At 40.3% G+C, this 121896-nt stretch overlaps 1 long non-coding RNA gene across 2 annotated transcripts; it reads right to left on the minus strand.

Annotated features, from left to right (window-relative positions):
* Positions 1-30658: 30658 nt before the first annotated feature.
* Positions 30659-121598, minus strand: LOC109195257 (uncharacterized). Of its 2 annotated transcripts, none has more exons than XR_003214619.1 (4): positions 121381-121598; positions 121222-121282; positions 115223-115407; positions 30659-35289 (listed from the first exon to the last, which is right to left on the minus strand). It is a non-coding gene; the product is annotated as an uncharacterized LOC109195257 (long non-coding RNA). The 2 variants fall into 2 exon arrangements; XR_003214618.1 differs by having other exon boundaries at positions 119891-121282.
* Between the last annotated feature and the right edge of the window lie 298 nt (positions 121599-121896).

Below are 121896 nucleotides of genomic sequence, written 5' to 3' on the forward strand. Positions count from 1 at the left end.
CCCCCTAAACACTAGCTTGTTTTTTGGGGGGGGGGGTTTGTTCCCTTTTTTTATATTGTGGGGAATGGTGAAAAGCATTTTGTGTCAGATTCAAACTGTATTTCCGAATAAACCCTGGAAACTGTGAAAAATATTGCACTTGGCTTCCCTGGGGACGGTATTAAATGAAAACACTGAGATCAAACATACGCTGCACTTTCAATTAGATGCCATTCCACTTGAGCCCACTTGATCTCTTATGTAAAAAGGCATGTGTTGCAATTAGTTCTGATTGAGTTTGTTTTATAAAAACGGCCTGGAGGTTGTGAAGAAAGTCGGCATATTGATGTTCATCCTGGCAATCTATCTGGAAGTCAAATGTTAAAATCATTACACTGAACTTCTGAGTTGCTATTTGACATGAAGTGCATACTCGGCGTAATACAGTATGAGGCTAATATTTGCAGACCTGATATTTGCAGAACTAAGCATCGATCCCAATGCTATTGGTATGTGAACGATCCTAGTGCGATATGATCGATACTACTATTGATACTGTTTCTGTCATCTAAGTTCAGTATGTTGCCCACTGAAGTAGAATGAATAAATATACCTCAAACATCCACTATCAAAAATTTCTTCATGATGACTGTCACGTCTATTTTATGACCCAAAGAGACATTTCTCTAAAAAACTTAAAATATAAATATTGAACGCAGAAAGGTGTGTTTTTGCTGTGCTTACGTTTTTTCTTTTTTTTCCTTTTTCTTTTTTTAAATCACTTTGATTCAGAATTTGCAAATTGATCCATCTCCTTACATGTGCTGCCTTTAGTTAAAAATATTGGTACCGGCAATACTGGCCATGTATTTATTCGGCATCTGATGGATACCAAAATTTGCGTATTGCCCAGCACTAGTGCAGTTTCTTTCTGGTAAATGGGGGAAAAGGAGATGATACTAGATATCTCACCATGAGAACAGGTGCTGTCTTCATCATCCCAGCTCAAACAGGAATTATCTCAATAATATAGAAACAGGAACAGAAGGGGTTTAATTTCCACAGTGCTTTCTGCATCATTAACAATGGCTTTGATTAATGGTTAACATCCCACCCAAAGCCCCACCTGTGAGAATCGCAATAAAGATGATCGTTTTGTCGGGCTGCGGCAGCTCTTCGATTCCCACATGTGGACCGAGAGATTAAATGGGAAAGCGAAGGCGCAGGGGGTAAATTTTTTTACTTGCACCTGTACTTAAGACACTGGCGGTGTAAATATTGTGACTTTCTAATCAGCAACTTTGGTGCCAGTGCAGAAGGGGCACACAGTAGGCGTGTTCGATGGGGGGAAAATAGCCTCGCATCAATTCCTCTATGTTTTCTGCCGACCTCTTTGCAGTTTTGCAACCCACCCATGTAATCCATCATGGAGACATTAATTATGTACTAAGCTCTTCCAGGACAAAGACTCTAATGAAGGGCCTGTCAACATAGACCTTTCCCTAAACCAGTGCAGTCACAGAGGTGGGAGGGATGCTTGTGCCAAGCAACCCCCCAGGTCTCTCGGTTGGATCTTATCTTGAGGAGGAAAGCAAAAGCCATTCAACGGCACTTTCAGCACCTGCATTGTTCTAATGCTTGCTCACTGCATACCTGGAAGTGCAAACTAATAGATGCACCAGTGCCTCTGGTGTAATGCTAATTTGGTAGCAATGCTGGTAGCCTTGATTCATGTTCATGAGCAAAGAGGGAGTATTTTTATTCTATTTTTTCCACTAGTTCTTCATAATTTGTCACAGCAGGGTTAAAAATGAATCTGTCTTCATTTTCAGTCAACACAGAAGCTATAATAGGAGCAGGTCACTGAAAAGAAATTGCTGATATATGATATTTCTATAGGATGATATTTCTATATTTCTATTTCTATAGGATATTGATGTTTGCATGTAAAAAGACGCAGCAAACTCATCTACATGCAATGTAATTTTTTTTCATGGAATCTGTGTAGGACGATGATATCCCCATTCTAGACCAAGAAGATATTTTCCATCCCGATTCTGACTCTAAATTAAGGAAATTACACACGCACGCCACTGTTTGTTCAAATGGTGCAATTACAATTTTTCAAAAGCTGCTGAAGAAGGGATAATTATCAGCTTTGTGCTTTAATAACATTTAAATGATGCTCTCAATCACAGAATCCACCTCAACACAGTTCTTGTTTACCTCTCTTTTGAACACTATTACTTCTCACTTCTTTTTTGTTTTTTTGCCTGTTGTCTGCTAATATTTTCACCTCGTTAAAGCTTCATATCCCAGCAAACAACTGTTACACCAATATTACAGTGTTTTGTAATATGCATTCAAACTTGCTAGGAGACAAAAAGCAGAAACAAAATAGAGTTAAATGAGAAGATTGATATGACTTCATGTCTGCAAGCAGTAGTACAGCTTTGTGGTTGTACGCCTCCACCAGATAATCCACTTGCAGTTTGCATCCATCTCTGTCCAAACTCACTCGATACAAGAGAGTAAAGACTTTGAAGGAATTTAAAGATTTGTGTCATCAATTCATATGTAGAATATGGTCATAACCTTCCCCTTTGCTCTAAAGACAGACAATCATTCATACTTACATTCAAACACGGCCAATTCGGAACCACCAGTTAACCTAACATGCATGTCTTTGGACTGCGGGAAGAAGTCGAAGTACCCATGCAGGCATGAGAGTTGTGAATCTCCACAGAGAAAGGCCCCAGGACCTAACCACCACATCACTATGCCACTCTATAATATTAGCACTTCATCGTTCCATCCTCTTAAATACTTCCTTTAAATGTTGCAGTAATTACTGTGTTTATTCTTCAGTTACAGCCAAAACAAGAGAAATGATGTGATCGCAGTCTTGACTTATGAACACCAAAATCTAATCAGCTCCTCCCTGAGCCAAAGAGAACGTTTATGCCAAGTTTATGTAATGAATTTCTCTCTCCTGGCTTCAGGGTATCACTTGCAGAAGAATGAAGCCCACATGATGTCGCAACGACCTTGACCAAAATCTAATCCATTTATCCTTTAGTCCAAGCGAATGTTTGCAGCCAAAATTTGGAGAAATTCTTTTGAAGACTTTAAGAGTTAGACTATTCATCCGCCAGCCGCAGAGGTATGAAAACTAAGCAAGACTCAGCAGATAATTAGCTTGTCTTTGCAGTAAGTATGTAAGCAGGAGCAAAGCAACATGATAAAACAACAGGGTACATGCTTCATGAAGAACTATTTCTTCAACACACAGTAAATGTTTGTGCATTAAATCATTTCTGATGTGAAGTTGCTTATCGTCTGGTGGGATCCCTAATCATGTGCCCCAGACAGAAATGACAAGCCAGCCAGACAAAGTATCCTGCCAATCGGCCAGACCGAGACTGAGGTATGTAGGCGGCATAATGGATTGAAGACAGAGCCAGGACAGGGCTGCTGCAGGTCTGCTCTCAGTTTCAGCCAGACACCTCGCAGCAGTCGTGGCCCCAGCTGAGCTCAGAGCCTCAGAGGCAGGGAGAGATGGCTCAAGGTGTGAAACTCAAGCCATAACTGAGCCGTGTGGGCTTTTGTTTCATGGCTAATTACCGCTGACTCCTGACTCTCATCCCTTCCCCCACACACCTCTTGCTTTCTCTTTCCTCCATCACCCCTGTGCTCTGCTCTGTCTTGCTGTTCACCAGTGGAAAAGGTATTACTAATGACAGAAGAAGGTTACCCAATTTATCTTCGGGCGAAACCTTTCAGAGTTAGCTCTACTTGTGTCCCTGCAGAGCTCAGATTGCCGAAGGGGGTGAAAAAAGCATGCACAGAGAAAAACAGTAACAAACAGGGACTTGGCTGATCCTGATTTTAATGTGCTTGAAACAGCCAACTATAATATTTCTGGTTTATTATTTATTTATTATGTATACAATAGCATTTTTAAGGTAAGGAATCTAAAACCTAAATGTATTTCTGAAGTGTGATGGGCAAAGCAATTACCAAACACCTAAAGGAATGTTCTGATACAGTTTTCTCAGAGAAACAGGTTGATGTACTTGTAGCTTTAGAGAACACCTGACTTATGAATTATTATTGCTGTTGATGAAGCCTTATCTATGTTGCTGAAATCCACCCAAAATATTGACCGTAAAGCCACTCAGGTGAACCAAGGAAAATGCTATTTCTCATTGATTTTTATCACCAAACAGTAACAGGTGCAAAAAACTAAACTTATCTAAAGTTATTTTGAATTTTTATTACAAAAAAGGATGAGAGTGCGATAGCAAAGTGGAAACTACAAGACAGAAATGTGCTGCTAACACAACATCAACTCTAACACTAAGCTAGCCAAGAACCCAGAGTGATGTTAAAGCTTTGACTGCTGACATCAGCTCAGCAGCCAGACCCTGAACTTCAACAGGTAACAAAAGCAGTGATGAGAAGTCAGGCTTGAAACCTCCGTTTCTACCCGTTTCTTTGAGCGGGTTTTTGATGTCTGGGACTGTAGTTTAAGGAATTCTATTTTACTGGTGATTATGACACAGTAACAAGAAAGTAATGTAATGAATGTAAAGTTGTACCCTAAAAAGTATTGAGTTTGATACCTAATTAAATGCTTTAACTATTTTAAATAAGTAAAAAAGTTGTTCTTTTAAACAAATTAAATTGCTTTAAGCATTTCTTAGCAAAATAGTGCTACACCAATACTTTCTTGTAGCATTTATTAATTAAATAGCCTAGCATGCACCTAAAAGGCATTGCTAATGGCATCTAATTGTTTTTAAAAACTCTGGAGAAAGCTAACAGCCTTTTCTTTACTTTAGTCAAGCTGGGCTAAGCTAATGTCGTAGCTCTAGTTGTACACTTAACACCCAGATTTCAAAGTGACATCAATATTCACAATGGACCTCATTTACTAACATTTTTTACCATATGTGATAAACAAATGCGTATGCAAAATTTAATTGAAACATGCGTGCTGCCATATTTTGCTCTTACCAGCATTCATATGTCAGATTTGTGCAGTCTGCATAACATATGCCCCCACTTGGCTGTAAAAGGCAAATACTGATGAATAAACATTTGTACGTACAATTTACACACAGATTTGAACAGACACACTGTTAATAAATAAGTGTAAATCATAAATGTAAAATAATGAGTGCTATTGTGTGGGGTGGGGAAAGCGAATATCAGTATTTCCCATAGTGTTGAACACTTTTCTAAACATTTTGGAAACAAACTGTACATTCAAAAGTGTTGCAAGAAGTTGCTGTTGTTGTTCAGAAAAGGAAAAAGAACATGAATGTTTTGGAAATAGATACGAAAAAAGAGAACAGCACCATAAAGATAAGGGTGAAAAGCGAGGGGGAAGTGACTGTCATGTCTATGTTGAAAAATGAGGAGCAGATGTCCACAGCTGTTAACGACTAAGCCCTGATTAAACAGTAATTAATCCGCAGAGGCCAAAAGAGTCACTACGACATTTATCAGGTTTTATCTGCTCTGGAAAAGCCAAAGATTAATGCAACCACTAATACACTTGGATTGGAAAAGGTGGACACAAACACTGATGTCAGAGATCTTGAAGGGGGAGAGGCAATGAACTCTCACCTGCTTATATCACTTAAAGCAACATTTTTCCTGGGTGGGAATGTTACACACAGGCAGCATATCAGATATGCCAGTTGAGTGCGATTTTCTGGGCCCACGTCCTCCTCGGATGCCTTCCAATCATCACCTACTCCATCATCCCTTAGCTGTCCTGCTTCATGTCTGCCACCTTAAAGTCCTGATTATAGAAATGCCAAACTATTCAGTAGCACAATTTATCATGACACTCGCCATGTTCTCTGTAGTGACTGATCATCTTCTGCCGCTGCACCAGGAAAAGCTGTCAGTTTGAAACCTACCTTGTGTCTTGACCTTTGTGATATTCCTCACATTTCTTTTCCTACCAATTCCTTTGTAAAAACCTGCCAAGTACCTCTCTGGTGCGTGCAAAGTTTAAACAAAAAAATCTCAAGAGATTTGTGGCAACAAGACAATTTTTACAGAGCTATTACCTGAAAGCAGTCAGAGGCAGTCTGCAGCATGCAAACTGTGGGGCTTTTAGTGATCTCACTAAACATGACATGACATACAGGAATAAAAAAAGAGTCTTGCGGCAGATCGTGAAACACACATAAAATGTAATCTATTCATTCGTGCTCCTGGATATAAATTCCCGCACATAGTTGCAAAATCTTATCTCTTGATTTCTGGCCATAAATGTGAAAGTGCAAGTCCACATTTGGCGGGCTGTGAGAGGCATCAGTCACTTTCCACTTGCCCGAAAAACTTCAGTTCAAACACATCATCGGTAATTTTAATGTTTTTATTTGGGTTAAATTTATGCGTAAGCACTTTTTTCATTCCCAGTTTATTTTAATTTTCACTTGCCATTTTGTGGTTAAGCTTGGGCAACAGAAATACTCAGTTATGCAGCACCATTACTTGGTTAGGACTCAAATCCAGGGGCATCCTCCTTAGACTTGTTGCTTGTTCAAGAAGGCGCTCAGCCAATATGGACTCCCATGTTAAAATGTCCAATTTAAGAGATGGAATTAATGTAATTGCAGCTTGGTGCAAAATTCTTTTTGATCTCCACAAATAATTTCTAGTTTAATAACAACTTTACCAGGTAAAAAAAATCACTTGTTTGGATTTAATGAAGGCATTTTCTGTAAAGCCTAAAAACCTCAACAGGCTTTCCCGCCTCAGCGAGGGCTTCTCTGCCATTACTAATTGGATGCATTCAAATTTCCTCCAGCTCATGTCCAGTAAAACAGGTTTTACATGTTTGGCCCTGAAAGTTTCTCTTAAGGAGATCAGTTAGTGCCTCAGCCCCCTCGCCAATAACACCAAATCATCTGCAAATAACCTTGGTATCATCTTTGACTAACATCTGAATTTTGAATAAGCTCATCCACTCTTGTTTCCTTCACTGCAGAAATATTGCAAAAGTCAAACCTTTGCTGTCATTCAGTTATTTGAGACATTTAGTACACATTTTAATCTTCCCCCACTTTGATTATTGTAATTCAGTTGTCATTTATATCTCTCAGTTCGTGATAGCCTGTCTCCAATTAGTGCAGAATGGAGCAGGAAGCCTGCTAACAAAAACTTGCCCTCACTCACATATCATATCATTCACTGGCTTTCAGTGACAATTCTCTACATGGACAGCCCCTTGCCAGAGTTTCTGAGACATTATCATCACACTCAACCTCTGCGATCTTCTAACCAGTGTCTCCTAACTTTGCTCCTTTATTTTTGGAGCACAGCTTGCAACTAATGTGAATGGAAATGTGCATGTTGGGATGAATCTCTGACTGTATGGTTGATTATGTGTCTGTTTATGTGTCTGTACTGACAAATATGGATACTTTCATGTGTGGCTTTTCAAACTGTGAAGAACTCTGTGTTTTGAAAAGTGTTATAAAATATTGATATCATTACTATTATTTTAGATTCTAAGTTTTAAAGACAGTTGTGGCTTTATCAAATGTCTGTATTCTTGGCTGTATGAACATATGTGGTCTGAGGATAAAGCATACTTCAAAATGAATACCATTTATTTTAGAGTTGTCTGAACAATGTTTTTCTGTGGCTGTTCCTATGTTAAGGTCCTCTTCTGCTTCTCGTGGCTCTGTTGTGCCAGAAGATTCCACTTGGGTGCCTCGATTGTTTCTGTTATATTCGTTCCCTCTTCAGAACATTTTGAACACTTTTAAGGACATCTCTTATCGCTGCTATCACTTAGACAACATTCAGGTATATATCTCTTTTAAGCCCAAAGATTTTTCTATCAATTTTCTTCCTGCTCCTTGTTTGTTCCCTTAATACATTTCTGCCTAGCGTAAAGGAAAATCATAGGTCAGAAACCATATTTACTAAATCTTTTATCAGGAATTGTGGGGTAGTTTTTTGACTTGGACTCGGGATGTTGATGGTAAATCTCTCGTTCCCCCATGTTTTTTTCACTTAAGAAACATTGCCAAGTTGAGATCTACTGTATCACGTCTGGATTGCTGTAATTCATTGTTCACTTGGCTCAACAAAACTGTCGTGGAACATCATATAATTGTTCGGAATGCCACCATATTCTCATGTCGCACTGTTGCTAATTTAGTTTAGTTTGTCTCCAGGCTGAAAACTAAAGGAGACAGAGCTTTTGCCACAGTGGCCCCCAGATTCTGGAACTTTCTCCCAATCGTCTTTTGTCCTTTCTCCATTCCCTTCACCCCCAACTGGTTATGGTAGATAGCTGCCCTGGTTTCTTCCTGTGAAAAGGGAGTTTTTCCTTCCTACTGTTGGCAAATGTTTGTTCATAGGGGGCCGTTGGGGTTTTCTCTGTATTATTATAGGGTCTTTACCTTAGAATAGAAAGCACTTTGACGTGACTGTTGTTGTGTTTTGGTGGCATATAAATAAAACTGAATTGAATTGAAATGAGTTCAATCGCCGGGCTCGGTGGCTTCTCTTAAAAGGAAGTCAGAATCTCCTGAACTTGCATTTGGCTAACTTTTTGTTTGTATGTTTTATTGTGTTTGTTGTTAAGCATTGGTAATATTTATCTTGAAAAGTAATATGATATATAAATAAAATTCTTCGTGTGAGTAATGTAAAAGAAGGATAAAACATCCATAAAAAAGGATCGCATTTTCATGACCATTTTACATTTTGCCACAAGCCCCAGAATAAACATCGTCAGCTCACTGCTTTGTTGTTTCACAAGAAAAAAGATTGATGAAATGTGACTAGGTCAATGTGGACAAGTCCATAAAAATATAGTGAATGAAATTAATAGTTATAAATGATGGGGAAAAAGTAATGCTTAGGGTCCCTCGTGACATGGCATTTGATTATATTTTTTCAGGCACTTTGACATAATTGGGAGCTCTAAATCTATGATTGACTCAAGCAAGCGCAAAACCCACAGTGCCTTTGACATTTGCGGAGGTTCACCTTCTGTGGTGTGGTGGAAAAGTGTGGACAAGTGGAGGGAAAAATGAAATCTAATTCTGACCTGCTGAGAAAAGCAGGCAAAGATTAGCCGAAGCGCATGGAATATACAGAAAATTACAGGTTGAAGTGTATGAGCATATGAAACTGAAGGAGCGTTTAATTAGAGTCTTTGCTATTGATTAAGCTGGGCAGAGGTGGGTTTTTCATGAGCTGCTTGGGCTTTTGTGGAGCAATTTATTTTCCACACAGCAGCAGGCAGAAAGGACCCATCCTGCAGAGAAATTAAGCTGCTGGATGAAGAAATTTAAGATAAGACAGGCAACCGAGGGGTAGGGGAGGAGAGAGATGGAACAGAAACAGTGTAGATAGATTTTGTTTTCCATTTAACGCAACTGGGGGAGTTAATTCTAATTTCAATTGATGAAGGGAGAAGGGTTAAAACTATGTAGTGGGAAGTAGGAGCATCAACTAGATAATGAGAACTCAAGACAGAATAAAACTGTGCGACGCTGAGGGGTAATAAAGAGTGGAATAACAAGCTGAGAAGAATGGATGGTGCAAGAGATCAGCATAGGCTACGTAAGACTGTGTGTGACTGTGTGTTTGTGATGAATGGAGGCGGTGGGCGGTGGGCGTGATCTTCTTGGCAGAGCAGTCTCGACAGCTGTAGCGTCTGTGAGCAGAAGCAGCGGCATCAGCAACGGTGGCCGCAACATCTGTCTCTGCTGCTGTGCCCTTTAGAGAGGGGAAGATGTGCAAACCCTACACCACAAGTGCCCCTCTGATAGGCTCAGACTTGAGCAATTTAAAAAAAGAGTGATGTGTTTTTCAGAAAACTCACCAGTGAGGGTTTAAAAAGGCTAAATGGAAATTAATCGAGAAGGCACAATATTATGTTTATTTTTGTGGAACCAAGCAAAGCATGTACAAGTACAGTGCTGAGAAAAATGTTTCTTCTTGTTAAGCCACTTAACACTGACCTATGACTCATTCAAACGTAAAAAAAAAGGGCACTTAACTCGAGTTGAACCAGTGTCTACACATAACAGACAACTTATCAAAGAACCAATTTTAAATTGTGGCTTTAGGCAGTTTGTTGCTACTGTAGCAGCCTGTTGCAAAAGCACACCATTTGGTTCCATTTATTTAGTTAAATCTACAAAAATACTGCAGGTAAAACAGTTTGACTGACAGAAGATTCCCAAAAAACTATTACCACAAACCTGTCAAACATGGTGAAATATGGTTTGGGGCTACATCCCAGCCAGTGGTGTTCAAGGTCTTGTTGAAAGTAATGGAATTATGAACACAGAAAAGTGCCACTGGACTTTGTCATGCAGAAAACTGAAGCTGTTGCCAATCAGCAGTGTTCCAGGTGGTATTGGGATCACTGATCCAGCATGCAAACACACTGCTAACTCAGGAAAAACATACCTGGATGGAACAAGCACACAAATGGAACACCATCAGTCATGGATTGGCCTCCCCTTCAACATTATCAAAGCAGTGTGGGATCATCTTCACAGAGAACGGGAAAAAGGGCAGCCAACGTCCAAAGAAGAGCTGTGTGTGTGTGTGTGTGTGTGTGTGTGTGTGTGTGTGTGTGTGTGTGCGTGCGCGTGTTTCCAAGTCTTACCATATCAGCAACTTAAAACTGTCTGTGCATGGCTTGTATATGTGGTTAAATAGTGTTTTGACTTGAATGTCCTTCAGGAAGCCTGGAGAAATTATAAGAATGCTGCCTAACAGAGGTCAGGTTGTGTTTAAGTATAAAGGTGATCATACTAAATACTGACTTTCAGGTTAGTTAGAATTCTACACAATTCTTATGTACTGTATTTTTCCATGTGATTGCATTTTTCAATAAATTGCTGCATTATGTAATATGCATTAAACAATATAAAGAAATGAGTGGTGGCTCAAGAATGGTGGCTAAATTAATTAGTTCAAAATAATCGAAATAAAAAAGGGGAAGTACAACCTTGAATATAAATGACTCGCTCATAAGTTTATAACCTGAAGAAGAGAAAAGCGTTTAGCACTGTCAGACTGCATATTGCTCTCTCGTTATTAAAATAGCTCTTGACAAGGTCACAAGAGCTTGTCAGGCCCCTACGCTATTAACTAACTTTCACATATTTCACTAAGAGTAAGAAGCTTATGTCTTCTAAAGTTGCAAGCGGCATTTCAGCAAAAATAATACATATAACAAACCGATGGCGCTGCTTCCCATTGGTACTACTTGGTCTTGGCCCTTGCCCGCTTTCTCAATTTGCATAAATATGAGGAGTTTAAAATGGCAGTGTGAAATGAAGCCACCTGATGAACTCATTCCAGGTTAGCTGAGAGTCCATTAAGTTTATTAGGCTGGCAGCAAGCGTAGGCCACCACCCGAGGTTAGGTATGTGAGGCAGGATGGCGTGCATCTGGCAGATGGCTGAATACATGCGATTCACTCAGATGTTTGGATATGTGTGCACACACAGACATCTGAAGAAAAAGTAATGCACAAGCTTTGTTACACAGACAGAGACATTTGCTCACACGCAAACATTAACACACAAATTGGTTTATGAGATTAGTTGATAGTAGTGATTTTTTTAAAGATACCCACAGCTAGCACATCTGTTTAGATGTTTATTTTTCCTGCGCAATCATGGACGCACATGGATCCACACACTTAACTAATTTTACTTAAGAGGACACTAATTACATTAAATTAAATATGTGAAGAGTGTAGAATGTGGAATATATAAACTGCTCCATTCCTTCCAGTCATATCATTCAAAGAGCCCCCTGTGCTAAAATTAACGGATGAAGAGAAAGCCAGCGAATAACATGAGAGAATAACATTTTTTGCTTCGTCCTGGTGTCCTTCCATTTTTTAAATCCCTTTCTCTATTGTCTCTTTGAGTAGGGGTGGAAACGGGTCGGGTCTCACACCAAAAGAGCGCTGGCAGTAAAATCCGAGCAGGAACGAAGCCCAGTTAAGGGACTTGCTCAGTAAAGGGATTTGAGTCTCTCAGGCAGTGCTTACTCACAGGTTAGGATTATGGCCATTGTTGGGGCTTTGGGGTCTGCCAGTCTTAGTGGGAGGCTAGCAGGAAGTGCTGCCTGGGAGGCTGATCTCATGTTAGCAAGTCTCGAATTTCACCTCCCTGTAACACTACTGGTAGCTAAGCTGTGTTAGCCTCCTTGGGAGTAATAGGAAAGGAACTATAAACAAGATAAATAAATAAATATATAAATGATAAATGGCGATAAATTGTTGCAGTGTAAAGTGTTGTTATCATTTGGGTAAAAATACACTTAAAAATACATTTTATTTTTTAAAAAGACCATTTTTCCCTCCAGCTGAACATTAGAAGGAATGATGATTTAAGGCTTCTGTATTGGTTTGACTTTTTGCATCCTGAAGTTTATGCTTTCTATTATGTGGAAGCTAGTTTTGCAAAAGATTGGTCAAAATTTTAAATTGTTCAATCACACTGCCCATTGCCTCTCTTAGATCCATGGCTGTAAACACTCCTCAGTGCTCCAATATCTGTGTATGATCTGGACGGTGACCAAAAACATACACCAGCAATCAAACTTACATATTTGAAAATTTTTAATAAGATGGCAGTGGCTCAGGAGGCAGAGCAGGTCAGCTACCAATCGGAAGGTCGGCAGATCGATCTCAGTCTCCTCAAGTGTGCATGTCGAAATATCCTTGGGCAAAATATTGAATGCTGAGCTGGCTCCAATGCATCCATCGGAGTATGGACGTGTATGTGAATATCAGAGATGCTTCCACTGAAATGTGGATGTGAATGTCAGACATTGTGCTCATCTATAGATAGAAGCACTGTACGAATGTGGCTGGCTGAATGACACTCGTAGTAGAAAGTGCTTTAAGTGCTCAACTTGACTAGAAAGGAGCTATATAAATACCACTCCAAGTCCATTTGCGTTTCTGTACCTCAAGCTGTAATTTTACCTGTTTAACTTGCTCTGTAGTTTGTCTCCCATATGCAAAAGACTAAAATGATGTGATCACATTATTGCGACATTATATAAACCAGTAAAATATCCTCCCCATGACAACGAGGCAGGCATTTCCGCCCCAGCCCTGATTATTCCAAATGGATTAAGAAATACATACAGTTATTATATAATGTGCATTTGAGATTTATGTAGCTGTAGCCAGCTCTCCCTCTGCGCTCTGCCAAAGCATCCCATTTTACGTCCAGTTATAAAACAACAACACCTTCGCATGGACGTTTATTTAAAACTTTGAACAAATGTGCCAAAAAACCAGAGAAAGAAAATTCCAGACACTACAAGACTAACTTCCACTCCAGGGTTTCAGTTTTTATCCTCGCCGCAATGATGGGAAGCTGTGATTCAGACAGAATCCAACAGAAAATGTTGACATGGACGAAGAGTAGTATTTTTTCAAAAGTGAGTGTAGCTGGGTGTTTTTTTTTCTTCAAAACTTGCACTGTGGTTTTTACACAAGAGACTTCCAACCATCCACAGGCACACACACACCATCAATGGTTTCATGTGTATGATGTAGTGCTAGAGGTGGTGTTGGTGGGAGTTAACATCACTGCTATGAAGCCTTAAAAAAAAAAAAAACTATCAAGAGTGAGAGTTTGATACAGTCTGGTCATGGAAGCCACAGCACTGGGGAGACAGTGAAAGCCTTTGTGACAAAGTGAGAGTACAGTACATGTTGGAGGGGAAGGGAAGGGGAGTGCTGTAGCATTCACGAGCTGTAGCAGGGAGAGAGGGAGAGAAAAAAAATGGCAAGGCATGCAGAAAGAAACAGCAGAAAAGGAGGCGTCGAAAGTAAGAAATGCTTGGCTGGTTTACCGTGACTGCTCCGAGGGACACCCGTTGTGTTTGATCTCACAGGGAACATCACATGGGAGAGATAACTCCACAACACCTCTCAGTGGGGCTCTCTGCTTCTCCACAACCTCCATGCATCCCCTCAGCTGAGAGCGAGAAACACCGATACAAACAAGGGAGAAGGGGGAGGCGAACAAACAATGAAGTATGATTTATGAACACTTCTCGGGCTCCCTTCCTGCATCCCTGTTGGTGATGGTTAGGAGGGGGCTGAACAATGCTGACTCCTCTGAGGGAGAGCATGTACAGTCCTTTCATTCTGCCTATAACTAATGCACAAAAACCCAGAGCCCTCCTCTGTCTACACCCAACCCCCTCCCTCCTCCACTTGTCTTTTAGCCCAGAGATCTATTTGTGCTGACTTCTTAAAAGCCATTCAGAGTGTCACTCGGACAAAGTGGAAGGGCCCTAATTGCATTTAACAAAGTGAAAGCAGATCTGCACAAGCGTAAATGGATTGGATTTCTCGCTTTATTCAATCGTTCCCATAATGCACCTCTGTCACTTTGTAAAACTCTGTCACTTTGTGTGCTTTCAACATTTCCTTCTATTTAGGCTAGTTAAACATGTGTCACATCAACTAGCTATTGCTAACACTGAAAAATCTAAATCTTTAGAGGCTGTTTAGGGAGCATTTTTACTCTCAGAAGCCGTTGATTCAGGTTAGCTAGAAACAACATTTTCTCATTTCCTATATAATGAGTTGGACCTTCGCTGATTTCACAACAAGAGGTAATTCGCCATACTCGCGTCTTTACTTTCACAGCTGCATACTGATTGTATGCAGAGCAGCAGTCACCCACTCATGAGAGTCTTGTTTAGTGCTTTTCATAATGGAAAACAATGCAGTGGATTGTTATTAACCGTATTCGATGAGCTCATAATTTCATCTCTATTGCTGCTGAAATCTAATCAAGCTCTTAGCTCAATATCAGATGTATGGCTTGTGGCAGTGGTCCCGGATAGCTCAGTTTATCTATCAATCACTTACAGTTTGTTAAAAGCGAGTATGGGTCCATGGTACTCTGTGTTTCCCTGCACCACTATCCCTGACATGGCAACACCTGTTCTGTCCTCCTCGCTTCTGTTTACTGCCTCCAGCTGGTGTCTGATTAATTTGTAGTGTACCTGAAGAGCACAAATGTGCAATCTGTATCGCTTATTTCTCCAAAAGAATTACATCTTTGTTCTTATACCCGATATATACATCAGTAGACACTTTGATACTGTTTGTAACTGTTGCAGTTCTCATTAATGCAAATATATCCAATCAGCCAATCATATATCAGAAACTCGATGCATTTAGGCACGTAGATATGTCCAAAATGACCTGTCCAAAAACTGAGCTTCAGAATGGGAAAGAAAGATGGTTTAACTGACTCTGAATGTGGCAGGTATAATGGTGGCAGGCATACTAATCTACTGAGATTTTCCCCACACAGCCATCTCTGGGGTTTACAGAAAATGCTCTGAAAACTATCCAGTGAGCGTGAGGTCTTTGGTGGTAAACTGCCTTGATATTGTCAAAGGTCAGAGGAGAATGGCCAGACTGTTTCAGGCTGATAGAAAGGCAGCAGGGACTCAATTAAGCACTTGTTGCTACCAAAGTATGCAAAAGAGCATCTCTGAACACAGAACATATTAAAGCTTGAAGCTCAGAACAGAAAATCGAGGTTACAGTTCACTCAAAAAAAGCAGACAATAAAGTGGACAAGACTGTAAAAAAACATTGTCTGGTCAGATGAGCCACAATTTTCCTTCTACAATCAGACGGTAGGGTTAAAATTTGACATAAACAACATGAAACCATGGATCCATCATCCCTTGTATCAGTGTTTGAGACTGGTGGTGGTGTAATTGTGTGGGGGACTAGTTTCTCGGCATGTTTGGGCCCCTTAGTACTAAGTGAGCAACGTTTAAATCCCAGAATTTACCTGAGTATTGTTGCTGACCATGTCCATCCCTTTATGATCACAGTGTCCCTATCTTCTGAAGGCTGCTTCCAGCAGGATAAAGTCCATGTTACCACATCACAAAGCTTGAACATGAGCTCAGGTTCACTGTATTCAAATGATCTCCACAGTCACCAGATCTCAATCCAATACAGCACCATTGGGATGTGGTGGAATGGGAAATTTGCATCATGGATGTGCAACAACTGCATAATACTATCAAAAATAGCCTAAAATCTCTGAGGAATGTTTCCAGCACCGTGTTGAATCCATGCCATGAAGAATTAAGACAGCTCTGAAGGGAAAGTCAGGTCTTAGCAAAATGTACCTCAGAAAGTAGTCAGTGTATGTTTTATTCATAAATAATGATACATGCACATTTGCAACTTTGGCTGGCTGACTGACCTTTTACTGGCTGATTACTTTTCAGTCAGCAAAAAGTTCAGTAAAAGTACTCCGAACACACTGTGACAGTACTACATTGATTTAAAAATCATGCCGTGGAAGATGTTATTAAGTAAAAGAGTATTTAAATACCACATCATTATTTATTATTGTGCATTCAAAGCTAATTTTAGCTGTTGTTTTTTAGAATTTGTGTAGAATTAATGGCTGCTTTCATCTGAGTGTCAGAGGACAACTAAGACTGAAGGTTGATGTTAATTAGTCCTATAATTTATAATAACATAATCCATATATTCATTATGGATTAAATGGTAAACAGTGAAAAATGCTGTCACAAATTCTCCAAATTATTCTGAACAAAGACGCAAATTTTCTGCTAATTCACTAGTTAATTAATTCTCCCCGCCGTGTATCTGTAAGCAGGAGAATAGTTTAGAAAATTATAAACTCAAATAATTTTTATTATAAGTTTTTTTTATATAAAAAAGATATTTACATATTTTACAGAAAGTCTGTAGATAAATGAAGTGAAATAAAAAGTGCAACAATTTCTTCTCAGATGTGCAGTGGTAGAAGTAAATAAACATCCCTGCAGCATCAGCTCCGCATTACAAAAAAATGGTTAAAACTGTAAGAATTACTGACAAAGGACCCTGAAATTTGAATATTTCACCTAAAACTAGAAAACCTCTGCGTGTTTGCCTATTTGCTTTGATAAAATGTGCCAAACTGTGCTCAGAGATGTGCTGCAAGCTTATCTCTCCTGTCATTCCAGACCTGTCATCCCTCACCTGCCCAGCAGCTGTAACTATTGAGTTTCCCGACTCAGCTCATCACCTGCTTCCCCAACTGCTTCTTATGAGCCATTACCCTCAGGAGATACAGTGCGCAGATGTTTTGATGACCACCTGCCTCCCGTAGAGCTCCACATTAATTTCCTGGTCTGGCTGCAGTCTCATTTCTAACTGCAATCATGCATTTTGACCTACAATCTTCACCTCACCTGTTTTGCCTCCCGAGCCCGCTTTTGTCCTCCAGCGCTGTGATTCAGCGTCACACTTCCTCATCCCGTCTGCTTCCCTCTAACTCCCCTCCTGCATGACCTTTCAACAGCGTGTGGCTTGGCAGTCTCCATCTTAAAAGGTGGGGGTGGTTGGGGTGGGATGCTTCCTTGCGAGGGTGATAATGACTGTTATCATGAATGTGAGGAGACAGTGGGCATTTATTATAGAGTGATGGGAATAAAGGGAGGGGCGGGACATGAGAGGAGCAGCATGCCTTAATAGCACAAATGCAAGTAAACAGAGTTAAATATAACTGCCAACATGAGGCATTTTAAAAGCTGCCCAGCCCCTAGCATTGCTTCACCATTTATTGACCAATAGAGCCAACATGCAGTAGCTTAAAGAAAATATCAAAAAGAGCGTGAACACTTTAAGGAAATGATGTAAACTTTCTCTCTTTACCCATCAAGAGTGTATGTGTGTGTGTGTGACAACAAAGCTTTAAATTAGCTTGCGATTGCTAGGATAGAAACTATTCCCAAACAGGCCGTTATTCTATTTGGCATGCTATATATGTGAACTGTCGTGCTATACCTTGAATGTCAAACCCATTCATTACTCTTAGATCATTAGAGTGCACCTGCCAGCACATGTGACTGACACTCTTCCGAGCATAATTATAACACAGAATTACCGCTCGCTCAACCTTGAGTCGATCGCCTTCTCCCTGGAAACACATCCGTCTCCGTAAAAAGCAATTAAACACTGACAAATCAAAGCCTACATTCTATGATACACCCTGCCTGCGAATCCTGCAGTGAGAGGTCAAACACTGAGCGACATGAAAGATTAAATGTATCAATAATGCATTCGGGCAGAATGATTCAGTGGGGGCACCTAAATGAGGCGTCACTGCCTTGTCACACTGGGGAACAGGTGCGCCGCCGCCGAAGCTCCTGTACCGCCGCATAAGGCGCGTATATTTGGCATGTCAGATGAACAGGTGTTGTGTATAATTCATCTTTGTTCCATATTTCATGTACAGGAGCAAGAGAGCAGTTTTGGAGTCTACTGGGGAGTGGAGTGGGGTGGGTGGAGGGGCCCTTTGCCAGACTGCTGGCTCAGTGTGGTGCTTCTCCTCAGGAGGTCTCTCAGTGAGGTCCTATTTCAGGAGTACTTGTTTGTGTTTGTTTCGCCGTATGAGCTTTGTGGATTTTCATCCAATGATGCTTGCTTAATGGCGGCGTATTAATCAGGATACGGCTGCAAAAACCCAAAACTGGAATACGCTAGTAAATAAAAGAAACACTTTCCCCCACTAAGCAGCTCTCAAATGTATTTTTCATGACATCTCAAAGGAGCCGCAACAGCCGAAAAAAGATGAACATGAAGTGGAATACTGGATTAATCCACCGAGACGAGGTAATATACGTGAACCCACTGTCAATCGCCGTTTTTAGTACGCCCTTGAAAAGATTTTACTGCCAAACCGTGACAAACTTGCGCTGTCACATAAAAATAAAGCTGTTGTTAAAATCACAATATTTCTTTCCTTAATAATATTTTTAAAATATGAATTCCCAAAAGTCTCTTTACGTTTGAATTATAGTACATTCTGTTCAATTTAGTCAGCAAATGGTAATTCAACTGTACCACTTGAGGGGGAAAAGTACAGAATGCCCCTTTTTTCCTCTCTCTCTTGTGTAATGGGCAAAGTATCCGTTAACAGAAATAAAGTGAGTCATCGATATGTCACTCAGATGCCTGCGAGGAATTCTGCACCATAATTGTTTCAACTTAGGCTGTTATTCATGTCCTGTATCGGTTTCCTCCAAGAGTGTCAGAGGGTTTTAAGTAGAGGCCCGGCTTTGCAGCAGACAGAATTCAGTAATGAAACAGTGGTCACATGTATTTTTCATTTGGGTGTCAGAGGAGCAGTAAGGCAGGATCTTGATGTTAAGTGTAGTGCGCTGGAATGAAACAGGACACTGGATGACGTAAAAAGTAATGGCATTAAAATGGAATTAGACAGTTTTGAACATCTCTAAAGTGAGGGAACATGCTGAGCCTCATTTCCCTTTTTAAAAACGGATAAAGCAATAGCTATAGATTGCTTGTGGATGATAGAGGTTTGTTTTTTGATCCATGGATCTGTCTATGAAGGATAGCCTATTAAAAGAGGAAAATCTCTAAAAAGAGGCCCAAAGGGAAAGCAGACTTATCATTGTCTTAGCTGCCTTTGTTATTATGTCATCAAACTTACCTTTAAATTTAAGCTTTTATTGTGAAAAGAAAAGTAGGATATATCTAATTATCCCTCTGTTTGTCTGTCTCTTCTTCATTCATCTGTCCGACTTAGAAATTGGCAGATGCACACACTACACACTACAAATAAGTTTCGTTTGATTTTAAGTTGCTTTGGTTGAGGGAGTGAGGTGATGATGTCACAGTTTTTACAGCTCACATGCACCATAATGTCATCATCAAAGACAAACGTGTGTCTTTGATGATGACAATGCCTAGCAACAACAGAAACGTGCTTTGTTGATTGATTGCCCTGCAACAGGGAGAGAGAGAAAGCACCCCTCATTCTAACGTCCTCAACGCCCTGTCACTCACTCGGATCCCCCACGATTCACCTGCCAAGTTCAGAGCAGATCAGATGAACAGTTTTTCAGACGGACAAAGAACAGACACACACAGAGATTCCTTTATTTAACAGTGAGCCTCAGAGGATCGGCTATCACATGAATCAGTTGCTGCTAGATCTTTATCATTTGAGTAACAGTAGTCAGCTTACAGACTGTATATAAAAGATGGCTATAACCTTTGGGTCATATAAATGAAGCCCACATGTAAGTGCCTTAGCCTTTGCATTTTTTCCTAAATATCACTAGGTGTCAATCGTCTGCTCTGAAAAAAAGCCCGACTGTAGTGAAGTCTGTGAGAAAATGGATTTATGTCACCAATATTTACCAATTTTTTTTATTTATTTTTTTTTAAACAGACCCAGTCCTATTAGTCCTATTTGATTTTGACTTACATTTGACTTACCATTCCTAGTTTACTCTTTAAAGCTTCTCTCATATTGGCAGTAACATTATTTCAATGGACACATACATATACATACAGAATGTATTATAATTTTTTTTATTGTCTATAATAATAAAATAATATATATAATGCAGAATGTTGGGTCTCTGAGGAAATGTTCTCAAACTTGACCTCCTTAAATTTGACTTGCCCTGTGTTTAGCATGTTTCTGTCTAATGGTTGGCAATCAAATGAGAGTGCAGAGTCCCCAGTCAGATGCATTATTATTATTATTATTGCACTCAGTTCATTGATTTATGATTGCAGCCTATCCAAAACGTCTTGGTAAATGGGTAATACTATTCAGGGATTATAACAATGGCTTTAATTCCTAAATAGTTTTGTTAAATCTCTTGAATTAAAGATGAAAGTATGTACTTCAATCACATCTTGATTGATTTAAAATCTACTGTGATGTTGTTAAGAGACAAGACTACAAAACTGTGTCTTTGTACCACATATTATGGAACTAACTTTATATTTCAGCTTATTTCATTGGCACAATGGTTATAAACTTGTTTCCTGCAATAAGGGTAATAAGCTCTGAAAAGGCGATCGCACATCATAAGCTCAATACTAAAAAGCACACAGACAAAGTGCAACATTTGGAAGCTAAAGAGGTGAAAAAATCCTTTAGAGATCGGTGGGAATGTTGGATAAACATTCCTCAGGTGGATAGAAGCGTGACACCAAATGAATACTGTCTACCTCACTTAGCTCTTAGTATGTGGAAAATTTCAGTGAAATTTGTGCAATACAAATACACTGAACCACTCAATACATAACTTTTGTATTAAGAGGATACTTTTTTAAAAATATACTTAAATTCCACATTTCTGGAATATTTTCGCTCTACCCAATCATTCAGTTCATAATGGGTGCAGTGTAGCAGATTGATAATATACTATGTGTCTGACATAAGTAACCGGCATTTCTTAAAAATGGAATTGAACTGGCTGAGTTCTGCTGTTCTACTCGTTATTACCCCCATTACAAGGTGCAAAAAACTGCACTCCATTACAGTGTGGAACAGCCACAGGGGGTTAGAGGAATTTTATTGGTAGCTGTAGAGGGAAGGCAGAACCACTTTAGGTGTACTTTGTATTTGCTCTGTAAACTTTTTGCTAGCTCAATAGCCAACACTTTCCAGTGTTTATAATGATTATGTCTTAATTGCTTTGTTCACTCTGTTCTTACGGAAACCTCCAATTCCATTTTGAGAGGATATTCTGCAAAATCCCTTATTATGCCACTTATAAGCCTTTATGTTGTGCAGATCCCGCAGTGTGATTTAAATGGGATCAGACAGTTACACAAACAACAATTAAAAGCTTGGTTAAGTTTGTTCTTCCTGATTACCACTGAAGTTGCTCCCTGCATACAAAGCAGCTCCTCCACAACAAATGTCTGTTGATGTGCATTTGTGATGATCAAGGCTTCGTTCAAAAGCCGCCTCTGTCCCTCCCACTACACAATGCACTCTCATCCAAGGCCTTTATGAATAAGGCCAGTCACTTTACAAAGACAGATGGTAATAGTCTAGTCAGTCTGGGACTTGGAGAGCCGTGTGTTTGTAGCTGTCTATTGCTCTGTCATAACAGTATATAGTCAAATGAGGTGATACATTTTGATTGGGAAACAAGGAAAATCAGATGCCTGTCAAGGATTTAACAAATCATCTGTACATCAAGGCAAATAGAAAGCCATGCACTACTCATAGTTATCCTTCATGGTTCTAGGCAAGATGGGGCACTGTGATTGCCTGGAAAGCTGATGGTAATAAAGACAAATGGAAAACCACAATATGCTGTGCTTAATATGGAGCAACAGTTTACATGCCTATGAGACAGAAAGCATTCTGGACATGCTTTTCCTGCAGCCACTGTTACATCCATGCAGGGGTGGGGAGGTCACCAGCTCACTGAAATGTGATTGTCCTATCCCCATCCTGACCTCACAGTTAGGCAGTCAATCTAATTATGCCCAATACTATTGGATAAAAGCATAGAATGTTATAAATAGTTATAGAATGTAACTGAGTACATTTACTTGAATACCGAAGTACAGCTTTATAGACAGACAGACAGAACAGACGGAGCTTGTCCTGAAGTGGATTATCATCTGCTGTGTGGAACTACTTTTATTTTAGGGCAAGTGATGTTAACCAAGATCAAATCATGTGAGTGCTGTAGAGTTGTGTCTGCACCACAAATCAACACAACTAACTTATTCAACCACCTGAAAACGCACCACAGACGGCAGCACAATAATACATGAAGGCCAAGAAGAGCAATCCGACTGTTGCTAATGTGAATTGTCCAACATCTGCTCAGACGTCCATAAAAGTGCACAGTGCGTCTGTGCATCCATCCAGGTCACAAAGATAGAATGAAATCATCAACACAGTCACACTGCATTTGGCTAAATCTGTGTGTCCAATTAACAAGGTTTTGTGAAAATGGTCAACTTACTGGACAAAAGACATAATGTCTGTAATATGGCAATACCTGCCTGTGTGCAAAACCGTGCAGGGAAATAGAGAGGGTTCTCACTGCAGTCGAGTACTTTGCTTTGAGTTTCAGTCGCATTCATCGTGCAGGTAGAATGAATAGAGTGAAAGGATTCAGATTTTGCTTTGAGAAGATCCACTTAGGTCAGTTGAATGCACACCATATTTCTCTGTTAAGATGTTTTAATTACCAGTATCAGGAATATAGCAAAATGTCGACGTAAAAGCTGTTGATTTAATTTTGGTTATGATACAATTTTTGATTTATATTCTTTATTTTTTTCTGAGGGACGTGCTGAATTCAGATGAATAGGGACAAGCAATTTTAATCTGATGCAAAGATTTGTACAGATGTAAAGACGTGAAGCATAATGTTTTCATAACAGTAAGATTAAAACATTTTTTGTCACTAAGATCAATGAATAATAATAATAATAATAATAATAATAATAATAATAATAAATAATCAGGATCAAGTTACCAGCAATGGTTATTTAATAAAATAAAAGTCCTCAACATCTGGAAAGTTAAAGAGCTGCATAAGTGGATCAATAATTATGATCTAAAGTACTGTATATGATGCTGAAAAGTGCCATTCTACATAATGGATATACTTACTTGAGGCATTTTCATTACATTTCAATACATTTTCATTATGTGAGTTTTCTATTTATGAACAATTACAACTTTTACTTACATTTTTCACTTTTCGAAATATTTATACAACACAAAATTATATTTAAATTCTTTCGCAGCACCACATTTCATGAAACACATGTTTAATAGGACACATGGGCGCAGCCTGTAAATACAGACACTGTCCTATATCAGTTTTCTGCACTGATTTTATTTCTGTTTAAATATCCTGGCATCCTGTGTCCCTGGCTTCTTCTTCGTCCCTCTGTGCCACACCCCCTTTTTTCCTCCCACATACATTTAATAATTCGGCCAGTCGAATGTTTTAAGGATAATAAAATGTGCAACTATCAACGTATATTTATAAGCACTGCATAACGCCAGACTGTTCTAAACAAAGTCTAAGAAGAAAAAAAAAAAACATGCCAGTTAGCATGCATTACTACTACTAAGTTAAAGTAACACATTTTTGAAATTTTAAATTATTTGCTATCAAAATCTAAAATGAGATGCTACTTTCATAATAAATACTTGTGTGTATACATTAAGTACATGTACGACATCTGGAGACAGGTGTATTAGCTTAGCATAAACATTAAAAGGTTAAAACATAGCTGGCTAATTAGCGTGTTGTATTAGATTAGTTTAATCTGTACCTTGGGTTGCCTCCCCCTAAAATCATATTTTTTTTTATTTTACATAGAGTACACATTAAACAAACTATATAATGCTGTTAACAAGTAAGATTTTGAGTTGCTGGTAGGTGTATTTAGCTAGGCCATCACCTCCCCGTTCTATACTTCATGGATACAGAGATCCTGGTTAATGTTTTTGTTTAAAACGTTTTTTAAAAATGCATTTAAGTGAAAGTTACATTAATTAAGAAATTCTGTGACATTTATCTTTATTTTATTTTCCAATAACTACAAAGTTGCAGAATAGATTTTCATTTTGTGTCTGTGCCCACAAGCCATCCTTTATTGACTTATCCAAGGACCTCCTACCTGCTCACTCATTACAAGTACCAAAGGCTAAAAATGTCAGCTTAGCGTCTAAGATGTAAATATGCAGTGGTAGGGAAAATGCTGCAATCATCTCATAAAGGTGGTAAGAATGACCTACCCACCACTTTTTATTCTAATGCAAAATGAAAAAACTCACAACATTTATAAAATGCTATTTTAGCTTTTATTTACTATGTAGTGTTTTGTTATTTTTGAGTCTAGAATATTACACACTGATTTGCTTTAAACAAGATATAGTCTGCATCCTGTGCAGCTGCTCATGGTGGCTGTAAACTGCTCATTAGCTCAGCAACCCTGGGCTCTTCGCCTGTGACTCAGCTGTCTAAAATCTAACTGGCACGCAACACTTCTCCCAGAATATTATAGAAAGAAAAACTTGTGAATTGACTAAATGCTTCATCTTCAAGCTTTACAGTCTTCCTCAAATATTCCCCTCTATGTGCAATGTTCTGCTGTTATGTGGAAATATTGCTGACATATCACCGGGAGGCTTGGAATAGTATATTAAACAAACAATGCGATTCAATTTCTTGAAATGGTACACTGATCACTTTGTGCGTGGTCAGAATTGAATTTTTCTGAAATGTGATATTTGAACTGACTACATCACAGTGGAGGAAAGAGAACCGCTCATAAATCATTCCTTGACATTGCTGCTTCATTACCCCAAACTCACTTTCTCCCAGCCTTTCTCTGTCTCTCATCAAAACTCCATAATCCCTGTCAAAGCTGTTTGGATTGCAGGTTAAAAGTGATTCACAAAAAGAGGGAGAGAGAGATTGCAAAAGGGTGGAGGGAAAGGGGTGGATGGAGAAGGTTATAATCTCCTCCGAATGGGGCTCAGGTTCTACACACTTACGATAATTACTACTTGCTAGCTTTGCTGGCGCCATACCTTTTTTTATAGGTGCGGGGATGGTGCAAATGGAACTAGCTTGTAATTCTAATTGCTCCAAGTGCAGAGAATCATCCCCCTCCTCTGTGAACACATGGACGAGCTGATCAATTGATTTTAGAGGCTGCTGTTGGCCCCCGTTTTCACCAGCAACTGCCCGTGTGATGGATTTAAGTCAAGGTCAAATCTGAAAGCTCTGATTACGGACTGAGTGGTCTTATGGATCAAATGCTAGGAGAGCAAAAGGCAGAGGGAAGAAAAGCACACTGCTTTTTCTGTGGCAGTAGCATTGCAAGTGGTTAGCAGTTCACTATGTCACATGTAAGATTTTAATAAAGTATGATGTGTTATAAATCCCAGAGAAATCTCTGTATGCATGGGACAAAGCCTTTAGCCAGTATTGTGATCTTAATAGGCAAATGAACAGGTACTAGATGATAGGCTCATAAATACTTGTGAAAATTACTATAACTGAACAAAGTCTCCATGTGCAAATGCAATTTTAAACTCTACCATGCAAAGAAAAAAAAACCCCATCTATAAACATCATCCAGAAATACCAGAGCTGATTTAAAATGGACTGAGGCAAAGTGGGAAAACAGTCCTGTTGTCTGGCCAATTATAATATGAAATTCTTTTCTTGGCTCACTGACCGCATGCTGCATGTATTACAACAGCATCGCTCTAAGAAAAACAGTGCCAGTGCTAAACTGGCCTGTCTGCAGTCCACAACTGTCACACTTCCCCCCCATTTACATTTTACACACTGGCCTCATTTTTTTGTAAAGTAGGTTGTATGGAATGGAATTATTGTAGTTATTAGAGAAATTTAAAAGTATGGAAACAGCCACGCATGTGTGATGGATATATTTTCAGAAAGTGGCATTCATATAGAAATGTCTGCTGAGCTATTTGCCAATAGAGCTCTTTCGCAGCAGCCATTTTGACTTGAAATAGTAAGTAAACACAGGTGCTACTAATGACATTAATTCAAGCTCTCTGCATGTTAATATGACAAAACTTTCATTAATGTCATTAGTAACACCTGCGTTTATTTCCCTGCAACATGAAAAGTATAAAAGCTCTACAGTAAAACTAGAGCTGTAGAAGGGTCATGTTAACGATCCATTAAAATTTGGCTTACATCCAAAGTCTTCAAGATCAACTTATTGATTAATTTTTCAAAAAAAAAAAAAAAAATGACGCAAAGCCTTTGACCTCTGACCTTCCCTTCAGAATTAGTAAACTGATCTGAAAGTCAAAGTAATAATTATGCTCTATGTAGCTATTTAAAGCTATGTTTCGTACTCCCATTGTTTGTATTGACAATATAGTTATTTAGAATTGCCATATATCATTTCCTATATACCTGTCACAGATTATTAGGCAGAGGACTCACTCGCAGGACTCTTAAGTTTAGAGAGAAGGTGAGGGTTTATTTACAATGTGGCACCAAGTGAGAATATATACATATATACAGTGAGACAGATAACACGGGGCTCCAGGGAGTGGAGGGGGGTCCGAAGGGAAGGTACACACGCTCCTCTTCAACTTAATCCACAACTCACTCAGAATGTCCACTCCAAAGTGCTCACGCTCACTCACACACACACACATCCACAGAAATCCAGACAGCAGGGAAGACAGGCAGGGAATCTAGAAGGCCTCTACACAGAGAAAAACAATGTTAGGAGGAAACTCTAGGGGATCACAAGGAATACGTCCAAAGGCTAGGCTACACTGACGCTAGGTAGTGTGACAATCCAGCGAGGAAGCAGCCTCTCTTGCCATCTTAAGTGGTCTGCCAGGATCAGTGTGAATGAGCCACAGGTGTGTGTTCAGGGTGGGTTCAGAGGCGGGGAATCAAGCTCCAGTTCCGCCCTGGTGGGAGAGGCAAAGACCTCTCCAGATCTTGAGAACCATGACAATATCACATTGGTTTGGACCTCTGACCTCTTCAAGGTCAAACTTTCACAAAATGTCTTTTATCTTTTAAACTACACTTAAAATTCTACTGCCTTTGTGTTTTGCATCCAAAAATCAGGTCACATTTGACCTCTGACCTCACTTTTACATTTCTATGTTTAAGCAATGAATTGTGCAGAGAAGGAAAATGAGCTGCCTAGTTAGTTAGAAATATAGTGTAGTATATTATATAGTAAGCTCAAGTTATTCATGTACAGTTACTTCTAAACCAATATCTATTATCCATTACCTACTCCTACATTATGTTTATGTAATCAAACTAAACATCTGTCATGCTAACATTTTTACCATCTGCTTTTTCCTGCACTACAAACTAATTAAAGAACATTTAAAAAGAACAAAGAAAACAAAATGAAAATATAAAGAATACATTATTATTCCCTTAAAAGTAAATACTGAGGGTGAGCTGCATTGTGGACATTTGCGCGGTTAGAGTGCTTCTTGTTCATTAATAAATGTAAGCAAATAAAAAGTACTTCCTGTAATATAAGTCTATTTAAATTTTAATTGCAGCTAATAAATCCGGTGCTTCAAAATACCTGGCAAAGGTTAAAACAAACAAATTAACTGATTAAAACAATTATTGGTGCATAGCCAGACACATCTGTAAAGATCAGCAGCTTGCCCACTTTACCAATTTGCTAATACTACAATGTCTGCCCATACTAAATTAATTCTGTGGTTTTTGTTCCATTAAATGTTTTGTTTTTTTGTTTGTTTTTTTTTTTAAAGACAGCTCCACACCATATTAGTACAGACACCTTTTCCCTGTTATTTAAAAAACATATGTGTTGGAAGAGGTAGGTAGCCTTATTTTCAAGGGAGGTCCATATGCTTATACAAGTGTTATAAATTAACACGTGTACACCTCAATATTCAACCGCCAACCCACTTGCTAAATGAATTCTCATGTGCTATTTAAAACTGATGACTGACAGTACAAACACATTATTGTGATATGAGTATCAGCGACATATACGGTACTACGTGGTTCAAGCTGGTACTGCTGATCCAGGCTATCCCGGCTGTCAGAAGAGCTAAATTGGCTACGATGACAGAAATGTAAATGAACGCTAAGTGTTAATTTGTGCTGGGGTGAGTTTCATGTCTTGTCCCTAATCAGGAAGTCTGCACCTCTTTAAACTAGAAAGCTGTGTACTTATAACCCACACTGAAATTGAGTTTATGCAAGACAATTTAAGTTAACACGGCAGCTCACCAGGCAGTGAAATGGAGGCACTAACAGAAAATCCATAGCAGATCCCAGATCACAATCACAAGCGCTTTGTCAGAAGTAATGAAAAATCTCAGAACAGTGGAAGAAGGTTTGAGGACATGGCAAACTGCATTAGCAAATGTGTATCACAACCCACGCTGTTGACTCTGTAACTCTTAATCTAGTCCGCTGTGCCAACGACTGTGAAAGGGAGGGGCAAACGTTGAAGCTCTAAGTAGAAGTAAGCTGTTGTCACACTAAGTATGGAAAGCAGTATTTAACAACTGCACACAGTTGTTAACAGCAGACTCAGAAAGTTTCATACAGAAGGGCTTCAATGAAGAAAAAAAAACAACTTTAAAAGTTTTGTTTCTTTTAAATTCTAAAACAATTTGCAGGCTTCACGTGTAAGGTTTCCTCCAAGCTGCCAAAGTGTCTCTGGACAACATACTGAACTCCAACTTGCTCTCCAAGTGACAATGTTTGATAGACAGACAGCACTTAGGTAGAATAGGTATAGAAAAGTATGCCTGTATGAACTGGTGTATGAGGCTTGTTGTCATTGTTATTGAACATTGTCTCTAAGACAGCCATCTCTTACATAGTCTATGACACCCTGAACCACATGTTGGTATAATTTCAGACTCATGCCATGTCATGATTGTAGTACAGTAGATTATAGTTGAAGAGACTTGGTAACATGACGCCAACTAGGTTTGCTTTGTTAATAATAACAACATGTCAGGTCTGATATGGAATCTCACTCTAGGGCATCAAGGGACAGGCTAGACATGTAAACAGTGTAAAGTTCAGCTTGTGTGGTCCACAATGCATGTATAAAACCTAATACTGCTTGATGTTAACACCTGCAATACCACCAGAGAACTGCTAAGTTTCATGCAGAGCAGAGCTCATTTCTGCAAGTATACAGTGGTGAGACACATTAGCTCAGAAAGTTGGCAAAGACATAAAACCAAAGAAAGGAGCTGACTTGGAAAGGTGTACTTTTGTGGGCTTTCCTATTACAGTGACATTTCAAACCAGTGTGCTTATCCAACGCTGGCTTTGTCAGCTATAAGTGATTCATCTCGGAGATAAAAGCAAACAAATGCTGCCTGGAGAGCTGTCTGATGGTAGCTGTCCATGGTGCTGAATTTACCCTTGGCTGCTTTTCTCTCTCTTTCTGTCGTTCCCTCAGCCTCTGTCTCTCTGTCAGTCTGTGTCCATCTGCCTTGGGCCTGTGTGTAAGCACACATTGCCAATGTCACTCAAGACTGTCAAAGCAAGGCTGCTGCAACCACCTCCACTGCACACCGACTATAATGTCTCAGGCGGGTGAAATATTGGCAATTGCTGTGTGCACAGTGTCAGCAGTTGCAGTCAATATGTCCTTTTTACTGTTTCAGTACAAGCATTAAAAGTCTCCTGGCAGAAGACAAACAACATAGCCATGACCGATTCAGATAGGTGTCAACTCTGTTCAACAACAACATTGGCCTTTACGTTAAGCCTTCAGCTCATCGTGTGACACCGTGATGAGGTCCCTTGATAAAAATCGACTTGTTGGGGTGCAATCTTTTATAAATTTACACATGTATGAAGAAAATCCCAAGATTATTAAACACTGATTAATGACTTAATGGTGTGTTTTTAGTTTTGTTTTTTGTTGCTTAAAACCTTACAGGGTTTTTTTTTTTCGAAATTGAATTTCATTAGCGGTGTGAGTACACATCCAAAGTCGATTTTATCCGTACTCAATTCATTAACTCGTCAAAGGGTTTACACTTTTATCTTGGGTGGTTCTGAGGCAAAAGAGGTCCTTTGTCATTTCTCAAGAAATAAGCCTTTGTATTCATGGCATGGATGAACAATCATCACTAATGAAGTATTACTTCACACGAAGGAAAAGAGGGAGATGATTTTAATTTAGAAAATGTCAACAGTTTCTGAGGAGCGTGTCAAAGTGCTGTGGCTGTTTGGAAATGAGCACTGAGCTGGCCTCTTTTGGAGGGCTTACTTTTTTCTTCTCTTTTTTTTTTTTAACTAAAATTCTACTGAATTAGTAGAAGCCGTCAGTATTGCTATTAAAGACTTCTGCTCTGTGTTCTGGTGCATTTCCACACATGTCACAGAAAACATGGATCTCCCTGGTGACTCTTTAAATCTATTACTGTCTCTATTAGCAATTCAATTTCATATTGCTCTAATAGGGATATTTTATGCCTTTATATAATATTCATTTCACACATTTAAGAGAGGCCCAAGGCTCACAAGTGTTTTGCTGATTCTTACACTGGGTTTCACAGTTTAGAATTCTAATTCTCGTTTTCAGTGGACTCATTTAATCCACAAATGCCCCTCTGGTACATCGACATCAATTAAAGATGGCTGAAGGTTCAGAACTTTGAGCTGGGCTCTGTGTGAGCTACACAGATTTCAGTTTTAAATTCCCACCAGCGGCTAATGTGATGAGAGGCAGTCAGCTGAACTAGGTGGTGCTTGTCTGCCCACCAAAAAATCTTAACTTTACATATTTCTTAATTCCTAATTTGGATTCTATATGTATATCTGTAGGATTGACAGACCTCTGTTACTTCTTCCATAATGCGGTGAGCCACAACACAGATACCTCCACTAGACACCTTGTGTCTACTGTGAGATGTCAGTGACGGGCAGCATTTGACGCCTTGGGCAAAAGAACAGGCTGTTAGGACTGATAGGAAGATCTTTTGTGCCCCTTTGACATCTAATGTAGTGAGGAAATGGACAGCGAAAATCATCACCATGCCAACTCCCTTTTCCAGCTCCTCTGCTTTACTCGGCTCTGCAGGTCACTGAGCAGTAAAGTAACCACATTCAAAAGGACACTATGGTGCAGTAACTGTAAACAGTAGTACTCACACACAGCTGTTGCATCTCCATGTTAATAAACAGAGAATTCAAAACAGCAAAAAATTTCTTCATGTCATTTCTTGTTTCTTCTTCTACTCATTGACGACATTTTTCATTAAAGTGAAAAAAAAAAGACATGATTGTTACGGCTTTGGTTCTGCCTGTTTCATTGAGAAACAATTTAGAGCAGATTTAAAAGAGGTTATTATAACAGTAGCAAGCTTAAGTCTAAAACCGGATAAATGCTCGTATCAGGGGAAAACATTCTTCCCCATAGCAGTGAGGGAGCATGAAACTCATGGACAGGCTACAGATCTCTACAGAAAATATGATCCTAGTGCCTCCTGCTGCCTTTTTCTCTCCCCTTTCAGCTTTGCATATGACTTTCATAATCCCTTTCATGAATAGCCTTTGCATTAATTAAAAAAAAAAAGCCTCATTCTGAGAATGCCTTTCCTCCCCAAGTCCCTTTCGCTAACATAAGAAATCAGCACAAAGAATGAGCTCAATTCAATTACCTTCAACCATACTCGGGGGGTGCCAAAGAGCCTTTAACAAATGCAAGATGGCTAGAGCTGATTCAGGTAAATGCACTGAATCTCACTCAAGTATTGAGCGACATTCAGCAAGGGGTTCTTGCTGCTGAGAAGCTGAAGATATTATTTACCACTGAAAGGGATAAACCTTGAGTGGACTTAACAGCTTTGCAGCAGCAGTACGTCCTCCTATCAGGGAAGCAGGGGCGAATCCAGTGTTGCATTTGTTCTGCTCACAGAGGTTTACCTGCTTTGTTCACAATGCAAGATGACAGCTTTAATGGCAGACCTTGTCTTCTTCCAGTATACAACCTTTGATTTAAATGTAGAACCAATGCCTTTGTCATGCCACACCACAGACGTTCTGTAAAGGTTGGCTTGTATGCTTGAAACAACTGCCTTTTGACCTAAAGCAAAGGAATCAGTGATTTTTCACACAAAAACCAGAAGAGGAATTACACACACACACACACACACACACACACACACACACACACACGGCTGTATCATTTACCATGTGCCTGGGACTCCATCTATTCTAGTCAACACGGTCACCTCATTAAATAAGTTGGTGCTGTGGGATGCAGTTGGTTTTGTATACAACTATATATCTTTTTTTGTGTGTGTATTATATACACCAGTTGGAGATCTATTTTTTCCTTCATAGCGCATGCATGTATGGATAAATGGATGGTTAAGAAAAGAGTAGATACAACCATCTATGGATCAAATTAATGTTTCATGTGTGCAGAGATACATGAAAACAACAGAGGGCCATGGAACAGGTAACATCTTATATCATCTCAGATGCAGTTTGTTGCCGGTGCCCTGTTCCTGTGGGGAGCAATTTGCTTGTTTTCCCTCCAGGCTCCAGCAGCAGCAGCAATGCCGACATCTCCTCTCCCCCCAAAATGAAGAGGCCTCTGCTGTGGAAATCACCTCTCAGTTTGGCCTCCCTACTCCTAGATCCCTCATCTCCTGTGCCGTAACCTCTGAAAGCACCTGCCGCGCAGCCATTACCCAGGCGCTAGGGTTTTAAGCAGGGCAAGATGGATCTGGAGGCTGTCCCCAGCCAAAGCTCCACACATCCCTCCTCTTTATTTCACACCATTACTTGTCTAGCTGCCTGCCTAGCCTTCCTGTCTCCTCTTTCTCCTTCACTGCTTTCCTTCCTCTGTTCTTTTTTTGTTAGCCACTACAGTACATGACTGTAAAAAGATATAAATATCTGGAGGCGTGAGCCACGTCCAATAAAGCAAATGGATGTGAAGGGCTGTGACAGGCGATCACACTATTTGGGGAGTGTGACGGCTATTTATTCACTCAGTTAAGGTTGTAAAGCCTTAAAGCAATCCAAGAGAACCAGAAGACAAATGGATAGAGCTCTTGGAAAACTCTTGCTTTGTCCAATTTTTATACAGATACCATATTTATTGTAAGATTTAAACAGGTTGTCCTTTAGAAACCTAGTTACATATTTCTAAAGATGACCAACGCAATATGAGAATAAAACCTAAAAGCTTTTTCACGTTGTGATTTGGTTTACTTACCCAGTAATCAGTGTTTAATGAATACGCAGCTGCCTCATACAAAAGGACTTCTGACACTGGCTCAAGTCAGTTAGCTGCTAATATTGCCACATGGATTCCTCGCCCATAAATAAACTGCTAATTGTATGAAACCTCAACAAAACAAAGTGATGGTGACGTGCTTTGATCTGCCATGTGGGGCTTTGTTTGGAGGACCCAGCAGGTGGCCTGAAACAAACCTGAAAGGGAATCGCTGCCCTGCCTTCCTATCACACATTCAGACCTCTTTGTCTTTCATCTCCTGGCCCTCATAAAACAGCCACCCGTGTGTGCTCAAAGTCCGACACATCAAAACAGTGTTATTTTCAGGAATCCTTGAAGATCTCAAATGACTAAGCATTTTATGCTGTAATTGTGCTTCTCGCATATTGAGTCAGTATAGACTGTGGGACTGGACATTGGGGATTCCAATAGGGAATATTAACTCTCAGAGCAACTCACCATCTCGCATGACAGGGCATGTCATTGGTGGACGCTGTATGAATTTAAATTATACAGAAGTGGACCTTTGGGGATGATCCAGGATCATTCAGCAACTCACACAGAGAGGATCAATAAAACTATAGACCATAACTAAATACGCTGTTGGTTTTACAGATTTTTAGTGATTTTCCCCACTCAGACAATATCCCCATTATATAGCAATTTCCTCATATGCACTTGATTATTGATTACAAAGATAGCACTATAGTGCTATCCCATTCCTTAAGTCTTTCTATTCATTATGATGTTGCTGATGTTTTAATGTATACTTGCTGTTTGGATAGAATGCAGAGAGCAAAGTGCAACTGCAAAGTGCACACTGGACCAAAAAAAGTCTAATATAAACAGGGACATCAGGGCTGTGCCATACATCCACAGTGCTACCTCTGATTACACTAATTTTTTTCCCCGTAATAAAACAGTGTCATTCAATGACATCATTATATCCCGTAGCATACACATGAATGAGACAAGCACAAACATGTCTGAGAGGGAGAGCACTGTGATGGCCTCTGATGACTTACTGTGTAAAAAGGGAGGTACAAAGGGTCAGACTCCCAACAAAGAACAACACTTTGCAAAATATGTCAGAAAGCTGTACCTGTTAAAGGTGGAAACAACAAACTGTCAAAATCACCAGAAAGAGTAAACTAAACAGCAAGACCCAAAAGACTAATGCAAGTTTTATTCTTATTGACAAAAGCAAGGATTGTTTAGATATGGGTAAGTATAAAGTAGGTATGGGTTTTTTTTCTGGATGACTGAAGCAGTTGAGAGTAGGAAGGTAAGTTTTCCAGGGTGGGCATCGATGGGGGATTGCCAGATTTTGGTCTGCAAGTAATCCAACTTCAGGAATTTCTCTAGTTTGCAGACAAACGTTAATCCAGCCAAAGAAAAACTAGAAGCAGAGATAAGAGAACAAGGTCAAGTAACAGTAAGCACTTGCAAAACAAGTGTTTTCTACCAACCAAGTTAGGTAGAGAGTCTGAGTACCACCACAACGATGACAGCAATCTGGCAAAGAGTCGAGGTTTCAGCTGGCCTTTTATCCAGAGGAGTGATGAGTAAATGGGAAGCAGGTGTGCAGGCTGGATCAGAAAGTAGGGCAGCTCTGCTCAAAAAGGTGGAACATCAGGCCAGGGCACTGCCCACAACTCCACCTGAGAACAGGAAAGAGAGCAGGCGAAAAAGAAAAAGAGAAAAAAAGACGAAAGAGAGGAAAAAGAACGGCGCCTGATGAAACTATGACACAAACTTGTTTCATCACTTGAAGCAAAAACAGACCAATGATTACAGGCTATGATTGTATATGAAGAGGAGATACCATTGAATCAGTAGTGTGTGCACTCAGTAGTTGATTCTATGGAAAGAGCAATCAGAAGTAAAGTTACTCGGCTTTAAGCAAAGTAAAAAAAGACTCAACTCAAGATACAACATGGATATTTTTCAATTTCAATTTTATTATGTGACAATATTGTGGAGGTTCCTGAAGAGTAACAAAGTTAAGTTATGTTATTGTTACTTTTAAGCAGTTGTATACTTTCACTTTTCTACATTGTCAGAAATATCATCTTTGCAAATTTCCTTGAAATATCACAATTTCATTTTGAGGAGCATCGCCCACTGTGAGCAGATGTTATAAATTGGTTTAATATCTTTATGTATTGGAAGGCTAACACATAAATCACGTCTGTTTGCCCACTGCGGTATTAGCGCCACTGAATGTCATCCTCCACATCCTCTTCTTATCGCTTCATTAGACTGTAAAACGTCTGGATTAAAAAAAAAAAGACACCAACGACCAAGTCGCGGATTAGGATATCCTCCTGTTGTTGAGATCCCTGGGTGTTGAGTTTTGTTAATTTACTGTTGTCTTTTTGTATGATTCATGTTTAAGTTTGTTCTTGGTACTTAGTTATTATGAGTTCGAATTACTGTTTAGTTCCATGTGTTTTATTTTTTTTATTCCTTGCCTGTTTCCTCTATATATAATATTTTGTAATTTGAGCTTTGTATTCTAGGTAATCATTTGGATTGATACCTTGTATGTATCTCTTTATTCTGTTACTTCTTGTTTTGTTCATTGTAAAATCATTACATTTTCTTTCTCCAGTCATTAGTTTTGTTCATTCCTTTTTTCAGTTATTTGTTTCATGTTTAAATTGTAAGCATTTTCCTGCTGTGAATTTCTAATTTCTGTGTTTCTGTTATGTTTTTCTTGTTTTAATTTTATAGCGAGTTGTCTCTTGTGTGTTGTGTTTAATTTCATGTCCTTCCCCCGCTTTGTCTTGATTACCATCACCTGTTTCTCATCGCCCAGCTGTTTCCACTCTCTTTGTTAACCCTGAGCATGTCCTTGTATGAACAGTCGCATCTTTCATTTGTTCTCTTTCATGATGTATTGTGTACTTGTTTTCCTTCCCTGTGCTTCCTATATTTTGTTGCTTTTTCTTTCTACTCTGTGCTACGTCTGAGTTACTTTTAGAGCAGCCTGTTTGTTTGGTTAGGTTAGGGTTTGTGCTTTTTATGAATTATAGTGCAAACACCATAAAACATAGATACCATAGCATAGTTGTTGTTTTTTTATTTCTTTGCTATATGTGCAGATACTACTTAGGCATCAGAATTGTTTAAATCTTAATGTAGACACAAACTGCAGATCCTTGCAGGTACAAATTCTGAATACTAGTCAGGGGGTCACAAAGTCAGTAGAATGAATTACCTGGAGGGGGGAAAAAATAATACTGTGATCTTCTCTAAGTTGAATGTTTGACAGATTCACAGTGGAGTTATAAACTGTGTTCTCACCGACAGAAGTGGTGGGGAGGGTTGAAGTATGACTAAACATGCAGACACACTGAGTAGCCTCAAAGCTGCAGACAAAAACACTAATGAAGGAAGTCAGGTGGAAAATGTAAGCACAGTAGTGCTAATTGACCTGACAGACACCTCCAGTTACTGGAAAAAAACTGGTGGCTTGGCACTTTGCTCAGGCACAGTGTGTGTGCCACTCTTTGCTTTCTGACAGTCTGAAGTCCCCTTCCATTTGCTTTTATTGTTCTCTTTGTTTTGTACATTCACACTCTCTAAATATCATTTCTCCCTTCCATCGTTTACTCATCCATCCATCTGTCATTCAGTGTAGCCTCGGTTTTTTGAACATACTCTCAGCTGTGAGTACACACACACACACACACACACACACACACACACACACACACACACACACACACACACACACTAGCAATGTTCCATTTCGGAGGTTACCACTCAGACCCACTCCCTGTAGTGCTGTCCCTAAAAAGCCTTCTCCATCAGCGTAACATAGTGCATGTAAGCGCTGGAGTGGATATCAATGTGTTGACCCTCTAAAGTGACAAAAACCACAGCGGCAGCACATAAAAACATCAGCACTCTGAGCCACAGCAGAGCAAGCCTCCAGCACATCACACGGATCCCAAAAGCACGAAAAACTGAGTAGCTGCTGATATCTTAAATGATTGGGACTTCGGTGCGCATTTTACAGATCATACCCAGAACATGCTTTTTGAAAACAGACTGTCACCTCAATTTTTGTTTTGGTCTTTATGATGAACATTAGAAGATTGTTCCTCTTAACAGTAACACTGAAGAACTGCATACTTCTGCGTTTGAATCAGATACCTCTCGGGGCACGGGGGCAATGAGCTAGCAGTAATTGGGTTTGATTTAATGCAGTAATGTATCCAACACAGCTGTCGTGCTAAACAAGCTTGTGCTTACAAGTGCCATCTATTTACCTCTGGCATGAATGTGTTATCTAATATGCGGTGCCTCTTTATTCAATTAAAATCTTTGAAGTGCCAGAGTTGTTCATTTTATTTAATTCCACATTATTAACTTCTAATATATTCGTAGATGAAGATTTAGTGTGTACAGCTACTTAATAAGGTGGCACTTTATAATATGTCCTCGGATTAAAGGTGCGATTCCCCTACAATGCAATTTCTATGTATTTTATCTGATATTTAGATATAAGTACTTTTTCCTAGAAAGAGTTAGCGATACATACACTACATTAAGGGGGTAATCAATCAAGGTTTTTATTTGAAAGAATAAATAATTATACTGTAAGCCCTTACTTACCCTTCCTTACTATCCTTAACTATCCTTAAGTAAGCTTTACTTACTTTTTTGTAGGAACGAGTTTCCATAATTGTTTTAAGTTCTGGGAACTAATTAGATTTTACAGTGCCTGTATTTTACAGGAAAGAAGACCAAAAATCATACTATTCATGATTTTAAGTAGGATGTCATTTTCAGGTACATATATTAGTGGAAAAGTGGAGAGAAAGTCCACATCTTACTCTGTAAATACGCTGCAGTTATAGGGCATGTTGTGCATGTATTGTTCATTATATTGGTGTGCGTCATGGATGTTTCTCTAGTCAACTTTCCACTTATAATCCACTTATAAAAACGTTACAACAACATTTTCTCTCTCTCCTACTTAGAAGGAAAAATAAACACCAGGGTATCGGTGCAGGTGCAAGGTATAGTTGACACTGTTCACAGTGTTCAACAATCAACCAGAACTGTCAAAACCTCAAAAGTTTTTGTTGCATTTTTCCAGGAAAACTTTCAGTGTCTTTAATTCAAACCACTGACGGCCGTGACTGTCTGCTAGTCAGCAAAAGAGCTGCAAGAAAGATTTTTCAGCGCACCACCTCTTTGAAATCAGTCTTCACGCTAGCGACTGCCAGCAACCGGTTGCAGAATACAAGCTTTTCCCTAACAACCAGTGCTTTCCAATACAGTCACGGATCAGTGTCTGGGCTTATGTGAATGGGGCTTTACCAATTTATTTGTAAGAGACAGTCAGCCACCTCCAAGCACCACTCGCCAACCAGCAACCAGTGGCTTTCAATGACTGTCAAATTTTCTCTAGTGACCAGTGGCTGTCAAATAGTTCCCAACTGGTTTCTAGGCCTGTGTATCTGTAACTGTGTAACTTTGGTGCTTGTGTTTAATATGTTTAGCAAATAATAATTAATCAGACTGATAACTTATGATTAAATTTAGGAAGGTTCTTCTGTGTAACCCCTTCTGTAACGAAGGGAGGATTCGATCAGCATTAAAGAAAAACCAGAATCGGAATTTTCATGAACTGTTAAACTGAAATACTGTTTACATCTAGCAAAGCATATCCAAGAAATCACTTTTACTCAGTGGAATCTATAGGTTTGTTTTTTGATTCAGAAGATAAGAGTGTGCATGATTTATCTAACAAAACGCTAAACAAGCCTTGATAACACACATATCACCAGGGACGCTGTGGTAAATAAAACACTTCTCATATTATATTAAACTTATCAAAACGTACTCATCCACTGTTTTCTTTTCGCCATGTTCTATATTTTAAAGGCAGTTCCCCCCTTTTCTAAATGTAGGCTATGCCTAAATTATTCAATTAATCACAGCCAGAAAATTCTAAAACTGTATGAAAAAAAGAGCTCACAGGAGATATTTGATTACAGCAGACATGGAGCTGCTTGTCAACTAGAATAACTTCATCCTCAGTCACCCAGAACCATTACGAAGTCAGAACCCATCTGTGTCTCTCCCTTGTGAGCTGCCATGCTAAAGAATACATGTCTCCAACAGTGAACTGTCATGTCAAGACAGATGCTAGCATTAGATGGAGAAATCAAGCTACATTTGAGCACACCGCCATATAAATAAGGGCATACACACTTACTGTCTTTATCTAATAACTGCAAACACATAAAAAAAAAGAAAAGAAAAACACAGAAGAAAAAGCTGCATCATGACCTAGTAATGTTTACATGGAGCATCTGTTTGGTTACATATAACACAGTTCATAGAAACACCCTAATGCCTTGCACATGCCGCGAGGCACCAATATACACATTAAACTGGAAATATAAACATAAACGCACAGATGGACACAAGCACACTATGTATTTATCCAGTGACATTCAGTTGGGCAGCTTAAGCTGCAAATCAATTCATGAACTGAATTTTATTTTCATAGTTCATGTTTCAATTGGTCAGGTTCCCCAAAGCACAAACACTTTCCCATCTAACTCACAAAACAAGTGCATAAATCATGCAGTGACCTTTCCGTGTTGGAACAAGCAGAGGACATGCAGTAGCTTTAGTTGTCCCAGGGCATAACTTCTCACTGCGTGTGTGTGTGTGTGTGTGTGTGTGTGTGTGTGTGTGTGTGTGTGTGTGTGTGTGTGTGTGTGTGTGTGTGTGTGTGCATGCATGGCTCACGTGTGTTAAACAAACCTCAGACATTACTTTCAGGTCTTTGCATAAGGTTTCATCTATCTTTTTTTATTTCAGTTAGAAGTCTCTGTTTGAACTTTAATTTTCTATTTAAAAACTGCTAAGCTCCCAAAGTGCCAAAGAGCGATGATAGCTACGGTGCCTCAGAATTAAAAGGGTAGTAATAATCCACGATGATTTGATTTAGCTTTCAAAACAGGAGTAGACTATTTTAAAAGAAAGAAAGTACTGTGTTTCTGTGATACAACAGATTTGGATCTGATATGATAAATAGCTTGCAGCTAGTATCAGTTTCGACTTCACAGAAGTCAGCTAACGCTAATCTTTGTAAACAGATAAATGAAAAAAACTGTAGGTATATACTTGTTGTCCATATACTTGTTTCTGTAGGTGTGTTTGTACTTTGGTGAATACAGGCAGTCAGTATGGAGAGCAAATGAGAAAATGTAATATCAAAACCATCAGCTGACTATTCATTTCATTTTATATTAGCTTTTAAAACTGTATCTGCATTTGTGAAAAACGATTAAGGAAGAGGAGGTCTTGAAATGAGTAGTCATTTTCTGCTATCCCCAAAAGCTGAATCTGATGGGTTCACAGATTAAATATTCACTAACTTTATGGATAGAATAAATTGTGTGATGGATACTGTGACTTATTTTCCTTTAGCTACTTTTATGCTAGCTTTTACAGTTAACAATCAAACCAGAATTGCTATTTGTGCCATAGCAGGGCTGCTTTTAAGGTGCATTTACAGCTGGCTGCACACCCTGTTGTAAAATATTTCAATATACCCTTTTTATGTGTATCTTTCATATTGTGAATTTTCTTTTACATAATTTAGAAATAGCCTCACACTAAGCAGTAAGGTTACTTTCTCCCCATGCATTCTTTACCCCTTTTATCCTCCAGTCTAAAATCTGCTTATGATCACATGCTGAAAATTACTACTCAGCTACTACAACTATGAAACTCACCTTTACCATTACATCAATTAAAATAAATAAAAAACATTTTTCCTAAATCAGATTTAAACACATGAAACAACACTGGGACAGAATTTGGACAGATGTGATGTTTGCAGTTATGTGCACTAAACTGAATTATGCAAAACCTTTTGCAGGTGACTGCAATCAAACAATATCAAACAGTAATTAAAGCTATATCATCTTTACACTTATTTGTGAACATGTATTTTAGTGAGAAACTTTAAACATGTGCATATGTGGAATGTTTACTTTTACTGCGCTACTTTTACTTCACTTTTACTATTGTTGAAGTTGTATGCAGCATATAGTTCTACCATGCACCCACCCAGCCGCCATGTCATTTTAACTTTGATGCAAATTCAGAGCTCTTTTCATTATCTGTGCAATCACTTTATTAAAACCTTTGAGAAATCAAGTGTTGAAGACAATGCAGCACAATCAAAGTAAAAGGCTGACGTAACAGGAGAGCCACTGTTCACAGACAACGCAACGATGGAAATAGCTAATTCTCCCTTGCTGATTATGTAAATACCACTAGATCCCAATCTCAAAACACCATTAATCATGTCCGTATGGTGTGACTCAGTGTTATTTCAATTTCCTTGTGAAGGGCTCATTTGAGAAGCAAAGCTAATCAATTGTGTCTCATTATTGTGGCATAGATCTATGTCTGTGACACTGTACACTCAACATATATTGACAAAAGACTGATACTTTAACAATTCAGTGCGCCGGGAGAACATCAACAGTCTGGAATGCCACTGTGCTAATTTGACTAATGTCACTGCCACTGATAAGGTTTTTTTTTAAACCTTAGTATTGATTCAATTAGTAATATGTTCATGCTTAGTAAACGATGTTTAGCATGGTGCAATGAGCACTGTCGCATCACGGTGTGAAGACTGTGCATTTGAAAATGCCAGAGGTCTTTGTGTGAGGAAAGCTTTGTGATGCACTGTCAGACTGTCCTGGATGTACTCGGCTTCCAACCAGATGCCCCACAGATCGATTTGGATAAGCGGTTAAGAAAATGGCATGGTAATACCTGATATTAAACACAAGGTACAGCTTGAGCTGATGTGAATGCCATTAATTTTGATGGGATTTGGTCATAAACCACAACATAAGTCAAAAAAAGAGCTTGAAAGCTAAAGACTCCTATCAGAAGTGAGTAACAGACAAGCCATAAGGGTCTGGGAAAAAGGAGCCAATAAAGGAGGGATAAAAACCACAGTTCCTCAAATGGCTCCTTAAAAAGTAAGTTCAGTTCCCATAGATGACCCTGTTGGAATGTCCAACTTCAGTCAGGAAAATTACATGTTTATATCACACAAAAAACAGTTCTGGCCACAATGATGTCTGTTTCGTTTTAAGGCTTAAACTTGGGAACATTAAGAAGTCTGCTAATAATGCAGCTGTAGCTTCCACTAATTTCACTAGCAAGGACCCCAACCTCAAATACGAAGGACAGATGTTTATTGATAGCGATGCAGCCAGCTAGGGCAGAGGCTAAAGTTTACTGAGGACAGCTCCTGGGCCTGGCAGATCTCCCTCATACCTTCGAGAGAGAGGTTGACAACCAGAGAAAAAGAGGCAGGGAGGGTGGAGGATGGAAATGAAAACAAATAATTGTGTGGTGCTAATAGACACAACCATTTGGCACTGAGAGACACATGACCAGAAAGGGAGTGTTTGGACTGTGGTCCACCTCATGAAATTCAGATAATTTATTGGGAACCGATTCTCTAAACTAGAACTTTTGACTGTATTTATGGTGTTTTTGAATTTTAGGGGCATTTGAACAGAATTATCTGACAGCTACTTTGAATAGCAGTCCACTATAGCAGAGATTTGTGCTAAAGTCTTGTTGAATGAAACTGAAGAACTTAGTTAGTCTGCTACTAGCACTAATTAACAGGTATTTGTACCTGTATGTTCCATTCGTGCATTTTATAGAGTTATGCCATTTGCTAAACAAACTTTCTAGCATCAGTTGAAAACTGACCTGACCTCATGTCCATTTTATTACTTACACCTTGCTACTACCATTTTAGACCCCCTTGCTTTAAGAACTTCCTTTATTTTTCATGGCATAGATCCAACAACTTGATGGAAGCTTTCCACAGAGATTTTGGTTCACGCTGATGTGAAAGCAACTGACAAGTTGCTGCAGATTTGCTGGTTGCACATTCATGATGCAAATCTCCCATTCTGCCACATCCCAAAGGTGCTCTATTGGATTAAGATCAGATGGCTGTGGACATCTTTATGACATGGTGTAATAGCAGCCATCAGAAGATGGGAACACTGTAGTAATAAAGGGATGGATATGATAAACAACAATATTCAAGTAGGCTGTGATGTTTAAACAATGCCCAGTTGGCATTAAGGAGCCTGAAGTGTGCCAAGAAAATATCCCCCACACCTCTACACCATCATGAGCTTGAACCATTGATACAATACAGGATGAAGCTATCCTTTCACGTTGTTTACACCAAATTCTGACCCTATCATCTTTTTCCTCTTACTTTTTCCCATATTTGTACATCCATTAACAAACCACTAATAGGTCAAAATCACTTTTGCGTGCCGGGATTTCTGTTCTCCGTTTTATAGCATCACAGCTCCATGTTGTTCATCTACCATCGCTGTGATGCTAGATGAATGAGCTTATGCTTGTGCACAGAATAATCATCTGTCGACACATTAATGACCTTGATGTTACCTGCTATTATTTCCAATTAAGGAAGCCTATTTTTCCTAACATTGTTGCTGTCTCCAAACGCTCACCCTTGTATACATACATGTATGTGCAGCAAATAAATCATCGCAGCAACTGCGAGAACTGGCTCTTGAAATTAGTCAAGGAAATAAACAGCACGTGGCACCAATACTAATGAGACTTTCACCTCTCACTTGTGCTGGTATTTTAATTATAAATTGTTGTGCAGCATGCTTTTAATGACTTGGTTTTAATAGAAAGTACAAATTAATTGTGTACATCTTGCTGCCATGCCACACTGAAATAGTCCCGGGAATTGGAATAATGAAGAATCAATGGAGCAACATATTGGATGTAAATGTTCATCAATACGGCTGTAACCGAGGAACAGGCTTGCTGCTTATGGATTCACGTCACAGCCAAGTGGATGGTGGCCAGGATTTTTCTTTTTTAATTATTTAATATGTGTGTGTACAGCTACTTAGAAATATGTGCATGTGAGCCCTTTCAAAATTCATAACGTCTTCAATCGGATTTTTTTTCTCTGATGCATAATAAATGATACACTTTATAATAAAGTTAGTGACCCATGGGCCAGTGGGGGGGAGAAAAAAAACACAGGCTTTTCAAATGTCTCTGTACAAATATAATGTTACTAAAAAAAAGTGCAGTGTGTAGCTTCAAAGTCACGAAGAGTGCAGTGTCTAGACACAGGCTGAGTGAGGCTCAAATTATTTGCATTTTCTGTCACTCAGCCCGGCAGGAGACACATTTGGGGCTTGTCTGCCAGACATGTCTAACCCAGCTCCTGGGCTCCAATTGCTTTGCGTCCACTATCTCTTGTGAGGGACAGCGATCCCATATTTGAATTAACATGCAATTCACTTTGAATTGGCTTCTATGAAAATAACATGAGAGCTGAAGATGGGAGAGACAGACTAATTTAAAAGCAGCCCGGGAAAAAAAGCAATTGGTGACACTCATGGAGGGAACATGAGCTGGAGTGGAGGGTGGAGAGGCGAGGCGAGGAGAAGAAAGGAGATGGGGTCCTTTGAAAAACATGCGGCTGGTGGGAGGAGATACATCTCTGTGGTGTGTAACCATATTAAAATGGTGTAAAAACAGCAAAGGCTCCTGTGCTTATCAAGATGAGCTATCCCCTGCTCCAAATTTCTCCCATCCAACAGACTGTGACAGATCGTATTAGTGAGTGTCTGCTGCCTCTCATTTCACACTAGAACCTGTGCAGCGATTGGATTTTTGTGCAGTTCGGAGTCAGGAAGTGGTCAGACAGCGAAACAGTGGGGAAGCCTGTAACGGCGTCGCCGGTGCTGTTTGGATATGTGATCTGACAGGCGTAAAAGAAAGAAGTGTGCTTGTGTTTCTGCGTGTCACGCGGGGTTGTGCGCGCGAGTTCAGGATGCAACAGCGTGTGCACTTAACTCACGGGCATATCATCATGGCTCCTGTTGGTGACAAGGTGTTTGCTGCTCACAGCTACAGCTGCAGGGGCACGGGGCATGATGGGAGCTGGCTGACAAACGGTGGGTAACCGAGTGTCAGGAGAGAAAATTTGCAGCAGCCACTCATATCAGCGTGCAGTCAGAGGCCGTGGTCCAATCGGATGCCTTCAAGCAGGGGAGTAACTTTTTATTTTCACCTTTCACAGCACTCATCACTGAAAAACTGTCGGTGAAGTTGTTGCTACAGCGGAGATCTAAATGGCTGAGCTGTCAGTCAAGCTGAAGAGCCACTTTCACACATGTGACAAGCTCTCTTTGAATTGCTTTAGACATTCTTCTGTGGTGATAAAAAGACATATGGCATGCTTGGATAAAAAATATCTATATATATATATATATATATGTATTTTTTTCTTTATTTACTGGTACATCCAGAAAATAGGTGACATCACACAAATTACTCAGTGTGAAAAGCTACACCTGAGGCGTAAGTGTGACTAAAGATACCAAAACTGAAAGCAGATCCTGGTCGCTACCTAAACTTCGTTTGTATTTTTAGACGACTCTACATTAGAGTGAGCGCTTTGTCAAGACAAATAAATCAGACATAAAAAGGTTAAAGTTAGCAACCATATATTTTTGACAAGGAGTTGTCCTGAAATAAAGGTTGTGGTTTGCTGATGTGTTTGTAATCCTGTTTCATGCTCTCCTGGAGAGGAGTCGCACCATCATCCCCAGGCATGACAATCCCACCTACAGGAGTATATCAGCAACCTCCGCAACACCAGTATGACTGATGTGTTTATGCATTCTCTTATCATATTTACCCCTCGGTATCCTCCATGCAGTCTACTCAACATTTACAGGAAATGATTCACAAACCATCAAGAACAGCCTTATTTGAAGTGTGGGGGCAGCTCTGCTGCTGCTGCAACATTTTTCTTCATACAGCAGCATAATAACTATAAAGCTTCACACAGAGTGTGAGGAAATAACAATAATCTAGTTTGACGAATGTGTGGTACAGTTCTGGACAGTCGACTTACTTCTACAGTGGGTCTATATGCCCAAGAGGAGGCGGGGGGGTAGGGACGAGAATTCAATTACACCTACACTCTCCCTTTGCGGTGAAATCAAGAAATAAATGGCAGCGTGGTAGTCATCCCTTTACCTCATGATAAGTGTGACTTGCCTTGCCACGTGATAGTCCCAAAATGTACAGCGGAGAGGTCAGCCTTCGGGAAGAGACACAATGATTTAGGAGATAACAGTGACTGCAAAGGTGATGCTCTTTCTCTCTGCGCATGATGCATTCTGTTGCTCAGAAAAGAGAGAAAGATAGAAAGAATAGGAGATGGAGGTAGGAAGAGAGTGTTGGGGTAAAAAAAAAGCTGTTTATTGATACTGCTGGAAACTGTCCCCCTGGCCAGCTCTGACAAAAATGGATGATTTTTATTAAGAGCCTTGGCTTCGTATCTTCCATCTCATATATCTCTCCTAACAGAGGAAGGCCATCTTTGTACCAGTCGTAGAATGGGAGAGCAGCACTGCTCTTATTTTGAGAGTGGAGGGTGGATTAGGGGGGTGGGAGTGGGGCTGTGGTTTTAAAGGTGAAGGAAAAAAGCAAAGATAAATAAAGTAAAAAGACATTTTCTTATATTCAGACTGAAATTTGAAGTGGTGAAGTATATGACACAGCACATGCTAACATACGCCTCAAGGTCGTATCCTTTCCAAAAAAGTCTGCAACCTCGACGTGGATGGTTGCCATGGCAGTGGCAATGTGACATTTGAGAGACATGCTGCCAGCTTGCTGCCCTACAGACTACAGCATGTCACACCACATATCCTACACAAGTTCATATATGTTTTACACTTTTTTTCACTAAATCATTGTTAGTGAGGACCACATAGCAGACTGAAGCTACCTAGCCAGTTTGGCTAAAACTGAGCTCTTTGTGAAGTGCACTGTAGTGATGTCATGTAAAGGGTAACAGTGCTAGTCAATAGTGTTAGTGATAGTTATGGCAAATAATTACAGCTCCAGTTTTTACAACATGTAAGTATTAAAGTGTTTCATGCAAACCTAGCCAGTACAACGTGCTAACGTTAGCCATTTAATTATTAGCAAATGCCGTCTTGAGTGTTAGGTCATGTTTAAGGTAGTGGCTAGGAACAATGGTTAATAGCCACTGATTTGCAAGCTAAACAGCAAACTCTTATGTTAATAGACTGATATTTAGGGTAACACAATTATTATTGTCTAAAAAGTGTTTTTCTTAAATACCGAAACTTATTGTCATATCTGTATACTACAGCTATGCTATTGTACTTTTTAGTCAAGGTCAGATAACCTAAAAATATCATTGTTATTAATGTTTTTGTTTATATTATTCTAATCTGTATTATTATTAATAATAATAATGATATATTATTATTATTATTAAATGCCTACTGATTTTTTTTTCTTTTTTTGCCTGTGTATCAAAGATGTTATTGGGCTGATGGGGTCAGCTGTACATCCTGAGTCAATGCAGAAAGACATACAGTATTAAGCAAACCAATGCCAAAGATTAATTTAGAATAGCAGTTTTTGGACTATGGGGAGAAGGGCCAATGTGGAAACCCATGCAGTCATCAGGAGAACCTGCAAAGTCCTCACAGACTGAGGCCCTAGCTGACAAAGAGCTTCAAAACAAGAATGTTCTTGCGGTGAGGGGACAGGGCGAATCTATGCACCACTGTGCCTTTCCAGATCAAAAGCAACAATTTAACAATTATTACTTGGTACAAAACGCCAGACCCAACAGCTTTCACTAAAGACATAAATCTTTAAAAATAGACCACAAGCATAATGTATGGTTGAACTTTTATAAACTCACAATCATTTCAGTTGGTCATTGTAGTTTTAGCAAAACATGAGCACTGAAAACACTGTGCATGTTAAAATGATTGCTAATGTTAAACAGTATTGCTCTTGTCTAGTTTTCTTAATGCATCTTCTTTCTTTCAAATAATGCGATTAGCAAATATCAATGTACAAGTAATTAATCAGAGTCACAAGCTATGCTTTCCAATTTTTCTAACCCGTATCTGACAGTTTTTCTGCTATCAGGTCTCTCTTAAAGGATTTCAACATTGACTGTGTAGAGCAGAGTCAAAGCCTGTTTTCTATTACTTTTCATTCTCTGCTCAAAGCGCCAGTATGTCAAAGTGTTATAGCAACAATTTTGCCTGCCACAATATACTCACATAAACGTCAGCAGTCTACCAAACCAAGCATCACAACCCTAAATCGTTCACACTCACAACCTGTAACTTGTGACCCCCCATACCCACCCAAACCCCGCTACACTCCCTTGATCCTTGGGGAGTTTTTCTATGCTACATGCTCCTCCACATCTTAGTGACAGGCCCCATAAACCACCACCGAACAAGATAGGTCCACTGCTCTGCTCAGTGGAAGGCCTGCGGGATTGCCATTGGAGAATGAGCAAGGGTACAAGTCAGGTCTTGTGTAGATCAATAATGTACTCTTCTCCACCATCACACCATCTGTCACCTCCATTTCTGAGAAAACAGCAGAATAAATAGCAGAGCCTGGATTTGTTGCTTCCAATGATGGATAATGGATGATAACGTCGCCTTGGCAACTATTCTGCAGTGTACACAGACTATAAGCGTCTCCAATACACCCTATGCTTACTTTAAGCCTGACTGTCTATTCCTTTATTGGCAGACTGTCGCTGTAAACACCCCTCTATAGGTCACGCTGACAATAGAGTAAACGCATTGCATGATAAAAGTCATACACAGTATGTCACCGCTGCTGCTACTGTTAATGTAAGAGTTCATTTGCAAATAGAAACGCAAAATTAATATCTCGGGAATTGAATGGATAAACATGAGCTGCATGAATCAACCCTTCTCTCTGTCCACCATCTGCCAACCAGGTGATATTCAGTGTGCACGCCAATAAACATTTCATGTGCTTTTAGAAGGCAGCAGGCATCTGAGACCTTGACTTTTAAAAGAGAAAGACAGGGGGGAAAAAAATCACATCTATATTTTTAGTCTCGCCTAACAGGTAACAGTCCTGGCTTCCTGTCTTTTTGAGTGCTGTTTACTGATTGTAAACAACTTCAGCTAACTGCATGAATACAACACATTTCAAAAGACAAAATGCCAAACAGCCGTACATCTAGAGCAAATCAAAACGGACAAGCCAAAGCAGAACATTTAGCCTCCCGTGGCTCTGTCTGCCTTGGAGAAATCAGTCACAGCCAACTACGGTAATGCTTGAGGGACTGCCTGCTGTCAGCTTGAGATGAGCACTCAGAGTTTCTACCACAGGTTCCATGTGTTCTGACTCTCTGTACCCAAAATGAGCTTTTAGCTGCCTGCCTGTCGAGCACAAAAGAAGAGCAGAACACCCTGTTTAGAACTGACAGAAACGGGCCTTCAAGCAGGACAGGGGAGTGCTAGAATAGAAAACTGGACAGTAATGACCCTGATGTAGATGAATCCGTCAAAAGGTAAACTGGGGATTTCTTGAAGACATGAAAAACTTTTTTACACTGCAAAATATAAAAGAAATGTCCCCTTTTATCCATGTTTGGCCAGTAGCTTCCTAAATGTCCTACATAATTGTAACAGTGAATTATATGGGCTTCAACCAATCTGCCACCTCGACGATCTCTCTGATGCCCGTGATCAAAGGCAGAACTTGTCAAATAACCTGTTGAGTAAGGATTGTTACAGTTAAAGTCTACAGCTTTGCTCGCTTTGAACTAAATAATAAAGTCAGCATCCTAACAGGGTCAGACTGACAGCAGGATGCTGATATCTGATATTTGTAAGCTTTTCTGTGTTAACAACCGCACTATTAAACACAAGGTCAGAAGGTAAAATAAAAGACAATTTTTATTTTTTAAATTTTGCCAGAGTTGTTACACTTCCAGAGCCTGGATCTGTATTGTAATTTTCCTTCTTTCAGTACTTAACATATGTCTCTTAAAACCATGAGCTACAGACTCACTGTGACACTAAAGCAAAAGTCTGATACTGACATTCAGAACTGATACAACAGGTGTTGGATATAACTCGTGTTTTTAAGGTGTTGGTTTAATGATAGGTCAAAAAAATAAAGATGGGCATCACCAAAGTGTGTCAGATTAAATCTTGGAAGACCATCTGTTCAGATATTTTGGTCCAACGGACCAATCAAAATGGCCAGCATGCTTCACAGACTTTTCCCTGCATAGAGGAGTCTTTTTCTTTTTTCTTTTTTGGATGTTTTAACCAGACCCAGTGATCGCTGGTGTTGTGTTTAAGTAGTCTGCATTTCATTTACTCAAGCATAATACACTATTTTTTCCTTCTGATATAAAATGTTCAGAAATGTAAAGAACATCTATAGGGTTCTTTCAAATAAGGTAACAAAGTCTTCCATAGCAAACCCTCAAAAGGTCCACTGTGAGTCAGGAGACAGTGCAAACTAAAAAATGATGGCTGAATAATAGATGATAACCATGGCCTTTAGATTCTTTCTGTGCCCAACCACCTATCAAAAACTGCTGATACGATACTACCCATTGCTCTGGAAGACAGCAGTCATTTTCAAAAAGACCACAAGAATTCAGTGTGAGGAAACCTGTGTTTTAATCTTTTCTTTTTCCACTGACAATTGCAAATAACTGAATCTGAAGTCGTTTATTACCCTAAAGGACATCTATCTCCTGGTTTCTTTGCTGCTTTTTTTTGTGTGTGTCTTTTTTTCCCCCACAATATCCGGCTTGTCAGCAAAGGTTCTGTGTAACGTTATCACAGTGAAGATAAGCTTGAAAAGCACTACTGTCACCATGGCCATACCATAACTGCCGAGGGAAACATCCTGTGAAAAGTATGTGAGGAATTAATACTAGAGTTTATATTTAGCATCATCAGTCCAATCTTAAGTAAGGTGCTTGTGTTCAGTGGAAGATGGAAAAACAACAGAGAATGCACATTTACGCAACCTCTTGTGTAGGAAACAGTGCAATGGCTCAGTTCTAATACATCCCCTAAAGCAAGACTGTAATGCTATACCACACCAGAACTATAAAAAGGTCTGGTCTGTAACAGACACTCACCAGTCATTTAATTAGGTACACCTGGCTAGTACTGAGTTGGACCCCTTTTTGCCTTCAGAACTGCTTTAATTCTTCATGGCACAGTTCCAACAAGATGGTGCATTGAGATCTGGTGACGGCGGAGGTCATTTGAGTACAGAACATCGTCAAGTTCAAGAAACCAGTTTAAAATGATTGAAGCTTTCTGACATGGTACAATCAGAAGATTGTTACAATTACTATTCATCTCTAGCTCTCTTCCACAGTGTGTTTTTCGTCCTGTCTTCCTCCCCTCATCCCCATTTCAACACGACAGATGACTGCTCATCCGTGAACCTGGTTCTGCTGGAAGTTTCTTCCTGTTAAAAGGGAGTTTTTCAGTTCCAGTGTCGACAAGCACTTATAGCGCTCATAGAAGGTCATCTAATTTTGGGGGGGTTTTCTACATTACGGTAGGGTCTTTACCTTACTATATAAAGTACCTTGAAGTGACTGTTGTTGTGATTTGGTGCTATATAAATACATTTAATTGAAACTGAACTGTAATAAAGAAATGAGCATGATCCCTAATAATGGTCAGCATCATTGATCCAAAGTGTGTCAAGAAGGTATCCCCCACATTATTACTCCAACACAACCACACTGAACAGTTGATACCAGACAGGATGGATGCATGCTTTCATGTTGTTTAGACCAAATTCTGACCCTAACCGAAATCAAGACTTATAAAGCCAGGCAACGTTTTCCCAATAACTAAGTAAAGTTCATTTATGTAGCACTTTTCACAGACATAAGTCACAAAAAAACAATTATTATCAACAGAGAACCAAGTTAGAACAGAATAAAAATAAGTAAAAACATAAATAACAACAGAATGTTAGCAGAAGACCTGATTAAATAAAGAAGTTTTTAACTTTCTTTTTCTTTATTTTTGAAAGGACCCTCCCTCGATATTTTCTGTTTTTCAGACCATTCCCTGTTAATCCTAGGGATGGTTGTACAGGAAAATCCCCGTAGATCTAGCACTAGCAACTATGCCACATTGAAAATCACTTCAGATCACCTTTCTTCCCCATTTTGATGCTCAGTTTGAACTTCAGGAGGTCACCTGGACTACGTTTACATGCCTAAATGGACCGAGTTGTTGCCATATGATTGGCACATTAGATATTTCCCTTAACAAGCAGTTCAAGAGGTTTAAAGATAAAGTGGTCAGTAAGTGTATCGTAGCCATTATGTGCACATGATTAATTGTGGGCTTTTCTGATATTTATCTTGAATCACCAGTCTGATACCCATAAAGCTGAAAAAAATATTCGGCATCATGAAAAGCATGAAACCAATCTATTCTGTTGATTCCAAAACGAACCCACACTAAGATTACTCATACAGTAAACAAAGACGAAGAGCACTACTCAGAATGCCTAAAGAGGATTCAACTACATTTAAAAACATTTTTAGAAACGTCCTCATGCTTTGGAACAAGATGTTCCAACAGTGACTCATGAAAGTCTTTAATTATTGAACGTTTCAAAAAAATACTTTTCAAACAGCTTTGCTGAATTCATATACGCTTAAGACAAAGTCTTCCCCAACAATTCCATTATTTTAATCAGGACCTTTTCAAATTAATTAACAAAGATATAAAACAATGAAGACAGAAGCGGAGACTGGAACCCCCTGTTGTTTTTAATAAAAGCCAAGTTGTACAGAATTCACTCTAATGAAGGCAAAGGAACGAGCGTCTGTTCTCTTTGTGATGTGCATGAAAATAGCTTGCGTACTTCTACTAACAAAAGTCTGGCATATAATTAATGACAAAAAAAAAATGTACTCCCTTTTTACCGCCCTTTCATGACAGTTGAAACCGTTAACAGAAGTACTGGTAATGAGCTCTAAATGGCCAGCGAGGCCATTTGGAGTTGAAGAGAGAGAAGAGGAAAAAAAGAAAAAAGCCACTGACATGGCCAGTCAACGCCGCCAGGTAAAAGCCTCCAGGACCAATTACTGAGCCGGTCACCTCACAGCAAGACACACACACACACAAAGATAGTCACACATATGAGTATGAGCACACCCTGCTAGTAGCTTAAGGGGGGGCTTAGGTTTCTTTGTGCTGCTGTGTGCCCAAAGCACCAGAAGCACAGTTTCTGCAGACGGTAATGTGCTGCACTTAGATCTGGTTTGAACGGGCATTATGGAGCCAAATGGCCACCCGGAATATCTTCAAAACTACCAACAACAGTAGGAAAGATGATAAGAGTGCAGAGAGAATATTTATGCTCCCTAATTGGGCTGCAGTGGATGAATTCACAAAGTGTGTGGACTGAGCCTGTAATTTCCCCCCACATTACACTTCGTACAGCGCTTTGCTAACAACTCTTTCTTAATGGTGCATTCCTTCTGAGGCTTATATGACACCCCCCTCCCCTTGTTCTTGTGCTCAAGGACAATGGGGAATAAGATAAATCGAGGCACAAAACCCCCCAAAAAACAATGATGGCAAGAAAACCAAAGGGTAGAACGAGGGGCTCAGAGGAAGAAATGAAAAATGTACAGAGTTAATAGAAGTTGAGAGGAGGGATTAGAAAAGAACAGAGGAGAACAAATGAATTCCACACTGTCCATTATACCAGCTGCAATGTGGTGTAGTGCCACAAGCCAAATGCCCTATTTATTCCAGGCATAATTACACGGCAATGAGGCCCCGCTGATGCCCAATGCGAGGTTAAGTCGATAGGTGACCCAGATTTAAAGCAGCCGTGTCCTGTAATGGCATCGACAGTCAAAGAGCCTTGCCTGGATTCCAATAACCCATCTCATCTGTCATAATAAAAATTTAGCTTGCAATTTGTGCTGCCCACTCTGCCCCCCCACTCTCCGCCTCTTATGTTCTCTTTCCTCACCTTCTCTCTCCCCGACTCTCACTTTGTCCCCCTCTACACACTTGCGTGGACGCAGTGGTTTGGCGGTAATACGTTATGTCAGTGGGCTCATATCGATTCCAGAACAGTATCCACCAATTTAATTACCCATGCTGCATATAAAATACAGCGCCAACCAATCATTATGCTCTCAGCAACATGAGCCACTGAGGCTTGAGGTATCTTGCCTAACAGTCCTGTTAAAGTATAAAGCTTTTAGCACTTTTGACCACAATCCAAAACGACTGAATGTTTGACCCATCGCTTTTTTTTTTCTCTGTTTGCTAACACTCCTCCATTTCCTGCCCTCCTACCCAATGTTTTGTTTTTCTCGCTCTCTCACTGACAATTTTTGGTTTCCTTTGTTGAGTTGGTATTTATATTTTCCTGCAACATGAAAGAAAAAAGGGAGACACTATGCTGGTTAGAGGTGCGTGTGAATTGGTATATTTGTCGTGATAATAACCCTGGTGAATTCATTGGGATTAACGTACATGGGTAACTACATGGGCAGTTAACTTACCTTAACTCAAGGTAACTTATATGCATTTGAATGTATTTGTTCTTTTTTTGATCCTAATGCTTTGTTTATTAGGTTACTTTGCCTAGAGTAACTAATATTCTAACAATTTTTACCTTCTAGGACCTGGCATCCACATATGTAAACATTGTGGCTCAAGAGTTGGGAGTTCGCCTTGTAATCGGAAGGTTGCCGGTTCGAGCCCCGGCTTGGACAGTCTCGGTCGTTGGCAAGATACTTCACCCGTTGCTCACTGGTGGTGGTGGTCAGAGGGCCCGGTGGCGCCAGTGTCCGGCAGCCTCGCCTCTGTCAGTGCGCCCCAGGGTGGCTGTGGTTACAATGTAGCTTGCCATCACCAGTGTGTGAATGGGTGGATGACTGGTTGTGTAAAGCGCTTTGGGGTCCTTAGGGACTAGAAAAGCGCTATACAAATACAGGCCATTTACCATCACATTTTGGGTTCTCTAGACCACAATACCAAATTTTGCTCTATAAGGGCCTCTCTTACGAGGACATTAGACATCATTTAATTTAAATCCACTTATGACAAATATTGTGGTCCTCTCTGAGCTCACAGAACCAGTAAAGAGTGTGATCTTACACTGTTCAAAAAAATTAATGAATAAAAAAAAGTTAGTGTGTAAAATCTTGCAACTCGATGTCAGTAGCAGGATGATGAACTGAATTCTGTTTTCTTATCCTTCCCAATCTAAGTGCATATCCCTTGCATTGGTGGCCATTGTAGGACAAACAAATCTGGCTTCTGTTCATCTGTAATGAGGGTAGGCTGTCACTCTGCTGTTTATCTCAGCTGTCAATATGTGCCCACCTTTATTTACTCGGTAGGAGGCTGTAACACTTTGTGAAAGGAGTCCAGTACAAGTCATTGAAGCTCACTTCTGTCTGAAGACAGCGACACTCAGATGAGTTGCAGAGGATATCCTGAACTTTTGGATCTAACATCGTTAGACTGGGAGACTTCGTCAATACACGCATACAATGTGATAATGTAATCAAACTGTTTATCAGAAGGGAAGTGTGATTTTTAGAAGACATTAGCTTATAACCAGCATTGTCAGCTGTCTGGAGAAGGTAGGGCTGCATGTCTAATCTGAGAATAGTTAATTGCCACAATATTGGGAATAAAAAGGGGTGTTAGTGCATATTTTTGTGTGTTAGAGCCCTGAGTTCAGTTCAGGAGATGAGTCTTGAGATGAGGAAGAAGAGGATGATATTTTATTCAGATGCCGGTGAGCTTCTTAGTGAAAAGAGCCGCTCCTCAGGTGATAAAACATAGCTATGATACTTCATATCTTGAATCTAAAGGAGCAGGTGCAAACTAAATTTATCTCCGACATCTCCAAATAGTCCCACAGACTGTCCAGGAGCTCAGCAATGCCCTCATCCAGGTCTGGCAGAAGATCCACCAGGAAACCATCTGATCAGTAGAATTCCCAGATATTGCCAGGAGTGCAAACGGATACGGAGCCATGCACAGTATTATGACCCGAGTCAAATCAGCCTGCTATTTTGATTTTTAGCTGGGATAAAGGTTTATTATTTCCACTGAACTGAACTTTCATGTTATTTATTTATTTGCTTTTAATGAATTATAAAGTGTATATCAGTTCAGTTTTTCAACTTGAAAAATTCATTCAAGATCTGATGTATGATTTAAGTGTTCCCTTCATTTTTATTTTTGAGCTGCACATTGCAAATTCAGTTTTTAGTCACTGCTATTGGAGCAGCTGAGCGATGCACAGGCCGTCCTAGATTTTTAACACATTGTCTTCAAGATTAGAAAAAACATAGAATGGAGATAAAAGTAGAAAAACAAACATTTCTTTCATATATTGTATATGTGACACACGACGGCAGTAATGGCAGCTGTTGTTTTAAAGTATTTCTTTAGGTTTGGATCTAAAAGTCAGTATTTCAGGATTTGTTTTGAATTGTGAGGATTCCTTTTTAATTTGGCCTCTTTCAAGTACCCCCTGCTTAATTATAAAAGAGAGACACTTTAAACCCAGCATTAAAATGCAGTGAGGGGTAAAAGTGGTACTCCACAACAAAAATCTGCCCCCATATTGAATTGAAACATGGCTATTTAACAGCTGTGTCCCAGTAATGACATGGGGGTTTTTTTATGTTTTTTTTTTAAATTTATTATGTATTTAACAGGGATAGGACATGGTAATAAAATCAGTATTAAAATCAAAAAGAATAATCTGATGTCCAAGTGATTCTGCAGTTGTTCACTGTAACGTTGTATACCCTACTGTTAGACATGTACTGTTAGAAGCAACAAATTTGTGATTTTCACATGTTTTCTGGTAGATAGCGTTATAACAGAAGTGGCTGCACTGAATTCAAACATGCTTACAAAAACATGTTTGATCGTTTCAGTCTATGCCATGCATTCAGAGGGGGACATATTGAGCACTTGTGAAAATTTGAATTTTCTATGTAAAACTATATTCAGCCCTGTATTTCGCAAGCTTCTATATCCATTACTTAAAAAAATGTTTTCTTTTGAAATCAAATGATTATTATTGTTACACCCTGTGTAAAGCGTAATCATGCTTGAGTTAACTCTGTAGTCATGACGATCACATCACTACAAATAATGCCACACAGTAAGTTTAAAATGGTCACATAATCCAGTGTTCTAGATGTACCCTGCAGCAGGAAGACATTTTATGTAGGGCTAAGTGAGCATGTCTGAGATTTTTCACCTGATTTTTATTATGTATTTTAGCAGTCATATTTAATAACGTCTGATTTTGAGACATTCTTGTCCATCAGCAGAGAGTGATATATCACTCTCTGCTGATGGATAAAAAGGAGTTTTACAGGCCAAGAATACAGACGGCATGGGGGAATTATGCAAGAAAAGGAAAGCCAAGTCTGACGTGACTCTCTGACCCACAGCAGTTGGTGCAAAGAAGGTGAAGGAATAGTTTTTTGAGCAAATATGACAAACATTACCTGAATGGCCTATTGGATTTATTCTCATTCATTTTTCTGACACTGGCTCCATCCCCGAGGTGGTGTCTCTGCAATCTGTCAGCATGTTTCAGATGAAAGACAAAGGAAAGCGACATTTGTGCTGGTGATTTTCATTTTTGTGTAATGAGTTGACCCCCCCTCCCGCTTCCATTAGAATTTTATGTGAAGGCTGTCTCTCCAGGGCAATAGAAAGTGAAAGTTAGCAACCTGCATTTAAATTATTTCAGCTGGCAACCCAGTAGCTGAATTGTTAGTACACATACCACACGGGCACAAATGCACTGAGTAGCGAGTCCCCAATTTCTTTCCTACCGTACTGGAACATTTGCTCTGTTCCATTTCCTCACCACTCTCTGCCCAAATGTCCCATCTTCACCGTCACTGTCAAACTAAGGCATAAAATTCCCCTCCCAAAACCTGAAAAAATATAAGTCCGTTTTAACCTGTCATTCCTCCTTGAAATAGCACTTCAGCTGCGGTGGTTTGGGGCCTTCTTTGTCATATCTGCCTTTTCATAATGCACAAATAGGTAACAGGTCTGGACTGATGGCAGTTTAGTTTATCATCTTGAATCTTTGCTCTTCATTATGTGAACCATGTGGTTTAGCATTGTCTCACCATTGTGTTGGTGGCAGGACATGTTCCTTCAAAACTTTTGCGAGTTACCCCTGCCATGTGCGCTGCTGCTATAAAATCATAAAATCAGAGATTATATACTGTAGGCCCTCATGCTCAGGCTAAGGCCCAGAGTGGCAACCATGTTCCTGGGTCTTGGCAGTTGCAACAGGTCTTGTGGCGTGTCGATTCGTCCATTTTCTTCCGCTTATACAATTCAGGGTCAGACAGGCTATACCCTAGACAGGCTGCTAGTCTGTCGCAGGGCTAATGGGTAAGATTTCACAATTACATTCAGACCTATGCTTAATTTAAAATCACCAATTAACCTAACTCCATCCATATCTTTGGACTGTGGATAGAAGTACCCACAGAGATCCCCAAAAAATGCAAGGGGAACATGCAAACTTCCCCAGACTGTAATAGAACCTAGTTTCAGGGACAACAGTGCTATCCAAAGCATGTGCTGCCCTGTCTTATGGAATGATGAATCCAAATGTCAAATTTTTCTTTAAAAACATAATAATGTGCAGACGAGGTCAGAAGAGAACTACAACAGTGAGAGTCTACAGTGTCTGTAAAACATAGTGAAGACTCTGTTATGGTGTGGGACTGCCATTCAGCCAGTGGTGTTTAGGATCTTGTCAAAACTGCCATCAGTTATTTATCCATCATGTAATACCATTTGGAAAGCAACTGATTTTTAACAGCTTCATTTTGCAGTATGACAATGATGTCAGTGCTGTAAAAACATTTCTAGATAGTGTTCAATTGTGTGATTTTCCATCCATCATGGATTGGCCTCCCCAAATCCTGGACCTCAACATTACTGCCACAGTGTGGAATCATTTGACAGAAAATGAAACAAGAGGCAGCCAATATCCAAAGAAGAACAGTGAATGTCCTCCCTAAAGTCTGGAGAACTTCAGGCTGTGTTGAAGAATAAAGGTGGTCATACCAAATATTGACTTTCCTCATTAGAACTACCATGTACTACCAAGTATCTTTGCACATGTTTCAATACATCAGTGCACCAGTTTCCCATTTTACTACCAAAATAATTTATATAGAAAGCGTTCACTCAACACTTTCTCAATATTGTAGGTATTTTCACTATAAAGCTGTGAGTGTTTTTAATCTGTAATAATATTATACAGGGTGGGCCATTTATATGGATACACCGTAATAAAATGGGAATGGTTGGTGATATTAAAGTCCTGTTTGTGGCACATTAGTATATGTGAGGGGGCAAACTCCTCAAGATGGGTGGTGACCATGGTGGCCATTTAGAAGTTGGCCATCTTGGATACAACTTTTGTTTTTTCAATAGGAAGAGGGCCATGTGACACATCAAACTTATTGGTAATGTCACAAGAAAAACAATGGTGTGCTTGGTTTCAACATAACTTTATTCTTTCATGAGTTATTTACAAGTTTCTCTTTGTTCACAGCCATTGACATGTCGAAGAGGTTAACACATGAGGAGCGGATCAAAATTGTGTTGACATCTGGTGAACGCAGTAACCGGGTCATTGCAGCAGATTTCAATGCAAGACACCCTACGAAACCACCCATATCCCATGCTACAGTTAGCAAACTGCTTGCTAAGTTTCGTGAAACTGGTTCAGTGTTGGATTTGCCAAAATGTGGACACAAGAAAACTGTCACTAATGAAGAAACATCAGTGGCTGCCCTAGCTTCATTCAGCAAGAGCCCACAGCGTAGCACTCGCCGCATGTCACTGGAGAGTGGCATTAGTCAAACATCCCTTCAGCGGATATTAGCTACTCACAAATGGCACCCTTACAAACTCCAGCTACTGCAGCATCTCAACGAGGATGACCCAGATCGGCGCACAGAATTTGCAGAATGGGCAAAACAAAAATTGGAACAGGACCCTCAGTTCACGCAGAAGATTTTGTTCAGTGTTGAGGCAAACTTTTATGTGAATGGTGAAGTTAACAAACAAAACCACTGCTATTGGTCTGACACTAACCCACATTGGATGGATCCCTCCAAGACTGTTGGAACAACAGAAGTGATGGTTTGGTGTGGTATATGGGGTACAACGATAGTGGGTCCATTCTTCATCAATGGAAACCTCAAGGCCACTGGATATTTGAAATTGCTACATGATGATGTGTTTCCCTCTTTATGCACTGAAGCTGGCACGTTCCCTGAGTTTTTCCAGCAAGATCGTGCACCACCACATTATGGGTGCCAGGTCCGAGCATTCCTAGATGAACAGTTTCCTGGAAAGTGGATTGGTCATCGTGGGCCAGTTGAATGGCCCCCAAGGTCTCCCAATCTGACCCCCTTAGACTTTTATCTTTGGGGTCATCTGAAGGCAATTGTCTATGGTGTGAAGATACGAGATGTGCAGCACCTGAAACTACGGATACTGGATGCCTGTGCTGGCATTTCTCCTGCGGTGTTGCTATCAGTGTGTGAAGAGTGGGAGAGGAGGGTTGCATTGACAATCCAACACAATGGGCAGCACATTGAACACATTTTATAAGTGGTCAGAAACTTGTAAATAACTCATGAAAGAATAAAGTTACGTTGAAACCAAGCACACCATTGTTTTTCTTGTGACAGTACCAATAAGTTTGATGTGTCACATGGCCCTCTTCCTATTGAAAAAACAAAAGTTGTATCCAAGATGGCCGACTTCTAAATGGCCACCATGGTCACCACCCATCTTGAGGAGTTTGCCCCCTCACATATACTAATGTGCCACAAACAGGACTTTAATATCACCAACCATTCCCATTGTATTACGGTGTATCCATATAAATGGCCCACCCTGTAGATTAAAAAAAGTAACAGTTCTATATATTCACTGAGATGCAAAGGAAATAGATCAAATAACACTGACTAAAGTGATCCTTGGATATATTTTCAGATGAAATTAAATGTCCTGATGCTGATGAGACACTTTTGAATAATCCCAACCTAGGGCAGCATGAATAAAGGACAAATTACACGCCACCTGTTGCACAGAGCAAACACACCACAGAGGATCAAGATGGCGGCACGGGACAGGCTGCCAGTTACAGGAGCTCTGAGCAACTTCCATTCTTTTAAATTATTTAAGCTCTTATTTAACCTCTTCTCCTTGCTTTTTTCACTTTTTCATGAAACCTGTCACAAGAATGCTAGCCAGAAGCAACTTGTGAAGTTATTTCTGTGTTTTTTGATCATATAAGGACTGTTTAACTCAGTACGCGGAGAGCCATTGAGCAGTGGCTCCATTGTTTACACCTGGGATCAGCTGTTAGTGATTAGCAACCAGCTGATTCACCCCAGAGAAAGACCAGAGATCCCCAGGGAGTTATCGGGGTGGATGACACTGTCACTTACCTGCTGCATCGGGCCTTCTCTCATCTGGAGAGCGCCAGGTGTAGCAACATTGTATAATGAGTATCTTCACATTAACTATGACTTACCTGTAGTAAATAACTCAAAGAGAAGCCTAAATCTTTACAGTTAGCAGTTTTTTTAAAAAAGCTAAGTATTTAACCGGATACAGTATTTCCATATTATATTTGGTAAGTAGAGACCAGACCAAACCTCACATGACACTTGAAACCAACTTCTGAACTAAAATGAGTGAAAAAAATATTGCTCTGTAAATTGTGATTGATTAAATAGCCAAGGGTTACCCAACATTAAATGTGAACAGTCCCCTGTATTAATATATAATATGAAAATATGCCAGAATTATCAGAGCTTCCAGCTTCTCTTGAGTGGCTAAAAATCACTTAAAAAACCTTTAAGTCTCCTTTTAAATAAACAACATAAAAAGAAACCAACTCAGCAATGCTGCACCTGGCAAAGGAAATTGCTCTAGTTCAAGCACTTTGTGTGTGTCATTGCTGACTGCTGATTGTGGTCGTTCTATCCTGTCCAGGAGCACTTAGCTTCAGAAGCCCATTTGTTGTCATTTGACATCTGACGCCCTTGTTCATCTCAGTCAGGCTTAGATGCAAAGTCATCTCTGGGTAATGGTGCAAACACTGCAAATGGTAAGCAAGCCCATTATGCCTGAAGAATGCAGACAGCGAATCTTTGCAGAGTTTGTTTGTGAAGCCGTCACATACATCACATCTCTCTTAAAATCCTGTGTTGTGATTGCGGCAGTGAATGAGAATATGACACATTAAGAAGAAGGGAGATCTGGGATTTTGCCCAATTAACACTTAACCTTTATATTATTAACTGGAGGAATGTGAAGCGGATTACCCTCATTTTGGCTGGGATCGTCTATCGGGGATGCCTGCTTTTTGTGTGAAACTGTTGATGGCCAACACGGCTTTATAGCTTGTGAGTGAAGTACCGGAGTCTGTATTTTAAACAGACAACATGGAAATTCCAGCTGCATGCATTGCTAGACGCAAGATTGGATGTAAACAACAGAGAGACACCAACCTGACAGTCAAAAGTGAGGATAATTTATCTTCCCCTGCATCTATCTCAGCAGTAAGCCGGCTCTGTCAGTACCCATGCAGTGAAGACGTCGTTGTTTGAGCCCATTATAAAAGTTCAGGCCGTCACTAAAGGAGTCAGGGAAACAGGGCTCCTCTAGCTTGACAGCAAATCTTTACTAAAAGCATATAATAGGAAACTTTTTTTTCCCCCTGCACAGATGCCAACATTACGCTGTATGCATGAGTAATGGAGGCAGGTTGCACAGCTCATGCCACTCTACGCTTTGATCAAATAAATATTAAAACCACTTGCCAAAGTAGCAGAATGCTTAATTGCAGCATATTGAATGATAAATAGGGCAGCGTGTTCTCTTAAAAACACAGGTTAATTGGCCTGCCAGGCTCTGGCGTTGACATTGCTCCAAAGCAAAGTTTCTGCTGACTAATGCCAGCCTAAATTGGAAACATCTCGTTTAAGCCCAACTAAATCTTTAACCTATAAAACTGCTTTAACAGATAAACTATGCCAGCATCATAGGATGATTCTTTTATGATTGAAATTTAAAACAAACACACTGACATGCCTCCAGTGGTTCTTGACAAAGCAAGTCACTTCACCCTGCTCATCCTTCTCTGCCTATTCAGCAAGTGAGGAGGGGGGGGACGACGATAAATCAAATTCCCCACTCCTGCTGTAGAGCTCCACAGGTCCAGGAGGACATTGTCCACTTCCTTACATTAATCTTTTAATGGACTCTCCTCCCTTCTCTTTGGCAGCTGCACTTCCCCTGACAGGTCAGCAACGATTGCCGGGGTCATTAGTCCTCTGATAGGCTGAACGATAAGATCAGCAACAGCGGGGACAAGGTGTGGGAGAGACAGCGCTGAGCTAGCTACAACACTCTGGGTTAAAGAGGAGAGTCGTCTCCACAAGGTCGGTCTAAGAGAGTAAGACAGCAGGAGTCAATTTAGCAGTGAGGAGCAACGATAGATGCTCTGTGAACTTATAATAATAACTCTTTTGTGACACCGTGTTAAATCAGCACTTCTTTTCTCTTTTTTTTTTGCCTAATCTCTGCAATCAGCAATGCAGTGTACTCATCTTTCCCCTCGTTAATGATGAAAGTTTGATTTTCAGGGTGTGGCAGACCACTTAAGATTTTAGATTTCTGAGAGGTGTTTCGTGCAGAGCTGTTAACTGCAGATGAAGGGCAAACTCTGAAAAGTATAACAGAGCGCTCCAGTTTGGATCACAGCAAATAAAGCTGAAAAAAGCCAGCTTTTCTCTTAATGAACCCAGAGGAAGGTATTTTATTAGAAAAACAAAAGGAAGCGATAAGAGAGAGGATGCTTGTTCTCCAGGAAAAGCTTTTGGCCTGTCTTCTGATGCACTTTTCACAGTCGGCCGCATCCTAGTTAAAATTAACTACAGACAAAAGCAGTTCGATACATATTGTCAGAGGGGAACAAATGGACTGGAGTTGGTGGGTTGATAGGGGGTAAATGTATTTCTTAATCTGCACTGTGGTATAAGGGTAACTGGGTAAATGTGGCCCACTACTCACAACAAGTCCCTTGAGAGATTATACCAATTGCCATTTCAGAAATGAATTCAGTGACCTACAGTAATGTGAAATTCATTTGCACACTGTTTGCTGCCAGACAATTGTGTGTGTGTGTGTGTGTGTGTGTGTGTGTGTGTGTGTGTGTGTGTGTGTGTGTGTGTGTAAGGGAGAGGAAGAGGGAGAGAGAGAGGGGGCATGTGCATGGGCGTGTGTTGTGGATTTCCTACTATGGGAACAAAAGCAGTTGAAATGAAAGTAAGAAGAAAAAAAACAAACATGACCAAAGGACAGATGCCAAAGAGAATGTCAGCATGATATTTGATTCTAAGGTAAAGTATGTGCTAGATGCACCCCCCCCCCCCCCCCCCCGCCCCCCCCCCCCCGCCCCCATCCTGAGCTGGAAATTTCCTCATGTTAAAAAAAACTTGTGAATTAGCAAAATAAAGTAAGTAAGTAAGTAAGTAAGTAAAATTTTATTTATGGTAAATGGTAAATGGCCTGTATTTATATAGCGCTTTTCTAGTCCCTAAGGACCCCAAAGCGCTTTACATATCCAGTCATATAGCACATTCCTAGATAAAAGATCACAAAGTGCTTCACAAGGTATAAAACAAAAGCAAAAAAAATAATAAAAAAAAATAATAAAAAATAAAAAAATCAGACTTTTGATTTTCATCAACTCTGAAGACCAGCTGTCCTTCATTTAAATGTTGGTAAGTTTGAGTTTCTCAGCTCAAAAACAGAACCTGATGCTTTTCATTTTTAAATTAAGCCTCTAATAAAGTCTTTAAATAGCTACATTTTTTAGATCTCCCCACTGAAGGTTACAAGTTTTCCTGAGCCCATTCTGCCAGTTGCTAATGCAACGCCACCATCCAGTACTGATTTTTAATCTTATTCCTTGTGCACAGAGATTTCTCCAGATTTATTGAAACTTTTGACGATACTAGTTGTAAATGATGAGATATTCAAAGTCTTAAGAATTTTACATTGAGGAACATTACTCTGAAATTTATAGACTTTTAAAAAAAGACTTAAAGAGTTTTTTGCAGGTAGATCACTATACACCCCCACCCACCCCACGCTTTCTTTTTAGTACCACTTAGGCCTTTTGCTTCCACATCCCAACTTTTTGTATGTGATCAAAATATGGGTTCATGAGATTTACCAATGCAAATCATTGCATTCTGTTTTATTTTCATTTTACACAGCACCCCCAAATTTTTGGAGTTGTATGCACCCTGTAGCAGAAATAGCAGAGCTTGTACCACACAGTTTGAGCCATACGTAACTACGTTCAATGACCTGCAAGGAAAGACAGGCCGCTGGTTAGACACATGTTAGTCACATCAGCAAAATATAATGTATACATATATATGTATACATATAACGTATACAAACATAACGTATGTCTGTAGTGGTACAAAAAAACCACACATTTAGACACCATTTAAAAATGACTTCTTGAAAAAAGGTCTTCCCACTTATCTTAATTAAATAGATGTGCATCATGGTCATGTGGTTAATACAATGTTTAACTACATCAAATAAACGTGTGATTTTGATTGTTTTCTTACTTTATGTCTAGTCCAGGGGTCGGCAACCTGCGGCTCCGGAGCCGCATGCGGCTCTTTAGTCCTTATAGTGCGGCTCCGCGTGGTTTGGGAAAATAAATTAGAAGTATTTAGCTGAAGTGTATTTTATTTATGTTAGTTCTTTTTTAACTTGTAGTTCTAAATTGATAGATTATTGTGATATTGAAATATAAAAATAAAATTATATTCTATTATTTTTTCATCGCTCAAAATAAGAGTCACACTCGCGGAAGCCGGTAACGCCATGCATTTATCGAGACTTTCAACCCCAGGTAGGCCAATTATGGATCTTCAGATCCACATTATGTCAGCAGCTATTCTCCACCGTGAACTATGTTAAAAACAAACACCACTCACGCCTCACATGACAGCTTACAGTCCTGCGTAAAGATAAAAATGATTTGCAGACCCTGTGCGCAGAGGTTCAGGAGCAGAAGTCCCATTGTAAACATACCACGGCAGACCCGACGATGTTTCCATGAACACGCTTTTCAGCATCTCTTTATTGACCACTTTTCACACACGGTTGCTGTACGCATACAGCTGGCTGTAGCTTTTCAGCTCACAGCCCGACAACACAACAGCATAGATAGCACAGACTTTAAGGCGGCGAGGCATGATTGCGGGTGCCGCTCAGGTGCGTCCGCCTCTCCTGCAGCGGCGCTGCAGACCACGCGCATTCACCAGGTAAAATACATATTTAGGCAGAATTTTGCAAATATCTATTTTTCATTTTTCAGCAGCATAGAGCTTTTTTCAAATTATTTTTTAAAAGTCAGGTCAAGGCTACAAAAGCCCAAAGGGTGGCGGCTGACAACAGTTTTTGTTTGCTACATGGATCATTTTAGTTCAGCTGGGTGTCTTTGCTTTTGTTATATTTCTTTAAGAGTTCAGTATGTGTTAATTACATAAATAAAATGTAATTTTCTCTGAGGCACTTCAAGGATTGCATAAGCAACACACCTTAGTTGTTCACACAAAGCACAAAGGTAAAAAAACAATATATACAGTGTTATCTTCATTTTATTTTTTTTTATTTTTATTTTTTTCATTTTAGATGTCAAAAAGTATTTGCGGCTCCCAGTGTTTTCTTTTGTGTGGAAATTGGGTCCAAATGGCTCTTTGGGTCTTAAAGGTTGCTGACCCCTGGTCTAGTCAAACATAAATCTGTGACCTGGAGCATCACTGCTTTAACTTTGACTAACATTTGTGAAGATGGATCATCAGAAGAATCCTACAATATGCCTTATTTTACTAATTACATTCTAGCAACTAATCAAATTAGGCAGCAGTTTGCATACCAGCAGCCCTACAAACATGCACACACACAAAATAAAACATGCAAGTCAAATTAAGTAAGCAGCGTAGGCCGCTGAACCCTCAGCGCTACAGCCTTCTCTCATGTTATTATTTTAGAAGACACAAAAACACTTGGACTGATTAGTTCTGGGAATAAATGATCTCTAATTAGGCTAAGTGCTTCAGAGGGAATATTTTAGAAGACGTGGAGCCCTGAACGACTTCAGACAAAAACAAGAGCTAAAACACAGAAGTATCTTCTGTTTCTTCTGATAGCGAGAAGCACAGGGATGAGGGGAGACAGAGGATGGCTGTGTGGGTGATGGAGATTGTGTAGCATGCACACAAGCAGTATTGCTTCCTCTTCTGGTCTAATTAATAAACCATGAACTGTTGCATGTAAAAAGCAAAAGAAGTCTGATCAGTTTGAAACAGGGACGCGTCCAGAATTTTTAGGGGTTGCCATATTGGGGGGCCACTAAAATTATTGGGGTGGCACACCAAATTCAGAATTTCCAGTGTTTTTATGATGTTGTCAAATATAGGTTCCTTGAAAGATATGGCAAAAAAGAGAGAAAGAAAATAATTATATGCCAAGTTAATTTCCTGCTATTCAAGCTGATATCAGTGAAAATGAGTACATATGAAAAACAAATAAGATTTTGAAATCCTTAATAATCTGTTTTAAATAACGAGTTAATGTTTCAACTCATTTTAGGGTGTCTTCCTCTTTCTTTTTGGTGGCCCTGGTTTGAAAATGACATTCGTCAACTGTGACCAGCTGGCATGTAGCAGGTGTCAAATGGTTACGAGCAGTATTACAGGTAATGAGTTACAAAGAAAAACATTCAGTATGATACAATTATGTCTCTTGGATTACAGACCATTACATAAGGGAAGTTGCATTATCATCATCAGATAAAAAAAACAATGTTAAGGCAGCTTACTCACTGGGCAGTATATACTTTCAAGGGAATAGTATTTTATTTTTTGTACATTCATTTGGTTTCCTTCCTTGACAGAGGGAGGAGTATGTAATTGGTTCTGTTTGTCTGTCTGTGTGTCTGTTAGAAATTTGTTCAAATTTTGTGTGATAGTAGATACCAATTTACAGCTCGAGCTCATTTAAAAATATTGTGAAAATTGGGTCAAGGTCACACCAAATGTGAAAATCAGTAAAAACTTTTTATTACACAAAATATTTTATGGATCCTTTCTAAACATCATTTTAATATACTAGGCCTCAGGGCCTAGCTACACATTTGACCTTTAAAAAAAATTTCAAGAACCTACACTGAGTCATGTGAAAGGGCATAGAGACATATGTACAATACACTTTTTGTTTTTTCAATAGACAGTCACAATGAAACCATAACAGGCTAACATTATTACATTGTAGCGAAAACAGGCTGATGTCAGCATTTTGTAACCTAAACATCATAAAACATCAAAGTTTTAGTGTAGCCCTTGCCCTTTGGTTGCACTTTCTGAGTGCTCTTGTTTGTAATTTGCAGCAGCATCCTTTGTAGAACACTTTGTATCTATCTGTACATTTGAGAAAGGAACCGAAAATCTTTTGTATGGCTCTTTTTGTATTTTGCGCTTGAGCAGATACTTTGATGAATTTGTACAAATGTGTATTCTACTGGGGGCTTTAATGTGAGCCAAGTCTTGACCACACAAAAACAATATTAATTTTGTCAGGGTTTTTGTAACTGTTTCATTATACTGAGCTCATTGTCTGCACTGACTTTATTTAATGTGCATGCAAAAAGCCAAAATTATGCTAACTTATATAACTGTTTAGAGGATTTTATGCTTTATGCTCATGCTATTCATTTAGGTTTTTGAATTATTTTTTAGCCAACCCTGGAGGATGCATGCATTTCTCACTATATTATAAGGTGAATGGAAAAAAAATAATCAGCAGTTACAGAGCAGAACATCTTATAAAAAAGCCTTCAGTTTGAGTGAAAAGACTGCATCTCTCAGGGACGACTAATGTGAAAGGACTTAACGGAAAGTAAAAGAATTTAATAAATCATAGAAGGATATTCAGGCAACTTACTATACACTTAACAAGAGTAGTTTTTGCCAAAGTTAATGAAATGTGCCCTTTGAACAGGAAATGAGGATTTTAATGCAAACTGCCTTTGAAGTGAAGGATCAGGGACCCCCGAAGAACAAGATTTGAGCCTCGAAGGACTTCGGCTTTTCACTCAAGGAGCAAGAAACTTGCTCAGAAAGCATGCAGTCAATAATTTTTAAACCCTGGCCTTTCAGTGAGACTGCAGTTCCAATAGCTGCATCAATGGCACACTGCAGTCGAGCCAAGCTTCAGCAAACTCTCCCTGAATACTTCAAGCAAGGCAGATTTAGTCATTTAGGTGGCCTAGGCAATATTAGGATGGAGTAGAAGGTGAAGTGCTACTGTGTAATTGAAGAAAAAATAACTCACATTGGCCTTTAGTTCCAAAATACAATTGCCTAATATATTCATTAATAACTATCAGTCCAAATCTGCTGTCTGTGTTGGAGACAATGGTGTTTTATTAGTTTAACCATGATTTCATTTTATTTAATAAACTCTGAGGTAAAACTCCAACAAACAGCTGGAAACATAATTTAAGCTTCTCAGCCTCTTAGAGGTACCTCTTTGTTAGCATGAGTATGCATAGTGTATACTCTTCCTGGTCACTAATGGATCAGTGTTTGTGATGAAATTTGGAAAGAGCTCAGTTTTCAGAAGCTTTTCTGAAATCATACAACTATCACGCCAGTAAAGGAGGGTTAACAAACCTTGATTGTAATTTTTAAAGTGGTGCTGAGCAGTAGTTGTCCAGGCTTTTAAAGTTTTTCCTTGTACACTGGCTGCTTTTTCACATATTTTCAGTGCAGTACTTGTGCTAGACCATTTGTTTAATGCAAAAATCCAAATTTATAATATACAATCAGTGTTCCTGTTCTGTCACGATCCTGGGTCTTTTGACCCAGCGTTTTGAGTTTTCGTTTGTTTTGATGTTTATGTTAAAGTCCTTTAGGTTTTTTAAGTTCATTTCTACTATGCCTAGGTTGCCGTTATAGTATTCAATTCAATTTTATTTATATAGCACCAAATCACAACAAAAGTCGCCTCAAGGTGCTTTATATTGTACAGTAGATAGCACAATAATAAATACAGAGAAAAATAATAGTAGTTTGTTATTAGATTCGCTTGTGCCTTCTACCCCTGTATTTATGTCTCTCTCGCCCCTCATGTGTTTCATGTTTGCGTGTCTTGTGTTGTCATGTCTGTGTCTCATTATGTTTCCTGTTTTATTTTGAAGAGCACTGCAAAGCACTTACAAACCAATCATTTTTTCGGTTAGTTAATTATCATCCCATTGTTTGTTGCCAGTAAAACAATTATTAACAAAGCTTTAGCTAACTACTAGTTTTTGATGATCATGCTTAGTATAAAGTGTTACCCATTCCACTTTACTGAAGCACCAGCTTTTCCTGCTCAGCTCCTATAGGACATGGTGTAAATAGCTGTCTCAGCGAGCACAGTCATCGCCAGCCTCTGATCTCTAAGGAAGGTTCCATTACACATCAAAGCAAGTGAGGGTGGTTTATTTATCTTGTAAACACATGCGCATTACTAATTACCCCGCACATCACCTTAAAAGAATTCCACCTTGTTAAGGGATTTTGTGATTTTATGATGTTTTTCATGTTTTTCCTTTTTGATACATCTTCCTTTCAATGTTTCATTTATTTCAGTTCTCCTTATATTGCTCCATTTACTCATTTACTCATATGCTCCTGTTAAGAAAGGCTTGAAAAGCACACAGTGTTCACATATCTTTATGTTTTGTCTTTGCTTCTGTTCACACACATACACATGAGCCCTGCAGTATTCGCTGACTCCTGCGAAAGTCTCTTGCAAACACCCTGGGAAACAGGACCCAAACTGGCTTCTGTTTTCCTCGAGATAGAAACTGCACACACACACACACATATACACTGTGTCCCATACATGCCCAGATTGTCTGTTACAGCCTGATAAAACAGGGAATGCTATGATGTATAAATAAAGCTGACTACAAAGCCTCGGGGTGAGTATCACTCGATCACTCACCCGTGCGCACGTAGTTCTCTGAACAAAACTCTGACTGTTTCTGTATTCTTTCAATGTTTAAAAATGTCTTGCCACTGACATTTAATTGGTCCTTCGAGCCGGATGGTTTATTGATATTATTGTATCATCTAACTATTCACAGACGGAGCCACCAGATCCTGACGTCGTGAGTACCTGCACTGCAACCACCGTTTCTAGCGAAGCGAGGAAAAGCCCAGAGTCGTACATTCGCCTACTGGCCAGTGTCTTATACAGGTCCACGACGCCAGGTTCTTGGTGACGCCGGGAAAAAGAACACAGCGCAACATTGAAGGTGAATATAAAGCAGCCAGAAACACTTTGCGTTGAATAATCGATTTTAGTTTGACACTGCTCAAAGTAAGGAAAAGGACAGACGTGTCCTATGTAATATGCTCGCCCGTGTAAGACGAAACAACCTGCCCTGTGGGGGCCCGTTTCGCAACATAAGCAAGGGTTGGTAGCCAGTATATCTCACGCTCGCCTGCGTAAGACGGATTAACACGCCCAGGGAGGCTTAATCCGCAGCAAAACAAAAGGTTGGTAGCAACGCTCGCCTGTGTAAGACGGAGAGGCTTAATCCGCAGCATAAAAACAAAAGGTTGGTAGCCACGCTCGCCTGTGTAAGACGGATTACCATGCCCTGAGAGGCTCAATCCGCAACAAAAAAAGGTTGGTAGCCAGAGAAGCGAGAGTGTCAAATAAAAATAGGATTTTCTCTAAGCGCGCTAACTGTTTGCTGAATGTTTGTTGAGGAGTAAGTGCTTCATTGAATAGGAGCTCTAGGCTCCTGCACTACTCCCACTGTTTTCCTGTGAGTACTGGATGGTGAGAAAGAGAAAAGGTTGCGCTTCAACGCGTAAAATTAAGTCCGCCCTGAATTTAGTTCAGGGTAGAAGGCTGACTTAATAACCTCCTCTGACTCTAGTACCAGAACGTCTCACAGTGTGTGTTGGCAGTATTAATAAATAAATAAATCAATAAAGTGGTTCTATTGAAATAAAATATAAAATATAAAATATAAGCATTGAAATAAAATATAACATATAAGCATTGCATCAATTAAACAAAATTAGAAATGGGCAATAAATCCACAAAACCTGAATTAACACCTGACGAATTGTGGATGGAGAAAAAGCACCCAGGTGCAGGTAGAATAAGTGCAAATAGATGGAGAGACCCAGAAAAACCTACTTGCACAACCTGGGACGGGAATGGCAACCCCGCCCCAGTACAGGAACTACACAAATGCCTGCAGGAAGAGATAGAACAAACTAGTGGTAAGGAAAAGGAATTAAGAATGTCTGAATACGTAAAATTTTTCACGCCCTGGCAGGAGGAGAGCAAAAGGCGTGGGGATAAGAGAAAAGTGAAGCAAAACAAACAGAGTGAAAAGCCACCCACTGAAATAGTAAACCCCCCTCCTTATCAGTCGCCTCCTCCTGCCTCAGCCCCACCAGATAGTGAGCAGCAGCCTCAACCTTGTCCTCCAATCTCAAAAAACCCCTTTGTGAAATCACAAGACCCCTATGCTGCAGCTAGGCAACAGCTTAATTCAACCACACATATAAACCCACCTACTTCCGGGTTTCCGCCACCGCTGTTCCCACCCACACTGGGTCAATTTCCTTTAATCCAGGTACCAAATCCCAACTACGGCCGAGCCACTGGCCCTGCGGGTGAAGACGGTGTGATCCCCAGAGATCAGTTGACATTTACATATACATATCAGCCGTGGACAGCTGAGGATCGTAAAAATGTGTTAAAAGATGTCCCTCCTTTAAACGAGGGGCACCACCAGTGGAGGAATGCGGTAGACATAATACGCTCTGATTGGCACCTGAATGGCAGAGAAATGCTGCAAGTGCTCCAGGACCTGTTGGGCCTGAAGTTGGCCCGGGTCCGGGGCAACTTCACGGGCAACAGACCGGACGGAGAACCTTTAAGAGGCGATGAATTAATCCAAGCATTGAACCCAGTATTTGATAGAATAAAAACCGAGCTTGCACCAAGACCAGATTATGGTAAAATAGGGGATACAAAACAAAAAGAGGATGAGTCCGCCTCTGACTTCCTGGACAGGTTACGTCCAGTGTTTAGACAAAACTCAGGTTTAGAATATGATGAGAGCCCCAATACACCTTTCGAACAACAATTAAAAAATGCGTTTCTAAAAGGTCTCCTCCCAAAGGTCCGCGCTCACGTAGATAAACATTGGGTCACTCAAAACACCGGGAGCTTAGCTGATGCTCTACAGCATGCAGAGCACGCAGTAAAAGTGCAGAAAAATAAAGCAGCTCAAACCGGAGTTTTTGTAGTCACAACAGAGGGAGACCTCGTTGCTTATGCAGGAAAAAATCCACAGCAGCAAAAAGGGAGAGGTCGGAGACAACACACGGGCGATAAGGGAGGGGACAGACGGTGCTATAACTGCGACAGAGAAGGTCATTTTGCTAGAGATTGTAGGAGCAAGCCTAGGGATCGCAGAGATGGGCGTGACCGCTGCCGCGGAGAAGGCAGGGACAGAGATAGATATGACCGCTCAAACAGACGAGATAGGCAGGACAGCGAAGAGGAGGATAACAGTAGAGAAAGGTGACTAGATTCTCACACCAAAGCTCAGAGCAACAACAGCAGGGACAGTACAGAAATTTTCAACATACATCAGCTGCTGTTGGGCTCTGAGCACAAACCAGAAGTAATAATTCACATAAATGGCAAACCATACCTCATGTTATGTGATACGGGAGCCTGCATGACTGTGTTAAAAGAAGAACCGCCGCGAACGCATTTCTCAAAAGACGCTCGCGTTGTAACCTCTGCCTCAGGGCATACTACAACACAGTTCCTAACCCAAAAACTAGATTTCCTGCACTCAGATAGCAACAGATGCTGCAAGTTGCAATGCATTGTTGATTCCAGCTGCCCTGTAAATTTATTAGGGCGAGATGGTTTAATGAAACTAAAAATAGGTGTGGTGCCTGAGAGTAATGGCATGAGAGCAGAGCTTATGCTCTCTGAAACCCATGAACTAGCATGTCATTCAGACGGTGAGCCACACTATTACTGGACTTTAGACCTGCCACCAGTGCCGCAGCTTGTGACCGCAGCTGAGCGCTATCTACCCAGCTCATCATCCACCATGCCATTTAATGAGCTGCACAACACCATACGTTTTAAACAAACACCAGGCCCTGACTCGGAGTATGACACACAAATCCATCGTTTAGGACCTCAAAAGTTAACACTGCAACATCTCTACGTCACAAAAAGTGGAAACGCAGTATGTTCAGTGATACAGCCCCCTAAGGTCAGAGAGTTAAATCGAATGCCTATTTCACATGTTTCTGTAGCGAAAAGCCCAGAAACTCAATGGAGGGACCTGGGCACTATTCTTAAACGAGTACAAAACGATCATTACGAGAAAACTAAAGAAACACACGAAGGCTGGCTCCAGGGCCGCAGAACCGGTTGTATGAGATACACTCTAGGATGGGTGCTAAACACACAGCCCAGCACCCACCTGGATACCTCCCCGGACACATGCTATGTGATCGAGGAGGCTGAATGATTTATCTTGACACCCGTCGAGAACGCAGAACTAAAAATGCTTCCATCATCATTATGGTCAAACGGACCCACAGACGTAGGCCTAATAAAAAATGCAGACCCAGTAAAGGTAAAAGTCATTTCAAAACACAGACCAATGAAACCACAATACCCACTTTCTGCAGAAGCTAGAGACGGCATACGCCCAGTAATAGCAGACATGGTAAAAGCAGGAATTCTGATTAAAACAACAAAAACGACATGTAACACGCCAATATTTCCAGTGAAAAAAGCAAATACAGGAAAATATAGACTGGTACATGATTTAAGAGCAATAAACGACATCACTGAACAGATACCACCAATAGTGGCAAATCCACACACACTTTTGAATCACGTGTCACCACGAGAACAGTGGTATGTCTGGGAGACCCTAACGTCCAGAACATCAACGTGACCGCAACCGTAGGACAAGAAGACCCGACCTATCTGATGGACCTATGCACTAATATCACCAACACGTCAGAGCCTAACAGGTACACGTACGCCTGTGAGGACAAACACTGGGTGAATATGTCACTCAGCACCCCAAACATCACTGTGCTGGCTGTGGTGACCACGTACACTTTTCCCTTATGTGTCATGTTTGTCAACATCACCAAAGGAGCAACTCACTACAGCCTATCTGGCACATGCCAATACACCCTGACAGTACCAACTCGTACAAAGAAACTCTACTGGGTCGAGGGACCGGCTGGTGGTGTCAAGGATATGCCAATCAACCCCAAACCTACCTAGCCGTGCCTGAAAACTACGAAGGACAATGTGTGCCCCTGATGCTAAGTGATCACACCTTCGTGATAACAGCAGGAGCAGCCCGTGCGCGGACACGCCGGAGACGAGCAATACAACCACACGACCCAATTTGGGGCTCTGACGTCCCAAAGGAATTCAAGCTTTGGACCACAGGACAAAAGGTCGCCCATGCCCTTTTCCCAGGGGTAGGAGTCGGAAAGCACGCCCTTAGAATTGAAACTCTGAACTACCGTTTTGGACTGTTCCTGAATGCATCCTGTAGAGTGAATAACGCACAGAATGAAGAAATCGACGCCTTGCGCCTTAGTACAATGCAACACCGTGTGGCGTTAGACATGATTTTGGCCGAGAAAGGCGGCCTTTGTGTGTTGTTCAATACAACCTGCTGCACCTACATCCCTAATAATGTGCATTCCACCGACATGTCTGATGCACTGAACACGCTACGTGAGCTCAGACGAGTACAGCAGCAAGATTACACACACAACACCGAGGACTGGCTCACGTGGCTGTTTAGCGGGTCATGGAAGTCATTGCTCACTAAAGGACTAACATTCGTTGGGATGCTCCTTCTGCTACTTTGCTTATTTTCCACATGTGTACTGCCTTGTATTCGGAGTATGATAAGCAAAATGTTTACTGTACGAGTGCAAGCTTACATTGCATTATCTCAAGTTGAACAAGCTCAAGAACAGGTACAAGTTGAAGAAGACGATTTCTAAGCACTAAACTGTGTAAACCCACTAAAGTTGATCATGTACGTTTTCACAAAATGATACTCTAGTTGAAAATGCTTCTGCAAGTGACTAGTAGTTGAAGTACATAAATATATATGAACAACAGCAGGGAATGTTAAGGGATTTTGTGATTTTATGATGTTTTTCATGTTTTTCCTTTTTGATACATCTTCCTTTCAATGTTTCATTTATTTCAGTTCTCCTTATATTGCTCCATTTACTCATTTACTCATATGCTCCTGTTAAGAAAGGCTTGAAAAGCACACAGTGTTCACATATCTTTATGTTTTGTCTTTGCTTCTGTTCACACACATACACATGAGCCCTGCAGTATTCGCTGACTCCTGCGAAAGTCTCTTGCAAACACCCTGGGAAACAGGACCCAAACTGGCTTCTGTTTTCCTCGAGATAGAAACTGCACACACACACACACATATACACTGTGTCCCATACATGCCCAGATTGTCTGTTACAGCCTGATAAAACAGGGAATGCTATGATGTATAAATAAAGCTGACTACAAAGCCTCGGGGTGAGTATCACTCGATCACTCACCCGTGCGCACGTAGTTCTCTGAACAAAACTCTGACTGTTTCTGTATTCTTTCAATGTTTAAAAATGTCTTGCCACTGACACACCTCCATCAAAGTCACGACTGTTCGATAGAGAACGATTTTTCCCCTTTTCTTCTATTCTCTCGCCAGGACGGGATTAAAAGCTGGTTATCGTTCAATTCCTTTAATGTCGCCTCTCTCCCCGCTGCCGTTTCAAGCTAATTGAATTTCTTCCGGGGCGATGCTATATTGGCTGGCTGACAGGTAACATTATAAAGCGTGACCTTCCCTGCGTTATTATCCTTCTGACAGCTCAGAGATTCCGTGGGTGGGAAGAAGACAGGACAGTCCCCAACTTTTCATGCAGCAGATACACTTGTCAGATCATGGCAAGTCAAACTTTTATTAAGGCAAATTTCATATTTAAATATACTCGTGCTCTACATAAAACTGGCAAAACGTTAGACAAATATTCCCGTTTATGTGTGGATTCTCCTTGCATAATACAGTCGTATAGAGTATAAAATCCCATCACCAATGAGGTATTTCTAGACTCCTTGACAATGAGGGAAATCTAAGGTTGACTCATCTCATGAGTAGGTGGAGAGAGGAGCAGCTCTGGTTTCACAGGCTGTCAGGTGTCTTTTTGTGTGTATATTGCCGAGTTTATATTAGGCTATTTAAAATTATGCATCTTTTTAAAGCAACTGTGCTTTTAAGATTGAAGAATGCTCAGATCAGGGAAGGGAATGTTAAAAAAAAAACAACATTACCTTCATCTACACACTTCCCTGTGGGTTTGTATTATGATCTTTCTTTCCCCTTCCCCTTGAGTGTGTGTGTTCTGTTATTCATGCCTGTGTGTCTATGTGTGTGTGAGAGTACAGAATGTGTGGACAAGCAAGCGCTATGTTCAATTGTCCATTCAGTGAGCTCAGCAGGGTGTGAGGGCCCTCTGGCCAGACAGTCCAACGCTCTGGTTGTCAGGCTTCATTTCAGATCCTCAAATAATGTCTTCTTGTTGTGCTGTGGGTACAATGGACCAGCATTTTAAGAATCACATTAACTATTTATCATGTTTATGTGCAACAACTGAAGACAAGGTAAATATAAAAACTGCTGACATGAACAGAAGTTGTGATGGAGCATCCTCTGAATTATGAAGCATCATACCCTTTTTCTTCGATGACAGACAAAACGATGGAACACTTATGGCAAGTATCTAGGCTGAGAATTATGAAGGGATGAAATAAAAATCCTATACAGAGGATATGTCTTGTCTTCATGTTATAACATTGTCAGGCACCTGGGTCTTATGACCCAGGGTATGAGCAGTTTTGGACTTGTGTATATCTCTCTGGTGTGTGCTGTGATTATGTGTTGTGCTTGTGTCCCTGGGTTTCTTTTAGACTGTGTGTGTGTGGTGTCCTGGTTTTCCTGGGACACCAAGCCTGGTGGGTGTGTGAGGCTGGCCGCACCCGAGGAGAAGGATCACACACATCTGCAGCTGGTCAGGACAGTCGGGGGAGCTACATAGCAGTGTGGTTGAGCGCTCCTCGACGCTGGATCGTTGCGTGACTACCCATCAGTATTTTCAGTTTATCAGTGAGTGTTAGTCTGTCGTGATTTAGGTGTGAGCTAACGGTTGCCTCTGTGGCTTTTCCAGCAGGAGTGCGGGAACGAGAGGGCAGCGAGCAGGAGTATCGCGGGAGCAGAGACACAGAGAACGGGCACTGGGAGGAAGACACTGAACAGGAATCGGGGCGCACGGGGAATCTTTGTTGTGCAGTTATTTACTACACTGTAAATAAATGCACTGCATTCATTGCACAGACTCCAGCATTTGGGTCCTCTTTCCCCACAACCCCACGGTCTGCCAACGCAGCCGTGACAAACAAAACGTTTTAGGAAAGGTAGGTAGGTTTAGGAAAAGATCATGAAATTAAATTCAGGTAAAGAGATATGGCCTTTTCTTTTTCATTGGGGGATGTTTAACAAATAGCAGACTACCCTGCACATGGGAAGAACAACGCCAACATATAATGCACAAACTGCGAACCATTTATACTTTCACTGTCTGTCCTGAACTGTAGTGGTGGTATATTGATAAAAGAGGTCTAAACCAGAAAAAAGCTAATGCACAAGTTTTCTTAAACGTTTATTTTCGGTCATCTGAGAATGTGCCTAAATTGATATAATTGAAATGCATGTAAAGGCCAATGTGCTGAAACACATTTTCTGTTGCTGTAATTCAGACTTTCTGGCATAGCTATATTAGACAAACCTGCTGATAAACCTCTATGTGGGATGCACTTTAAGGTCCACTACAGTCTGAAACAACACTCAAGCACACCGCACACCTTGGCTTCTGATGTCATTTTTGGCATACATGCTGCTGTTTGCAAGGATATTGCACCAGGATGTCCTTACATAGTGCCCGTAAGTGAGGAGTTGGCAGTGAGACCACCCTTTACTATTACTGTATACTAGTATTCTTATTGTATATATTGTAAATAAAGTAATTCTTATCTTCTCTTATCTTTAACAAAGGACAACAAAAATTAAAGCAACAAGTGGGTGCTTTCCAACAGGTCACACTGTTAGACAGACTGCCTATCCTGAATCTGCCATAATCATGTTTAATGCTGAAAAATAATCCTCAATAGGAAAGGTAACACAAACTGGCTCAGCAGGACAAAATAGTCCAATTTCACTTGTTTGTTTGGCTCACATAGCAATAATTGTACAATTACACAATTCAGCGCAGAGCGGTCATCAGAGCCTAATTTTGTAATATCTACAAGGGCAGAATTCGACTCTTATGGGAGCTGAACTGAATTGTTTAGGAACCAACCATTTTTTAATCACACGGTTTGGGCCATGTGAAAAATTAGTACTGCCAACACTTACCTGATTTGATCCCCATTGTTTGGATATTCACAGAAAACATAATGATGTCAAATGGATTGTAAACCCACGTACAGTAAATACAACAAGTGTTGATTGTGTAATGAAAATAAACAGGGCTGCCAAAATGCTCATTACTAGTTACCAAATGTATGGTCTTAATTAAAGAAACACTGTCATTGAGTTATAAGTTCAACATGTGATATCTTTTATTCCTCTTTTGGAATACATTCATTTGATGAATGTAAGTAAAACAGTATTGCTGAAGCCCAACTTCCTTTATCAACATAAGCCACCGTAAATGACAGAAAATTATGCAAGCAAAATAGAGAGTATACAGTGTATGGGCAGATCTCAGAATCAAAAATAAATTAATTGTAAAACTCAATTTGCTTTGTATTTCATTATGGTTCCCGCCTAAGCTAACAACTACAGAAACAAGCTCTTTGCAACACTCACAATTTCCTCACACAAATTTCATGTCGTGTTTAATGAAGGTATTCATGATGTGCAGGCTCTGTGTAATTACGGACAGGGCAGAGTGTGATCCGAGTGGGCAAAAACACTAATGAATACAATTTGCTCAAAACATTATCTTCATCCTAAGTGTTACTTGACATTTCTTGATTTGAACAATGAAAAACAATTTCTAAAGTCAGAAATAATGGGCGTGATAAGTTCTGGCCATTCAGGTTAGTGCTGATCAAATTTCCTCAGAAATCACGCCACTTAAAATTGGATAGAGGACAAAGTGTATGTAGCATTTATTTCGATTTGAGCAGGACTTTTACAAGATTAAAATACATATTAGAAAGTAAAGAAATAAAATAGCTTGTTAAGCTGCTGTGAAAAACACATAACATAATTACTTAATTTCTTTCTACATAATTTCAAGGATATAATTTCTTGCTGTACAATTCCTCCATCTAAAGCACAAGTACACACTGCAATAGTTGTCCACCCTTATTATCACATCCTCTACAGACAAAATTACATAAGAGTGACACCTCAGTGTCAACTATATGTGTTTAATTTTGTGTAATATACTGGGATATTTATCATTAGAGCTATTTGTATTTATGCAACTTTGTAATATATTGTATTGTTTAATTTGCTGTCATAATCTACTGTTCTTACTGTCATGGAGCAACAATGACCACATAATTTCCTCTGGGATTAACGAAATATTTTGATTCTGATTCTAACATTGTATGCAAAATAGTATACCATAGAGCTCCTATACTCTACACTATGATAAAAATGCTACTATTTATTTCTATTTTATTTTGTTTTACATTTGATTATATAATTGAATTTTGAATATTTGTTTGCAGCCCTTGCAATGCATTGGAAGACTTCTACAGTCTGCATCTTCTAATGCATTTTGTTTGACCTTGTTCATCCGGTGCCAGGTGCCCTAGGCTTTTGAATGTAATGCCCAACAGCTGTTTTGAGACAGTTACATTAGAGTTCATGCTGGTTCCAGAATGTTTTTGAAGATAATTTCAGGAAACAGTCTCTTGTCAGTTTATTTGTTTTGCATTGATTTCTGTGTGTGCAAAAGGAGGCCATGACTAAGCAAACTCAACCCCCTACAGACAAAATATTTCCAGTGACAGTATACAGGATAGATAACTACCTGAAATTAGTTTAATGTACTTAGCTATTGATTGGAGGTACAGAAACCAGTACACGCCTTCTGATCAGCAAAGGTTAATGTGCATACTACCAGTGACCTACATTAATGAAAAGTCTATAGGTTATATTAGTAATGGGGCAGGATGGCAGAAGGGGAATAAAAGTGATTCATCCCTTAAGGTTTTTAAGGTCTGGCAAACTATTCCTCAACACCACTTTAAAAAATGACAAGAAAATCTGACTCCTTGGAAGTGAAAAACATGGGGCAGCTCAAGACTTTTGCACACTGCTGTATATATAACACTGCTAGACTAAGCTGACTGTGACTATCACATCTGGAACCTTCTTGCTGTGAGGCGATAGTCCTTACCACTACACTACCATGCCATCCAAGTAAATAACCCACCGGCGTAAATTCACATTTCTTATATCTTGAAGGGAAAGATGGTCAATGGTTTGATGCAATTACTGTAAATGTCAGTGAAAATTAAAACCCATTAAGAGTAACTGGGCTATTCTTTTTGCACGTTGCCATTTCAAAATAACAGTCTGGCTGTGCTATGGTGGTACAGATGAAGTGGAACCTCAAGCCGAAAGAAAAAGTGACTCTGTTTGTGATGCCCTCAAAAACATCAGAGTAAGTTCCTGCTAAAGGTTTGAACTGAAGCAGACTAACAAATATTCCTGCCATTTTAAAAGTGCCTGTGTACCTGACAGCACTCAGGGTGGAAAATGTAAAAGACTTGCAGAAAGATGCAAAGATGAAGTGGGAAATAGCAAAACAGATTCTGATAAACATTCTGACACATAACTTTGCCAGGATTGTTTTCCCACTAACCATTTGTGCCTGTGAATGCACTAGAAACAGAATGTGCCAAAGGCTTTTCAGCCAGCCTCTCCAGGCTGGCAGGGATAAATGTAGCTGGTAGTATGAAATTGTCTTCATGCTAAATTGCACATGGTTTCTCAAACCTCACAACTCATACTGCCTTTGAGAATGACATTCTCAGGGCTAAATCAACCACATTTTTTAACCATTTCTCTGTTGTTTTGAGTTCATGTTTGAAATTCTTTGGATCATATTGAGATAACTTCTCCTCAATATCAATAGCACACCAAAATGAAATTATATTACTAAATAATAGAAAATAACTTAAAAACTAGGGCTTGACACATCAAATAATGGCTTTTAGTAACACTGACCTCACCTTTGCGCTTCATTAAAGTAGGAAATGCTCCAAATATTTTGTGCAGTTCCATTTTATAGGAGTGAAGTTGAAGGAGCTCGTGTCCTACAGCAGCCAATAAAGCAATCAAGCGATTTATGGGATCATTCTCCGTGACCTCTGGAGGCAAAATACAAAACATGGGATAACTGACCTTGACAGTGACCTTCTTCGGCAGCTGATTTTTAGATGTAATATTTCAATGATGCACACCAGTGGTGTTATGTTACTGCTTGCTAAAATTTCCCAGCCAACTTTATTTATTCAGAAGAAGAAATGAGATGACCTTGGCCAGCAGTAACACATGATTCTCAGGATGTGCAAAATTACCAACTAAGGGAAGCACTTATTATCTATGGGTGTTGGTTTAGGTTGCTTTTTGTTGTTGTTGTTCTGCTTTTGTTTGTTTTTTTTAGCTAGTACATCTAATATTATGAGTGTTGCTACAATACCAGCAAAGGAAACTGCTGGGTTGTTTCCATCAGCTGAAACATTTCAGTTACTTTTCACTATTTCCACCTTGTTTTCAGTAGCAAATAAAAGAACAAAATAGTAACTGGAGATCTAAATTATCACTTATTTGGGGATAAATAGTCTGAGTGGGTGGAGGGTGGAAGGTGGACCCAGACATCCACCTAAATAATGGAAAGAGTTCAATCTGCTAAATTTTTTCCTCATTGCTTGAAGGCTCATCTTGCCTCTGGAGGCATATAATTTATATAACTGATGAACAACAGGTATGAATACCCATGCAATCATCACGCAAGGATTACCAAAGTAAAACAGGAAGCTGAGACTAACACCATAACAGCACTAAAACGTGGAACATGGGAACATGAAGAAGAAATAGGTATGGTAGAAATGGCATGACACAGAAACCATAATCCAACTACTAAGAATGTAACATAAGCAAAAAATCACAAATCATAATAATACTTAGAACTATCAGTTTAATGATAAACCCAAGGCACTGGGTCCATGAGTCTATTTTTTTTTTTTTCCTTTTACAATAACTGTTCAAATATAAATTTTGAAAGGAGTGTACTTGAAAAACTTAGCTCGATATGAATAAACAAAGACTTTAATACACTACACAATAGGCTGAAATTCAGTTTAATTACAGGGGAATTACATCCATAGACACTGGCTGTATTATAAAGTGTTACTGAAATCACAAGAAGTTTTTTGATGCAGCACCCTGTTTATAATGAACTTCACCTAGCAACAGTCAGCAACTACTTGCCAACCAATTGGGGAACACACATTTTTCCTGTCTAATCTCTAGGCTTGTGTGACTGAGGTCTTAGACACTTTAGTTAAAAAAACAAAAAAACAAACAAACTTATTTTCCATGCATGGAAACATAATTACATTACATTACATTTATTCCCTTTTCCCTCTGTCACTGGTGCTGATTTAACAACATTAGTGAAGCAAGGCAAATGGACCTCTAGTTGACCTCATTTATTCTTACTGTTTAACACATTATTCACACTATTCAGAGATGTAACCATATTGCTAGTCTCTGAACCTTGATTTGACATGTTTTAAATGGGGGTTGATGTAAACTAGAGGATTTACTTTAAAGGACTAGGACACTACCACTTTACACCTCCTTATGTGGTGGACTAAACCCTGAATAATCTTCTTTGTCGTGTGAGAACTACGAGTGGGAAAACTCTTTTAAATCTTATTTGCCATAGTCCTGTGTTCTTGAAGCATAATATCGAGTACTTGGCGAAAAGTCAGCATGGGTGGGAAGAACATATTGTAATGCTGTGTGCTCATAGCTCACCCACTCTGGGGAGTTGTGCATTTAAAGGAGGAGCAGGCCGAGACTTTGTTTTTGTTGTTCTTTTTGATCTTGCCCACTGTGATGCATGGTACCCCCAACAGACTTGGCTTTCACTTGTAGTCCTCTGTAAACTTCTACACTTGGCACGATGTTCACTAATTAAACAGATAAGCACAAACACTGGCTTGAAAACTGATGCTGAAAAGGAGCCCTCGGCACAGGAGCGCCCCTGATGCTCGTTTCAGTGTGTCTTCTGGGAGTTGCATGAGAAAGTCATAACAGTTAAGTAAACAACATTTGGAGTCAGAAGTGGGTGTCTTTGACATTAAGATATGGCTTATACTATAGTATGCCCCCTTAATCTTTAGGATATGACTCCTGTGTGCATGCTGCTGCTGAATGATATTTTCAATAACAGCAAAAATAATTCCAGACACAACATGCAATGCTTGTCTTACTTTTATTTGAGCCCAACAAACAGCTCTGAAACACTGAGGTGTGGACTTGACAAGACTTCTACAGATGTCATGGCATCAAGCACTAAGATGTTAGAAGCAGATCCTTCTGGGTATTTTTGTTTTCTAATACATCAACAGAAGTCTCCGTCATCATTCTGTTTCTGTTGTAGAGTGGCAAAGCACACTGTCTTGCTACGATCATGAGGAAATGCCATGCAGTGGGAATGACCTCGTTGCAAGCTCAGCGATTGCCGTTTCTTTGACCACAGTACATATACCAGGCGCTGCATATACGTCCTACAAAAGTCAGTCATATTTTAGCTCAGATGTCTGGAGAGTAGATTCAAAAAATTTACTGAAACGAATAACAGTTTTGTTAAAACCCCTTTAAAAAAAACATCAATCTTTTTTATATATATAAAAATGTTTTTTGTATTTTGGGGCCTTTTTTAGCCTTTGGTACTTTAGGGAGAAAAGATTAAAAAAAAAGCTGGGAGAATATGCAATAAAGGCCCTCAGGGTGGATTCAAACTCGGGTCTCTATATTAGCCTTTGCGCATATGGGTTGCTACTCTTCCTGGTGAGCTAAATCAATGCCCCAACAGTTGGTTAGTCTGATGGGTCAATTTTATCAAGTAGCATAGTGGTGCAATGGACTTCCCAAAGCAAGAAGTTCCTGGGTTTGAATCCAAAGTCTGACGGGGTCTTTTTGTGCTATTGAGTTTACATGTGCTCCCTGTTCCCTTGTGGTTCTCTCCAAATACTCCAACTTCCTCCTACATTATGAAGATAAGCTTTTTAGGTTAATCTGTGACTCTAAAATTTTAATGTGAGGATGAATATTTATTTCTTTTTGTTTTAGGCTTGTGAAAGACTGGCAGCCTATCCCGGGTATGTACACCATCTTTTTTCCTATGACACTAGGATAGACACCCTAAGTTGGATAAGTGGAAGAACATGGATAAATAGTTGGATTGTTCCGTGGTCATGTTTCTATAAAAAGCACTTCACACTTTCTCCAGACAGGAGATTTTTTAGGATAGATAAGGCTAGGGTAAAACCTGGACATTGGAGCTTTTCCAACACTTCTGGACAAACTTCAGAGAGGGCACAAAATATACAGTTCACGTGCCCGAAAGATGCCAGAAGCACATATTCAAACCATGCCAAAAGCAAACTCCTCTCATGTATGTTTTCCTCCCATTTGTGTCAAGTTTCTTTCTTACCGATTACAATTATTATTCAGTACAATTCCATCGATCTTCTTCTTCTATCCAACTTGCAGTGCCTTCTTTCCGCCTCACTACCAAGGGAAGCAGAGCTTTCAGCTGCTGTGCTCCCAGGCTGTGGAACTTTCTACCCCCAGATATAAGAAACATTGGTTCTCTCCCCCAGTTTAAATCTGAACTCAAAACCCATTTGTTCAATCTGCACATTCACTGTGAACCCACCGTTCGTTAATTTTAGCTTGTGCTTTTGTTTTTATTGTTCTCCATTTTGTCATTTCTATTATGTGTTTTCTTCTATTGTTCAGTGTCCTTGGGTGTCTTGAAAGGCGCTTTTTAAATAAAATGTATTATTATTTATTATTATATATAGCTGTTAGAAAAATAGTCCTCTGTAAAATCATACTGAATAACACTGACTGTATTTTTAAATACGCACACCTGTAGTTATACAGACATTTAACAATTATTGTTGAAATTATTACATTTATGAGTACATTACAAATATATATTAATAGAATATGCATTTCTGTTATCCGTTATTCTATTATTACTAATCTAAGATACAGAAATACTGTGATATAGATCATCTGTGACCCTTTCATATTTGTAGCTGTCAATGTTGAAAAACTATATTTCGATAATTTACTTACTTACTTTGATTTAGATGTTATATACTTAAAAAAATTACATCATGTTTAACCATTTTGTGATAAAAAAAAAAACTTTTATAATTGCACAACATATCTGTTTAAAAACAAACAAATCTGTAAAAGAATAGAAATTATACTTTAACTGTTCAGTTGCACTCATTGCATCAAGCTGTATGTAGAGATTTAAACTATGACTCTATGTATAATCACCGATATACTGTTAAATCTCATTCAGTACAATGTTGGAATACTGTGGCTCATCCTGTCTATGCTATGGGAACATTTAATGTTAAAAAAAAAAAGAGCCTTTGTCTGAATGGCATAATTGATAAAATAATGAAACCAGTTGGTAGATTAGGCTTGTCCTGTTTTCTCCTCTACATTGAGTTCTAAAAAAGTGACTTACTACCTAATATATCACACAGTAGCTGACCTCACAAACACACACACATACACACACCTTCCCTGTTTTGCACATAATGCCATGCGCTAAACCCCATGGAAAATCATGACCTTAGGGGTCTTACCATTTATAGTTGACTCTCTAACCCTTCACTAACCCCCCTGCCATTTTTGGAACGCGTTGCTCCACGTTTGGCCCACTGCTCTCCTCTCTCTTCCTCTATCGTTCCTCTCCCTCTATCTGCATGATGGAAACATATTTCTGGCAGTGAGCTCCTGAAACACAATTCCTCCCCTGTCGCTATCCTGCTGCCTCCTTCATACTCCATCCATCTGTCCCTTTGCTTCTCCCTGTCTATCTCCCTGCCTGCATCTTTTACCCATCTCCCCATGCTACCTCTTGTGTCCTGTCCAACCTCTGTCCTCCTGACTGACTGTTCTGGGGCCAAGGTATTATGCAGAGTGTAGTCCCTTCCCCATTCCTTTCCCTTAAGACCACAGTCACCACCTTAACCTTCTGCTCCATCTTCATTCTGGGCAATTTCCTTCACCCTCTGCTGGGAATGTCTCCTAATGCCGTTTGTAGTGTGAATTGTTTTCACCTCACACTGCCTCCCTCCCTCCCTCTCCTTGTTACCTATGTCACAGTATAACCAAGCGTTCTTCCACTGTGCCTCTTCTCTTGTTTTTCGCCCCTGCATTCTGCATTCTGTGAGACGAGGACAATGCCTTCAAATCTCTTACAATGATGTTGTTTCCATTAGGTGTTAACACAGAACTCTAAACACAGTCACTCGTCCACACACATTCACTCACACGCGCCGTAAACTCTTGGGTGACACCACACAACACGCACCCAAAAGCTATTGACTGGTGACAATGACAATAATCACCTACACTAATCCATTTAGAGCCTTTGTCATTGGTGCTAGCATGGAAGGGGGATTGAGTGGGATTGCGCTGGCTCTCCTCAATGTGATAAATTCTCTGCAGAGAAGGCGAGATGTGTTAGAGTCAGTCTCAGAAACCTTGTTAAACAAAGATAATCTGGCTACGGATTGATCTGAAGCAAGGGAACACAAACCAAGATATAAACACAAACACCCTCTAAAACAGTAGCATGACCCGATGATTTACTGCCAAACATGACCTTCAGTTTTTCAGAAAATAAAATAGGAGTTGCCTAGCTTAACTGTTCAGGCTGATTTGAACAAAACTACAAGCTTCCAGGTAAATATATAGTAAATTGCACCAGTCTGCAAGAACATAATATGAATATGGTTATTATGCAAAATTTTGATGAGACCACAGTCGACCTTGTGCAGAAACAACTGTTCAGGAGATGCCTGTGAATAACATGAAGCAGATATACAAGTATCATTAGTAAATCACTATGTCTCTGTAATACTAACAATAAGACATGCTGTATGGTGACCTTGAGGACCTTCGCAGAGCCAAAACAGTACCAAACAAAAGATGAGTCATTGTGTTTCACAAAGGCTTCATCAAGCTGGAGCTTTTTCACATCTCACAAACTACTGAAACCTCAGCAATCAGAGCCCAAAAAGTCCATCGCACTGATCACGGAAATATCCATTAAACTTGACTGTTTCACCAGGCAACTGTTAATCAGGTATAGTCACAATTCACTTGTTTTTGCAATTACTTTCTTTAAGGCTTGATTGAATTTTGAGGGGGGAAAACTGCACAATCAACAATGATTCAACTCACATTTATGTTTCTTATCTATGTGCTTTATTTATGCTAGACACTGGAATCAGTCAGGGCCTTAATACAAGAGTGATTCTTACAGGAATAGACTAGTATTTCGGGAAATATGCTTTGTTGGTTTTTGTCAAATTTTAGGTGAAGAGCTCCAAACCAAATTCAGGTCCCTGTTAAATACGTAGCTAGTTCCAGCACAAGACTCAAATACTACAGGTACAATATAATATATACAGGTAATCACATATATCTATCAACACCTGTAAAGGTTGTTTTAACTCAATAGTTAAAATGATCGCTCACAAATAAAGCTTCTGTGTAGGTTCAGTAAGGAACATCTGTATTCACTCATCTGTTTAGCTGCTAGTCTAGTCATTACATCACTTCCAATTCACCTTCATGCAACCCACCTCCTCCCCAGCTCCATATCATACAAGTCACTACATCCAAGCCTCCATCTTATCTTCACCACCACCAACTAGACTTCAGAGGGTCCTTCCCCAATTCCTATCACTGCTGGGATTTGATTCTGCTGTGATGGGTCATCAGAGTCTAACTTCCAAATAGCATAAGTGAAATCTGTATATCAGTAAATCATGTTGCTTCTACTGATCTCTCCTTGCTGAAATGCTTGTCACTAGGCAACCAATCATTTTCTTTGTTTAAAAATATGGGGTTTTTTTAACTTATTTTTTTCTTATTGTATTGTATTTTTATTCCATCTCCAAGGTCAAGCACTTTGGTCACTTCCTGTTTTAAAGCACTTTATAAATAAAGTTGACTTGGCTTGGCAATCACTGCCACTGGCTGAGGAAAGGTCCCGCCTAAAACAGGCAAAACATCCCCTAAATCAACTTAATTTCAAAGTTTTATTTATTATATTTTTTTTTTAAACGAGGAAGCAGAGGCAGAGCTGGCATTTCTATTTTTGGACAGAACCAGGCTGACTATTTTCCCGTGTTTCGAGTCTTTATGCTCCGTTAGGCAATCTGGCTACTTGCTCTAGTTACAGATATAATACACAGATTGCACTGGATCTTCTCTGAGTCTCAGCAGTATGTGAAGCTATTCTTTTATGTAGCCAGATAGGGGTTGTTGTTTTTTTTAAATAAAACAAAACAAAAAAAACATAACCATCAAATGTGCGCATTGTAAAAAATCTCTGCCCTCACAGTGTGCTTTCACTAAAAAAACAAACAAACATGCTTTTGAACTGACCTGAAATGAGATTCTGCAAAACACAGTCCCATTTCACCGCTCTTGACAAGATAATGGTGAATGTTAACATAACCCAGAGTCACAAATATGATTATTATTCACTCGCTTTCAGATAATAGGAAAACAAACAAAATGTATATAAATGACCGACTTCCTTTCATCCCATCCTTAACACCTTATGTATTACTATTGTGGATTTGTTGCAGTCTACATTATGTATACAATAAATGTATTATGTATACAACACAAAGCCAATAGGCTTAAGACTGCATTAATATTGGTCTGCAACTTTAATTTTAGAGATTAATCCCCAACTTTCCGTTTGCCCATCTCTTCGCTATGCTGCCTCTGTAAGCTTGATCAATAGACTGCCACCGGCTTTGTATCCATCATCAAATAACTATGCAAATAAAAATCAATGGTCCAACAGCAGAAAATCACTGGCTCACCAATTAAAGCCTACCATGGCCCACAGGCAGTTTTGAAAGGATGCCATGGACTGCACTGAAAAGGGTGACAAGTCCTGCACAATAGGGGAAATGATAGGTTTTGTCTTTTTGTTAGGCATATAATGACCATTTTTTTGTATGTCAGTGTGTTAATCATAAGATCGTGTTGGTTTCAAGAGATAACATATACCTGAGTAGCATGCATAAAGGAATCAGAGTGGGGAAAAAAAAAAATCAAGCACGATTGTCCTCTGCAGGTAATTGTGAGGCAGACGGGCATCTTCGCTTCTTTCAGGAAGCTCTTATCTGTCAGCATGATCATTATCCTTATAATCCAAACACACACAGTGATCGACCTTCTTATTCAGTGGGTTTACTGTTTGAACAAATTATACTGCTCGTACCCTTTCAAGAGGTTTTGGGCCATAGGGAAACCCTCAAATAATCACGCATTTACAGTCGTGAAGACAGGCAGTGGACAGCACACACATGCACACGCACACACACACACACACAGACCGAGCACCTCTTTGATTCAACCAGTTACCCTAGCAACCACATGAAAAATGGCCACCAAGGCCTGTCATTTACAAAGCCCAGTGAAAGGTATTATGACTGAAAGACTGTGGTGACAAGCAGTTGCTCAGATCTACAGAAGAATTCCGGAGACAAAATGCTGTGAAAATAAAATAAAAGCTCATACTTGGACTCCATTCACATATTTCAAAAACACAGACTATCTTTCCACAGGCATGTTAAAATATATTAATATAATATACATGCCAAATGATCCCAGTGACAAAATTAGGTAAATGGAGCACTGAACAAAGCAGTAAGAGAATTTACACCCAGCAAATTATTCACATATCTCATCATGCTTTTATTACCACTGAAAGCACATCATAAATGAGCGCTTTGCAAGGTGGTATTTCAGTGAAGTTTTCCTGTCAAGGTATCATGGCATGCTTTCAGCTGTAGATTACTGCAACCCAGATGCAAAAAATAACAATAAAAAGACACAGAAATAGGAGATCCTCCCCTCAAGTTGAGCCCCACAGCAGGCTAGAGATTTAAAATGGCTCTCAATATGGGCTGGCAGCAGGGTCTCCTCCTCCCTCCTGCATTAATCACTGGAAGGATCATCTCAGACAGGAGACCACAGGTTGCGACTGGGGATTGGGGGCTGAAGGTGAGGGCTGAAGGCCAAGATGATGGCAAAGAAGGTAGAATGTGGTCCCAGGAGTACCTGGTGACAAATAATGGGAAACAGGGGAAGATTTTTTAAAGGGTTTGATGTGTTACTTAGCCGTGTTACTCAGAGTAGTTTTTGAGCATGGTTACAAGAAAAAAGGAATGAAATGTGGATTTTTCTTGAAACATTTTCTCTGTGACCGACACACTGAAATGTTAGATTGTCAAATGCAAGTTTTTAATGGTCATTACTGTGTAAAATCTTAAAGTTTGTAAAAAATATTTGGGTAAATAGTGGCTCAGTGGGGGAAATACATGGACTGGCACCTCATTCAGTACATCTGTTCAACTGCTGATTCGCGCAATATCAAATGAGCCAATTGTGTCATAGCAAGTCCATGCATTTAGATGTGTTGACATGGTTGAGATGACCTGTTGAAGTTCAAAAGGGGAGCATCAGCATAGAGAAGAATGATGATTTGAGTGACTTTGAACATGGCATGGTTGTTGGTGCCAAATGCGTTGGTCTATTTCAGAAACTGCTCATCTCGTGGAATTCTCCCACACAATCATCTCTAGGGTTTACAAAAAACAGTCAAACAAAAAAAAAAAAAAAATCAAGCAAGCGGCAGTTCCCCAATGGAAATTGTCTTGGTTATGTCAGAGGTCTGAGGAGAATGGCCAGACTGGTTTGAGTTCAAAGAAGGGCAACATTAACTCGAATAACCACTTATTACAGCCAAGCTATGCAGAAGAGCATATTCTGGATGCACAACCTGGATGTCAAACCTTGGAGGAGATACGATATAGCAGAAGACCACACTGTGTGCCAATCCTGTCAGCTCAGAACATGAAGACAAAGCTACAGTTCTCATGGATACACTAAAATTGGACAATAGAGATGGGTTGCCTGGTCTGATAAGTGTTGATTTTAGCTGCAATATTTAGATTGTATGGTCAGACATTAGCATAAACAACATGAAAGCATGGATCCATCCTGCCTCGTATCAACAGTTCAGGCTCCTGGTGGTGTAATGGTGCAGGCATGGGTCCCTTAGTACCAATTAAGCCTCTTTTAAATGCCATAGTCTACCATATTAATCTTATGATGACTTCTTCCAGCAGGATATGTCTCAGCATGTCACAAATCTCAAATCACCTCAAACTGGTTTCTTGAAAATGACACTGAGTTAATTGTACTGGAATAGCCTCCCCAGTCACCAGATTGCAATCCAATAGAGCACCTCTAGGATGTGGTCGAACAGAAGATTTCTAACATGGATGTGCAGCTAACAAATCTGGAAAAACTGTGTGATGTTTTCATGTTAATATGAACCAAAATCTCAGAGGAATATTTCCAGCACCTTGTTGAATCTATGTTATGAAGAATTAATGGATTACTGAAGGTAAAAAGGTCCCAAGCCGGTCCTACCAAAGTGTACCCAGTGAAGTGGCCAGTGGCTATAGCCTCCCTAACAGGTGGTGTTGGTTAGCGATTCTGGCCACTCTTTGGCACCACCAATGCTTAGAACACACTGAAACAGAATTAAAAAAAGAGAGAATACCAGTCATCCATGTGCTTTGTGTACAAGTCAGTATTAATTTTGCTGTATGTCTGCATGCTGCAAACAGAAATTCAAATGTTTGCCGAGTCCACCTTGATCCACTTTATATGGTGATAACACAGCGATGCTGTGATCACAGCTAAGCTTCTGCTGCCTCTATTATTTATAGATAAAACAATTACACAGATGGTAACTTTTATCTGTTGTTTGAAAGTCTTGGTGCCATCAGGCTTAATTTATAACAGCACCATGTGGGATAATACATATCTAATACAGCATCATAGTGCGTAGAGCATAGGAAGACGAGGGAGAATCTACAGGGAGAAACATGATGAGCAAAACCCAAATCAAAGCTACAGGCAGTCAGATGGAAACATATCCTGAAGGTATATATATATTTTCTTCCATATAACTTTATTTAATGCTTCCCAAAGATGATATGTTTGGGAATAGAAGCCTTCACTTTCTGTTATCCATTATGACCATTAAAAAGTAATGGCATGGAAATTTAACAGTTTCTTGAGCGCTTTCTTTTCATGTGAATTTTAGAAAACAAGCGGCACAGACAAGCAGGAAGAAATGAGCATAAACATGTCCAGCAAGTCTCAAAACTGATTATGAGTTCTCATTACTTCAAAAGCTCCAATGCAGATCTGCTGGGTTGGCCCTGTGGGCAAAACACACACACACACACACTTATACACATGCCATGGGCCAGGTCGTATTTTATGGCATTAATGAATAGTCGCGACCGCTTCTGACAATCCCCTCAGTGCAGGAAGAGAATAATAAGTTCTGCATAATAACTGTCCCTCATCAACGTTCACTCATCACAGCGCTGTATAGCACACTCGCTCCTTTCACACGAGGTGGTTAGTAAAGCAGAGCGAGCCGAGCGCAACGAGGCTCCCATGGGAGCTCGCTACATGGTAGAGCCATTATGAGGAAATAGGCTCGCACATTTCAGGGGCCAAAAGGGGGCATGGTTAAGTAAAGAACCGCCACTATTCACTTTCAAAGTAGAGGTGCATTCATGAAGAGCCACGAAGCCTTAAACAATGTCTCGCAGCAAAAAAAAAAAAAAAAAAAAGCACAAACACACACTCATACGGTGAACCCACTGCTATCATACTCTGCACAAATGTGGAAATTTACATGCACATCCACACGCGAGCAGGACAAAACAAGACCGAAATGCAAGTCTGTGTTTTACGGCTACCTTTATTCAAGGGCACATTTAAATTACCGTTAGGTATTCTACTACCGCCACACATTTCCCTGCTGTTTAAGGAATGAATGCATCTATTTAGTAACGGCATTTTCATCATTTGATGCTGTTGCAGGTTCTGAAAGTGCTCCTGTGAGAATATTATAATGGCATCAGTGCTCCATTCTTGCTCACAAACTGTATCACTCTCAAGGCCTGTTGTCAACATGTAAGGTTTGTTGTATTTCAAAATGAGGATCAAGACTGAATAATTTATACAAATGCCTCAACAGCTCTTTACAACAAGCTCATATACAACCCGCTGCAACACAGTCTCTCTATCTTGCTTTACTGTTCCACTCACTGGCTGCAATATCTGACACAAAATGAACCAAATTAATGCTCCTTTACTGTTCACTATGTTATATTGGAACCGCATATATCACGCATTTATTCTGACACGATGATCTGCAATAATAAAGTCATGATCTACTGTGAGTAATGAGGCGGTCTGAGGGTAGCCACAGTTCGCTGAGTTCATTACTAAATAACCTGATGATATGCAAGCTACATTATAGTTGAAAACATGCAGCGTATTTACTGTGATTTTGTGTTGTGAATTCTGTACAGCTGTGCTCTCCTGTGTCTGAATTCTGTCCCCCGCTCCATATCTGAGCCATTGTAGACCTTTTAGTTGATCCACTATATAAATAATTTACAGCCTGGTATGGTAGACCAGCAATGCCATAATCACAAATAAATAAATAACTAATCTAAATATATGTATGAAATATTCCAGCATGTTAACGATCAGTGAAGAATATTGTATGAAAAATAAATGCTTGCATTTACTTTATTATTTCATTTTCCATTTGATTTGTGAATTTTTAAAAGCCTATGCATTGATTTTTGTATTATTTTCTGTCATGGCCCTGGGGCTGTGACACAGCATTTTCTAGTTTTGAATTTTCATTTTTGTTATTTAATGTTTGGCTCTTAGTTTTTGGTGTTCAGAAGTTCTCTGACATTATAGTTTTTGAGATATTTCCTTGTTGGTTTCTTTTATTTTCTCAGACCATGTGTAAAGTTTAAAGTGGTTAGAGTTATTTGCGTTCAGTTCACGGTCACAGGTTATTTGCATTCTATTTCTTGTTTTATTTTATTTTACATTTCCTGTGTTCTCCGTTTTGAGTCTGCACTTCAGCGTTCAGTTACTTCGTGTTTTATTTTGTTAACCCATAACACTGTGTTTAGTGTTTAATTTTACTTCTGCCATATCTCGTTATCAGATTCAGTTCAGCTGTATGTTTCTCTCCAGGTGTCTCCACTCTGCCCTAATCACCTCTGGTGTATTTAAACCCTCAGTTTGCTTGTGTTCTTGTGTCCTCTATTATGCGGTGTGCTTCCTGTCATTCATTTCTTAATTTAGGTTTACTGTGACGTTCGGTGCATTCAGTGGGTTTTAATCTAGGTTGTCTAGATTAAAGACAACCTTGTCTATTATTATTATTTTTTTTTTAAATCGTTTTCAATTACGACAGTAGATGTCCTCCATATTTTGAATCCTTTACAAAAAATTTTAATGAACACCTTCCTGTATGGCAGGTGTTAATAATGGCAAACTGTTGATTGCACAAACACCAGAATTAATTGAATTTCGAGCAGTCACAATTGCTACATAATACATTTTATGTTGGACAGCAGCAAAAAGAAAGAGTCTTTGTCATACAAAAGTTTGTTGCAGTAGCAGCATAAACACCCGTACAGTGATAAGCCTTATCCCCACTCCAAACCGCTTACATTTACATTCACGTGTATATTAAGCACAGTCTATATACATAACAGTGAGAGTGTGGCATCTCACTGTCACACTGGACAAAATCTTAGGCCATATTAATGCATGCTAGTATAGACAAGGACTACATGTTCTCATCTACATAGAGTTCCTCATTTTCAGAGAAGGGCTTGTTTATTTAACATTATCTTGCTGGAATAAGCAGGCCACAAACTACAGTCTGCATCTATTCCAACAACATAATTCTGCAGAAAAAAGTCTGTGTTAATTTGGCTTCCCTGCAGTCCACAGTTGCCACCTATAAGCAATATTTGATACTTTATGAAATCAAAAGCTCAATAAATGAAAAACCTGAACTATTGAGCAGCACAAATCCTATATGAGTTAATTTATCAACTGTCCTCATTTGTCATGCAGTACTGTTAAAAGAAGAGGTGATGGAAAGTGGTAATAAACATTATTGGTTCAGTTTTATTTTTAATGTTTCAGGCGTTGCCTTCAAAATAAATGGGACACTCTCGTGAGGTTTCCTTAGTTTTACTTGGAAAAATTACTACTGTATGCTGCAGAGTAGCTGAATGGAGATCATAGCAAGAAAAAAGGAGTTTTTATTAGTGTAATCCCAGTAGCTTGGATCATATTGATTTATAAGACAGACTTTTGCTGAGTTTCTCATGAGATTCAGGGTGTATAACAATAAATCCTCTGAGGTGCATATATGTATATAATGCTGCTTAAAATTTCAGTGGCTGGAATGTTTCGTTGAGGGCGCGAATGCATGTCTGCACACTTCCACACTTGCCCCACAGTACTCAGAAACACTATCATTTTAACTGACCGCAAATGGAGGGGTTTTTTTGTTGTTTTTTTTCCCCAACCTATATGATGGATTGTTTCCTTTATCCTCGAGTGGTTTTGGACCTTTATTTTTGGATCTGCTCTACAAAAGGGAATAGCCACCAGGGACAAAACTGCCTTCTCTAATCCACCAAGTTCTAAATCTCCAGTATGATTCCAGTCTTGAAGAACAATACACCCTAGAGCTTAGGGAAAACCAAGAGAGATATAGTAGGATGGGGATGAGAGAAATGGGAATAGAGAACTACTGAAGGGAGTTGAGAAAGTGAACTAAATCCTCTGTGAGTGCAGAATACACTGTTAACAGATGGCATATTAGGGTTCAGTGGATGGGCCCTGCCCAGAAGAAGTATTTGACTATTGCAGTACTTGTATAAAACCCTTTTTATACTCTTGATGATCAGTTGCATCAGTCCTTTTTCTTCCAGCATATCTGGAGGCTATAAGGTCCCTATCAATAAGGATCACAGCCTGGCATTTGGGGGTTTGAAAATATTGTTTAATTCACCAAAGTTAAGTATTCTTCAAAAAGAAGACTAAATTGCACCCTTGTGCAAGGAAACCATAGAGGGAGACACGAGAGCTGGAGAACAACAACAAAAAAAGAAACTAAAAGAGACAGAGCTTGAAGAAATAATTGGACAGAGTAGGGAAAAATGTGAGCGATGAGTATTTGGAGAACACATGGAGTTGGCATTAGGCTCCTCTGGAAAAGTACAGGAATCCCTTTAAACCCACCATCCTGCCTGGATCAAGGAAGAACTGTTAAACTCCCCTTGGGTTCATTGAGCAAGAAGGAAAGATAAAAATAGGCTTCCTTTCTTCTGACATGGAAAAATGTCCTGGGTTCAGATGAACCTCCACTGAAAAGTCCTCCCTCCGGGCGAGATTGCTAGTGGGAAACTTGCTGGCTAAAAGCTATGTACTTGATTTTTATTTATTTATTTTACATCTATTCTTATTTCTGTCTGCTTCATTTGGAGAAATAACCATTACATAGTATCATTTCATTGTTACTAGCTGACTTAAGCTAGTTATATGAAACACAATATCATACATAAATCTGATTTAGTTTATATTTTCCTGCTTAACCATAATTGAGGGTACATGATTCAGATCTCATTTTACCACAGTGTAAAAATATGTGAAAAGTAGTATCTCACGGAGGATTAGCTCCAAAATCTGACATCCATCCTTCTCATCATCCTTGTTTCCAGCCTCATGAAGCAGCTGTTCTAGCTAGAAGTTCTGACAGGCCCACTGTATGCTAAATGGTCAGCATCAAAGAGACAAAATTAACAGTCCTCTGAACATAATGGAGCATTTAGCAACTAAAGAGCCAGGGGATGTATTCACAAAGTGAGAATACACGGAGCTCCGAATTCAGTCTAAGAATTTGTAACAGGATTCTAAGGAGAGATGTAGGAAAAATTCTCAGAGCAACTATGAACAAAGAATGAAAACTTTAACCTTAATAAGGAGGTAAGGTTAAACCTATTGCCGGTTGTTGCTTCATTGAGAAGTGCACGGTGATAATAGGAATATGATGATAACGGGAACCATAATAATTAATCTTGTCTCGCAAAGTCTATTCACATGCTGTTATTTTCACATAGTTGTCATATTTCTGTTGGCTTTTATGTTGCTATGCTGGTGATTTTAGTACTTAGTTTGATACTGATAGCAGGCAAATAGCTCAGCTCAGTCTCGAAACTGCCTTACAATGCAAGTCAGTGAAAACACTAATTGTTTGTGTGATCACTTTGCTAAAGCGAGGTTGTGACAGACCGTGTCATCTGCTCCACTCTTGCATTTGGAAAATATCTTTGCTCTGTGATCACTTTAATTTCTGGCATTATTCTTTTTGGTGGGAGAAGTGAGACGGTCTCCAATGAGAGCGACCACCAACAATAATGCTTTGTGATCTAATCTGAAGCATTTCATTAACCTACTGTAGTGTCATTCAGCCTTTGGAGAATATTTCTATTACGTCTTTGCCTTTGCTCGTGGGCTTAAGAACCTACCCATCCATTTTCTTCCACTTATCCAGTTGCTCCTGTCATAGGATACACCCTGAACACGCCTAGTGACAGTTCAGGACCACCAGTAAATCTAACCCATGCTTGTTTTTGGACTGTGGGAGGAAGCTGGAGTACATGGAGAAATCTCAGGGGAAGAACATGCAGATCTCCCACCTGAGAAACCCTTATCCTTCTATAAAGTCATCCTCCCTATTCCAAACAGTTTTGGGGAATTCTAAGGTCCAAAATGCTTTGTGAATATCTTTTATTTTACAAGTATTTCATCAGTCATATTTCTAGGAATTTTCTTAGAATTTCATCACTAGGAACAACTCTTTATACTAAGAAGCTTTATGAATTTGGCCCTAGCTATTATCCTTAGAGGCAGAGCATCCAGCAGAGCTTAAAAGAATGAATGGATACTGGACATTGCCTGTTTTATTAATATTAGCTGTAGTAAGCACGTTTACCAGAATGTTCACAGTCAACTTTAAACCTAAAGACAGGTCAGAGTTATGTCCATCACCCTTTCTTTGTGTGAACATAATCTATTCCTAGATTTTGTTATATTCAAAGGTTCAACAGGTTTTGCACTCAACAAAAACAACCAAATAAAAAACTGCTTTAAAGTTGTTTTGTTTTTAGTATAAATTGTTATAGATATGCTACATATTTTAATATAAATCTAGCATATAAACATTTATGTAAATTTGTTTTCTGACAATTTGAAGTGACTTTAAAGCATTCTGTGATTCTACAGTAAGAATGGGTTTAGGTAGAAATGAAGGCTGCAATGCTACAAGCCTGAGTGCTCATCACTGCTTCAGTTAGCTGCTAAACATCAGGCTCTGGCTGCTGGGCTGATGTTCGCATACACTTCCTGTGAATCCTTTGTTACGATGAGTCTACGTTTCATCAGTTGTTTCTGGCACTGGTGCAGTTTGCACGTTACTATTGCACCGTTGTCCTTTTAATCCAATAAAAATAAAAGTAATATTCACATTGCCACTCCTCAGAAGTTGTTGACCCCTCCTTTCGACCATTTCCCTCCTCCCTGAACACCAATCAAAATCAGCTGATTGTAGTGCACAGGAAGAAGACGGATGGAGCTTTTTTTTTGTTCTATTCTGATTGTGCAGATAACTGGAGTACTTTTATAATGCAAGTAGCAACATAATTGTACATGTAAATATGATTAGTGATTTAATGACTTGTTACTGTATTACTGACATGCATCACTTACTGTAACATAGTAAGTAACCCTTTACAGTAAGAAGAAAACGCTACGGTCAAATGAACAGAATCAGGTTTTTGGGATTTACAGTAAGAACTTATTTACTGCAGCCCAACCAACCAGTGTCGGGCATGACCAACTTAGTTTATAACGAGCTTAGTGGGACTATTTCTCACTGAGACATACATCATTTAAGTACTTCAAATTTTGATCAGTCGGTGAGACTACAAGACCACTTTCCATCCTAAATGAACTTGTGCCCAGAGAGAGAAGCTGTGTTAGAAAACGGGTTATGTATGTATTTCTTATGGTAAAGTTCTTACATGCATTGTTGGATGTACCAACAGTTTGACATCCAATTTGTTGTTATCTACTGATGTTTACTAGCAGCGTGTTAGTGTTATTGTCATGGTTGGCTGTGTGGCAGGCAGGCAGGCAAGAAGGAGTGGTGGATCCATGATGCAGGACTCAGACACGGAAGTACAACTTAAAGCACAGCTTTATTGCTGGGAAAAAGCTCTTACTAACCAGACGACAAACAAAAACCCTGGAGGACTAAAACACTGGAACAGAAACACTAAACTGGAGCTGGAGACGAAACACTGAGGCAAACACAGCTTGTTGAGGGTACGACGCGACACTGACTCAGAGAAACAGGGTTTAAATACACTGGGAAGTAACGAGGGGAATGAGACACAGGAGAGCACAGCTGGGGGAAATCTGAAGGTCCGTGTCTTACGTGAATATGCTCAGTTTACACTTCCTTGTCTCGTCAGTTCTAAGTAAAACAGGAAGTATGACACAGAGACGCGAACTTGACATGGTGGAGACAGCAACTAAGAAACAGAGACATAACCAGTAAGGCAGAGGACTCGACGAACCAAAAGACAGAGGGAAACTCAAACATGCAGACACAGACTTACACAGAACAGAGGGGACACAGAGAGACATGAAGGGCAAGGGATCAAAACTAGAAACCATAGAATAAATCACACAAGTACAATGATACAAAAATCACAAAGAACTAAAAAAGGCCGCAGCAGGTGAGGCCGTGGAAGCCGGAGACAGAGGGCTGGGCAGGCTCTCCAGAACCCCCAGCGTACAAGGTAGATGCAGGACCAGAGGTCATTGAGACCACTGGCTGACCAGGTGGGTGAGTGTATAGCAGGCTAGGGGACTGAACTGAAGTCTGAACTGGCGGCCGTTGAAACGGTTGAGGTGAGAGTCAAGTAGGTAATGGAGTAGATGACTGCACTAGCGGCCAGGCGGCTAACTGGGCTACAGGCAATGGGGACACTGGAAACTGAGCCGAAGGTGGATGCTGGGCAGCTAACAGAGCTGAGAGCGAGTGAGCAGATGACACTGGGAGCTGAGCTACTGGAGACACAGGAAGCTGACCTACAGGTGACACTGGTAGTGGAGGTGTGGTGGGGTGAAGGTAGCGAGGATGCAGTTTCTTTCTTAAGGGAGGATCGAATGATTTAGTGATAAACATTGATGGGAAAAGATGCTGACGCTGAGAATACCAGGCGGCGAGAGCTTCCAGGAGGGCAGCTGACCCTTCCTTGCCTGGACCGCCCATGCCAAACAGTTCGAAGCAAATCCTGGCTCTCAGAGCTGTTATTAGTAGTTTTAATCTTTTAATGTCCAAAAAAACCAGCTGTGCAGAGGGTGGAAGACAAAAAGTTGTCAAAAAAAAAAAAAAAAGACTACCTGGATGAGTCTCTTGGGAGTGTCCTCAGCGTGGATTATGCCCCGGCAGTAATCCCACAACTGCACGAGATACAGAAACCGTGAGTCCGCTGGATCCATTTGATGGTCGCGTCATTCTGTCATGGTTGGCTGTGTGGCAGGCAAGCAGGAGTGGTAGATCCAAAATGCAGGACTCAGACACGGAAGTACAACTTAAAGCGCAGCTTTATTGCTGGGAAAAACCTCTTACTAACCAAACTCACCAAAAGACAAAAACCCTGGAGAACTAAAACAGAAACACTAAGCTGGAGACAAAACACTGGAAACACAGAGGCAAAACACACAACTTGTTGAGGGTACAACGCGACACTGACTCAGAGAAACAGGGTTTAAATACACTGGGAAGTAACGAGGGGAATGAGAGACAGAAGGAGAGCACAGCTGGGGGAAATCAGAACTGACGAGACAAGGATGCGTAAATTGAACACATTCACATAAGACACGGACCTTCAAAGTAAAACAGGAAGTATGACACAGACGCGAACTTGACACGGTGGAGACAGCAACTAAGAAACACAGAGACATAACCAGTAAGGCAGACGACTCGACGAACCAAAAGACACAGAGGGAAACTCAAACATGCAGACACAGACTTACACAGAACAGAGGGGACACAGAGAGACATGAAGGGCAAGGGATCAAAACTAGAAACCATAGAATAAATCACACAAGTACAATAATACAAAAATCACAAGGAACTAAAAATGCTGGGTCAGGAGACCCAGGACCCTGACAGTTATTCACTAAAGAACTGTTTCAATTTTGAACACAGGGTGGCCTCAGGTTTAACACAACATTGCTACTTGGGTTATTTTCCCGTGTTTTGTTGCATTTTATTGTTTTAGACTGCAAAAGCAAGGGAATTAAATAAAATTGAAATTTTATGGTTTATTTTATTTTATGCTCTTTTCATAAAGTAATACTCTGCTGCTTGACTAAGTCACATTAGTTCCAGAGATCATAAAGACTTTGCAGATATAAAATGCTATTGTTACAATACAGGAAAAATATACAGCACAGACTGAAGGTACAAGAGTACAAGGCAGACATGAGTCTGAAAATGGTTGCTAACTAATCAGTCTCTTCATAAAAAGCCTCTTCAGCATCAAATTTGTGAATAAATATTTGGGCTTATGTTGTCATGACATACCACCATATTTTCATTTAACACAACCAACAATCACCTTACATATGATTCGTCATCATTTCATTTTTAAGTTTTTTTTTATTTAGGACTTCTGCTAAATACCCCAGGCTCTTTTCAACTCTGCTCAGCTGCAAATATTTAAACAGTTGCACACATCGCACCTCAAGGCTGCTTAGAGAAACCAGAGTCATCTCCTGTCTCCTGCAACTAAGCAGCTTTTCTGTAGCAGTCAGGGATTAAGCACCTTGCTTAAGGCCATTTCGACATATGATTTCTTTGGTTATTACTCAGTGAGCAGGGAGCGCATTAGTCATTTACTTTACTGACTGGTCTGAGAATTTGAACTGGCAACCTTCCAGTCTCCTGCTAATTCCTCTAGGCTGTTGCCACTGAACAGCACACACACTGGACAAGAGAGCTGTAGCGTAGGGTGTGAAAACTCAGTTTTAGCCACGCTTTTGGTAACAGATGTTGGACCAGCACTGTCGGTCTGTCAGTTGATCAGTGAGACTGTCCCAACACTTAAGTCACTATTTGACTAACCTGACATGAGGCAGAATTGTCAGGTCGTTACAACTCATTTCCATCTCCAACTCGAAATTGCTTCCACTGTAACTCGGATTTGATTTTTCTCTGACAAATGTGCCTTAATGTGTCATTTTAGATGTCTTTACATTCTTTTATTTTGTGTGTGTGTGTGTGTGTGTGTGTGTGTGTGTGTGTGTGTGTGTGTGTGTGTGTGGTGGACTATCAGCAACCTCCAGCAACCAGTCATAACCATTTGGGAAGCCTAACATCACTTAAGTAAATCAGATGGTAAGACAAATTAAAATATTAGAGAAATTGAAATTTTGTTTCCACACATGTAAAACTGTAACCCAGCACGTACCCCATAACGAATGTCTCATACCCCTGTTCTACCAGTACACTGCAAGTGATGGATGTAAAACCAGTTTATTGCATTTCTGCTAAAAGCTAAAACTGGCACAAATCCACAAAACTGCAAGGTCCAAAGTTAGAACCACTGACATCAGTGGCTGTGGGAGCTTCTATTATGCTGTGTTATCTGATAGTAATACTACACAAATGTACCCAAAAGTAGCTTGATTCTTAAGCAGGCATCAAGGCCGAACTGGCGCTGCAACTTTTCATTTGAAGAAAGCCACTGGCAACTGTTCAGGGAGCACACATTTTTCCCTCGCTATCGGCGGTTGCCAGATGGTCACCGACAGGTGTCTAGGCCTGTGCGACTATTAGGCCTCAACAAAAGCTGCAGCCTCACACAGCCACAACCTTAGCTGTAGCTTCTTGTTTAGACATATTGCGACAGAATAATTTCTGCTGGGATTATTTGATGTCTAAGCACAAAAAAAAGGGAAAGGCTGAATGGCCCATTTATGACACTCATTTTTAATGAACGAAGAAACATATGTTTCACACATTAAAATACTTTTTTTTTTTTTCCTGTTCAGTTTAAGCGCCTCTTTTTATGTGCAGTAAATCCAACCTTTCTCTTAAAGTATATATTCCAGTAAAACCACACAAACAAACACTCTCAGACATCATCGCACACTGAGAGGAGCACACAAATATGCAAACAAACACAGGCAAAAACCAACTTGAGGTGGCACGCACCGCACCACAGGAAACGCAAGCACCGTACGCAGGGGACAGTGTCATTCAAAACGGCATAAAGGAAACATGAATTCAAAGCGAACAAAGCTGCACCTCTGAAGATTCAAGCTACTCCACAGACATCACCACACCCATGATTCCTGCCGACGCACACCCATGAGCACACAAGAAAATAACCAGCAGAAGGCAGCTGAAAATTTGGTTTGTAGCAGCATGGGAATGAGTAATGCATGTTGAAGGCTGTCTTTGGAAGGATGGATATGTGGCAGCTGGAGGCCCGGTGATCCGTCTTCCACTGCTGAAATTTATAAATACCTGAAACGTGACAAGGAGGGACAGCTACTGGATGTAGACAGTGGCCATGTATGACAGAACACGCATCTGAGCTCAGCAAAGAATGAATACACCTGTGCTCACACACGCACAAAAGCCCCCCAAAAACAGCAAAAGAAGTTTAAAAAGCACACAAAAGCACCTGCGCTCAAAGGCAGAGAGAGACAGACACTCTGCTCGGAAGCTATTTTTATTTTAAGACCACATGCTTTGAGCCAATTTTTCAGAGGAGATAAGGTTCAGTCATTGCAAACTGACTGATCAATCTTCATAACTGCCCTTGGTACAAAAACAAATGTCCCCCCTCCCTCCTTTCCTCTTCACAAGGCAGCTTTTAAATGAGTTTTTCATTCTCTACACGGCACATTTAGAAAAATAAAACATACAAAAAAAGAGAACCCCAGCACGTCCTCATTTATTCATTTATTTTTGAATACAAGTTTGGGTCAGAACAGTCAAAGTCACCATAGTCTTTTCTAATGACACAAATGCGAATTTGTCGACCATCTAAACTAATGATGATAACTAATGATGTGGCACAAATTAAGAGAAATAATTACACCCCACCCCCTCCCTGTTCTTGCTCTCAATGTGTCAGAGCAGGGGCCTGGTGGTCTCATCAGTGTCGTTGTTAATGTCAGTGTGATGGAAGTTGTCCTTTAGAATTTAAGCGTGTAAGAATGAGGAGGTTAGAGGAGGGGAAGGGTGCAAAAATAAGCCTTGAAAGTTTTCTTTCCTTTTTTTCTTTTCTTGCCAGCCCCTGGACAAATTTTTCCTCCCTAATATTCAGGATATGATTGAGCTGCTCTCAGTCTCCAGCTATGCAGCGAGCGATCAACATAATTGGCAGGTACATTGGGGATTGACTGGTTTAGTGGTCGGATGAATGCTTCGAAAGCAAGTAAAAAGTGCTATGAAATTTATGGGGATCCACAGAACCCTTGATCATTGTTTGTTTTTGTTTTTAAATATTGGCAATAAAACACAATAGACAACTAAACCTGGCCAGAATTTACAGAGGTTAATGACGGCACAGAATGCATCATTAACATGCACCTCTGTTTTGTCTCCACGCATTTCCACAGGCAAGTGTTTATGGTGCTTCTGCCTCCCTCTTTGTAATATTTCTGCTAAAAGCTCTTTAAATTCAAGTCGCCCTGCCATCTCCGCTTGTACTGTTGTGTACATGTTTGTTCCTGTGTCCCCGAGCTGACCTCTATACTTCTGCTGGAGAAAAAAAGTTTAAAAAATGGAAAGGAAAATAAAGAAAAGGTCTTACCAGGCTGCCTCAACAAATTATCTTTTCATGCAATTAGCTTTGAAATGTGGAATACAGAAAGGTCAAGCTTCAGGTTACGTACCTGGAGGAAAGAAGAGTTGTTTTGTAAGCAGAAGATTAGAATGCATACCGCAAAAGAGGCAAATTTATTATTGGTTTACACCACCAACCCTCTTCTTCTTTTTTTTTTTTTTTTTTTTTTTTTGGCTAATTTGTTTACTAAAGCGGCACAGTGACAATGTTTAGTGATGAAAAGTTATCTTTTGCAGCTGGCCCTGTCGCATAGGAGCAATTACTGTAAATGGTTTATATAATTAATTTTCTAAACATTTGTGGGAGGCAATAAACGTCCAAAAACCTCATTTCCACTTAACATTGTCATCACAGTTGCTGCTAGGTAAGAGTTTCAAACAAACTGACAAACACTAATATTGAGGTACTAATCGATACTGAAATTGCTATTGGATTAGATATTCATTTGCAACAGTATCAATAGCAGAGGTGCTGTCTTTGCCTACTGCCTCATTACCAGCTGAAAACATGAACAGCAGTTCATGCTCATGACACTGAACAACATTATTTTAGCAACATGACATAATAATAGGTTGATGGTGTTTCTCCAATCTCTAAAAAAAAGCAAAGTTAATTTATAAATGCACATATCACCCATTATAAATAGCATTAGCGATATATCATCAAATACCTAACATCATTATATCAGTCAGGTCTAGTGCATCATTGATGTTGTTGTTTGTATTATTCTAAGCATTGAAATTAATTAATTTTTTTGTCATTATTTTCCCTCTTGATGTCATTCACCTTGTTAAATATAAAAATGTAATTTTTCTAAATGTCTGCATCAAGTTTGAAATTCCTTTTTTTCCGTCTCAAGAATAGCTGTTAATGTGACTCTGAGTTTGCTATATTAATGTTTAAAATGTCCAGTTAAATCTAACTATTATGCTATTCTTGTGTTATTAAACGACATTTTGAATTTTCCTGTTTGTTCTCGCTTTCTGCTGTGTCAGATTCTTCTGTCTGATTTTAATAATACCTGCAACAACAAACAATACGAGAAGAAAACTAATAGAGAAGTCCACTTTTTTGCACATTTGTCACTGCAACGGTAACTTTATTAACAAGACATCTCTGTGGATCTGATAGATAATGTTCCATGGTCTCCTAAACATCCATCAGATCTCAGGATTTGTTTTTAATTAAGCGGCCCTACTCTGAATAAATCCTGAGCTCTCACTCACGGCTCCCACCACCTCCCAGTCCATTTGCAGTACCCGAGCCCCAGTCTCACTGACAGTTTTTCCTGCCTCTATTTAGTCTGAATTGCTGCGCATATGTAAAACTTAACACTAAAACTAAAAAAGCACCATTTTTGACAGATTCTCTGTATGCTAGCTTTTGTTGGTAGATTAGTTACTCCCACAGAAGTTCTGCTTGCTAAAGGTGTACTGTTTTTGTTTAATAGCGTTTGACATTAGAGTTTGACATGGTATCGATACCAATACTGGCTTTGGTATCGATACTATCAATATTCAACATTTGAATAACACTAGCAAGATCAGACATGTTGCTTCTGTCCTCTAAGTTCTGTATATAGGCCACTGAATTACATTAAATAAACTACTTCACTTGTTTATCTTATTAAAACAATTTTTTTAAACGCACACTAAGAAAAATGTCTATTTGTGTTGAAATGGTGATTAACTTTTGTTTAGAATTTGCAAACTGATGAATATTCATCTCATAAAAGATGACACACTGATCTCCTCTACATATTCTACCTTTATAGGCTATAAGTAATAATCTAATATCAATTCAAAGTATGGGTCCAACACGGCATGCAGTATTGTGCTCAAATATCCAGCCAGAATCACACCACCAGCCTTGCTCAGCCTTTAATATTTTGGAGCTACAACTATAACACTGTGTTATTAGTTTTGTGCTGCAGCATCCTGGAGTTGTAAAGCAAGACAAAGAACAGGGAAAAGTTCAATTTTATTATTTTCTTGCGAGTCTGGGGACATGGTCCAAACTTGTACTTCCACCGGTGATAGAGTACATGCCTTTTGTCTGCAACAACGTGCCAGAGCTGTGAGTTTTGTGGCAAACCTGTTTAAAAAACAGTTTGGCTTATTCACCCTGTCCCCTCCACCATTTCGCTGGTTTGTAAGTGATCTTTCTCCTCCCACTCCAAATCTCTCCATATCACACTGTCCCCTGCAGTTTATTTTCCATTCCAGCTTAGTAGGTGGTCTTTCTGTCCATTATCATTTGCTTCAGCTTCTTTATGGACAACGAGTTGCCCTATTTTCTGTTGAGGAAGCATTAAATGCTCTTTTTTTTTATCCAGAATTTAAGAGCATCTAAGGTGCAGAAATAATAATATATCCTAACAGTGCTGGCATCAGTCCATAACCTCAAAGATAGGTTGAAGAACCTCTTCAGGTTCCTTAGACAACACCACTAAAACAAACAATCAGGATAATTGGCTTTTTACACACCTCTACTGCACACCACAGTTGTTTCTGGTGGATAAATTATAGTGCTAAAAATGTAAAAGGTGCAGTATTCCAGATTTACACTACACTATGATAAAATACTAAATGACTATAATTTTGTATATTTGAGGGTGTTTACTGAGGTTATTTTGAGTGCTTCAAATTTTACTACCCCTTATTATCCATTTTTCATCTTTCCTATCATCTACTATTCAGACAGATCTGTGCAGTTACCATTCTGTCACTTTAAAAAAAATATATATTGTAGTCACTTTGTATAAAAATCATACAAACTACTCTCTATTTTTAGCTCAGGCACACACACATTAGTTTGTATCCACAGTTAACCTTTTATTTTAAGTTTAAAACTCTCAGCTTTCTAACCACTCAGACTGCAGTGCAACAGCACTTTAATTAAACTTGGCTACTAAATTGCTTTCTGTCTCCCTAGCCATGCGTTCTCGTTACCTCTTGAATACTCTCCAATTTTTAATATGAGGCCTTGGTTACTCCCAAAGTATCAGATGCTGACTCCTCAATTGAATGCTCATTTTTTTCTAAGTTTGATATAGTTCACATAATCCACAATGGATAGGTGGATATATATGAATGGGTGCACAGAAAAACAAAAAAAAAATGCATTCTGCCATCAGTCTATACACCAATGAACATTTCTAACTTTACTGTGCCATACAAAAAAAAAAAGAAAGAACGTGTTGTACAGATCTCTCCATGCCCTTTAATTAGACATATTACTCTATATGTTGTTGTATTTTTTTTCAAGGTCAACTTTGACCTTGGGTGCTAACAGTGAAAGTGAAGGTCAGACGCTTAGCCAAAGTAGGCTCTCATGTCCCCCAAGTTTTATACTATTGTGAAGTTTGAAGATCGTTAAACATTTGCGAGTAATAAGTCTTTACTGATTTTCAGATGGTATGGCCTTGACCTTGACGTGAGTTTCAGCTAAATTAAATTCTGGGTTTAACTGATTGTGCAGGATATATTTTTACTGATTTAAAAAAAACTGAACTTGGTGAACATGTTTGAATTTCTTTTGGAGTTTCGGTAATTCATGCAGGGTCAAAAGTATACATACAAGCTCAAATATATACATTCACCCCCATTATCTGGTCAAATATTGCTTACCAAGTTGCACCTCAATAAGAGGCCATCAACAATTCCTGCCCTTAAGAAATATGAAAGAGATGCAGCAAAGACCTGAGATTTCAGCCAGTGGTATTGGGGATCTTGTCAAAATTGATGGAATTATAAACTGAGAAAAGTATCGTCAGACACCTGCGGGTGTGTTATTTACATGCAGACAGGGAGGAACAGCGAACCACAGATAAACCTTGAGATGTAAGATGTTAACAGAATCATGGCAATTTCTTGGTTTTCAACGTCCGTCATCTAAATCAGCATCGGCGCACAGACACAACAGGGGCACACATATCATGCATTGTTTCAGGGTAACAGGAAATCTGCAATCTGTGCACACAGGCCCTCGTGTACTAAATATTTAATTGACAATAAACAATGCTGTGAGTGATGTGAAGCTGGGTCAGCTGAAAAATAGGGGGGGGGGGTTGAATAAAAGTAAAGGGGAGAGGTCAAGAAATAGAAAGACATGTACTGTAAACAAAGAGCAGCTCAAGTCAAGGAGCTGGATTCTCCTCCTCATGTTGCTACAATAATAGAGGATAAGAGGTCAATGCATGCTTGAAGTAAGAACACTTCTTTAATTTTACACATTAGGGTCTGGCCTTGTTTGTAATGAGGGTCTATAATTCATAGCGCTTCATGGCGCTTGTAGTGCTAAAGAGGGGGCGGACATGACTGTGCTGAAAGTAAAGCCGGAGCTCTCACTCCTCCATAGGGCAATTTAATTTGCACAATCACATCAAGAATTACTGAAAACGACTTCAGTTGCTCCACAACACCTCTCCACACATTAAGAAACATGACTCTGCAAAGCTTCAAGGATTCTCCTTCCCCAGTTATCACCTTATTAAAGCTTTTTTTTTCTCTTCATTTGCTCCAAAAATGCCAAGAGATCACAACTCCTCTGAGACTAAATGGCTCAGAGATGTGGGTTTTATCCCTTTCCTGTCATCATTCTCAATCCCCTCTCACTCAGCAGTACAGTAGGAGTCATGAATAAAACGCAAGGACCAACAAGAATAATAACACAAGAGCTACAGCTTATTAGCAGAACCTTCACATTCATCTGTGGCTCAGAGTTGTCCTCTTAAGATTGGCTCCAATTAAAGTTTAAATGAGTTCTTTCTGGAATAACCTCATAGAAAACAGCCTCGGGAAAGAAACAAAAACTGGTTTAAAAAAACAAAAAAAAAACAAAAAACAAACACCTACCATGGCAGATTAGTATTTACTATATGTCAGAGGGAAGCACAATAAATGGTGCGAGAAAATAACTGGCTAGAGTTTGTACAAATTTGCTATGCCCTGGAGTTACTGGTACACAAAGACAGACATATGAATGATGGTTTTGGCCACCAAATTTGTGCCGGCCTGTTTTGAAACCTTCGTCATTACACCCATTTTAAAGTGCAGCCTTTTCTCCTACATTAAGATTTCTGTTCAGGTACATATGAAAATTAAAGTAATAACTGTTGAAGGTTATAGCAGTTGTTAAATCAGTCACTGCCATGTGTAGCTAACACGTATCAGTGCTTACACTGTTTTGCAGAGTGGTACTGGATAGTTCCTGTGTTTTAGTCCAGTTTTTTTTTTTTTAATAAGATAACCTCTTGATTGTCAAGATACTTAGTCAGGCAACATCAGGTAACAGGCAACAAGTAATGATTTTATGAAACCTAATGTTAGTTAGTTAGTTTCAATTGCTAAAGTAGTTTCCCAAAACCAACATCTGCCCTATCAGTGCCAAGATGCACTGATAGGGCAGATGTTAAATGTCGCTACCACAACAGGTAACCCCTAAAATAATTTGGTTAGCTAATGATAGTCCGGGCTTGGTTAGCCTGTGGGACTCCGGAGGCAGCTGACAGGTATCGACAGGCCAAGTGGAATGCGGCTCGGGCAGTGGCTGAAGCAAAAACTCGGGTGTGGGAGAAGTTCGGAGAGGCCATGGAAAAAGACTTTCGGACTGCCTCGAAGAGATTCTGGCAAACCGTCAGGCGTCTCAGGAGGGGAAAGCGGTGCTCTACCTGCACTGTGTATAGTGCTGGCGGAGCGCTGCTGACGTCGACTGAGAAAATTGTCAGGCGGTGGAAGGAATACTTCGAGGACCTCCTTAATCCCACTGACACGTCTTCCGAGGAGGAAGCAGAGTCTGGGGGTGAGGGGACTGAGGTAGTTAAACAACTCCTTGGTGGCAGAGCCCCTGGTGTTGATGAGGTCCGCCCCGAGTTCCTGAAGGCTCTGGATGTTGTAGGGCTGTCCTGGTTGACATGCCTCTACAATGGTGCGTGGAGATCAGGGGCAGTACCCCTGGATTGGGAGACCGGGATGGTGGTCCCCATCTTTAAGAAGGGAGACCGGAGGGTGTGTTCCAACTACAGGGGGATCACACTCCTCAGCCTCCCTGGGAAAGTCTATGCCAGGGTGCTGGAAAGGAGAGTTCGTCCGCTAGTTGAACCTCGGATACAGGAAGAACAATGCGGTTTTCGTCCTGGTCGCGGAACACTGGACCTTTATCCTCTCAAGGATACTTGAGGGTGCATGGGAGTTTGCCCAACACCTCCAAATCTGAGGCCATGGTTCTCAGCCGGAAAAGGGTGGAGTGCCCACTCCGGGTCGGGGATGAGTTCCTGCCCCAAGTGGAGGAGTTCAAGTATCTCGGGGTCTTGGTCGCGAGTGATGGGAGAAGGGAGCCGGAGATCGACAGACGGATTGGTGCTGCGGCTGCAGTGATGCGGACGCTGCACCGGTCCGTCATGGTGAAGAGGGAGCTGAGTGTAAAAGCAAAGCTCTCAATTTACCGGTCGATCTACGTCCCTACCCTCACCTATGGCCACGAGCTGTGGGTAGTGACCGAAAGAACGAGATCGCGGATACAAGCGGCAGAAATGAGCTTCCTCCGAAGGGTGGCTGGCCTCTCCCTTAGAGATAGGGTGAGAAGTTCGGCCATCCGGGAGGGGCTCAGAGTAGAGCCGCTGCTCCTCCACATCGAAAGGAGCCAGTTGAGGTGGTTCGGGCATCTGACAAGGATGCCTCCTGGGTGAGGTGTTCCGGGCATGTCCCACCGGGAGGAGGCCCCGGGGCAGACCCAGGACACGCTGGAGAGATTATATCTCTCGGCTGGCCTGGGAACGCCTTGGTGTTCCCCCGGATAAGCTGGAGGAGGTGGCTGGGGAGAGGGAGGTCTGGGCTTCTCTGCTTAGGCTGCTGCCCCCACGACCCGGCCTCGGATAAAGCGGATGAAGAAGGATGGATGGATGGATGGATAATGATAGTCCCCTGGATGTTGGAAAAGCTAGTTAATGCTACAGTCACACTACTGAAGACAGTAGACAACCAACTTGCAGTCACAATGATTTTCAAATAGTTGCAGACTTGGTGCCCACTTTTAAAGCAACTATCGATTGCTAACAGAATCATACCAACTATCTGTAGTCAGTCATCTGCCCTTTATAAACAGATTTTGCTTTTTAAAAAAAAAAAAAAAAGTCAATAGAACAAAGTGAGTTTGCAGATGAGTCGGGTAAAGTTGGGCCTTATTCACTGTGATAAATTGGCTCAAACCTATTGCTGTCCACATACACTGAAATTAATGTCAAACAGAAATTCACATCAACTACAGCATTCAGAATTCAGCCAGAACCTCACAATTTTGAAACAAATTCCTTCACAAATAGGCATACAACTACTGTAGGACAGCATTTTAACTGCATAAAATAACACAACATAGATGCATAGATACAGTACAATATAGAATACAACCGATTGGCAACCAGCTGACTTGAGTCCCCTATTGAGGAAAAAAATACTAACCAATTCGGCTTACTAGTGCAGACTGACTCATTTTAATACATTGATAATCTGTCTGCATTTCTAAATTAAATGGCAATTGTTTGCTGATGATGATGATGCAATTGCTGGAGACGGGTTGCCAGCAACCAGGTGGCCTGTGCAATTCCCTGCAATTGGTTGGTATTGTCCAGCAACCACCAATTTTCCCTAGTCTTAAGGAACTTAGGATCTTATTTTTACTTTAGTGTAACTGAGGCATTACATCCTCAAGTATTAAACTAGATAGACAGGTATTTTAAATCAGTGGTCCCCAACCCCCGGGCCACGGACCAGTACCGTCCTGGTCGTCCACCCTGCTACGGACTAAGTACCGGACCAGTACCTTCGTCCGTAGCAGGGTGGCATGGGTGTCACACCAGGCCCGACAACACCTGCGGAGATGATGTTGAAACGAAGGAACTGCGTGCTCACCCTCAACTACAGGAAACAACGCTAGACACAGCAGAGGGCAGCTTCCAGCTCCTGGTTGGCTCTTCCGTCTGCCCGTTGCTCTGGGGATGGAAGCCGGAGGAGAAACTAACCTTAGCACCCAGCATTGTGCAGAACTCCTTCCATACTCGGGAGGTGACTTCAGGTCCTCTGTCGGAGACTATAGCCGCCGGGATGTTGTGGAGCCTAAACAAGTGTGATTTCTCTGCAGTGTCTGGCTCCTACCCTGGACGCAGCCACTCCGTCACTCGAGTTGTCTCTCTCTCGCTCCTTCTCACTGTAAGACATAAGAAGAGTCTCTCCTCATCAAGCTAGTTCCGTGCACCTGTTCCTCCCCGCCTCCGTGCCGCCCTGTGAGCTCACTGTGTCACCCCTCCTCCACAGCAGGCCCAAGACCACACTTCCGCCACAACCCATAATAAAGTCCAGGACGATATGGGACCATGGTCAGCTAGGCATGGTCAGCTAGGCATGGGCAGCGGTTGAAGCAGTCCGGCCGTCGGATGGTTGGGAAGCTTATTCTGGCCGCTCGTGGTGCAGGCAGTTACATTCCGGGATCGGGATTGGGATCCATATCCTGCGCCTCACTGATCAAAGTTTCAATGTCCCATGTGACCAATCCAACCACACAGGTGGCGGGGAGGACAGGTTTGGGGTCAGAGCTCCCCTTAGTGATGGTGAATTGCCAGGAAAGCGCGTCAGGTTTTACATTGCGCGATCCTGGGCAGTAGGTAATAGATAAATGGAATCGGGTGAAAAATAGAGCCCACCTGGCTTGTCGGGAGTTTAGGCGCTTCGCAGACCAGATGTACTTCAAGTTTTTATGGCCCGTCCAAACAATGAAGTGATGCTCTGCACCCTCCAGCAAGAGCCTCCATTCCTCAAGGGCGAGCTTAACGGCCAACAGCTCCCGATCCCCGATTTCATAATTCCGTTCTGTGGGGGAGAGACGGTAGGAAAAGAAGGCACACGGATGAAGTTTTCCTTCAAACTGCTGAGACAGGACCGCCCCGACTTTGGTTTCTGATGCATCTACTTCCACCACAAATCGCTTGTTGTGGTGTGGTTGGTGGATAATGGTAGCTGAGGCAAATTTCTCCTTCAGCAGGGAAAATGCCTCCTGGGCGAGTGGGTCCCACTGAAAAGAAACTTTAGGAGAGGTGAGTCTCGTGAGCGGTAGTGCAATCCTGCTGAAGTCTTTAACAAAGCGTCTGTAAAAGTTAGCAAAACCTGAAAAACGCTGGAGTTGTTGACGATTGGGAGGCCGGTGCCAATCCAGGACTGCTCAGACCTTCTCCGGGTCAGGTTCCAAATCCCCTCAGGAAATGATGTAACGCAGAAAAGCCACTGAGTCTACGTGGAACTCTCATTTCTCCCCCTTCACGAACAGCCTATTTTCCAGAAGGCGCTGAAGAATCTGTCTAACATGAGTCTTATGCTCTGCTTGGGACTCGGAAAAAATAAGAATGTCATTGATATAGACGATATGTCATTAACGAGGGCTTGAAAGACAGCCAGACAGGGGAACTGGTTAATCCGAAAGGCATCACCAGATATTCAAAATGACTGAGGTGGGTATTGAATGTGGTCTTCCACTCACCCCCCTCCCGAATCCTCACTAAATGATATGCATTTCGTAGGTCGAGTTTACTGAATACTGTAGCCCCTTGAAGCAGTTCAAAAGGTTAGAAGGGGTAATAGGTACTTGTTTTTGACAGCGATCTTGTTTAGCCCACGGTAGTCAATACCCGCTCGAAGAGCCTTGTTTTTCTTCCCTCTACAGCCTCCCTCTCAGGTTGGGTGAGGCTATAGAGACAACCGGAGGGAAGCGGCATCCCCAAGAGGTAGTCGTAGGGCCTGTGGGGCAGGAGCGCGCGCGCTTCATCCTTGCTGAACACAGCCGCTAGGTCGTGATAGACGCGGGGCACAGAAGACAAATCTGGAGGCTCGGGAGGGCCATCAGAGACAAATGGGGTGACCAGCGGGGTAGCAGCCTGAAGGCAGTTCATATGACACTCCACGCTCCAGCCCATCACCCGTTCTTTCTTCCAATCTATCTGAGCGTTGTGTTGCACTAGCCAGCGGTAGCCTAACGTGAGCGGGAGAAGGTGTGGCACACGGTCTTTGCCAGACAGGTCGCCCACCAGTACCCTCTCAACTACTGATGGGCACGTCCTTTTGCCAATGCTGGACAGGTAGAAATAAAGTGGCCCTTACGGCTGCAGTATAGGCACTCACCTGCGGCAAAGCGGCGCTAACGCTCTGCGGGCAAGAGTCGTGAGTGTCCCAGCTCCTTCGGCTGCTCACCTTCAATAAGCAATTTTAACACCATCGCTGACAAACACATGTGGTAGCTGATGAAACTGCATTAAGCATTGCATCAAAAATCCTGTGCATTTCCCCAGCTCCCTGGAGAAAGCCTCTGAGGTAGGCCAAAGTTTGTCTAGGAATGGAAGGTGTACGTGGTGTAACAGTGTTTGCAGTAGGAGCAGGTTTTACCTGAGGGGGTGCCGCGGGAGGTGAGTTCTCTGCCAACGGGGTCCGTTGAGCGATGGCCTGGATCAGAGTAGCCACCTCTCCACTGAGTCGCACTAACATTTGCTCATGCCGTTGCAATAACTCCTCCAGGGAGATTGGGGGTGTAGCTGAGGACACTGAGTCTGCCGAGTCCATGACGGTGGGTGAATTATTCTGTCACGAGACGGAGGAGGGACTATTTATTTAACACTCCTCATGCACAGTTTAGAGGTGAGGGAAAAGGGTCCAGGGTCACCAGAGTTCACGAACGGATCAGCAAAGCGAGAAGACTACTCCACACAGTTAGATTTCTCCACAAGGAATCCTCTCCTTCGTTCTCGCCACACAAAGTCACCACACTCACGTAAAAGTCCCGGCAACATATTTTCAGACTGGCCACACCAAATCTAGGCAGAAGAACAGGAGAATCAACAATCGAAAATACTCGAGGGAAACTGGAAAATGTTGCTGAGCTGGAGTTACACTGACGGGGTTACACAATAATCCAGCGACGAGGTACTCCCAGCTGCTGCCTTAAGTAGTGAGCTTGAGTGAATGAAGAATCGGAGGTGATCACTTGCAGGTGTGAGGGCCAGAGGCCGGAGCCCGCAATGAACTCCGCCCAAGCAGTGCGTAGTACGCGAGAGAGGAAAAATAAACAAAACACACGTAGCCACACTGGACCAGCCAGTCAGGCACGGGGAGCAGATAGCGCACTCCCTAATTCACTTCATAAACTTTTGTTCTTAAGTTTTAAGATAGACTTTCCAAGTTACGTTATATTAAAGTGGTTCACAAGCAATACATGAAAAGATCTTATTTTTTAATGACTGTCTTAATGCAATGGCCATGAAATCCATACAAACATAATAATCTGCTTTTACTTGCTGTAACTATTTCTTAACTTGCTTTTATGGAAATGATGCAAGACAAAATCGTCAGTCCTCAGTCTTTGTCAGAATACATTCGTAAGTTTATCTACAGTTAATGAGGCTTCAGCTGCCTGAGGTGGTAAAGTTTAACTCTTTATTTTTTTCAAAGTTTCTGTGTTTTCAAGACAAAATTCACTACTTTTGTTTCTGCACTCATTCTCTCATTCTACAGCTCAGCACATAAATACTGTTTGGGGAAAAAGGGGAATTTTGTTTTAAAGTGGTCATAACGTTGGTGGAAATCCACTTGATCTGATTAATTCAGACACCCAGAGCCTCATTAAGTTCAGATAAATCTGGGAAGTAGTTTTACACAGGAGTACTGTGATTTTTCTTTTTTTTCTTCTTTTTTTTTTTACTGCATCACTTCCAGCTGAACGAACATTTCGGATGAATTCTTTAATGAGTGTGAAGCGAAGGAACGATAACGCTAAGAAAAAAAACTGTTGCTTTAATTCAGACTTTAACAAGCATGAATCCAACTAAACAGTGGAAAGCTTCAAAGCTTTACCACCGAGTAATGATGGGCCATTTTATAGTATCTTCAACTATGTTCAAGGTTAGCTGTGTCATCGGATCAAACATCCTTTTAACCTTTCATTGAGCTAGCGCAGCACAGGAACATACAAGTGCCTCCAGTTGAAGCATATCGACTGTTCACTGCTCCCTAATGACACCCGGTGTGGAACAGACTCCTCAAACATTGAGGAGTGGGGCTTGAATTTGGTAAAAGCTAGGAGCATCAAGTAAGCATAAAACATATTTAATACTATGACTGCATAATATATATTTGAGAAGGCTTGTCATGAATATTTTATGTTCCGCTCCAGCACAAATAAACAGATAAAACCGACGGGGACTTAACATAGCATTAGTTATTCATAAACTCATTTTGCCCACTTAAATCAAAGCCCTTTTCTAATAAGAACATATACCTTTTTTTTTAAGGGTAGGTATGCAGACTTCATTAATGCTATTCATGGATGAGGGTTAAGCAAATTATTCTAAGTACAGAAGAAGCTGTGGTAGTGCATAAGAGCCAGGCGTATGATGGAAGATTAGGTTTGAATGTAAAGCCTAATAGTGGATCTTCTGCACCAGCATCCACCTCCATCTGTAGCAAAAATGACAAAACTAGTACAGGAGCAAAACTGGATGCGGCAATTCACTGCAGAGTACACAGATACCTTTGCTAAGCACAGTGTGTCACAGTTTGACGCTTTTTATGTTCGAGTGTATGCCAGCGTGTGCAGGCAATCTTGATTTGTCCACAGGTAAGCCTGCGTTTTTCAGTGCACTGCAAACACACACCTGACAGATGAGAAAGGCTCAGGGCCCACCGGGGACCAATTTCCCCAGTCTGTTCCGAAGGCCTGTTCATTACCGCGAGCAGGGGGGAACAATACTCCGCAGCCCGCCAACTTCATTTGCTGCCATTTTCCCTCATTCTCTCCCTCTCTCCCCTCCTGAAACGCAGCGCGCCGCCCGACTTCCCACAGTGCACCGCCGCGTGCCTGTGAAGCCGAGATTGGTTGCAGCGGGCTCTCCAAGGTTTCAAAGCTGTCGCCACTGCCTAGAATGTTTTCTCTCTCCCTCTATTTTTCATCTGTCATGTTTCTGAGAGTGAAAATAAACCAGACATCTTGGTCTTAGTTTTTTTTTTTTTCTCCTTCTTCCTCGGTATTACATGTGGGCTGTGAGCTGGCACCGGGGGAGGAAAGATGGGGAGAGACAGAAGACAAAAGTCGAGATACAGCCTGCATTTGAAGGATGCTAATACACTAAGATAGCAGCGAATGGGACTTGAATGAAGAATCCTGTCTTAGTCTGGTCCTTTAAAGCTTGTTTGCTTGGTTCTCCGCTGCTCATGCATAGATATCTCCTCATACAACACGATGAATATTTTATTACAAAAGATGACACTAAACAAATAAAAAAGTATTGAAAATAGGTCTGCGGTTGGAAGTGAGACACCGACGCAATGAAGCAGAAGATGCAATTTGTATTTCGGTAGCGAGACGTAGCTAAAATTAGACGGCTGATGTACAATAACGATACTATATCATGCCAAGGCATGTAGCATATGATGGATCCATGCGGAAAATGAGATCTCATTTCACATTTCTTGCAACACTTATTCGTAGCGTGCAGGAATACAGACAAATAGAACCATCAAAAGGAAATTGATCCTTTGCATGAATCAGTTTTACAGTCAGCTCACAGATGGGTGTGCTCACAGCAGCATGCCGAATAAATCAGGTTTATAATGGCCCCTACTGCAGGCATGACAAAAAGTCTAGGAGAGGTGCTGAATCCCGTACAAGGCGCACGGAGCAACCAGTGACAGGGTGTTTTTCTGAGTCATGATGCCGCCTCTTGGAATGAAGGGTAAGTCAGTAAGTAAGCCATTTCTCAGAGGGCCCAAACGTTTCCTTGAACTATTTGCTTTCAAGGGTGAATATCAACGATGTGTGGGAATTGGACTCTGCACTAGAAACAAACATGTTTGAGACTGAAACCTGAATAAGACACTTCTGCAGGGAGAAACGGGAAGAAAGAAAGTTCCTCTTGTTTCGAGATTTTTGCATCTGTTTTTTTGACGAGACGATCAAATCCTCGAAGCTGTAGGTGCCGATACTCACTGTAAAACAAGTTGCAAGTTCATTTCATAAACTGCAAGCCGTCGTTCAAGTATCTGGAAGCCTAAAACAAAGAGACAAGTTAGAAGCTATAACTAGGCACCAAGTGTAAAAGCTTTCCGTTGTTTCTTTCTGTTTCGGTGTCTTGTTCTGATTACATACATGCTGTTCATGCTGCAGACGTTTGGTCCTGGTCCTAAATCTCACCTAGCACAGAACTTGAGTTAAATATCAGTTTCTGTGCCGACTGGGTGTCAGCAATCAGGCTTAGACTTGTTTTCACCTTTCTTCCGAATTACTGTCATTGTGTTGAATGGCAGACATGGGGAGCTAATACACATCAGGCGAATTAGTATGCCCCTGAAGCGCTCGGTGCACTTTGTCAGGAGAGGTGATGTAAGAGGGGATAAATATTGCAGTTTCCCCTCCTGACCTGGTGCTCAACTTCCCCCCCACACAGCGACACACTGCCCCCTCTGGGCTGGTAATGGAGATTATATACTTTCAGCTATTCAAACAACATGTTTCAAAGTGATTTATCTACTTTGCAAAGATGTGGGAGCATCAAAGCTCCTCGGGTCCTTTAATGAAGTGAACGCACCTTCCATACATTATGTTTTATATGGATTTCCATGCTCGAGGCATGAAAATGCAAATGAAAAAAATGAGAATTATACT

This window comes from Oreochromis niloticus, linkage group LG17, assembly GCF_001858045.2.
Source record: "Oreochromis niloticus isolate F11D_XX linkage group LG17, O_niloticus_UMD_NMBU, whole genome shotgun sequence".
Classification (NCBI taxonomy): Eukaryota; Metazoa; Chordata; class Actinopteri; order Cichliformes; family Cichlidae; genus Oreochromis; species Oreochromis niloticus.